The 118,451-nt window shown below is 41.3% G+C and overlaps 1 protein-coding gene, 1 long non-coding RNA gene and 1 pseudogene across 2 annotated transcripts; 2 read left to right on the top strand and 1 right to left on the bottom strand.

Moving 5' to 3' along the window:
- Positions 1-12,321: 12,321 nt before the first annotated feature.
- LOC133011788 (uncharacterized) lies at positions 12,322-15,764 on the bottom strand. Its single transcript, XR_009680768.1, has 2 exons — positions 15,684-15,764; positions 12,322-15,590 (listed from the first exon to the last, which is right to left on the bottom strand). It is a non-coding gene; the product is annotated as an uncharacterized LOC133011788 (long non-coding RNA).
- On the top strand, positions 15,070-77,535 carry LOC133011787 (GDNF family receptor alpha-4-like). The gene is made up of 8 exons (XM_061079686.1): positions 15,070-15,543; positions 52,338-52,634; positions 61,538-61,609; positions 61,772-62,126; positions 62,542-62,651; positions 64,865-64,999; positions 69,757-69,893; positions 76,257-77,535. The coding sequence occupies exons 1-8, from the start codon at positions 15,504-15,506 to the stop codon at positions 76,470-76,472; spliced, it is 1,362 nt and encodes a 453-aa protein (XP_060935669.1). The 5' UTR covers positions 15,070-15,503; the 3' UTR covers positions 76,473-77,535.
- Positions 77,536-100,147: 22,612 nt separating this feature from the next.
- LOC133012203 (uncharacterized) lies at positions 100,148-108,984 on the top strand (annotated as a pseudogene).
- The last annotated feature ends 9,467 nt before the right edge of the window (positions 108,985-118,451 follow it).

Genomic DNA, 118,451 nt, shown 5'->3' with positions numbered 1-118,451 from the left:
ACAACTCTGGCGGTGTCCTGGATTAAAGTCACGGCAGAATACCCTGAGATTGCCACAACAGCACTAACAACTCTGTTGCCATTTCCGACATCATATCTGTAGTGACATCGTTGGAATTATTTTTTATTCACGAATTAATGTTTATTTTAAATAACAAATAACCTCTCCAACGCGCACAGAAGTGCATCGTGTGCGTAATGGAGCTTTGGGATCCGTTCGTCTCCGTCTTGCTGGTAACTAACCACGCAATAATTAATTTGAGGCCACATATTAACAATTCGTTAATTTGGTTAAATACAAAAAAAAATCTACCGATGTCACCAGAGTCCGTACCAGAGGGACTCCGTGGTGAGGCTCCGTAGGCGAACCTTAACGGCCCGTCCGTGAAAATATTGACTGACGTCCAACCTTGTCTTCTTGTCTGCAAGTGTTCATTTTTCACAAAAGAGAGTAACGCGAGTAACAAACTCATTTAAATTTCAGTAATTGTAACTGCGTTACTTGATTTAAAAAAAATACTTCGTTACATGCTCGTTACCGCTAAAAGTAGTGGAACTACAGTAACGCGGTACACTCCCAACACTGGGATTAAGTACATAATTTAAGATGGGGACATTTTTATCATGTGGCGGCAATAAACAGGGAAATGAAACTCCAGGAGAACGGCGGAGAAATCGAAAGTATGGGATGTATATTTAATCATGTATACAATATATCACTTATATCGTTTGAAATATATCAATTTTCAGTGTGTTTTCTGGCCCGATTTGCTCGCAGTGAGCGAAAAAAATAGAACAGACCCCGAAACCATCGCTGCAGATCGCGAGCGGCCGCGGCGCTGCCGGTGCGAACAGCCATATTATCTAACATGGGCGCGGAAAGGAAGCGGACAGCTTTCATGGCGCTTTGCGGCGCTCATGATAAATCAGTCCCTTGTGCCGCCCTCTCGGCATTTTGCGCCCTAGGCAACCGCCTACTTCGCCTATGCCAGGAGCCGCCCCTGAATACAAGGAAGGCTGCGGTATCCCCAATCTATAAAACTTAATCTATAATCATATCACACATCACTATCGACTATTTAACCCAAGGTGATGTCAAGTTGTGTTTCTACTGCGATGGTTTGGTTGTAATACTGGACTCAATGATCCATGATCAGAGAGAATCTATATAAGTTGATGAGTCAGTCATCATCAAGGGACAAGAGATCTCTGTGGTCACTGAACACTTTTTTTCTCCTCTTACTTTTACATGTTTACATCCCCATCAGTGCAGTGCATCCATCATAAAAGCATTACATACACGTAAATGGTCTGTATTTGATCTGAATTTATATAATTTGTATTTCCTCATTTTGCTGACTATTCAACGTGCTTTGCAGTGCAGTTTTTTATTTTGCCATTTACCAAATAACACACACATTCATATAGTGCATCTATAGGCAACAGGTTTTTCAATGAGAACGGCACCAGGCATCATGGGCAATTTTGGGTTCAGTGTCTTGCCCAAGGATACTTCGGCATACAGAATGGGGAAGACTGGGATCTAACCACCAACCTTATGTGTGTGTAAACAAATTTTACACACACACACTCTCAGTGTTAGAATATATTAAAAACTACTAATGGCTATTCACTTTTACAAATTAAGGTTCTTATGGAACAATTATGTTGCACAAACACAAATAACACTGCTGGATACATTTTTATTTCCCTGTATCACTTTCAGGTGCAAGCACACCCCCCAAAAATGTAATTCCTTTCCGAAGCGCTATTCTACTCAATAACAACAATCTTTAACACATTGAGAAGATTGCCTCACCATCACACCATCATCCCCACCACCACTGTGTGGTATCGCCACCACCTCTTTCAGCTTGTTAGTAGAACCAGGTAAATCCCCTAAATTTGTTGGCATGTCTCCAGACTAACTCATCTTTCAGGCCTCCCTCCCAATGTATCTCCAAGCACAACTAAGTAAGATGTACCATGCATGACCTCCACTCATCCCTCACGTCATTCCTTTGTCTTTCATTTACTGTTCCTGTTCGCATCCATCTTGTGCCTCTATATTTGCATCGTGTTGGAGGATACCTGCAAAAGCTGAGATTTTGTTGTGACTTTCTCTCCTCTTAAAATGGCAGTACAATGTACTATTTCCCTTTAATTTTGCTTTTATGTTGGCTTTGGGGAGCCAATACCAACTGACATTCGGTGAGAAGCAGGGTACACACTTGACAGACATAGTCATTTAATTTAGTCCTAATTATTCCTAATAGGTCTAAGTTTCTGAAACATTGCTTATATTTACCAAACTCATGTTGACCCAAGAACTCTAAGAACCAGAGGATGTATTGATGCATTCAAATGTTTGATGGCATGACAGGCTGCTTCTTACAGATTGAACTTACGTAGAGACTCTTAACTATGTGAGAACATATTTGTGATAAAATATTCTTAAATCTACATTTGGTAAGTTCAGCTGACGGATCTCTGTCAAAGTTTTAAATTTTATCAAACTTCACTACTGTTTTCAATGCCACGTCATTAACTCCTTTGTTAGACTAAAACAGACAAAATATCTATAATTTCGGTATGATATAAAGAAAAACAAAACAGTGCATATGATGTTACTAACTTTACTGGGCTGATTCTGCATCAGAAGCACCATGCATTTGATCAATTTCATCAAACAAAAGGTTTGACAAGTTGCAAAAAACAAGAGGCCATGTAGCGATGTCACAGTGGAGGAGTGAGATTCCAATTGGGAATGTACATTTTTTTAGATGTTTTGAGACAGCGGCATGTTTTATAGATGAGCCACATGAAATAACTGAATATTATCACACTAGTTACATAACTTGTCTTTCAGTGTCCTAGCTGATGTTCCTCATAGATATGAGAATGATAATTTTTACTCTGTCAGATTTTCCTAAACAGGTTTATTTTCTCCATCAGCAATCAAGGGATTCACTCACCAAAAGAAGCTGCCATAGAATGCCTCCTACCAAATATATGTTGTGTCTTACAGAATTCAACTGGGGTCCTCTTTATTGTTTATCAGATAAGTCCATATTAATGAAGCTTTATTTTAAATCTACTACTGTGGCAAGACAAGGAAAGGCAGAGACGCAGGTACTGTTTACTGTCGTTTATTCAGTAGTGAGGAAGAACTGGCACATGTTCCCCATACGGGAAGTATATATAGCTACAGGCTTTAACATTACCCATCAACCCACTGGGTGAGAGGACACACCCATGAGTGCACGCCACACAGCCCCCCCCCCCCCCGAACACCCAGAGGGAAAAAAAAAAAAAATGGGACAAAAGTCAGTACCTCTCAGGGGGTTTAACGAGGCGACCATAACGGCTACGCCGATCCCCGTCCTCAAACGCAGGGGTGGAACAAGCAGAAGGGACATCATTTACAACAGGCACAGGATCAGGAGGCACAACTGGAGAAAACAACACAGGGGTCTTAGAAGGGGGGCGACCACGACGGGGAACCCGGGCCGGTAGCACCTCTTCGCCGGCCAACAGATGAGCTGGCTTAAGTCTGTCTAACGAAACACGCTCTCTGCGCCCGCCCATGTCCAGAATGAAACTTTTAGAACCCGCCTCTAACACTCTAAACGGGCCGTCATACGGGGGCTGGAGGGGAAACCGGTGAGCATCGTGACGCACGAAAACAAACCGAGTGGTCGCGAGATCCATTGGCACGAAAGACCGAGGAGAAAAATGATGCACGGGCACCGGTGCACAAGCGGCCTGTGACGCAGGACGTGCAACAGGAACCGGAAAGGTGGCCGAGCTCTGAGGCAGAAACTCCCCTGGGAAGCGGAGCGGCTGACCGAGTACCAACTCTGCAGGCGAGGCATCCAGGTCAGCCTTAGGAGCCGAGCGCAACCCGAGCATCACCCACGGCAACCGATCCAACCAGTTTGCATCTGAGAGCGCAGCCCACAATGACGCCTTAAGCGACCGGTGAAAACGTTCACACAAACCGTTAGCCTGGGGGTGGTAGGCAGTGGTACGGTGAACCTGTGTGCCCAAAGACTTTGCTAGATCCGAAATGAACTGCGGGCCTCTGTCAGAGGTGATATCAGACGGTGCACCAAAACGTGAGACCCAAGCTGAAAGAAAAGCGCTTGCCACGTCCGCAGACGTCGTGGAAGACAGAGGAACCGCCTCTGGCCACCTAGTGGTCCGATCTACCATGGTAAGGAGATGTGTAAAACCCTGGGAAGGGGGAAGAGGCCCCACAAGGTCGATATGCACATGATCAAAACGCCTGGCTGGAATCAAAAATGGCTCGAGGGGCGCCCTAGTGTGCTGGTGAACTTTTGCGCGCTGACACGCCACACATGTGGCCGCCCACTCTTTGACCTCTTTGCGAAGGCCAGGCCACACAAACTTCGAAGACACCAACTTCACCGACGCCCGGACACCCGGATGAGAAAGAGAGTGCACCATATCAAAGACCCGACGGCGCCAAGCAACCGGCACCACCGGGCGGGGGCGGCCCGTGGAGACGTCGCAAAGGAGGGCAGGCCCACCATTTTGCACCACTGCCTCCTCCAGCTCCAGACCGGTACTCGCAGCTCTCAGTGCAACGATACCCGGGTCCCCAGGTTGATCGGCAGCCAGTGCGGAAAAATCAACCCCAAGATGCACAGGGCACACCAGCACTCGCGACAGGCAGTCTGCAACCGGGTTCGCTTTACCCGCCACATGTTGGATGTCCGTTGTGAATTCGGAGATCGCCGCTAGATGGCGCTGCTGGCGAGCAGACCATGGCTCTGTCACCTTCGCCATAGCAAACGTCAATGGTTTGTGGTCAACATAGGCCGTGAAAGGGCGGCCTTCCAGCAGGAAACGGAAATGACGCGTAGCCAGGCTCACTGTCTCGCAAACCGCGGCTAAAAATGCAAGGGGCTGCCACGCACCCGCAACACGCTGTTCAACAACTGCACCAACAGCCACATCCGAAGCATCGGTCGTGAGGGCGATGGGCGCCCGAGACGCGGGGTGCGCCAGAAGCGCCGCGTTAGCCAGGGCAGCCTTAGCCCCCTCAAAAGCCTGGATCCTCACAGGGGTCCAGTCAACCTGGTCCTTGGCTTTCTTAGGCTTCAAAGCACCATACAATGGTTGCAGGAGTTGGGCCGCACTAGGCAAGAAACAATTGTAAAAGTTTACCATGCCCAAAAACTCCTGTAGCGACCTGACCGAGACCGGACGGGGAAAATCCGCAACTGCATGCACCTTCGAGGGCAAAGGAACCGCACCCTGCGACGAAATGCGATGGCCCAAAAAGACTATGACAGACAGCCCAAACTGGCACTTGGCTGTGTTGACAATGAGACCATGCCCATCAAGGCGCTGGAAAACCTGCCTAAGGTGCGACAAATGCTCATCAGCCGACGGGCTGGCCACCAAGATGTCGTCCAAATAGACGGAAACAAACGCGAGGTCACGTAGCACCGAGTCCATCAAGCGCTGAAACGTGTGCGCTGCGCCTTTAAGGCCGAACGGCATTCGCAGGAACTCGAAAAGCCCAAACGGTGTAATGACAGCAGTCTTGGGCACGTCCTCTGCCCGCACAGGCACCTGATGATAACCTCGCACCAAATCGATTTTAGAAAAAATTGTCATGCCCGCCAGACGAATCGAAAAATCCTGAACATGCGGAATGGGGTAACGGTCATGGGCCGTAATGTTATTTAAACGGCGGAAGTCGCCGCACGGCCGCCAAGAACCGTCCGCCTTGGGCACCAAGTGGAGCGGCGAAGCCCACGGGCTGTTGGACCGCCTAACGATCCCCAAACGCTCCATGGTAGCAAACTCCTCCTTCGTGGTGGCTAACTTCACGGTGTCGAGGCGACGCGAACGTGCGAAAACGGGCGTACCCGCAGTGGGAATGAAATGTTCCACGCCGTGTTTAGTAACCGCGGCAGAAAATGCGGCCGTTGTCAGCGAAGGAAATTCCGCCAGTAAGCGCTGGAAGACATCCTTTGACGCCGCAAAATTAGCGTGTGTTAACGGCCCGGGTCCACCTGACTGACACGGAAAAGACGCAAAAGACACAGCATCAATGAGCCTGCGATTAGCTACATCCACTAACAACCCATTAGTGCACAGAAAATCTGCTCCGATAATAGGAACCGTAATGGAGGCTATAACAAAGTCACACAGAAATTTGCGTCCATTGAAACACACAGTCACAGACTTGGTACCAAACGTCTCTATAGCCGAACCGTTAGCCACTGTCAGACGCGGACCACTGCCACGGGCCGAGAGGTCCGTAGCTGCAGGAGGGAGAAGGCTCTTCTGCGAGCCGGAGTCCACCAGGAACTGATTACCTGATATGGAGTCATGAACGAACAACAGCTCCTCTTGATCACCAGCTCCCACGGCTGCTACCGAGCGCCGGCTCTTCTGTTTCCCGGTGCCTCGAACGCGCACGGAGGAACGCAGCGGCGCGCCTTGCTGCCGAAGCGCTGATGGAAGAAACACAGCTGGCCGCGCTGTCTGCGGGTGGAAACAGCAGCCGTCAATGCCGGAACCTCGTTCTCCAACGTCGACTGCGAGGACTCCACGGCCACACTCTGCACGGAGACGTTCCTCAAAGTCAGCAGGATCCGGTCCGCCTGCTCAGCCAATCCACGGAAGTCGCCGGCCGCCAAGCAAGAAGAGTTGGCGAGGGCTGCGCGCACCTGCAGCGGGAGCTGGCGCAGAAAGATGTGCGGGAACAGGAAACCCTCATCCTCGGAGCCCAGCAACGACAGCATCTCGTCCATCAGGTCCACTGCCGAACCATCACCCAAACCGGGAAGCGACAGTAGCTTGTCCGCTCTCTCCGCGGCTGACAAGCTGTAGCGCCGGAGGAGAAGCTGCTTGAGGGCGTGTACTTTCCGCGCAGCGGCGGGGCTCGCAGGAGCTGCATCACGCGCCGGGTGGATTGCTGGTCCAAAGCCGCGACCACCAAAAAATACCTGGAGTCGTCTGCCGTTACTCCTCGCAGATGGAAGAGAGCCTCGACGTGCTGAAACCACGGTGCGGGGTCGTTCTGCCAAAACTCCGGCAGTTTAACATGCTCCGCGGAGCTGGTCGATCGCGGAAGCTGCGGCGCCATGGTCGTTGTGGAGACACGGTCCACGGGCGCCGGGTAAGAAAATACGTCTTCCCCCGATGAGGAAGGGACACTATCCTCCTCTACCTCGAACATGTCCAAAAAACGGGGTCACCAATGTGGCAAGACAAGGAAAGGCAGAGACGCAGCTACTGTTTACTGTCGTTTATTCAGTAGTGAGGAAGAACTGGCACATGTTCCCCATACGGGAAGTATATATAGCTACAGCCTTTAACATTACCCATCAACCCACTGGGTGAGAGGACACACCCATGAGTGCACGCCACACTACTACTGTTAAATATTGCACTTCTGTAAGGCTCTTCAGTATTTTTCAGGAGACTTGGATCAAACCGCCAACCTTGTGGGTAGTAGACGACCCTCCTAAGCCACAGCCACTCACGAATAAAAATCAATGCTGTTGTCCGGCTGACGGTGGCTGGTTAGAGCACTGACGGCATGTGTGTACGGTCACATACGGTTATAACGCCCTGTCATAACGGCGCTAGGGGGCTAGCCACCATGCTAACTGCCTGGTAACAGCGCAAAAACTTTAATTCCAAGGCTATCATGACACTGTTTCTCAAATACCGTCAGGGTAGAGGCAAACACTGGGAAGTAGTTAGTATTGGGACTGTGTGTGGAAGCTGGGGGGGGGGAGCCTGCTGCCTCCGTGTAGCTTCAAGCTGTGGAATTAGCAACGCAGTTCGAAAAAAAGACCGGGGAACCACTGCGCTATGAAACGATTACATCAGCATTTTGACCCGCTGGTTGTCACTTTATTTGATTAAGTTGCGATCGTTCACTGTGTGTGAGGACAGCCGGAAGAAAGTAAATAAACAGCGTGGACTTCTGAGAAACTCATGAGGTAGGCTTCTCTAAGCTAGTCTTCCGTTGCGCCACCTACTGTTCTGGCAGTGAATTGTTTTCAGCACCGGAGATCTATAAATGAAAAAGTGTCCGTGCGATCAGTCCGTCCGTCCATCCATAACGGATTCGGAGTAGCATACTGGAGCCTTTATTCCTGTTGCCTTACCGCAGAGCTGAATTTAGACACAACATGAACAATTTTACGAAGGTTTTTTAAGTTGTGTACTGTTAGCTATTCGGTTGAGTTGAGCATGATACTCGAGCACTGGATATCTTGTCGGTTGCCACCTCTTTAATAAATGGTCTTCCACTGAGACATCGTGAATCCTGCAACTTGGGCAGGATAAGATCCACCTTTTGGAGCCTTTATTTCTTAGGATGGAAGGACACATTTGTTGACTGTATTTGAAGGAGCAGTAGATATGGAACTGTCGTGCCCCACAGCTGTGACCCAGCTGTTATTCCAATGCGGCCAATGAATTTTGACACAACCAAGGGTACTGGCAAAGTAAAACAGGAAATTGCAGAATTGCACTCAGGGACGGGAATCGGCAGGGACCTCCCGATACGATACTATCACGATACTTAGGTGGCGATACGATATGTATTGCGATTTCTGTGGGTATTGCGATTCTGTAAGTATTGCGATTCGATATTAGGATTTCCTGGGATTTCTTTTGGTTATTCTTTTTTTTAAAATACTGGACCATGGAAAAATGTTGAATCATTCCTTCAAATACAACACAGTCAAATTCACTTAGAATTTTACCAGTTTTATTTCAAATATTAACATTAACTTAATGACTGCCAGGCAGCCAATAGAGAAAATAAATAAAAATGTGCCCTATTATTGTATAGCCCCTGTCAACTGCACACAAACTGACAGATTAAGAAATGTATGCCACTTAGGCTACTTTTAAACAATAAATAAAAGGTAAATTAAACAGAATGAATAAAAGTTTACTTAAAATATAAACTTTGAAATAAACAAAAGCTAGGCTATTGTTGTTTGCATGTAGCCGATGCAAAGCTAGTGCTTGGGTATGTTTAGATTATTGTGCAAAAACAAGAGCTGGTCAACATGCTCTGGGGTGATGTTGCTCCCCCAATATATTCCCCCCGGTATAAACCAATAAATATGTTTTTTAAAAAAAAATAATAAAATACAATTTTTTTTTTTTTTTTTTTTAAATCGATTTGGGAGGCAGCATATCGATTTAAAATCGTCATTAACAAGAATCGCAATTTGTAACTGAATCGATTTTTCCCCCCATCCCTAAGTAGGACACATGCTTCCATCAAGGCCCAACAGTCCCTTAAATTTAATCAAGCTGAACCAAATTTTAAACACAATTTTTATAATCAAAATCTATGGATTATTTCCTGTGAATAACAAAAGTAAATACAAAAATCATTAATGCTTCCAACAATTTTTTTTGTTATCTGACGAACAAACATGGACAGGGTGACACAACTTCCTTGGTCATCTGTTCAAAGTCCAAACAACTGACATCAAGTGCATAGCCATTCAACAAATCTTAATGAGTCCTAAACATATCTACCCAAAGAATAAAAAAAGTCCATAAAGTCTGTCAGATGAGCTTCAAAAGTCCTTAACAAGGACAGATCATAATCAGAAAAAGAAATGTGGTCTTTTTCTTTCCACAAATTCTACTTCATTTATTAAATGTATCTATTCAGGTTCAGAAATATTTCACTTTTGTTGGCAAACATAACCTGGAGCCTCTAGCTAGCAACTCCACTCTACCAGATTTTTTTCCTCAAAGGGATCCTTAAAAGAATAAGAGTTAGATAATGGATTGCAAGATGTCTAAAATGCATGCTGCATATATGCAATACAATAAGAATGCTATCTTCCAGTCCCTTTTAAAATGCTTGCACATTGGCAGATTGGTATTATAAAGATGGGTTTTCCATGTGGAATGAGACAACACTTCTCTTGACAGGAAACCGTTTAAATTTTCCCAAAAGGAGATGGCTTGTGCAAACAGAATGTTGAAGTGATAAGCCCTTAGAGGCTGTGGTTTATGTTGATTTTAGAAAAGCTATGGGGGTTAGGGTCATGTGTCTGCCGTGGTGCCATTGGCCATGACCCCAGATGCAGGAGCCGGGTTGGCATTGGCAGGGACCCCCTGATGCAGGAGAAAACTGAGTGTCGGCTGAGCCCTCGGCTTCTGGCTTGGTGTCACTGGAAGTGTTGTGCAGTGGAAATCCAGACGTGCTGTGCAGTGGAGACCCTTGCAGCTTGCAAGCCTGTGACTTTGGCATGTAATGGTCCCTAGAAAACTGAGGTTGAAGCTTGGAATGGTCACCAGGGACATGGGCACCCTCTCCCCTAGGGGCTCCGACCCCATGATATCTGGATTTGGCAGCTAAGTGAGCCCCACGAAAAGGGGACTGATCATCCAAATATGGTCAGTCTTGGTTATATTCAGGCCGAGGGTCTAGCAGCATGCTACCAAGTTGGACGTAAACAGACTGGGTGGCTGTCTGAAGGCTAACATGCTAAAGGCTAGCCGACAGGAAAATGGGACAGAGGCTAGCAGGCTGGAGTCTAACTAACTGGGAGATGGGCCGGAGGCTAGCAGGCCAGAGGGTAGTTGACTGAGAACCTGCCTGGAGGCTGGATATTTAACTGCAACTGTAATGTCCACAAAATTGTTTAGCAATGGTGGCAAAAAACATATTAGCCATAAGGGGCTTTGTGCCTAATTCTGTCTAGCCTAATGGTGCTCCTGGGCGTTGCCTCTCTTCTACTTATCATACAAATAATTATTGTATAAATTATTAATTATTTCAGAAGAAGAAGGGCTAAACCAGAATTTATTTGCTGGATCCATTTTGGCCAGTTTGTCCTGTAACGTCTTGAGACTTGTGAGGACCCATAATACAGATGACACACAAGGGCAAATAAAACCATGTCTTTAAATTGACCCATGGCCATAAAGGTTGGCAGTGAAATCAGGCAGACATATCCAAAATCATCTAGGCCAAATAAGGTCAAAAAACATAACCGTGTTTGTTGAGGAATTAAATTAAATAATGTTGTATGTGTTGAGATATTTAAGGCTGAATATAAGTGGTTGACCAAACAGAACATTGCTGCTTGTAGATAACATGTGTACAGTATACAATATACACATGCTATGTGGCACATAATACAGTACTGATAGAATTTATATGACATGGAGCAGTTAGCTTAAATTTTTATAACATGACATCACCTGATATGTACACTCTCTTAAAATGACCCACACTATAATCACCATGGAGTCCTGTTGGCCAGTGGCTGTATGTAAAGATTTACTTCCAGTTTGGCAGCAGACCTCCATGGTGGAGCCAGATGTGGTCACAAAGTACACCTTGATTATGATGTCACAGAGGTTGTTATTTGTTGTGATGTCACAGTGCTGTGCACCATATGTCATTCCCTGGAGAGTTGAAGCTCTCCACTGATTAGCTGAACAGCTTGTTGCCCAACAGGCCATGACGTTGAATGACCTCTGGGGGTGAACAGAGGGGCATGTAATTTGCTTGATGGGACAAGGTGGTAACACTTTTGTGTGAGCGCGAGTGTGTATCTGTGTGTATGTGCATATCATTATTATAATGAGCCCCCTGACTTTACGTTGAAATTGCATGTTGGCTGGAAAAGCGGTTTATACATTAAGTTACATTATGTATTTCTTTATCTCCATGCCCTCCTTGTTGCTCAGCTGTCTAAGGAGCTGGCCGATCATCTTGTCTCTCATGTTGTTAACATTTTGTAAATGCAAACCCATAACAACTCTGTCACCTCTCAGCTGCTTGCTCCACAAATCACAAGAATTGTATGTGATGAAACTGAAGCACACATGATGGGGGATTGTCTGTGAGCATGTGTAATTGTGTAAGTGTTTTACATGTTAATACTATTTATGGCTGGTCATCTATAAAACTGTCTGCTCCCGCTCCTCTCTCCTCCATTTATACAATTATCCAGTCCAGCAGTGCACCTAACAACCTCACATTATAGCAGCACACAGCGCCACACATGTTCAGCACTAAATCCACACGCCATCTACACTTCCATCACAATGAAAAACCACATGCTGTAAGCAACAAAGTGTGAGCTAAAATGTTCTCACATTCACTCAAACTCAATAACATCACACATAAAATCAGGTCATTTAAAGTCTGTTATGTTTCATTAAATGATTTCTTTTTCTTTTGTGAAAAGGTTCTCAAAGTAAATTAGAATAAGGTTAAATGTGCTTTTGTTACAATATCAGAAACCTTTAAGAAAAAAATTGACTCTACAATGAATTGTATTATACACCTTCATTCAATGTGACACCATTGCAGGCAAACTGCGATTACACCATACATTTACATTTGTACACAAAAAGACAATGAAAGTAGGACATCCCCCTTTAAAGTAATATTTTTCAATATACAACGTGAATAACTGCAAATGATTTATACTTAATGCATGGACCCTATGAGTAGTATCTTGTGCCCACACACACACACACACACCGTCAAACAAGGATCCAATGCATGTGCTAGAACATGTTGGTGCCAGACAGTTCCAGCAACGGTGTCACACTATTCAACAGAGAAACACTGACTGTAAAAATAACTTTTGTCTCTGTTCAAGAAAGCTGCACAGGGAACCTTTAACCATGCACAGCACCAGGCTGTTTCCCTGTGTTAAGGTGGAGATGCAACAACGTTATAGAGCAACGCAACAGTTCCTACAATGAACACACAGCAACAGTGAAAAAATAAAGTCCCTTTTAACATGAAGAAACCTACGACAGAACCAGACCCAGTGGGGGTGGGGTGGCGTGGGCATCTGCCTCAACTGGTTGGGTTGATAGGAATCAGGGGAAAAATAGAAAGAGAGCATAGGAGAAGTGGAGTAAACTTTGTATTTAATCACTGTCAGCCTGGCAATTGAAATGACAAAATAATAGTGATATTTTAAGATGTAATATCAGCACAAATCATTTAATTATAGTAATTATGACAACAGTTCATGCTTAGAGCAGTCCCCTCAGCAGTGGGCTTGAGGTCTGTATAGGCCTCCCATTTCTCTACTCTTACAGGCGCTAAGAACTACAAGTGAGGCTGTATTTAGGGACCAGGTGATCTTCTTCGGGTTAAACCTGGTGGCCAAGGTAATTTCATCAGGTAAGATATTGTTTCTCTAAGGGGAAACATTTAATAGAAATAAAAAAATTAAAAAACTTAACTTGGAAGTAAAAAATATATCACAGGTCATTCAGGCCATTATGTTTTTATGACTTTCCTGAAGTTTGTCCTTCTTATAATTTTAATCTGGTTTCATGGATAAATTCAGATTTGTGTCATCTGCCAAAGGAAGTCTCCGCCCATTTCTTGTCATCTTAATCTATTACAATCTTTATAATATTCTTTAATTGTTTGTGTGTATACAGTATTTCTATGACATTCTTTCACGATTTTTGTTTTGCTGAGAAATGTGTAAATTAATCTGATATATGTGGACGTAAACTAAATCACACCGGGTCAACAATTAACAGATGATTATCATCACAGAGATTATGTGAAAGTTAATATAGTTGTTAAGTGATTTGAGTGTTTTTTATTCAGCCTTTATCCTGAAACAAACTTTAACTAATGGTTGTGTGGCATAATAAAAAAGAAAAGGTATATTATGAGAGGATGACTCATCTCTTAATGCTGCAACTGCCGAAGTTGCACCTCTGGGTACTTCTCAGAATTCAGTCCTCTTTATCCTGTTATTACAGACACATCTGCATCCCCTCAACTCAGCTCTGTGAAGGTGCAGGGCTTGTGGAAAAAACCCTTTGTTATCATGGCATACCGTTGAGAGAGAGACAGCTTAAATTAGTTCTAATGTTTCACCGATTTTAGTGTTCCTTTTATTCCTTGTTTTTATTCAATTCAATTATATTTCTGTAGCGCAACATACAGTATCTCAACATACAAAATGATAGAGAAACCTATCAGTTCCCACAATGAGCAGCACTTTAGTGACTGTGGAGATAAAACAAATCTGTCATTGACTGGAGGAAACCTCTGGCAGAACCAGACTCAATGTGGGCGGCCATCTGCCTCGACCAGCGAGAGAGAGAGAGAGAGAGAGAGAGAGAGAGAGAGAGAGAGAGAGAGAGAGAGAGAGAGAGAGAGAGAGAGAGAGAGACTATGGGGTGGGGGGGGGGAGTTTGTGACATGTACTCAAATAAATGGGGGGAGAAGAGACAAAGAGAGGGAGAGTGAGAAGTGCTCAGTGCATGATGGGAGGTCCCCAAGCGGTCTAGGCCTATAGCGGTATAGGGATTGTCCAGCAAGCTGTAACTATAAGCTTTATAAATAAGTGTTTTAAGTTTAACCTTAAATTTAGAGATGGTTCCACAGGAGGGGAGCATGAAGGCTCTACCTCCTGTTCTATACCCAAACAGATAGGAAACACATATTTTGGGAGAAAAGTGATCTGTTGTGATATGAGCTCTTCAATATCCGAAAAACAATGCTTCTTACCTGTACTTTATGTTTCTTTTATATCTGTAAAGCACATTGAATCTCCTAATGCCCTCTACAAATAAATGCACCTAAAGTTCCACGTCCATGGGTGAATTTGAATTAATGTATAATTACAATGACATGATTTAGATTTTTTTCATACTTACATGCATGGAGAACTGCAGCTATTCTCAACTTGTCCTTTAAAAGACCAACATACTTCCCTGATTCTGTTGCAGTATTGAAAAAAATAAAATGTCTTAACTATTTTTGAGGATCATTTTCGCCGGGGACAAAAGTTTCAGAGTCCACTGGAATATTCTTCACTGTCTTTGCACACGCGACAGTGGGCTAGATTGACAATAAAACTCAAACGAAAGCAATGTAAGCGGTATCATCATGACGGCTCAGTTCTAATGACCTCAATACACGAATTATTTCCATCCCTTGGTTAATGGTCCCCAAGGTGATGATGTGAAGAAGAGGAGGAGGAGGAAGAGGAGGAGGAGGAGGAGGAGGGATACCACCAGTTAATAACCCCTGCCTCCCCTGAGAGCATCATGAGTGCACAATGTGCGGGACTTCTTCACCAGCGGAGCCGCGTCGTGATGACTGTCCGCGGGCAGAGCAGCAGCCCGGTGACGCCTGACGTGTCCTCCATCCAGAAGCGGATTTCTCCCCGCAGCGCGCCGTGAAGCTGGGCTTACAGACACTCACACACTGCCACACACTCGCAGCGCCTGTGTGTGTTGGCTCCGACACATTCCTCCCAGGCGGCTCAGTCCTTCCATCTGGGGATTGAAACTTGAGGGACTTTACCGTGGCAGTCAGAGAACAAAAGGCGCACGGACGGACGGAGGGAGCGCGGTGAATGTAGCGGCCGGCTGGGTGTCTGTCTGCGCGGCGCACAGCGGTGCTGCTGGAAAAAGTCCCGTCCCACGTCCCGTTTTACCCCCGGTGACACACACACGGCAAACATGATTCTCCTCGGGACTGTGCTTCTTCTTTTCTTCTCAGGTACGTCCAGCAGTTTCCTTACCAGTCTGCACACATGCATGATTAATCTGTTATGAGACACGGGAACAAAAGCGCAGTTACACAAGTTATGTTGCAAAGAAATTCATCACATTTAGCCACAAAGAGAATTGCCTCCTCACTTTTATTCTCCACTTCCATCCCTGAGAGGTTCAAGGTGAGGATCCACAGGGACGTGACGCTTTTTCTTTCCTCTCAACTTTTCAGCAGAGTGAGGATTGTATTCTTATAAAACGTCATTTGGCTACGCCCTTCCAGCTCCAAGCTCAGAACTGAAACTTTAAAATGAGCCCAAAACACTCAGGCTGATCGGATGAATCCCAGCAAAAGCCAATATCAACAATTAGGTCAAGTCTTTATAGGGACCAAAAAAATAACAAAAATACCGTGAGTTCGTCTTAAAATATTTTTTTATTTTTGAGTTATGGGTCTTGTTTGATCCCAAATTTTGCACGATTGTACATAAAATAGCCATAAAGCACAGGAATATCAAGAGAATAAAGAGTGACTTTGGTGAATTATGAAATCAGCAAATATAATTTGATGGATGTCTTGAACCCTAAAATCTCCTTAAACGTGTGATTTAGAATGAATTCACTTGGGAGAAAAAGGCTTATACAGTACTAGAAAATATGATATATATAGAGAGAATATGATTGTACATAGAACAAAGCCTTGAATATGTCCTCAGTCTACTCTCATGTCGAAGGATTAACGCAGCTCTTCCTGCAAACAAAAGCAAAAGAATCAGGCATAAAATGAATTGATTTGGGCACCTGTATTTAGGAATTTATACATAAAATAAACTATTCTTTTTGATAATCTTTTTTCCAGTTGCTTACATTTATTCACTATTATAGATTTTTAAACTGTGTCCAAGAGGCAGGTTTTGGTTATGGTGAATACATGAATCATAGAAAAGGTTTCAATATTTTTACCTTCGTCCTTTTACTGTGAATGTCCCTATAACTTATTTGTGGTCTATAGTTGACCTTTAGTATTTGACTTGAGTTTTTCCCGTTTATTGTTTTTTAATGATGCAGGTTTGACTGTTTTAAATTGTTGTTTGGATACTCATGAACATTGGAACCTATTAATTCCATAAATATAATGAATTCTGAGAAATACCCGGCAAAACTTGAAATCTCAAATGATTAAAGTAATATTCTTTTTGAGTATTTGTAGGACTGAGGATACGTGCTTTTACTCTCAACAAGTCAGCTTTTTGATCATGACTTAGTAAATGATGAACTTATTGTTGCTTTCGGTGTGATATTGTCCTGAGGATGAGCTAGTCCTTTTCCTCTTTGTGTGATATGTATAGAGGTGATGTGTTCCGTAGTCAGAGCAATAAAATAATGACAAAGCATAAAAAAGGATTGTTAACAGCACAATAAACATGGTCAAGACCTTCTCTAAAAGGATGTTTACAGAAGCCTAAAACAGTGTGTTGTGCTGAGGCCTGTAACAACCATTTTGTGGTATTTCATTGCACACATCAGGCAGGGCATTGTCACCAAAAGAGCAAAAGGGAGTTTGCGCATCAAAGACAAGAAGACTCAAGTCAATATTTGAGGGTCTGTGATTCTTCATTACAGATGTAATAACATACATTCATAATAGTATATGTCAGTGTTAAGAAGCTACTTTACCAAACCCAGACAAAGAAACAAAGAAGGATTTTTGGTCTCCAATGTTGGGAGTGATCATGACTGAACAGACTCCTGAAATACATGTTACCATAGTCATAGGAATCAATAAACGTCTGAAAAACATTTCTGGTCGTCCGCAATAAAGAGAGTTGTGTGTAGCCTTCCTAGGACTGAAGATTAGATAACAGAAGTATAGATAAGACAACAGACTTTACACTCTGTGGGTAAATGGGGAGATTTGTCTGTGACAAAATATGAGAGTTACAATTTAGTACACAGGGAGAGAACCAAATTTCTCTAAGTTTTACCTATCTCCTTTCTGTTTTTTGTTAGATCCTTAGAACTTTAAAATGTGAGAAGGCCTTTGATAACAATTTCCTCAGAAAATGGCCATGTGTGGCTCTTACACTCAGATGCGTTTCACAGTTAAAGTCTGATGTTATGGTGAAAACATGACAAGAGCACATGGAGAAGTCGCCTGACAAATCTTATAACATGGAATCTCACAGAATGACAAATCAGTTTCAGTTCTGCAAACCAAACCTGTCGTTCCTTGATGTGAACTTTAATTAAACTGAAATAAATTAAATGTTCTGAATGTGTATAAATGATGAAACACGTAAGAGACAAACACCCACAGCTCTGTAAAATAGGCTAATTGGATGGGTTGGCTCTGTGGACTTATGTGACCGTATTAGAATACAATGGTTATGGTTCACGTTTGCCTGTATTTGGTTCCACGCAACATACAGCAATCCTGGATTTGTTGATATTTAGGTCTATTTATTGTAAATGTTTTGTCTGCATTTGAATTTTTGTCATTGTATTGAAACAGGGCTGTAGGGGCGGGTGGTGAAGCTGACAGAGGTTGTTGGAATCACATCCTAAATGCTAAAGGTCATCATATATTTGTGTTTTTTCCAATGAACACACATATATGGATATGTATTCTCAGATCATCATTTCCACTACATTTTTCTAATAACCTGAGCCACAGCCCTCGCAGGTGCCCCCCCCCCCCCCCCCCCCCCCGGTAGCTGCAGAAGGACCTCTGTGCACAAAGACGACTTGGGAATTAGATCATGTCAGTGCGGTGGAAGGACTAATGACATTCCCCTACAGTGGGTTTCCGTGAGCATGGTCTGTGCTGCAGAATGGCCCCACTGTGTTCATTAGCCATGTTAATGATTGTCCAGCTTGTAGTGACAGTGTAATGTTGAGTGACAGGCTCATATATCTCCTTGTCTCTCTGCGTCAGTTTCACCCAGCCTCCCCCTGCTCGCGCTCTCCCCCAAGGCTTTCAGGTAGTGTCTGATTTTTTCTTTTTTCAGTCTCAATCTAAATTCCCCCTCGGATTCAGTGGCGCGTCAGAATAAATTGTTCAAGTCGTTCAATGAGGAAGTGCAGTCAACCAACGCCGGTGTGCAAACACATTTGGAGCAGTGGTGGTTGACGTCTTATCGGTGCACAGGCAGGTGTTTGTGTGTATTTTTAGGGGTTGGAGGGTGTGTGACAGGGCTCATTTTATGTAGACGGCCCTAGTGGGTTTTTGAAGACCTATACTGATACCAATATTTTGGGAGAGAAGCTGCCCACAGGGAATATTTACCTTGTCTTTTGGATCTTAATAGTATATATGCTTATGGTTCCCCTCAAAGAAAAAACTGTTATCTCAATCATAAGCATGGAGCCAAAACAAACACATCTTTTTCTGTTAAAGTTAGACTGGGTCTGCTTATTAACCAGGCCATATGTTTGTCTGAAAACATAAAGGACAGCTTTCTTCTCCTTGGTTCAAAGTGTGTGGAGCTCTGTAATGTCACATATCCCCATGCACCAATTAGAGGTTCGCAAAATTTGAATGAATTGTCAATCAAATATGATCAAACTAGATCAATTTAGTTAGTTGATCAAAACAAACAAAAAACACTTCACTTTAAATTAATTAACTATTTATACATTTATATTTAATAACATGCAGGTACATTTTCTGGGTGTTTGTGGTGCTTTATTATAATATATCCAAAGCCAAGAGTTTTTGTGGCTGCACCATTCCATCAAAGGCAGTAATCTACATGTATTGTGAATGGCTTGTAAACATTTCCCCTCAAATTCACCCTGACAGATTTGGAATCTTTGGAAACTTTGAATGTGAGTTTAGCTGATTTCCTGTCAAAACATAAAAGATGAAAAAGTGATAGTGGCGATTAGTCTCAGCAGCTCTCCAAACTTCCCGTGCTTCCTATGTTAAGTTGTTACCTCTAGCAGTATGTTGAAAAATAACTACTTAACTTACTTGAACATTTTAACATAAGTATCTTTGCTGCATTTCATTAGTGCTGCAAGTCATATGCTGAAGTTATGATGAACCATTTGAGCCTAATCAGCAGCTACAGCAGCGAAAAAGCTGCTGCCTTAATGCACCACCTGTCACTCGTAAAGTCTCCCGAATAAACGTCATAAAATAGATATAATGTCATGTTGCGTCATCAATAGGTGTTTGCTGGGTTGGGCTAAAGGTCTTTACAATATTAAATGATTGAATTTTTAGTTCTGACTTCAACCTTTCTGCTGTGTTTGATGATTAGCAGGTTAAGCCACCTTGCAGCTGCTGAAATGCTGCATGCTAACAAGGTGTAACATTTGTTCTTGTCTTGTCAAATTTGGATCACCCTTTTTAATAAAATGAGAATCTATGCAAACTTATATATTGCTGCATAACTAACTGCAAATTTAAGATATTCTATCATCCAAACACACAACCTCCACTTATGGCACAGAAACACACACACACACACAAAACCATGCCAGGTGTTTCAAACTGTAGGCTATCTTACCATGGTAACACACCTATTACTGATGATTCCACAGCACTGCAGGGGTGTGTGCTGTGAACAACTGGAGTCCTTCCAGTGGGCAGAGAGAGGAAAGAGAGAGACAGAGAGAGAAATAGAGAAAGAGTGAGAGAGAGAGAGAGAGATAATGTGTTATCTGTATCGACCTCCAGTGACAGACAATGATTTGTATGAAGAGAAATGAGTCCAAAGAATTGAGCATCATATGCCTGATTTGAAGATAAATGTAAAAAATGCGAATAGAAGAGGTGATCGTCCCAGGTCAAAGGGAGATAAACAGAGAGAGAGAGAGAGAGACAGAGAGAGAGAGAGATGAAGAGAATTGAAGTGTATGAGGCGAATAGACTTGGTGAAAGAAGTGAAGAAATCCATCTTCCTTCTCCTGTCACATCCAGTGAAAAATGAGCAACTTATGTGGCCTCCATCCAACTGGTTCCATCTGATGTGGGTGCAGAGGTGTGTGTGTGTGTGTGTATGTGATAGAGTTCTTCGCAAAGGGAATGGTTTATCCAAGAGGAAGTTTGGAGGTCTTCTGCGTGTTTTGTTGATAACCAGGATTTGGAACTCAAACACAGGGGCAGCAGATGGTGTGTTGGCTTCTGCTTCCTTGGCGGTTTGTGTGTGTGTGTGTGTGTGTTTGTATTTGTGTGTATCTCTGAGTGTGTGTGTGTGTGTGTGTGTGTCAAATAAGTGAATGAGAATTAGATTGAGTGCTGTGTGTGTAGGAGTATTGGTGTATCCTTACCCAAACTCAGTGTCAGGCATGCCTCAGTGGTCCCTGAAGATACCACTGCTCACTGTGGTCAGAGCCTGGACTGATCCCAGGTCAGCCATGGCCTGACCTCAGGTCCATCTGCTATCATGATGACAGCTGTGTCAGAGACTGGCTTCAGATCTGTGGCTGGACCCACAATCCCTAGTTAGACTTTCTGACAGACCTCACTCCTTGTTGGAAGGAGGACCTCTGCCAGAAATTTTGTTCAGTAATTTGAATCTAAAATATGTGTGTACACAGGACAAATTGTGTTTTGATCTTGGCTTCTTCTTGCCTCATTGTAGAAGTAAGCAGTATTATTTCATCCAAGTTTATTTCTAAATGTCTCTAGCATAGCAAAGCCATCCTACAAGTTTTCACAAATAAATTGTTTTTTACAAATTAAAGAAGGTAGAAAAGTAAAAGGCAGAAGGATCAATAGCTCCTAAACGTGAAATAGGAGAAATCTGACAATGGGTTGTGAGTTTAACAACAAATAAAAACAACCCAGTGGCCTGGGGTTATAGTATGTTAAAGACCACCATATGTTTGAAAATAATTATTTGATAGGATTTATTATCATAAACCATATAGAATGGCAGAAGAGTTTGTAGCTGCTGCAGACGAGTTTATTTCTGTTCATGGGTGAAAAGCCTTCTGTCATAGCCACCTTTTGGCTATATCACACTGTCCCCAAGCCTATTGACAAAAAGGGATAAGAGTGCTTTCTAACTAACTCTAATCAATTGCTAGGTGTTGTACTGTTCACTCTTCGAAAGAAAAATAACATATTTTCACATCTTTGCACACCTGGCTAACTGTAGCACAGAGTGAGTGATTGGGGAATCATCTCCACATAGTTACAAAAACAGCTGGATGCAGCCCCTTCACATACTGCGGTTGCAGACATATTTGACTTCTTTTGGATGCAATGGATAGTCTTATCTGAATGGTGTTAGTTATGTTGAAGACTTTGACGCATATCATTCACCATCTGTCCTTCATTTTTTCAGCTCTCTAAAGTCACTTATAAAAGCAAAAATGGAAATAAATACGACACGAAAACAGCATCAGAAAAAACACTGTTACAGTTTTAAAAAATGATTGTTATCGCAGAGCCCACAAAGCTTAATTGAATGTCAGTTAAATGGGAATGATAAATAAAATTGAAAAACTAAATGTGGAAAATTGAGAATATTTTAGGACCATTAGCATTTGAAACTGGCAATCTGGTGAGTGGGTGTACAGGTACCTTTAGTTCCGTAGTAATACTTGGTCATTTGTGGTCTGATGCATGTTCAGGATCCTGACGACCCCACTAGCTTAAAGCCTGGGCGTGTTTGCTGCTGAAAGGAAGCAATCTCTGGGTTACATCCATTTTGTATCTATGCTAGAAGAATAATTATCACAATCATCTTACCTGGGGCTTCTAGAATTGACATACTTTCTTTACCACAGCAGGGTCAGTGCAGAGCTAAAACCTGCTAGGGTTAATTTTGGCAAGCATAGCTTTCTAAACCTCAGGGTTTCCCCCAGTGCTGTATAGGCCTGGCGGGCCGCCAGGCTTTTCTCCCCCCCCCCCCCGCCAGGCTAAGTGTCGCTTGTTTTTTTTATTTAAAAAAAAAAAAAATTCCATCACTCGCGCACATCAACAACACTTCACTTCCTCATTGAGCCCCGATCCCCAAGCAACCCCATCCTATTGGTCCAAACAGTCACATGTCCCACCCTGACCCATTCACTGACCCTCAGACATCAGAACGCTCCTTCAACACAGTGTTTTACTGAACATACGTCCCCTTCACTGACCCTCAGACATCAGAACGCTCCTTCAACACAGTGTTTTACTGAACATAAGTCAAAACCAAACATAAACATAAACCTAGTCAGTTACACTATTAGGCTGCAGCTATTTGGTTTTATTTATTTAAAAATAGGGTACTTCTTATTTCATACATTTTCCACAAATATGGGGAGGACTCAAATAGCCCTACAAAGTTCTGTGTTTAATTTATTTCAAAGTAGGCCGACACTTGCCTGTGTATTTTGTTTGTTTGTTATTTTGTTGTATTTTGTTTGCTTGTCTGTTTGAGTAGCTAGCTGAAAACAAAGAAGTAGTAGGCTTACCTTTTATTGGTAACCAAACTGTTACGGTTCATTGTTTATGAAATAAGAGGCCTGACTGCTATGTTCACAGCAAACTTGAATTTTTTTTAATATTAAGTACGGCTGCCACTAACGACTATTTTTCTATCGATTAATCTGACGACTATTTTATCGATTAGTTGATTAATCTAAACGATTAATTTTCCTCCAAAAAAATCAAATTGACCATTTCAATTCAGTTAATTTTATTTTGCTAACAACAAACTGTATGTCATCGTATAATGCTGCACCAGACAAAATGTAAACAAAGGCTCAAATATTAAAGTGCAAAACTGTAGGTTTAAACTAGCAACTCCAACGTGATAAAAATAAATAAAAAAGGCTTATAGGGCTTATAAGTTAAGACAGCAGTGCAACTCAAAAAGATATCAAAGTTTCTATTTAACCCCTTATCAAAATAAAAAAGTTAGGTCTGCATATTAAACAAAGTGCAACATGTTTAATATTCCCCCCGCTTCTCTAGCAGCCCTACCACCAGGCTTAGCAAGTTTTCTGGGGGAAACCCTGAAACCTTGAAGGGATAGTTCATCCATAAATGAAAATGTACCCGTTATTTACTCACCACTATGCCAATGGAGGGACGGTGAAGTGTTTAAGTCCTAAAAACAGAGTTTGGAGTCTCAGGGGGTAAAATTTGTTAGAGCAGAATCCAATACAGTTGACGTCAATGGTGAGTCCTTCTTCAGATGTAATAAAACAACAGAAAAAAACTAACAGGCCTCCATACTTTTCCTGTGGTATCATCCAAGTGTCTGCAAGCCCCAAAATTATTCAACTCGAAACGACTTCAATTACACCGTTAAGCATAAAAGTCCACCAGAAGTGGCTAAGCTAGCGGACGTTAGCATTTCCCCTGATTGCACCTCATCGGAAGATATCAGGGACATTTAGGCTAGAAACATGGTGTAAATCAGTGGTCCCCAACCCCCGGGCGGGGGGTCATTTGGTACCGGTGTTTTATTTTGAAAAATGACCGGATCCTCTCCGTAATGACTCATGCTTTACGCATGTCAAGAAGCTTGTCTCGGTCAAGTGACTTTTTTCGCTGAACACAAACCCACACGTTATTTGTCGGACTCATTTGTCAACAAACCAGGTGAATCCAGCATGTCTGTGCAAGAAGAAGATCAACTGCTGGAGATCGCAAATGACGGCGGCCTTAAAAGTATGTTCGAGAAAACAACTCTGCCGGTGTCTTGGATTAAAGTCACGGCAGAATACCCTGAGATCGCCACAACAGCACTAAAAACACTGTTGCCATTTCCGACATCATATCTGTAGTGACATCGGTGGAATTGTTTTTAATTAACGAATACATTTTTTATTTTAAATAACAAAACAACCTCTGCAAAGCGCACAGAAGCGCAGCGTGTGCGTAATGGAGCTTTGGTATCCGTCCGTCTCCGTCCTGCTGGTAACTTACTAGCAATAATTAATTTGAGGCCGCATATTAACTATTCGTTAATTTCTTTTTTTTTTTTATAATTTATTTTTAAAGAGACAAAGATACAATGAACATACATACATAAAACGAAACGAAACAAAAAGAAAGAAAAAACACTTTTTGGTCACCTATACATTTTTACAGATGGTACACTGATGATGATAAATTCAGTCAATTCATATAGTAACAGGTCAGTGATGATCCTGTGAGGTTAAAAAAACACAATCCATTTTCCCCAATACTGCAGATATTTGTCAAATCGTAGATTCAGCGAAAAAAATATTCTCTCCATATTTTGAATATCAGTTACAGTATCTATCCAGTCAGTCTCTGTTGGGGGTTCAGCCTGTAGCCATTTTCGTGTTACAGCTTTCTTGCTGGCTGCTAATAGTATCTTTAACAAATATTTGTCTTGCACCGGGTGAGCTGCGATATTGCCCAAATAAACTGTAGAAAAGGAACAGTCCGTATTACTTGTGTTACCGCCTGCCAGTATGGCTGAATGGCTGGGCAGCTCCAAAATATATGGAAATTATCTACCAGCTGTTCTCCACATTTCCTCCAACATAGACCCGTTCCTGCCTCACCTGTTTGTACACATTTTAATTTGGGAGTTATGAAATATCTCATCAGATTCCGCCAACAGAAATCCCTCCAAAGACCCGAGCTGGTGGAAGTGGACTGCACAGAGCACATATTTGACCAGTCCTCCTCTGAAATGACAAGTCCAGATTCTTTCTCCCATTTTAATCTAACCTTTTCTGTTGAGTGTTTTCTACTGGATTGAATACTTGAGTATAATTTTGAAACAAGTTTCCTGTTGTCCATATTTTTATACATGTCAATGAATATGTCAATTAAATTAGCATCACATTTCTCCTTGTATTTAATCACATTATTGAAGTAGGTCCTGGTTTGTAAATACCTAAAAAAATCCAGTTTTTCCAAACCATACATCTCTGAAATTTTCTGAAAACTATCCAGTTCTCCCTTTGATGAGATTGAACAGTAAGAAGTGATGCCAATTCTATGCCAATACCTAAACCTCCCATCAATCCCTGCCGGCTTAAAGTCCGGGTCAAAAGCGACCCATCTCAACAGTCTAGACCGTCTTTCAAATAGTGGTGATCTACATTCTTTAAACCAGATTCTAAGAGGGACTTTAGTCCATTGATTTAAACTTTTAACATGCTGCTTGTACAAGATTTTGCTACCTAATATGGATTGTAATGGTATATCCAGCTGTGAGGTTTCCAAATCCTTCCATTTTGCTATATACATTGGGTTACAGCAACATGCTAGTGGTCTTAATTGCGCCGCCTTGTAATAATCTGTTAAACATGGTAAAGATCTACCCCCTTTTTCTTTAGAAAGTTGCAGTGTCTTGAACTGAATTCTTGGTCTTCTACCCCCCCATATGAATCTCGATATCCACCTATCCCATTCATTAAATTGTTGCAGTGGTACTTCAGCTGGCAAGGATTGAAAGAGATACAAGAGTCGGGGGAGTACATTCATTTTTATCGTTTCTATTTTATTATGCATATCTAAGGGAAGTTGGGACCACCTGTCGATATCTGCCCTGATGTTTTTACTTATGGGGCCATAATTGCTATCATATATTTTTGAAATGTCCTTAGGTATTTGACTTCCCAGATACTTTATGTCTGATGAGGTCCATTTGAAGCCAAATCTATTTAGCATGTCTTTCTGAGGGGTGTAGTTATAACTTAGAGTTTGCGTTTTTTGCACGTTTAATTTATATCCTGAGTAAGCTCCAAAATCTTTAAGCGAAGACATCAGTCTGGGAATGCTGACCTCTGGTGTCGTAATAAAAAGTAAAACATCATCTGCAGATAGACAAATCTTCTGCTCTGTACCTCTAATCATGACCCCTTTTATCACTTCATCATCCCTGATTGACTATAACAGGGGCTCTATAAATAAAGCAAAGAGGGCGGGGTTGAGGGCTCAGCCTTGGCGGCAGCCTCTCTCCAAGTTGACAACCTGTGAGAGGTGTCCATTAATCTTTATTCTGGCGTTTGGTGAGGAGTAAAGAGTTCTGATACAGTTAATAAAATCATCCTTAAAGCCAAATCTTCTCAACACCAAGAACAGATATTTCCAGCGAACCGAGTCGAACGCCTTTTCCGCATCTAAGCTAATCACTGTGGCTCCAATATTCCCCTTATTCACATGATCGATAACGTGTAGCACCCGTCTAATATTATCTTGTGTCTGCCTTTCACGCACAAAACCAGTTTGGTCTGGATCCACTAGTTCTACTATTATATGCTCTAACCTTTTTACTAATATTGACGCATACAACTTGTAGTCTATATTGAGTACAGAGATTGGTCTATATGAGCTGCATTCTTTTCTGTCCTTCCCCTCCTTAGGAATAACCGAAATGATTGCCTCCCTCCATGTACCTGGTGGTTCATCTTTTTTAAGTGTATAATTAAAGCAGTCAGAAAGCATAGGTGCTATTTGATCCTTAAAGGCCTTGTACCACTCGGCTGGGAAGCCGTCCGTACCCGGCGCTTTGTTTTCTTTTAACCTAGAGATTGCTTTCCCTATTTCCTCCATTGTAATCTCTGCCATCAGGGCTTTATTCTGTTCTTCACCTATTGAGGGTAGATCCATTGACTCCAGAAATTAGTTTATTTCCTGAGGGCTAGTTGTATTTGGTTCCTTATATAAGTCTCTATAGTAATTTTCAAAAACATGTTCAATATCCTCTAACTTATGGCATAATTTTTTAGTTCCAGGGTCCCTAATTTCATATATGGAGCTGTCTGCTTGTTGTTTCCTTAACCTCCATCCCAGAAGCTTCAGGGCCCTTGGTCCATTCTCATAGTATCTCTGATTTGCAAATTTGGCTTTTTTCTCTAATTCTTCCTCACATAGTTTGTTTATTTCTTTTCTGACAATTCTTATTTGATCTAGAATATAAGCTTCCTTACTTTCAATGTGTTCACTTTCTAAAACTTTAAGATTCTCTTCTAAATCAGACAGTTTTTTATATCTTTCCTTTTTTCTGTGTGAGGTCAGTGCTATAAGCTTTCCTCTGATCACTGCTTTTGCAGCATCCCACAAAACACTTGGCAATACTTCTCCATTATTGTTATTGTCCATATAATCTTTAAGTTCCTTCTGCACATATTCTTTGCATGTCCTGTCATTCAAGATGCTTGTATTAAGTCGCCAGAGGGTGTTTTTCTTTTTATTATCCAGATGCACAGTTAAATAAACAGCTGAGTGGTCAGATATGTCTCTGACCCCTATTCTACAGTCTTTAAGTCTGTGTCTGTCTGAGTTGTAAGTAAAAAAATAGTCAATTCTTGAGTATACCCTTTACTTGATGAATAGAATGTAAATTGTTTTTCTTCTGGGTGGAAGTCCCTCCATACATCGATCAGTCCCAGCTCCATCAGCATTTTTTTTGTTATCCTGGCGTTAGGAGTTAACCTCTTAAGTTTATTAGAAGAGTCAAGATTAGGGTTGGGTACCGAGAACCGGTTCCAATATGGAACCGGTTCCAATACAACCGGTACCTACCCGGACCGAAATGCAACGGAGATTTCGGTGCCTCATTTCGGTGCCTGAGCCAATTGAAGACTGAGGTCTCCGCTCGTCCCGCCTCCTCACACTTCCGCTCCTTCCTTCACGGAAGCGCCCCCCCGGGCCCCCGCATGTCGGCCGCGGCTGCCGGTGGACAGACTCTTGTCCCCGCGCTGCCCGCGCTCGCGTGCGTCAGGGCTCCCGTGCAGGTGGTGGTAGTGGGGGGGGGGATCTCCTCGTGAGACCTCTCCCCGGCGCTGGCTGCCCCCCCCCCTGCCGGGCGAATCTCCTCCGTGGCGGTGCGCCCCGAACGGCTCCGGGTCGGCTTGGAAAGGCTCGGGGCGGGAGGAGCGAAGACCACGCCGAGACAGGTTTCATAAAAAAGACCGCATTTTAGGGGGACAAAGGCGGGGGGGACGAAGCCTGCCTGCGACAGCCCCAGCCGCGGAGACACGGGGGTCTCCGAGTGATGGAAAAGCGACCCTCAGTCTTCATTTGGCTCAGGCACCGAAGTCAGAGTCACGAGTCAGAGTGTGTGTTTTGTATTTATTTTTATTTATTTAAGTATAGTGTAAACTTTTGTTAACAGTTCGTATGTTATTCGTAGTTCTAAGTTAAAAAGGGTTTTGTATTTATTTATATTTATAATCTGCTTTAAACAGCTAATATATTTGGCAATAAAAAAAGCCTTTCTTAGTCAAGCATCGTTTTGTGCACTTTTTTGAAAAAAGTATCGGTTCAGGCACCGTTTAGGCACCGGTATCGTTTTAAAAGTATCGGTTAGGAACCGGTATCGGAAAAAAACCAAACGATACCCATCCCTAGTCAAGATTAGGTTGTAACTGAATGTTCCAATCTCCTCCACATATCAAAACACCCGAGGCCTCAGAAGCTATCAAATCAAAAATTTCCCTAATACAAGAATTGTCCTGCCCTGGTGGAATATACATATTGACTAATGTAACTTCTTTCTGGTCAAGGTATCCTTTAACAAAGACATATCGACCCTCACTGTCACAGAATTTAGAGACCAGTTGGAAATTCACTCTGTTAGAGATCAGTATTGCTACTCCTCTCCTTTTCCCGTTCTTATAAGAGGAATGGAAAGTATTTTTAAACCCTAGTTTTTTTAACTTTTCATGTTCCATGTAGTTAAGATGGGTCTCCTGCCAAAACATTACATGCAGCTTTTCCTTTTTCATCTTTGCAATTACCTTACCCCTCTTAATTGGATTGTGTAAACCATTGACATTTAGGGTAATTACCCTATATTCCTGACATTGCATTTAAACCCACAGTTAACAAAAGAATTATGTACAATTAGTGACCAAACTTGAGATGTTCTTGAAACATAAAATGAACTCAACAAATGAAAACAAAATAAAACAAACAAACATATAACAAAACTCAGGTAGACCTCCATTTTGAAGTAGAAAACTACTTCTTTTTGTGGGGGGAGTAGTCTAGTAGTCAACCACAGAGCCCCCCTTCAGTGCAGCTCATAATACACCTCCTTAATGAGTGTATTTTGTGCACTTTGTGTGTGACCAGATCCCTCATCCATATTCGGTCACCTATATTCACTCTATAAGCTAAGGGCGAGCCAATTTCAGAGAAGAAAAAAAATAAAGTTATCTCATATTCAGTGTAGGAAAAATAAATAAATTCCTCCTAGTGGGGAGGAGGAGGTTGAAAGGGAAGCAACAGACAGCCTTCGCGCAAACACTTCAGGGGCATACAGTTTCATCCCTTAAAACAAAACACATTAATTAATGTCCTTAACTGGGCAGTAATCTTGCTTACCCGATTCTTTGCAGTTTATTATGTATAAACGCGTGTGAGTTCGTTACCTCCCGATCTCCCTGTCTCTATTTTGGCCGGTGAAAACCTTGCAGCTTCTCCTGGATCTGCTCTTGGCGGCTCTGTCGGGTGGATGTAGCACCTGCTCGCTGCCAGGTCCCCTTCATCCTCCCCGGGGTCCCAGGCACATCGGCCGGCTTCTCCAGCTCGACGGAGATTCCTCTGGTCTTTAGGTCCCGCGCCGCATCTGCCGCGCTCCCGTAGGTTATCGGCCCGCTGTCGAAGAAGACTCTTAGTTTGGCTGGTGGTGGTGTTTGGAATCGACAGAAGTAAATCCTCCTGTCGCTGTAGTAGATCTCCTTCTTCTTCCATGCAGAGTGTAGCACCAGTTCTTTAGTTTTAAACTCCTGGAAGTATGCAATCACTGACCTGGGCTGCGCATCATTGGGTGGCCTGGGGCCGAGCGCTCTGTGGCACCGCTGTAAACCAAGTTCAGCTTCGGCGAGGGGCTCCAACTCTTTTTTAATGAAATTGTCAATAAACTCCTGAATGTTGTTTCCCTCGGTCCCCTCTGGGATGCCATAGATGCGCAGATTGTTACGCCTCGAGCGTGCTTCCAGGTCCGTGATCTTCATCTTTAAGTGTTCCTGAGTTTGCATTGACCTGTTCAGCACCTCCTGGAAGTCAGCGTTACACTCCTCCAGGTCGGCTACGCGAGTCTCTGCTTCGCCCACTCTGTCAGTTGTAGCTCTGAGGTCGGCTACCACTGCGCCCAGCTTCTGTTGAATTTCCTCTCGTAAGTCAGTTAGCTCCTTTTTCAGGTCTTCTCTGATTCCGGTTCGGAAGTTCCCCAGTTCAGACTTCATCTCCGTGACCATATTTCTTATATCTTCCCGTGTGGCGGCGATGTTACCTTCCATATCCTCTGCAGCTAGTGTTACCTCGGTGTTTTGGCTGCGTCCACCATGACACTCTTGCCGTTCGTCCATGCTGGCCCCTTCAATCCCTGTTTTACCAGTTTTATCCACTTTTCCGTATAGCTTTCCCTTGCTCTTCTTGTGTTTTTCCCCTTCCATCATTATTGAGAACAAAGTTTAAGAGTCATTTGTATTTAAATTGGGGGATAAACTCCGACCGACCGGGAGGTGTTTGTTTAAGCAGCCACGCGCTCCAGTGTCACCGCCGGAAGTCCCTCGGCTTCAACTATTCGTTAATTTCGTTAAATAAAAAAAAAATCAACCGATGTCACCAGAGGCTGTACCAGAGGGACTCCGTAGTGAGGCTCCTTAGCCACACCTTAATGGCCGGTAAATGAAAATATTGTCTGACATCCAATCCGTAGCGCAAAAAAGGTTAGGGACCACTGGTGTAAATGACGTTGTTTAGTGTCGAATATGAATGTTGGGGCTTGTGGATACTTGTATGACACCACAGGATCAGTATGGAGGCATGTTATGTTTTTTCTGTTGTTTTATTATGTCTGAAGATAGGTCACTAATCAGCTTACGCTATTTACACCTGAATCTCCAAAAGTGTTTTGTGGACTCAAACACCTATCCCACCCACTATCGGCAAAGGGGTGAGTAGATAATGAGTGAATTTTCATTTTTGGGTGAAGTATCCCTTTAAAGTAGTGAAAGTTTGCTACCCAAAATTTGGTCAAGAAACATGAGTTATAGGTTTTTCTACTACTCTAACAGGACTGAGAAAGCTATTAAAGCTATCTCCCACATGTTTTGCCAACGTTTGGTCTTCCAAGTTCACCCTATGGCCAGTATACAGGCGTCAGCAGTTAACTAAACTTAACACACATTTAATAAAAAATGTGGCAAATATTATCATTCTCCCTTGCATTTGAGTGCTGAATGAGTTCTGTGCTTTTCTCAGCTTTTCTCAGTTCATGCCAGCGATTTGCAGTTTGAAAAATACTGGTTAAAATGGGATGTGACAGTTATATAGATATTTTCATGCAATTGTTAATGCAAATGCAATTCAGTTCACACTTAGTGATATTATTGATCATAATATAAATTTAAAAAAAAGTTAGCATAGTAGCAATAGTAAATGGTGACCACAGATGCTGAGGCACTGCATCACTGGATATGTTGTGTCCCAGATTACCCACTCACCCACTATTCTCTACTTCACGATATAGTAGGGTTTTCAAAAGAAATTGGTAATCAGCTACTAATCGATACAAAATATGTGTATCGGATTAGATTTAAGCTGAGAAGAGTCGACCAGCAACTATACATAAACAGTGATGTTGATGTTATTGTATGTTTTGATCTTTTTTTTTTTTTTTTAAATGTATGCTTCTTAATTTTTGGTAATCTTTCACCTGTGGTATCGAAGAAATGCTAACGAGTGTTTTCCTGGGTATCGGTAATGATTTTTAAATTCTAGTATTGTGACAACCATGTTTATTGTGACTTCTTTATAGAGAACTATATCGTGAGCTCATCAGGAAAAGAAGAAAATAAACTTTTGGACACTACTCTGTGCCTTCGCTCATCTCGTCTCTCCACCACGAGTGGTATATGTCAGTCGGTTGTGCACTGATTTTCATGATGCATTTTGGGAAATAATAAGTACACTATTTATGGTATAAAATTTGTCAATAAATCTTCAAACACCCCTACAAAAGGGCAAACTCACTATATAGTGTGCTATATAGTGATGAGTGAGTGGTTTCAGACAGAGTCAAGTTGTGATCTATTTAACATTTTGGGATTGATAATTGACAAAAGAAGAAAAATCCTCAATAATACTTTCAGGAACTGACTCTCTGTAGTTCTGTAATGTAAAAAAAAATTGTTTTTTGATGTGTAGGTGTTTAAAGGAGGTAAAAATGACATGGATCATTACTTGGCAGAAAACACAGACTATTCAAACATGAATTCAGGTTGCCGAATTCTATAAACTATGTCCTAATGAGGACTCTTATTTGGATACCATCTATGTCTGTACCATGGTGGCCCTCTTACTGCAGGTCTTAGCTGATGCCTTTTTTGTAAAAGAGAAAAAGCAGGAGTTAGAAAATTGAGAGACATTCATCACAGTCTGAGACCTTTGCAACTATTCAGACATGATCCATTATTTTGCTCTTTGATCATAATTACAGCAATAAACAAGGAAGTGAGGGAAATGAGAATGTCGAGGCGTGCTGATTCAGAGCCTCATTGTTGGACTTAGCAGGTGACTCACTGACTACACATTTTTAGAGATATTAGCGGACTTACACTGGTGTAGCATAGCTAATTTTACCAATGTGATGACGTTATAAGTCCATTGAAAGGTCATCAGCCATCAGCCATTATTGGACCCTTGTTCGGAATTCAATGAAAGCTGCATGGCTTTAGTGTGGAATTAAGACGATGAGATTTTGGAAAAAATGTTCCATAGTTGAAACTTGTATTACAAGATTGTTATATGGTTTTCTGACCCAAAATCATCATTGGCTGTGATTCTTACTTAAAAATTGACCATTTTGGGTGTTTCACATGTTTCATATTATGAAGGATCCTCATGTTTGCTGTTTTCAGTAATGACAAAAAAAAAACCTAGATAAATACAGGCCAACCCTAGCCTGGTTGCCAGACGAACTTAGCCCCGCCCACAACATTTGAGGTCGGGGAGTTCGGTCTGGAGTCGCTCCGTTGGGGAGAAACTATGCCCGAACAGAAGCTGTTCGGACCAATGAAATTGTCAGGGCGGGCTTTATACGATGATGGACAGATGATCAACAGTAACGTAATCAATCACGTCACCAAAGAGCGCTTGGGTTGAATTCGTTTTCAACAAACATGCCTTCCGCTGGAGAGCTGAGATGTGTAGATGCTGCAATTGAGTCTGTTTTAGCAGACATCGACAGAGCATTCATTTTGAAAGAGGAACAGAGAAACGCGATCAAGGCATTTGTAGATCGAAAAGATATTTTTGCCGTCCTTCCTACGGGATTCTGAAAAAGTTTAATTTATCAGCTGGCCCCGATGGTCGATTATTAAGCGACCATCGGGGAGTTTTAATTTTACCAATTTTACCAATCCATTATTAAATGTCCCCCTCTGACCATCCACTGCAGCCACACAAGCAGTCATATAGATAAAAAGAGAGAGAAGGATGAAAGTATACACAAATGCATAGTTTATCGATAGGGCAGCTTGGTTTGGAATAAACCATGACAGTGCTGAAGAAGACACCATTGTGTTCATAATGTGGAATTAGAGGGTGAATGTCCCTTTTCTCAAAAAAATTCCATCCATTTGTTGGACGCTGCACTTTACCATTGCTGTAGTAAGTCAAAAGCTCCTGAATTTTCTGTATGAAGAAGCTTTCCATAAATAAGGCAAAGTGTATTGTATTCATCACATCTACTGTTACTTTATGCAAGCCCTACTTCAGCTTTACAGTGCAGTGAAGTGCATGAATAATGAAGAAGCTTCCTGGTCGTTTACTGATGATCTCAATCTCCATGTAATTATGACTGTTTTGGCTCTTGCTAAGCACTGGTTGTGCTTTGTGTGGTTTTTGCTTTCTGTACAGTTATATTTTCCAGCACACACTGCTCCCCACAGATAATTTATTCTGTGGTGTTCATTTTAAGTTTTTTTTTTTATAGATGTTTGTCTTCTTTTTGACTGTTTGTTCAGTTCTTGTTGCCATCACTTCTCAATCTGACCAGCCAGTTATTCCTCTCTTTGTCCCAAACAAAACCAGAATGTGAAACACATCACTTTCACTTCTCATCACAATGGTGGAATTCTATTCCCACCCAGAGTAACACACACCCTTTTTATTCACCACAGCCAGCTCAGAGGTATTTTCTTTACATCAGGGAGGTATTGGAACAGATAGAAGGATACGTATAAAGCATATTATGCAGGTAAGTCAGTGAGATAAGTAGTAACAATATTATAAATGGAATCACATGTGGATTACTTGCAGATGTCCTTTTTGCTGTAAACTAATCCAGCAGCTTTCATATTAAATCCAACCCTGTGGCACATGATATAAACTGTAGTGTTAGCCAGCAGTATCTGCTGCTGTATTTTAAATAATGATATCAGAATTAGTGTGGTAACGATTTATTGATGTTGGAGTGCATTATTATTACAAGATGAACTGTTTGAACTGTATCCTCAGGTGATGGTGAAGTATATTGACCTCTTTGTCACACTTCATTGCTGTTGGGCAGCTTGTGATTGATTTATGTTTATCAGTTTTGTCTGTTCCTCTGTCCTTCACACACAATATATCAAGAGTGGTGAGAAAATCATTATAACAATGCCATTCAATTTTGTGTTATCAAAATTAAACAATCCCTTGATGGGGGTGAATGGTCTGTATTAATATAACACTTTCCTAGTCTTGATAACCATTCAAAACAAACCCTTATTGACGACCACAGGCATGATTAGATAATCTACAATTGCTGGAAAATGGGGTTGAAATTACTGACCTCCGTTGACTTCATACTTTCATCAGACTGACACTTGGCACCATCTTCGGCAGTACATGGCCTTCAATGCAACTTGCCTTGCGTTAAAATGAAGGTACATCTCTTTTTAATGGCATCTATGAACTAAGTGACACCTTGCCCTCCAGGGAAGGTGTAAAACTAATGTTGGCTTCTACTTTCTTCCAAAAGCAGCTTCTTATTTTGCTTAAGTGCTATGTTACAATTACTGAACCTTCCACATTCATCATTGCCTGATTGCTTTTAATGGGGTTTTGATTGCATGTTTTGATTTAAAATTTAACCGAATTTTACTTGAACCAGATTGAACCTGAAATGGCACCGAGGGTCGACCAATCACATAGATTGAAAAAAAGTAAATCAATACCAATTCGTTGTGAATAAAAGTGGGAGTGTCTGGAGTGCAGAGAGCAGCATCCTGTTGAAAATCTTCTTTAACCAATTTAAAAGCGGCCTCAGGCCGGTGGTTGCCGATAGTTTAAGGAATTGCATTGTAGGGTGCTTGCCAAATAAGGGTGACTACACCCTACACCAGGAAGTATTTCAGGTATTTAGAAAAATATCAAATGTATTTTGAAAACAATTTTTATTGAATTCTCACAGGCACTGACGGTCTACCAGGTACTTTGTCCGAGTAAACTATTATTATCTAATTAAATAGTTTAACTCAGGATGTGGGAGGGGGGCGGTGCCTAGTGGCCCATATTAACAAGCCACCACTGGTCAAAACACATATGTATTACTAAATGGTAATTTAATAAAATATTAAATGGACTATATCATAGTGACTAATAGGGCTGGGTGATATGACTTCAAATCAATATCACGGTTATTTCAAACTTTCAACCTGAATACAACCAGAGGTGTAAAGTAACTATTACATTTACTCACGTTACTGTAATTGAGTAGTTTTTTCGTGTACTTTGTAATTTTTTTAGTAGTTTTTGAAATGGGTAATTTTACTTTTACTTAAGTAGATTTTAACCGAAGTATTGTACTTTGCTACATTGAAAATTACATCCGTTACTGAGTAAAAAAAAAAAACAGTTCAGGGCGCAAGGCTATTCTCACTGCAGTGGTAGATGCTGCATAGAGTGGATGACGTTCCCTTACGTGCACGTTCAACATATGAAAACTGATCGTAAAGTTCACTGTTCGCGAAAAATATGCGCGACATGCACAACACTGCACAGGGATCCACTGCAGAGGTGCTGCAGAGACGCGGGTTTGCTGACCTGCGGCTACGGCGAAAGAGCGTGTTCACCGTTCAAATTCATTATTTGTCATTAAGTTGCATTCAGTTCAACGTTCTCATAAAAATAAACGTGTTCAATGAACGTGTTCTTTTGAACTCGTTCATGCACAACACTGCCTGAAACTCAATAGCCTACTGGCCAACCTGCCTCGGCCGCCTGCGGGTGACTCTTCAGCTGTGCTGGATTGCTGTTCACTGCAAAGTGAACCCGGATGAGCTCTACTCACCTTGAAAATCAGCTCCTTCTCAAACTCAACAAGCAGTTTGTAGACTAGTGCTGGAAAGGTGGACCAAAGTTTAACCAAAAGTTTAAATATACAGTGGGACAGCGGCATTTTAACTTTTTATTTTTAGCTGTCATGTGTTTCATGTCTTGACATGTCCTCCCAAAAGTTCTTAAATGTTGTGTTGACTCGTTAAAGGTTTAATGTTTGACATGTTTAATGTCATTGCACTTAAATTTGTAAAGATCTCCTTTAATTTGAAATAACTGTTTTTGGATTGGATTTATGACCCCTTGTCTTTTTTTGCACTGTATAGGAGCGGCCCCCATCAAGTTGTTGGAAGTAACTAAGTAACTTTTACTTAAAGTACATTTTAAATGAACTACTTTTTACTTTTACTTGAGATTATTGATGGGTACTTTTACTTGTACTTAAGTAACATTTCATCAAAGTAAAGGTACTTTTACTTGAGTACAATATTTCAGTACTTTTTACACCTCTGATTACAACTAATGCACGTGATCGTGACTTGAATTCCCCATCCACCTGAGGCGCATCACACAGTGCCAGTCAATAAGTGATTCTGCTCCTCTACTCTAATCTAATCACTGAGACGTACAACTGATCCCTATGAAAAACCTGATGAATTCATATTTATGTTGATGGTTAAATGGGGCGTTGCTTCTTCTGCAACAATAAGTTAATCATTGATTATCATAATCTGCAGGAGAAAACTTTCTCCTGTCTGTAACACTGCTTGGATGCGTGTGTGTGCTTGTCTCTGTTGCTCTTCACACTATCTGACGATCACATTTATTTAGTTATTAATTGATGATGCTTGATCATGAATCTAGATCATTCTGGATATAAAGTGAGTGAGTGGAATGAAACCTGAAAGTTCTGGTTTCAGTTTGTGCCTCTTTCTGCCTCCACTTTCCCATGTCTGCATCTTCACCTTAAAGAGCCTAGCAAGCAACACTTATAGTTGTGTGTGAGTGTGTGTGTGTGTGTGTGTGTGTGTGTGTGTGTGTGTGTGTGTGTGTGTGTGTGTGTGTGTGTGTTTGTGTGTGTGTTTGTTTTTTTTGCTGCAACTCATCCTCTGACTAATCTCAAAACTCACCATGCTGTTACTTTCCTCCAATGTCTTAAGTGGAGTTATAAACTTCTGGCATAAGTTCTACTCTTTTGCTCAGCCTGAAACATTTTCACTTCAGACACAGAAAGCTGTTTAAAACATTTGCATCCTTCAGTGTATTGTGTATGTTGTGATCCATTTATTAAAATCATTTTCAAGTAAAAAACATGAATTTTGACTTATCAGCAACATAATACAACAGAATTTGTTGTTGTATGTGAGTATATGAATTATATGTATTTCTTGGCTCGTAGTTCTGACTTTCTGGTGTCACAGTGAAGCCATACACTGAGAAGAGAGGCCCCAAATGCAGACACAAAAGACAAGCTGAAGTGGTGAAGATGCTTTCATTTGAATAAGGCCGGCTGACAAGCAGATGAGATGACAATGCAGGCAGGAAGAAAAAAAGGCTGGAATATAAGGGGAACCAAAGCAAGTAGCAGGAATTTATGCAGGGAAACCACATTGGAACTCATATTAATTAACTTTCAACGAGTGTGGGGCACTTATAGAGACTAAATATTTAAAGAAGACAGGGATTATTGGGAACTAGTATGAGTGTTGGCAAACAAGAGTAATTTTACATTTCTATATTGATACCATTTACTTAAATCCAGGGTCTAAATACTTCAAAATTCATATCCTTCTATTCAGCTGAATTGCATTAGCTTTATTACAAATATATGCCTCATTTAAGTCATCATACTGTACCGCTGCTGGCTTTTCATCCTTCTCTTTTCTTTCACACCTGAATCTTTGGACCTTTGTATTGTATAATAAGTGGAGCTATAATTGATCTAGGGATCCTGCTTGGTGAAACATTGGTGGAGAGACTTTACTCAGGACCGAGCAAGTCTCAAGGTCTGGCTTGGGGTCCCGCTAAGGGGGATAGTGGTTTGGAGGCTTTATGGAGCTCCCAAGCTGATGCTGTGGAGCTACCTTGTTGAATCTCTGTGGAGTTGGACAGCTTTGATATGCTTTGATATGAAAAATGCAGGCATACAAGCAGACAGTGCTGGCAGAGTAAACTGGACCAGGTAAACACACTGGACAGCAGGCAGCAGGAACGCAGGGAAAACACAGGGGGAACTGAAACAGACAAACTGACAATGAGTGAGAGGGAACACAGAGACTAAATACACCAGGTTGAGAAGAGTAATTGGGAACAGGGGAAAAGTAATGTGGGTGGTGTAGGCAATCACAAAGGTGTGAAACACTCAAGGGAAGAGTACAGAGCACAGGGCACCAACAGACACACAAGGTAGTCAGTTTTAAAATGTAGGCAGCACAGAGAAATTAAACAAGAAACATAGAATGTTTTAGAAATCTCGGTTTAATTCTACAACTTAATAGAAGCTCACATTTTGAATCTACACGCAGCTGCGTCTTCTAATGCACATGTAAGTCATGAGGTGTTTCCACGATTAAAATGTACATAATTCAGTGATTTCTCATCCGATCTTCAAGCTGTTTGCTTTGTTACAAATGACAGATGTGTATATATGTTACAGAATGCTTGGTTACATTCAAAATCAAGTCTTGTATACAAACATATGTGATCTTTTGTAGATGATAGTTATATTTCTATAATATTTAAGATTTACTTACCCCAAACAATAAGGTTCTAACGGCATTATTTTTTTTTTACTTCATATGAAATGTCTGTCATGGTTTTTGCCATGCATTTTCTGTATTCTTTTGAAAATCGTATTTCATTGAAAAAACACTAAATCAAACTGTTATATATTTTCAGTTTCTAGAAGGCTTCATAATGTTGTGGACTTTTACACAGTGACAGCAAACAACTAGAGATTGGTTTCTTCAGGATAACAAAATCTAATAAGGCGTATTATTTGTTTATTATTAATTTATGATTAATGGGTGTTGCTTCTCTACTACTAGTGTAATGAATTGCTGCTGTAAATAGCCTGTAAAGAAAAGTCAAGTCAAGTTTATTTTAAAGCACATTTCATACAACAAGTGTAAACTCAATTAACAAAACAACAAGTAAGTAAAAGGATCCCAGTGATATCAAATGTAAGTCTATATAAGAAAGAAATTAAGTGCTTATGGAAATGATTAAAAAATGTGTCATCAGGCAAAGGTAACTCAGAGAGAGGAGCTAGGCAGAGACAGGTAGGGACAGTCACACAGAGGCATAGACATAGTTAACTCTGTCTCCAAGTTATGATGTATACCACTATCGTATTTAGACTTGTAAAAAGTAAAATCATTAGTCTTGTCGTGTTGAACTCTGTAGTTATGAGCATGGAAAAACCCTTCTCTTCTAGGAGACAGACTGTTCGGGGTCATTGACAGTGGTTGAAGGGTCAGATCCAGGGAGAGAACCAAGTGACAGGGGCCCAGCACATCATCTTTATTCTTACTGTTGGGGGGTACAGTAACAGATACATTTCTCAAGAGCAATTCCTGGAAGGGACAACAAAGGCGACCACAGAATGTACTGTATATATATGCTGCTAAAACTGCCCAGCATCAGCCAGCGAATCATCAGCTCCCAGCTTTTAACAGAAGACCATGTTGAGTGAATGTATAAAAATACTGTTATTATGCTGTAAAGGGATTTCAGACACTGTTATTCATTCACTGTTTGGTATGTGTGACATCGAATGTGTGCGAGTTTTGTGTGAGAGCATTATTATGACCCAGTTTGATCTGTGTGTTATATACAGTGCGTTCTGTGGTCCCCTTTGTTGTCCCTTCCAGGAATTGGTCTTGAGAAATTTCTCTGTTTATCCCCCCCAACAGTAAGATTAAAGAACCCCCCCATGTGTGACATAACACCAGGAACCTTAAAACCGGGTATCCAGCAAAGAACCGTCTTGCACAAACCTACCCTAATATTATGTGATATTTGTTGTAAAATTAAGGACTTGCTCAAAGCAAGTGGTTTTTGTTAATTTAAGTGCAGTCCTTTCAATGACCCTGAATTAAGTCAATGTCAGTCAGGCCTGCACGGAGGTTGGAAGAGCTTGGGTAGGGGTAATGTCTCCCTGGCCGGGCAAGCAGGAGAGGTACGCCTCTCCTCCAGGAGAAGTGATAAGAAGATTGTAGGAGAAGTGATAAGAAAAAGAGAGAGCAGAGGAGGACCTGGGGTTTTATTGGCCTGGTGACCTCACGGATCCTCAGGCATACACTGAGTGGGAAGGTATCTAGATGAGAAAAAAAAGGACCCTGGGAGACTGAGTTCTGGAAGCTCTCCTTTATCTTGAGGACAAAAGGAGACATTAGGTCTGGATTTGGCTACACATGTTGTCCAGACTATTGTTCACAAATAGTAGGTCCCAACATTAGATTTACATTGTAATCTAAACATTTGATTTAGATTACATTTTTTTTACTTTTCTACTTTAGTCTCCTTCGCCAACTTAAGCCAAGTTCATGCAATATGACTTTCAAAGTTGTCTGAATACTGAGCAGTTAACACTACAGACATTGCTTTGTTGTGATTGGCAGAGTTCATACGTGACTGACTGGCGACAGCAGGTCACTCACAACAGAATCTTTCACCTAAACAAACCCACAACCAGTAGGCTATGAAAACACATGCAAGAAGTGACACGGTGAGTCACAATGAGTAGTCAGTATCAATAGGAGTTGGTAATCCAACATATATTTCTCTTGGGTGTGAGTGAAAACAATTAAAGCTTCAAGTTCCCTTCAAAAGCTTGAATGTTTGATGACCATGGTTGCTGAATTGAACTGTGAATATTTAACAAACATGCTCAGTATGAATGGTCTTCCTTAGAAGACTCTTCTGTGATGTCCCACATTGCTGATGTGCCATCTACTCATGACAAACAGCTTTTGAAAATGCGAACAAAACTGAGACATGTTCATTTATTTGATAAATATATAAGTAAAGTGTAAACGTTCTCCATCAGATTATTTTGAAATCTGGGAGGGAAAAATCAACTAGGGCCTATGATAACAAGGCAAAAAAAATTGATCTACCTTATTCATCTCGATGGATCATACTAACTGTAATTTATCCTAAATGTGTACTCCAACCAAAAAGGTAAAATTTTACAGAAAGATAATACACTCATATTTATTAATGTTATTTCATTGGTAGTAGGGCTGGGCAATTGGGCAAAAATGTATAGAATCCAACATTTAGAGCATGTAACTGACCTCATCCTGTTCATGTCGGTTAATTGAGTTAATACTTTCCCCAATGCGCATTCACAAACTGTCAGTGTTATTAGGACATGTACAGTCCTTGAAGTAAACGTTGTGTTTGTTTGGTTCACTCTTGAGTTTATAAGGTACATATTTAAAGACATTGAAAAAAACACTTTGCACTCACTCAGTTCAACTGCTTCCTACAAGACAATACATAATACATAATGTGACGTGCACAGGACATCAGGGTTAAATTGTCCAGAACGATCTGGATTCCTGATCTGACATGAGATGAGCACACACACACACACACACACACACACACACACACACACACACACACACACACACACACACACACACACACACACACACACACACACACACACACATCTATCTAAGTGACGACACTCATCGGCATAATGCATTCCCTAGCCCTTTACCCTATCCTTAACCAACAAAACGAAAAAATGGTCCTCACAAATATATCTCTAGGAGTACAAACCCACACACACACACACACAAACACACACACACACACACACACACACAAACATAAGCACTTCTTCAGATCATGACACAAAGCAATGTTTCAATCTTTATTGTTATTGTAGAATAAGAGACGCCCTGTTCATCCATGAACATAAAAATGAATGAAAAAAGAGCAGAGGTGCAGAGTCTCTTGTTGACCAGTGCTGAGTAATGTGCCTCAAGCGGGGCGGGGAGCATAGTATAATCATTAATTAATTGGAGTTTAGGTAAAAGTATGTTATACTCATGATATTGATTTGAAGTCATATTGCCAATCCCTGATTGTCCTGTTTTTGTTACTTTAGAATGAGTCTTTTATTTAAGTCTTCTTCCTCATAGTCCACCATGTTGCACTACCATGTTTCTACAGTAGCCCTTGGTCCCCGTCGGTTTTACTACATACTTGGAGGTGGATGGTAGGGCGAGGGCTTATGTTTATCACAATCAAGCTGAATTAGATGTGTTGTCATATTTCAGCTGGATAAGAAACTAGTAATTAATTTAAGCAAAAATACAAATGCGGCAATGGCTTTGATAAGGTTGACAGTTTACCACATTATGTATTCCCTTTGCTCATAATGAGCAGTATTGCATTTCCTGTACGATACACAAAAATTATGTATGGGTCAGATGTGTGATCCACCTAATGGATATTTCTCTTGATTTGGGAAACATCCTCCATGGTAAACAGTCACTGCTTAGGTTTTACTCAGAGAATGTGCTGTGAATTGTGTTCTCTTAAACCTCTTGTACCTTCTTGTGTGTATTCCTACAGAAAGCTTAGCAAAGGCCAGCAGACAGCAGTGTTTTTGATGTGGTATTAGGCTGTCAACAGCTTTGACACAGAGCCAAATTGGCCTGCTTTTGCTGGATTCACTCGTCTGTGTAGCTTTGAATAAAGCTGTTTTGATTAGTGTCTCAATAGAGATAAATAAATATCAAAGTATTACATAATCATTGTTGAAAAAATAATGATGGTGGTTTTGCTTTATCCATTTTGCTCCAAGTGAAAATGCTCTGCAGCCCAGTAAATCATTTTAACATCTCAATGCTTGCATTTATTTATTGGCTTTATTTTTGCAAGAGTTTTACCGGTTAAAAAAACAGATATAACATGTTAATTAGTCAGCTTTTGAGGTGCTGGTCAGATTACCTGTCTCCTTGTTTCCTTTATGTGTGCTGTGCAATAGTTTATTAGATTTCTTTGAGGGATAGTTCACCCCAAAAATGATATTCACTGATTATCTGCTCTCCACTATGCCGATGGAGGGATCGGTGAATTGTTTTAGTCTAAAACACTTTTGGAGCTTCGGGGTAAACAGTGTTGCTTTTAAACAGCGGGTGAGAGAGAGAGAGAGAGAGAGAGAGAGAGAGAGAGAGATTGATGGTCTGTGACCAATAAACCAATAAATATATTATACAACACCTCACAGCTGCATGCTGCGAAATTGCTCAAAATATTCTTGTCCACCATCAACGACTGCAGTCGAATATGAAAACATGATGCTAAATTCAGTGTAATTCACGGTTTTACTCATTCCTGATACCTTCTAATGGAAAGGACTCTAATTTTGCAGTACTCTGCTTGCCTATGTCACCAAATGCCAGCGCAATATACATTTGAGAATGACCGATTCAATTGCTGTTGCTGCCAAATTCCAGCGGCAAGGGAAATAACAGAGTTCAAACTGACTGAGATATTTATAATTGGTCCTCGGACTTTTACCCTGAAATAAAAAAATCTTTTGCTGCTTTGCTCAGTCCTTTAGTGTGGAAAAATAACTGAACTAAAGTCTTGGTTGGCAGTCCATACTTGGTTGTGTGTTAGTGTGTGTGTTGAAATGCTACTGTCAGACATTATTATTGTAACCTGAGCTTTACATGAACCCACATACAGCTCTGAACATCAGAGGACACTGGGTTTAAATCTGGAAATGGAGTGGCCTGTGAGATGAAATTGAATTTGTTTGTAGAAGTTTGACGATGGAATGACGGGACAGGTTCTGGTCAAAGCGGTGGTCAGGATCAAGCCAGTGGGGCTGATGTGTGGACACAGTGAGTGTTGGGATGTGGTGCTCCACAAAGGCTGTTTGTTCACCCAACAATGTTTTATGTATGTGGTTAGTCTTTCATCAGCACACTCAGTATTCAATTTACATACTGTGTACTGATCCGGCACTGAATGTTAAGCTGTTTATGCTATCTCAGCCACTTTATTCTGACACTGAGATGTGTGTGTGGAAGTCTGTATGTGTGCTCTAGACAGATTGCTTTGCCCCCTCCGCCCCCTCTCCTGTGGTTGTGCAGTATTGTGTTCTGGTAATAATGATGGGTTCCGTGCCTCCCAGTCTCTCTCCCAGCAGGACACACACATAAAAGGGTCCTTCTCAGGGTTCTTCTGTGTGTGTCTATGTGTTGCTTTTGCAATTGTGTATGTGTGTGTTTGTGCACAATTTTGTGTGATTCTAAGAACATCATTTTCGGAGGTGCATGCTGATTGTGCCCCACACTGTGCGCGTGTCCAACCCATCAAGGTTCACATTGGTACGCTCGCTCTTTGTCTATGCCTCTATCTCTCTCGCTCGCTCTCTCTCCCTCACTCCCACCTCACCCTTTTTCCACATATCTTTACGTTCCCTTATTTTTCCTCCACGTTTGATTTCTGCTGTCCTCAAACAACATCTCTGCTCTTCCCCTGTGCAAATGAATGATTGGATTTTATCAGGGTACCCTCTCCTTTTTGCTCAGATGTGTGGCAGAAATTGAAGCAAAGGTGCAAGAAAACAATAGTTCCTCCTGGAAAAACTTTGAGTTCCTATGACCCCCTATTCCAAACGCTTTCTGTTATAAATAAACTTAAAATTAACTTCATCCATGCCAGCCAACTGTGACTGTCTTGGCTGAAGACACTGTATTCTGCTACAAAAGAGGAGGACAGTAGGACACGGAGGGAGAAAAAAGGATGAATCTCACTGAGTTAGCTGAGATGTTCTTTTGTCTGAAGCACACCATGGTGTGAAAGCACCCTGCAGGTCAGCAAACACTGTGGACAAGACCTTGATCTTCACCTTTATGTATGTGGTCAAACAAACTGGTGCTGTTTGTTTTCCTGTTTGTTTGATTTCATTGAGGCATATGTGAAAGCTTTACATTGAACTCTCATGTTGTTTGATTCATGTGTGTAATGAAAGCAAAACAGACAAACAGGATTTTTTCATGATTGATTTAATTTATTTGTAACATGATTAAAAAGGCCAAACCCTTGTTAAATGATTCTATTTAACCATGGGAACTCTCCGGAGAGTTTTTCAATCGCTTCAGCAAACTATGTCAGAACATTTATATTATGGTAAGGTGCATATTTTCCATCCTCCTCATGGCAAACAGAATGCAGTCCACTCAACTTATGAAGCTCATAATCAACTATTTTTAATTCTCCTTACTTCAGAGAAGATAAGGTGCAAACTGTTTACTCGTTGTAGGTGCTGTTGGGTTTCTATATAATATTGTGTCAAGTGCCTTGAGATAATGTATATTGGAATTTGGCGCTATACGATTTAACTTTCATTTACTTTACATTAAGAGATGTTTTATGTCACATAACCGGCGACATTTTTTCCTGATAGTAAAAGTTAGATCAAGGATTTATTTTTATTTGGCAAATACAAACATGATACATCCATATCATTTTCAAGCCCAGAGCAAATATGCTAAACAGCCAAAATACTTCAAAACTTGCATCACTTACAGTCTCATCAATATAGGGAATATTGAAAACAAAATAAATGCTGTCCCTCACATCTGCACAAGGACTGTTAGCAGAGGAGCTCATTTTGAGCACAGTCAGGAGAGAAAGTGAAAGTCCTCTCACTGAATCATCTGCACTTTTTGTGTTGACATCAGTCTGATATTTGCAAGCTGCTGTTACCAGCAGGGACAGCTGAGTCTACGGCCCCACATCTCATAGCAGAGATAATAACTGTTCAACAAACACAAACTGAGCTACGATCAGTCTTTGTCAGTCTCAAAATTCTGTTCAACTCACAGTTCATGGGACTGTCATGACTCAAGGTGGCTCATACTTTCCGTTACATTATAAGTTAAAATCATAATCACAATTTATTGATTAAAACTCCCAGCTGCAGCAATCACTGCAGACACAGAGCTTTTAGCACAGACGCACATTTGTACTGAGAAAACATAAAAAAAAATATATATATGTTGGAAAAATTTGAATCTAAATAGGATCTAAAATCTATTCATGGATAGCAATTTTCAGTGACCAGTTTCAGTCCAGGAACCCTTTTCTGTGTCCATGCTGCAGGTGTGCAAGTGTCATCTTTTACTTTATGAAATCTTCTCCCTGAAAAGAAACTTACTGGACAGTCTTTTAAATCATCATTGACAAATATCAGTGACATAAAGACCCCCATCCCTGACCAATCCCAAACTAAATATCCATCTGATATAAGTACAGTATCCTATTGTGTTGCCCTCTCTGCATTTTGCGCCCTATGTACCGCCTAGGACGCCTATGCCAGGAGCCGCCCCTGCACTATGATGATTCTTCAGGAAGTTTGCAAACAATGCTCGAGTTTTAATATGATTTGTTAGATGGCAAATTAAGACCTTAGTTCCCATTTAACAATTAATTCTAAAACCTGAGCATTGTTTGAAAACATCCTTCCCTACCTCTAAAGAAATCATGCCCTGCAATTTGATTGTTGCTGGAACAAAAAGCACACTGTTTAAATGTTTTATTTTTGCTGTTGCTGTTGATATATAGTTTTTAAAGTCTATTTAACAACATCAGAGAGAGTTTCATGAATACACAAAATTCCGGAGGAAGGCTGCCGGCCTATCTCTTCTCCTGCATCGCCGAGGGGGAAGCCTGGCATCTTCTCTTCCCACCCAACGAGAGGAGGTCAGAGATGCAGCTTCCAACTCATCTCTTCAAGGAAACCTCCACGCAACTCAAGCTCTACAAACTCCCAGTAGCGTCTCGATGTCCTGCAGGACAAATTGAACCGGCAACTGAGCCCCACAGCTCAACAGAACCGCAGAAACCCTACGACCAGCCCGGAGACTTCACAGAATTGCGAACGGAACAGCAACCTCTTTTCCCTTTCCAAGGAAGGGTAACAAAAAAACCTGGGCTTAATAATGATACGAGGCTAAGCAAGACTGTTTATTTGATTCTGTGTGACGTTTATAAGTTTGATATGTGTTGAGATTGTGCTTACAAGTTATTTGAAAGTTAATGTTAGTTACGCTCTTCACAGGATCTCTCTGACCCTTTCATTCTCTGACTTAACATTTACACAGACACAACCATATCTCTACACCTAGTTTTATCCTCCCCCACTTCAGAAGAAAAGGCATGGGGGGGCTGCTATCTGTAGGGGGTCAGCGACCATCTTAGGAGCCCACAGGAAGGTGTTACTCTTTTGGTCAGCCACCATTTTGAGAGCACCCTGATTTACATAGGCACACACACACACTCACATACACATCTTTGTTTAGTTAGTACGTTTGTTAGTAATTTGTGTTTTTATACTTTATTATATTCATAATAAATGTTTTTCTTTCACAAATGTTCTTTTCATTAATGTTTATTAGTAAGAAAAACTAAATCTGACTAAACAGGTGTTTTTCTCAACCCAAAAAAACATAAAAAATCATGCAAGGTTCCCAGTCGCAATCTCACATAATAGTGAAAACACATTAGAACTACACAAGATAGGAACAAGACACACATACGTACAGGAACCCTGTTCAATTTGTAGTTCTTTGTATCGTTCTTCCGGGTTGAGATTAGGGTTGTGAAAATTGGGTTTAGAAAACATATTAGCGGTTTGTTTTTTAACCATGAATGAAAATATTGAAACTGAAACACACATATCTCGCCATAAATATCATCGAAACGAATTTTTATTAAGAAACATTGCTAAAATATAACGTTTTCCACCCAGATTACAGCAATCTCCGCCATCTTGCTTGATCAGAGTGCTGCAGAGGTCTACGCAGGCGCACTTGTCGTTTGTAGCGCTGTGCATTTTGTAGGATTCTTGACGAAAGTTTGTACATAACGCGTTTGTAGCGCTGTGCATTACGTAGGATTCTCTACGAAAATTTGTACACGACCTTTCGTAATATATCTTCGGACCGTATCATGAGACCACGTTGAGAAGGGCAGTCCCAGTTGAGTGTCCTGCCTTGAAACCAGACCGGTGAGGGTCAAGAAGGTTGTTCTGGGGAAGATAGGAGAGTTGATTAAAGATAGTACGCTCAAGTGCTTTGGAAAGGGGAAAGAAAGGGAAGAAAAGAGACAGGTCTGTAGTTGTTTACATCAAACACGTTGAGGGTGGGTATTCTTGAGAAAAGGGTTCACTCTTTCCTCTTTTAGAGAGTTAGGGAAACAGCCAGTTGACAAGGAAGTGTTAAAAAGATGGGTGAGAAAAGTAAGATGGTCATTGGTTCTAGGATTGGGAGACAGAAGGGTGAAAGAGTAAAGAGAAGGGGATGAAGATGAAGTTGATGGAAAGATACTTTCAGAAGGTGGGTTGGAGAATGAGGAGCGTATGTCATCTATTATTATTATGAGCTCTTTGACAAATGAAGGGGCTTGATTATTAAGGACTTTGTCTGTAAGGAGCACGTTTTGCTTAACCTTTTTAGTGAAGTTGCACAGACATTGAAACCCATTGGTTTTGTGGCCTATCTTATAAAATATGTCATGTATCAAAAAAGTATGGATATTGGACTTATGCAATAACATCCAAATATTTCCACAAACAAATGCAAATGTTATTGAATAGAATCCCCCAGCTACACTGAAGTAAGATTTGGTTCACAGTGACTGTTAATTAATGTTTCATTGTTGAACTTTTTAAAGCATACTTTTTCAGAGGGTCTCTGTATTTGCAAACTGTTGAGATTCTTATGTAGTCAGTCATTCAAAGTGAATTTGCATTCAGTCGCTTAGTGCTCATCACGGGACAGTAGAGATTTAATTATGATGAAACATGTCAGTTAAATTCATAAATTCCCAAGCAAGTATATAAACCATTCTGTTATATCTCAAGTCTAATATGTTCTGCAGCATTTTGGGTACGCCACCAGCTGTGTCTCAAACTATTTGAAATCCTACTGCAATAATTTTGACAACACTTACTGTTCTTAAAGAAGTGTTCATTTCTTAGGTGTTAACATTTGTAAGAAATTAACACAGCCTTACTAAGTTAAGAGGACTTCAGGCTTTTGGGGCTAAAGCCTTACTTGGATTAAATACGTTAATTTTTTTATAATATTGTTAAGGTGTGTTTAGACAGAACACAAAGCAGATGAGTGCAGAAATATTTGCATGAATTTAACTGCTGGATTGTTTGTTCACTCTAAACTGAAAACTGTACAGGCGTTAAGCTAGTTACCTGACTCTGTCTCACTCTCTCTCTCTCTTTGTGTGTGTGTGTGCGTGTCTGTGTCTCTGCTTCTTATTTCCCACCAGTTCCTCTCCTTAGTCATTTTATCTGTTTTTGTTTATGAAGTAGATTCATAAAGCCTCAGGACAGTTTCAGTGCACATTTATCCCACATTTTGCATGTGCACAGGTACGTCTTCACTTCGTTAGTTCACAATCCAGCCGACCAAACCTATTATCCTACCCATTCATACAATCTCTTTCTGATAAAAAGGTCCAACGAAAACATGTTGAGGCAAATACAAAGGAATTGCCACAGTTAATGGCTTCACATGCAGGTGTTTAGTATGTGTATACTGCTGAGAAACATCAGTAAGAGTCCAAAACAAAGGTTCCTAGGAGATACCTTATTAGCTCTGTCCGACATCTTTATGCAACCTCCGCAAACCTGTAAAGCTCGATACCAGAACCAACCTGTTGATCACAAATATCTCTCTGACCTGACCTGTTAATGTGTGATCTGCTACCCGAACCCATTTTAAAAAGCATAAGCCAACAAGTCAACCACTTTAACTAGTTCTAATTTTGCTTGCACATGAGGTCACCAGGTTAACCAGGTTAGATTAAATAAATGTCTAGTCACATTGCTTCAACTAAAAACAATATGGACTTCTCTCTGTCGCTCATGATTGGGTATAATAAAACATTTCAGGATGTGGACCTATATGGCCACAATAAGATTACACAAAATACCAATAAATAATGGGATAACTGAATAAAGCTGTGTGGGGCAGCTTTAATCAAATGTAGAAACATGAATTAAATTGTAATTACTTCATTAAGTATTTCAATGGTTCTCTAGATTACAAAAAAAAACATTGACCACTGTTCCTGGTTTAAGCTAAGTTCTCCACTCTGGAGTCACACATCCCGCCAAGTAAAGTCTATTTTGCTGGCTGTGCTTGATGCCAGGATGGCAAGCACATTCTGCACAAACAGTGCCAGGTTACAAAACATTCTTTCCATCAGAACAAAACCTCAGAGTCGTTGAGGCTGCCACCTCACCCTGTGGCTGTATATTTCGGTCACTGAAGTTCTCCACATCAGAGAAGTATTCTCCTGTGGGACATGGAAAGGGTCTGATTTCTGGTGGTGGGCTGAGGGTGACGAGCAAGTGGCTTCCATGCTTCTCTTTAAGCACCTGACTCACATGAAGCACTGAAATATAAAATAGAAGGCTGCAGTTGGACAGAGGTTCTCCAACCACACAACAGTCCAGTGAATGGTTGGATTTTTGGATGTCTTTGGCAGAGTGTGAAATTATTAGTCCACACCATCGTCATGTTAAGTTAAGAGTCACTTATATTTTGATCTTGTGAAAGGATTTTCACAAATAATTTCACACCAAAATGTGGTGTATACACATTTATCTTTTATATATATTTTTTTATTTAAATAAAAATCTTTTTTTTATAATTGTAAGGCTAGATGCATCAAGTTGCTACATGCATCACCTTGCTCCATTCTCTAAGTCTCTCTATGTGTATAGAGTATATATAATAGGAGATGCGGTCACAGCCTGACACACTTTAATGCCAGATATGAATAGACAAAAATCGAGAGTACTTGATATCGGATTTCTCAGGACAGATTTTGCTGTCAGGCCTGAACGGATGTATCTGAATGTGTGAATTTGTAAAGGAAACGTTTTGGATAATGTATGACAAAAATATTATTTGCACGAGTTAAAACGTTTTTGTAGAATTACCTTGTGTATGTGTTATTAAAATTTGTGCTGTAAAACAGACACAGACATTAAACATCTGTCCACATCATACTGAAGTTATAGGCTATGAATTACAAGCAAAACTTACAGCTTTTCTGCAAATTGTCCTCTGACGAGCCATTATGACAAAGTCAAACTGTCCAACTGGGCCAAAAAAGACGCGCCCCTCCTTCTGATAGGATAACACCTTCAGGACATCTGCTAACATTAGTGTTGCTATAATGTTAACAGGTGCCATGAACCTGACAGGGCCAGGAGGAGAGCCCCCGTAGCCCTGGCAGCTCATGATGTATGTAAATTCAATTACGAGGCGCATCACATTGTTGAAAGTGTAATTGGTCTTGCGGTCAAAGGTTCCTCTCCCATTCACTCAAAGCTGTGGTTGTCTAAACATGTTGTCTAGGCAATCCTTATAGCATAACTTTTACAAGTTTGGAACCACTTTTTACTACAATCAAGGTGCTAAGAGTTAATTTCTCAAGATTAGAATTAGGTTTTTGACATTTACTTTTTCCGTGATTTCTTCTCAATGTATGTCTTTCTCCATCTTTTTTTCCTCTCTTAGATGCCTTGTCATCCTCATCACCAATTTTCTCCTACCCCTCCACCCACACTAACTGTGTTGAAGCTCATCGGGTGTGCTCTGCTGATCTGCGGTGTGAGGCATTGTACAGGGGCTTGGAGCTGTGTGCGGCTGACGCAGCAATTTCCCCACTAGGGGAGCAGGCCGCAGCTGAGTGCCTGGAGAGACGGGATGTTCTGCTGGCCAATCACCCCGCTCTGTTGGCCTGCAAGTGCCACCGTGGTTTTCGCAAAGAGGAGCAGTGTCTGCGCATATACTGGAGGGTTCGTCTGCTGCCAGGTCAGTCCGGGTGGTGTTGGGGTGGGAACAGGTACTCATAACAATCTGTATGTGGACATAGAGGGTAAAAAATATATGTCACATATACTCACAAATGTGGCATATGTAAGCTGGGTTCCCATCCAGTATTTAGACAATGTATTTGAAAATCCTTCATCTCAATCAGTTGAAGATTGCTGTACAAAATATTTAATTTGCAGAATGTAATTTAGGTGAAATTGATTATCAATCAATCAATCAATCAAATGTTATTTGTATAGCTCATGTCACAAGGTGTGACATCCTCTGCCCTTAACCCTCAACAAGAGTAAAGGCTGAAATATGCTACTTCGACTACCCCGCGCGCGAGGGGAGACGCACGGATCCCACAGAGTGTTTTTAATTTATGCTTCTCCGAAGGCTGTGGGTGCTGAAAACAGTTCAACACCAGAACAGTAGGTGGTGCAACGGAAGACTCACTTAGAAAAGCCTACCTCATGACATCATTATTTGTAGAAGAAGTCCACGTCTGTTTATTTACATCCTCCCGGCTTTCCTCACACACAGTGAACGATAGCAACCAACTCTCCATGAGTTTGCGGTCATCTGTGCGTCTTTGTACGCACTCGTAGACGAGTTGTATAGGTGCTCGGACCTCCGGACCTCTTCCACTAGGTGCTCTCCAATGTTGTTGTCCATATTAGAAACGTAGTTGTGTTTGGGTTTTAAAGTGGCGGTATTCTGATATACGGAATGAAACAGGAAGATTGAGGTCCGGAAATGTGAGATTCCGTAAATGACGTCGTGCGGAAATGATGTCGTTAGCGGACCAATCACAGCCAAGGGCTATCCCTAGGGTCTCCGAAATGCCCACGGATAGTTCGAAAAATCAGAGGTTCCCGATGAGCTCTCCGAGGTGCTCGGAGAGGGCGTTCCTCTGTCCCTGTCAGTCAGTGTCAGTCAAAACGGAGTAGCATATATTGGCCTTTAGGAAGAACTACAAAAAACGACAAAAACATTTTAGCAGGGTAAAAAGAACGTACAAACCTCAGAGAGCGTCACATGTGAGGGATCCCTCTCCAGGATGGACAGAAGTGCAATAGATGCTACATCCACCCCGCGTATAATATTGTTGTTGCTTCCCATCACTGGAGGCAGCTCTTGGCAAGTAAAGGAAACCAGATTCATTCTGAACTTGCAATGTATGCAGCAAAACTTACAAAAAGCACTTTCGAGACACACTTACTTTCACTGCCATTTGTGTTAAGCAGCTGTTTAGCAGAAGTTAAAGAGTTACTCTTCTCATAGATGTACATCTTTTTATATTTTCATCTCCAACCTTGAACACTCAGCACTTACTCCTTCCTTTTTAAGGCTTAACCTCCTAAAATACAGAGAAACTGTTAACCTGACTTTCACTGTACTTTTCAAAACTGCTTTTAAAAATGAAAAGTTCCCCTCAGCACATTTGTGCAGGAATCTGAGTGGAAATCTGAAAAAAACAACATCAGCAATTAAGATGACAGGTCCATGACTTTTTCCTCATTTAATTGTAATGGGATCTTTTGATAGTGTACTAAAGTTTGACTATAAAACATTTGTAATATCTTTCTTTCAGTAACTGAACAATGCCCCAAACTCAGAATATAATATTTGTCTTGGGCTGCTGTAGCTCAGGAGGTAGAGTGGGTTCCCCACTAATCATAGGGTTGACAGTTTGATTCCCATTTCCCCCATTTCTCCCATTCTGTGTGCGGGAATTGTCAATGGGCAAAATACTGCATCACAAATTGCCCCTGACGGCTTGCCAGTAGTGAGTGATGTGTGATTGAGAAAGTGCTTCACAGAGATGAACTGTATGAGTGTGTGTGTGGATAGAGTGGCGTAACTGTACTATAAAGTGCTTTGACTGGTCATCAAGTCTAGAAAAGCACTATATAAACACAGACCATTTACCATTTATTTTAAATAAGCTTTGTACTTTTCACAATGTGATCTGGGTCCAAAGCAAGCACCCATCACTCACCAGATTCAAATACACATTGGCAAATAATATTAATCAGCTCTTAATGCAGGATACAAAAGAACAGTAGTTGACAATGCATAAGATATTTAGAGTCTTTGATCCTCTAAATTGAACTTGATTGTTTCGCTCTTAAATGAAATGGTCTCCTACAGATGTTGTGAATTGTGGGTAATACGCATTCCCATTGTAGTGTAGGGTAGTTACAGTCAAACAAAATAAAATGTGCAAGTACTCTCAGAAATTGCACTGATATGCTGATTTGCCCTCTAGAGGTTAACATACATGGTACAATAATGAAATGATTGTGTTAACAGTGCAACTAGTTGTTTACACAAATATGTTGTTAAAAAGCAAATATAGCTTACAGTCTGACCAAGGTTGAGGCTGTAGGAAGTGCGGTTTGACCAACTCTTTGTCTTTTTTCAAACTCACCTCACAGCCGGTCTATTAAATAAATGTATATAACATACATACTGGGGATCACAGAGTAGTGAGGTATTTCCTGTTACAAATAAGCTAAGAACTATTAATAGCATCTTATGTATTGTTGCATACCTCAAGCCGTAGTTGTCACACAGTTTCTGACTGTCCTTCAAGCAACATTAACGTTAGTAAAGTATTGTTACAATCTGTGGGTAAAAAATAGACTGGCCACAATCTGAAAATTATATGCAACATTGCAAAACGTACAGACTAATGAAGTTGGTCAGTTTATGGGTACACAGTAGCGTTGACTGCCCTTACACAACAACTCCAAGTGTTTTACAACAAAAGTCTCATTCACCCATTAACAAACACAATCACACACTGATGACACGGCAGTAAGAGGTTCAGAATCTTGCTCAAGGACACTTCAACACACAACACAGAGGAGGAGGAGCTAGACACCTGCTCTAGCTCCTGAGCCCAGCATCCCTGCCTGTCACTTGTTCAGAAAGCAGTCAGAAGTGCAGTGATGTGCACAAACATACAACATGTTTGCAGTCTTGGGGATATTGCCATTGAAATAAACCTAAGCCACTGGGTCTTCACTTCCACAGTTGACGGGAGGACAAAAAGGCTGTTGTGTTGGTCCTTGCATCCAACAAGAAAGCATTTTACATGCTCTTGTTTTTCTCTCTTGATGTCAAGAGGGGAGCAAAATCTGACTGGCATGTTTGCAAACAGTTTTACTGAATGATGGATCAAGAGAAGAGACGGTCTGTACACACACAAGAGACACACAAATGTTGAATAAGTGCATTTTGCATTATATCATCCCTTTAAAGGGTAAGGCAGGTATTATTCTTTCTTCTTGTTGTCAACTGATCTAATGTAAATGCCAAAGCCAGCATACAAGTCTGTTGCAATACTTCCTAACTCCCACTGGTTTTTCTTGAAGATAAAAATCTTTGGAAAAAAACTAAAACCAGCAACTGCTGTTAACTTTCGACAAATTTCACTCAAACTAGAGGGACTAGTGCATTTGTAGGGCACTATTTTCAGCGACAGGCAGATGGCTATTTGAGAACTGCAGTGCACCTTCTGTATATGATCATGTTGTAGCTTATTTCAAGAGGTTATGAAAATGTCGCTAAGCTAACCTCTATTCTCAGCAGGCATTGTAATGCAGCACCAGCCCGTCAAGTTTAACGTTTTGTTCTGTTTCTTTGTAAATTCATTAAAAAGACTGTCAGAAGAGTAAATGATAAATTAAATGAATGGCTGTGTGCAGAAGGTAGAGCATCTCATCCTCAAACTAGAAGGTCGTCGGTTTCAATCTCGGTGTACCCCATTCTGCATGCTGAAGTGTCCTTGGGCAAGACACCAAACTCCAAATTGCCCTTGACAGCTGTGCCGGCAGTGTATGAATGATGTGTGAATGGCTACTGTAACGTAAGGATTTTTTCTTTTTTTTGAGTGTCACTCAGTTCATGAGTTGACCTTATGAATCTATACGTTTAAGTCAAATATTAATTTGATAACCCTGACCATTCCATTTGATTTGCTTGACAAACTCTGATATGGATGATGCTTCAAAATATATATATGAATTCCTGCAGCATCATTCAAGTGAGCTCAGACAGCACCATACCAATACAATATATGCATCCTCATTTGCTAGTCAAACATTACTTAGACAATTATAACCAAACAAAAATGTGCCTTAAGGGGCTTTATAATCTTTGCAGCACAACTTGACACCCTCAACTTAACATAAAACTAAATGTGAGAAATGTTTATAGTGGTTCTTCTTCAGAAACCTCCTAAGTATAACCTCCAACCCCCAAAAAGTGGGGAACAATTAAAAAAACCTCAGAATGAGCAGTAGATGAGGTATACATGCAATATATGTTGTGTACATAGAAAATGCACAGTATGAACAATTAGGAAATAATTCTATATTAAAAACATATCGGAATACCTAAAACGAGGATATCCCTTACAACCACATGAAGCAAGCCACAGTAAGCACACAGAAAACAAAATACATAGAAGGGGGAAAAAACAAGGAAGAGGCTGGGACTCATGGAGGACAAAGCTTCAAAACAAGGACAGTCAGGGGAGCGAGACAGGTCCCAGGATGGCAGATGGTCCAGCACAGAGAGCCTGACTGATAAGACAGGACAGGGAGAAGAAAGCAGGCTGAGAGAGAAGAGCTCACAGTCTGGATGCTCATGTGTTTGAGGGAAAAAAACAAACACAGGGCCAGACAGATTCAGGTGTTATCAGAAAATGTACATAAGCCTTGCCAAAAGGACCCCATGGACTGTGCTTTATGTTTGTGGCTTGACAGATTTATTGTGATTACAACTGACCCAGTACATGTATTCAAAGTATTTAAAGCATAACTGTTATTGTATGAAGATTTAACGTTTGAACATGCAGTCAGACAGACACATATCAGCAGTAAGCTTGGTCCAGGAGAAGGGGGCATGATAGGAAAGAGGTCAGACCCTTTAGGATTTTGTAGAAACAAGTCTGAGCCGACATAGAGACAATGAAATGAGTCTATAATGTGTTCAATTGTTCTGGATTCAGCTGAAGTTCTACCTGTAGAGTTCAAAATCATCTGATGACTATAGCACCAGCATGTGGTCGGACTGAAAACATAATGGCAAGTCTGGATGACACAGAGGAATGAGTTAGGGTACTTTCATCTATGCTACCGTTGATTGATCAAACCAGTTTCAGGGTTGGCCAATGACCAGCATCTAGGTTTGAACTTACTTCAGGAATCCAATATGAGCAGCTCTTTCACCACTTTTCTAAGTGCACTTAGTGGAATGACACTCTGAAAGCAGACTGAAAAGGCGCATATAGATTCATATTAGACACTGCATTCCTGAATGCGTGTTTTTTTAGTAAAGATTTTAGAGGTTTGGAAGTTGTAAGTGATACACTGAGTCCCTTAACTGGCCTGAAATCTTTGAACAGTGTAGGGGACCTGGAGGGAGTTGGAAGGTTTTTACGCCAACGCCAACCTAGACAATCATTTGAGTCTTAACGTTCAAATAGAGACTATCTTGGATTCACTTTAATCCTCAGCTGGTTCTGTAGAGGAAGCTGGAGATGGAAACTAATTTTGTTACAACTAATACACAGCAGCTTTTGGGTACGCTTGGTTACAGTGTGTGGGGTGATGATAAGGAGGGGATATGTCATCACTTGCAACAGTGTGTACAGTGTTTTTTGGACAACAATGGAGCTCAATGGCAAATATCAGGCTACACACAGTACTGGTCTTATTTGTCTCATTGCAAATACATCTTACCCTAACATGTGAGGACATTTCAACTTTGTCGTGCAATGTTTACTATGCATCATTCAACACACTATGCACAGAAGTTAGGTTAGATATGGCAGTCTTTTGCTTTGCCTGTACAATTTGTATCTGTAGGATTATTCATAGCTATCACTTAAGTAGAGTAAGTGTTCTTACTCTGAAACTTAGTGAAGTGAAGTGTAAAGTTTAGCACTACAAGTACATCAACATCACTACTTACAGTACTAATATGCAGAGTATATACCTACAACTCTCCATGGCTGGTGACTTATACAAAAACAACAGGAGCAGGTGTTTTAACATACACCAAATACTGTTGGTGCATGTTCATCTGTTTTTCTTAAATTTATTCAGCTACATCTACACTCCAAATAATCCAAAATACAGATAAATATAAACAATAAATATATTAACTCCCTAAATCGGTAATTGCCCCATTTTCTATTAATAACTTTAATAACCATAAATATGTCATCTTGCCAAAGAAGACTCATAAGGTAGACTTCCACATACACACACACACACACACACACACACACACACACACACACACACACACACAAACACACAATAATCCAAGCCTATCTGGAGAGCTGGTATGATGTGTGCATTAGTAAGTGAGCTAACACTAGCAAGCAGACTCCTTCTCCCCTGTGGCCTATTAGTCAGCGGAGCATTAGTGTAATTACACACTCTTCAGTTCCTAACGCTGCTAGGCTGCTCTAGCGTGTCATTACCATAAATATATATCGCCTGGAATAGGATTTACATACATAAACACTTTACATGCCATTACATTCTTGATTGAGTTTGTACTTTGGAATGTGTTTAAATAATTGGCACGAAAAACGGCTCGTCCACTGGTCAATCAAGGCTCAGCTAATGGTTTTCACAATTGGACAAAAGCCGGCCTCAACATGAGCTTATTACTAATTTTATCCCTCATATTTTGATATAAGCAGCAATAATATTTTGCAGTGATATTGGAAGAAATATTTATGAATAAAAGATTTATTTGCTTAAATAACATACCTGAGCAACTAAAATGTTTTTGAGTGGTGTCATATCATAGATGCTGACAGATATAGGTAGAATGATATAAGAGAAACATATGGTCTTTCTTCACCCACCTTAGTAACACTGTGCTTCTACTTCTGGACTGATAGTAAAGTCCACCCAACCAGGAAAGGTTGAACCGGGCACAACTAGGCTGTTTTTAGAACGAGCACTGCATCCTACTTCTTAGAATTGTTTGTATCCTGTAACTTTGAATTTAAAGAGCTTTTGCACCAGTTGGTTTGTACCATGTACCAAGTTTGTATCTTCACAACTGTGCTCTCTTTACACTGTTACAATAAACACCAACACATATCTGAGGATATTTTAATATATTTTCCTTTTAATTCAAATGTCAGACTGAATATTCTTAAAAATTAGGTTCATTGCCCTTTAACAGGTTGTACTTTTAGGATTATGCTATTACCTTATCAGTATATCAGTGGTATAAAATTGTTTGTAAGTGATAACAATATTATCATTATATAACAATATTTTCTAGGAGAATATACAGTATCTACCAACAAAATATGTTGTCATGAAAAGCCTGCCTTAATATTTTCAATTATGCACCAAGTTTGAGGTTTCCTTTCACAGTTACGCATATCCAAGTAATTATGGTATTGTACAATTAAATAATCCCTAACTAAATCAATAATCCAATCGAGACCTTGTGGATCAGAAACAAACCGATTTGGGAAATCAGTGCTTCACTCAGCCCAAGTTAGTGACATGAAGCTAACTGACTGTTGGCAAATTTAGCTTAGATCAGTTGCTAGTATGCTTCAATTATTGTTAGTATAACAAGTATATGTTACATAGATATTTCAACAAAGAGGTCCAAAGACTCAAATGAAGTGAATAAGAAAAAACAATAGGTACTGGATCACTTATGTCACATTGCAGTAATAAAGATAATGCTCTTGTAGCTGCAAATAAAGCAAAATACAGCCTGATCATCCACAGTACATGTTGCTGTGTTGCCATTTAAAGGGATTGTCTGACTGAATAAATGCAATAATGCAGAGTGGATTTATATGTATCTATATAGAGGATGTCCAGGACTGCTGCTTACTCTTTGCTTCTAATAGAAAATGGAAGACATGTGCATGTATGCAAAGATATTTAAATTTCTAAATGTGCAGAGACAGCATTTACTTCAGGGACCCTCTGCACTGCAGGGGATGCAGGGGGAGGTCTTTGTTCTCCTAATTAGCGTTTGGGAAGTCAACAGTTCCAGAAGATACACTGCACTACTGAATTTAAAGATGGAATCAAATATAACAGCATAGTGTACTTTACACTACATACAGCAACATGGTGGTGGAGTCCAGTTTTGATGTTGTGTCAATTATTTATTATTTAGGTGATTAGAACATAGTGAACAAACGACTCATGTTAACAAACATTTTCTTTATGGTCTTCTACCACCATCATATTGTATATTTACTGTATCACTATTACTTTACTCGGCTTTGCTTCATTATTCCTGATAAATGTTATCTTGACTCATTGTGTGATGACACTGAAAGGGAAATGACAGTAATCTACTACTCTAAGAGACTAATCTTCAAACCTTTATTTTTAACTGTTGAATGATCTTAAGCTACTGTATAAACCATTCAGCCTTTTACCCCTTTTTATTTGGCTGACACCTGTTTTCTTTCCATCTTTTACTCTCATCTGTATTTGCAGAGCTGGTTTGTCCTTGGTTATCAAATCTTTGAGGAACTGGACACATTTTCATGAGTGATCCACTGTCTCAAATATCCCATCCTTATGGGTCATGGCACCGTCCCTGCTTTAATATGCATGATCGCATAACAGCATGTCATTCCTTTTAAAATGTGTCAATGCTTTGGTTTTATTCATGATTTCTAATCTATTGGTCTCACTCCAAATTACACTGATGACCTCCGTACAGTGCTTTGCATGGAGGTCATGAGGAGCTTTGTTGATGTTTCTTTTATTTCCCTTTGCTGTCTTTACCTCTGTGTTTGTCATAGATTTGTTCCTCTCATGCAACTGTGGTTCACATTGTAATTGTTAACTGTGTAATGTGTTCCTTTTCTCCAGGGGAGGATGAGCTGGAACTATCTCCCTACGATGACACACTAAAGGACACTCGCATGGCCTCCTTAGTGGCAGGTAAAAAACACTCTGGGATATTTGCACACACATACAAACAGTCATTCATGTGATCTGCATTATGATTACATGATTTGATTATTTTTTACTTATGCAGGAACAGTTATTGTGGGTTTTGTAATATTTTTGTTTTTGCTATTTTAACTTTTCCTCATCGCTCAGCCTCATCTTTCATGCAACTGGATGGTGAGAACCAGTGCCTGAAGGCGGCACAGGACTGTGGTTTGTACGAGAAATGTGGCTCCCTGCGATCAGAGTATGTCCTGGCCTGCACCAAGCGAGTACCTGGGTCCAACCGGTGCAACCAGCACAAGTGCCACCGGGCCCTCCGGCGCTTCCTGGAGAGGGTGCCTGAGGAGTACAGCCTGGGTGTCCTTTTCTGCCCCTGCACTAACACCCTGTGTGGGGAGAGGAGAAGGAAAACCATTGTACCCTCCTGCTCCTACCAGGAGATGGAGGGACTGCAACTTAACTGCCTCCATCAGCAGAGTTTCTGTCGCCGGGATGACCTCTGCAGGTGAGACGTTAAACTTGGGGCTTATATTATCGGTAACTTGTAATATTTGAAAGGTCTTAATGACAACTCAAATGTACTGCAGAACTGATCACATATATATACTGTATATACTGTATATAAAAAGCACATAAAACATAGCAACTTATTATCCTGAAATGTGCACTACAGTCCTATAAAGGAAAAAGGCCATGGGAACAGTGGGGCCAAAGCAAAAATATAAAGTGAAAAAAGTGATATTGACACAGAGAAAACAACATACATTAAAATGTGCTATTGCTTCCACTGTACCTAAAAGCATGGGACTGAAAACCACTGTACCTAAATTTACATGAACGCAAACACACCCAAACATACACTCAAATGTCCTGCCCATTTCTTGTGTTTGATGTTGAGTTGCTGTTTGTGTTGTCGCCAGGTCCAGACTGGCTGATTTCCTTAATAACTGCCAGCCATCTCCTCTGACAGCCAGCGGCTGTCTAAAAGACTCAGCAGGCCTCTGCCTCCGAGCATATGCTGGACTCATCGGTACGCAATGCAGGGGGGGTGGGGGCGGATTCGTAGTTGAACTACATAAAGTAGAGGGCTGCATTTTACCTATAGAATAATCATTTCCAAAAGATAATGTTTTGGCATGCTGCTGAGTGCAGTGATATCCCAGAAACTGCTTTGGGAAGTTGAACAATGGATTATATAGAAAAAAACTGAAAAACATACCATATCCAAAGTTTATGTATGGATTTTTTTCACGTAAGAAAAGTTTAAAAATCCTGTAAGAAAAAATAGTTCAAGTTAAGTTAAGCAAGATCCAAAGTTAAGGGTACTCCCAGTGTGAGCCATTTGTGATTTGAGTGTAACAAAAGAAATTAATATCTTCACTATATAGAACCTGTTGAAATAATGACCACCAAGGTTTCCCTCTCTTCATACTCATCATTTAATTATCAAACTACCAAACATCAATATTAATTCCATCTCTGATAGTAGCTACTGCACTACGTAGCTAAATAATTAACTTCTTGGTTGTATAATTGATGCATCTACAACAGCTACTGTCGTGTTAGCAAACAAGCAATTTTAAAAGTTTGATTATATAACAGATAAGCTTTTAAGTGACTTATAAAGACCATTTTAAGTTTTCACAAATATAGATTTTTGATTAATGATTGAAGCAAATTATTTAAATGTCCATTGAACTGTGGCCCAGAATAACTGAACCAAATGCTGCATGGAAGACTGGTTTCAGTTTGCCTATGATATATGTTTTTAAGACACACTGGCAAGCCTGAAGGGAGTGACTGCAATGAAGAGAGATGACAAGACATAGACTCTTTAACTTAAAAAAGATTTGATAATATGCAATCTCAACATAAAAGTGGCTGCACAGAATGCAGTGAGTGGATAGGAGGAAAGATAGAACAGAATGGGAGAGTAATGGTTTGCAAGTCTGCGAAAGGGCTGATCAGACAGAGCAGAAGTGGAGGAGAAGCAGCAAGATAGAAAATGAAGACCCATGACAGCTGACAAGATTTGTGGATACTGACAATGATGGATGACTTTTCCATTAGACTCACAGCTTTTTAAAGGTACAACCTGCACAATCCACACATTTACACCAGGGTATCCTGCGAGAGATAAACAAACAATGGGTAAGCAGTGCACTGAAAAAATACACATCGGGAGCAGTTTTCTATTTTCCACTACAGAATTCAACTCTACTGGTTGTATACCATTGTAATATGAATTGAAACAGTTCAACCATTTCTTCTACAAATTCTTTATTCTACCGATTTACATTTGCAAAAAAAATGTTGGATGAAACATAATGCTGACTGGCTAACATCTTTGATAAATTCAACAGAATTGTTTAGTAATGTGAATTGATAATAGATTTAGTACAATATGCACTTGTAGCAGCCAAAGCATTATTAAACCTTAGAAATGTTTTTTACTAAGGTACTCAAAATTGGGCTTGTGATTAGGGAAAGTGCCTGTACTAGACAGCATCTGAAGGGAAATGATCAGGACACAAAACTTGTTAATTAATATTTATTGAAAACCATAATTTGTTGATTTATGAATACATGTGTATTCCTGGAGACAGGTTTGGCCTTTACAGTAGAAAAATCCAGTCTTGTGTCTAAAAAACATTTAACTTTCATGATATTATTGTTCTGCATGTTTATAAATTATGTAAAAAACAGTGTAGTTCCAATCTTAAAGTTTCTTAAATTCAGGGACTACAGTTACTAAATCTGGCAGATTTAAAGTATTGCTTAAATCTAGGAAATAAGCCTTTCCATTTCGTATTTGACCTTTGAAACCAAGCACAAAATGTATTTCTCAAAATGTTTGAATTATTTTAAGTTAAAGTGGTAAAAGCTAATTTTCAAAATATGAGCTGTATGATTCTATAATTGCATCAAGAATGCATCAGCAGAAAACTCCATGTTTAAGTTTAAAAATGTTGTTTCAGCACCTTCAGTGAAGTCAAAATCATGTTTTTTCTGCAGATAAGCTTTGCTGGAGGTAAAACCAAAATTACAGAAACCTTTTCTGATTTGTGCCCAAATTGCTCAAAGTTAAAAGCAGTGGAGAAGCCGTTCAAGGCTGGTAGCCTATTCGACCATGGCATCATTTGTCTCCAGCTGCTTTATTTATATTATGGATTTACTATGATAAAGAATTGTTGAAATGAAAAGGTAGGTCCTTTGACAAATTTTGCCCCTTATCACTTACAGGTACCATCATGACACCCAACTACATCAGTAACAGCTCTGCTGACGTGTCACTGTGGTGCAACTGTGAAGGCAGTGGTAACCAGTGGCAGGACTGTCTGAGACTGCAGCATATGTTCACCCAAAACACCTGCCTACGTGAGTCTGTCTAAAGTCTATACACATGTTTCATATACTGTTTCAAATTCTGTCTCAGCAGAGTATCTTATGACATGATTTGATCAAATTTCAGACAGTTAATAATATTTTTTGTTTAACCAACTGAAAAAATCTGTCAACTGCCTCAGTACACTATATCTAGATTTTCCGTATCACCTGAAAAGGACACAAGGCAAATCTTGCCATTTCTCAGGCTTCTTAATAATTAGCAAAAAATATGACTCCTAAAGATTGAGCAAATAACATTGCCATTTTATGGTCTGGTAAATACTAAACATTAAGTGAATGGTTGGTTCTTGAGGTCAATGGGTTGACTGGGAGAAATGGACAGGTGTTATGATCCAAGTCACTTTGACAAAGGGCCATTCATTATGGCCAGATGGCCAGGTCTCCACAAGACAGACTATCCCATATGGTCCAAATTGTAAGGAGGTTTGCTGTGATTCAAGTTGCAGAAAATTCAAATGATGGTTAGTGCATCACAGCCAACTTTGTGTGTGGCTGAGTGGCTGCAGAACTGTTAGGAGTGCCTCGCCAAGCAAGTATTTCACTTTGGTACTTGATGATTACAAGTTCACTTTAATCTAAAATGGTTAGTAGGTTGATTGATTCAAAGACATATCCTACAGTGCATTGAGACAAATCTTCATTGGTGAGGTTATTGGATGTTTGAGGTCTTTCAACATCATACACTCACCCAGCTAGGGTTGATCAGATCCTGGCTTGTAGCCAAGTAACTTGGACCCACAAATCACCACTGACACAAAGCCATCTGAAGACTAATTTATCTGCTTCCGTGTTGATCTTGATGGCTTTCTGCTTTTGCAGTCCCAGTGATATCAGTTAAACTCTGCCCGGCCGTTTTTTTTTCACATTTAAACAGCGCGGCTGGAGATTCTCTGCTCGGACACATTCACAACAACAACAACAGAGCTGCGACTGAGCTATGCTGCTCGCACAGACAGTGTGGACATTCTAATCTGATAACACGGAATCTAAAATTAGAGGCAAAATTTTCCACGTCCCACATGTGCATTCACCACTGGTTCATGTTCAGTAGCAAAGTGATGTACCAGTGAAAGTGGCGACTGAAAATTATTTAGGGCTGAAGCCCTGAATTGCCCAAGCAAGGCGACGCCCATGGTCTCAGGAACATTGGTCCTTGGTTCACTGCAGCTAATACAAAGACATCTGGAGCCTCGTCCACAGTTGGACTTGATGACTTTCTTCTTTGCAGTACCAGTAAGTTTAGAACTTGCATAGTTGGCAGTTCTGCACCTTCCATCCTTTTGGTACAGTCCTCCCAAGAAACTACAAGATCCAAAAGAGGAGCCTGTTGTAAAAAGTTTTTCTTGCCGGTTTGCACCATAATGCCTGTTCTCACCAAAATGTGAAAGTTCTGGTCCCTGGAGTCCCAGTGTGTGAGAAACTCAGAACCCTTCATAGAGAGTGTTGAGTGGGAGATGGAGATGAAGATTGTTTCTCCCAAAGAGTTCTGCACGGCAGATCCAACCATTTGCTGAGGTATCTTCTGCTATTCCTCTGCAGTGTCTCCACTGTCAACACGATTACCTCATACACCAGCAGAAGCTAGATAGGTAAATCCAAGGCTTAAAATTACCTGGTAAGCCAGTCCATTGTGGTGAGGCCAATCTCAAGCTCTATGGTGGTTGCCTGGATTGCTGCTGCACCCCTCAGGCTACAATCAAACATCTTGCAGAGACTCTGAACTGGTTTCACAGTGATGGATTTGATTGTGATGCCATCTTGAATTAACCGAAACTGCTTTCTGTCTCTTCAATACCATGGCCCTGGAGTTATCAGGCTTGACCGATCCGTTTCCACGAATGAGCTAAGAGGCTTATTTTCTTGTATATAAAATTACATTTGAGTATGAAAGTGCATTAATATTACCTTGAATAAAGAGACTTAAATGTGATTGTTGAAAATCTTTTAAAAAGATAAGAAAAAAGCAAGGTTTTCGACAAATCACTATTACAGACTTTTACTGTGGGGTAGTTTGCCTGCCCATAAATCAGTAAAATGTGCCGTTGCTCTCAGTGATCTGAAACTGTGAATTTTAATATGATAGTTGTGAAGGAGCCCACAACAATCAATTAGATAATAATTACACTGAATATAACTCATATGTTTATAATAAGTTTGACTTAATTTGTTGCTCTGTATATGGCCTCCAGCTGCTAGCAAACGTACGTGTGGAGCAATGACAGATGAACAAAATGAAGCTGGGCATTTTATAACTGTCTCTGAATGTGATGGACTAGATGCTGCTCTTGTTTCTGTTCTTGCATGCAAAAGTTGTACTCCAATTGAGGCAATGAACATTGTCAGCAACATCTTTAATAAAGTGTTATTATAATAAAGAGTTCACCTCTGCCATTCTCACTTAGTGCAACATCTGTGTGCTGTATAGTGAGAGAGAGATGTCACTGCCCCTTGCACCAAGTTGAAGAGATGTAAATGTAGAAATAATAAGCCCCCCTGGTAGAGCTGCTGCCCCCATGAGGTTCGTTTCCAGCCTGCGGCCCTTTGCTGCATGTCGTCCCCCATTCCCTCTGCCCGCCTTTCACCACTAAACTCTCTCTCCTTCCTATCAAATAAATGCCATAAAAGCTCATAAAAACACTTTGAAAAAAAGAAGTCTATTTTCCTAATTTTTCCAGAGAAGAAAGATAACCAGAGATGATTGATGCACATTTTAATTGAGCCCCAGGGACCGTTTTATACTGAAAAGCATATTTCCCTCTTTGCTAAGAAGTGAGATGGATCTGAACTGCTCTAGTATAGTCAAGTTCTCCCTGGGTATCCATACACCTTCCAGTTGACATGGTTCTTTGGCTTCTGACGTTTTTCCTTTCAGCTCGTCAACAATGTTCATGTCTGCTACTGTTGAAGGGGTGGCTCACATGTGACTTGTATTTGCGACATTGATAAAAATCAGAATCACACCTCCCGTTGGTAGGGGGACCCTTAAAACTCTTCTAACATTGCATTTCAATGGGGGATCCTGTGGCTGAACTGGGAGGTCAAACCCCAAACATGCTGTTGTGAGGCAACAGTGCTATTTAATTTATTTACATTATATTTAGTATAGTGGTTTATATATATCTTACCATACATTACCTCAAGGCACTTTAGATAGTAAGGTAAGAGACAACAGAATATTATAACCACAATACAATCTGCTAAACACTGCTAACCACTGTGCTACAATGCTCCACCAAGCCTCTAAATTTAAATATTAATACGTTGTAATTGATTTAATCGGACTGCTTCTTAGAGTAAAGTGAATGTGCATCCTCCCTGCAGTGTTTTCATCATAGTATTGTTCTTGGATTCTGTGTCATTACACCTGTACAGACACTTGAACCAAAACCTGCACTAAGAGGCTGACCATGTCCTGCTTACCACACCCTCACTCCAGCCCTGTACACCAGATGTACGATATAATTTTAAGCTCTTGGTACGATACTTTAACATTTCCCATTCTTTCTAAAACCCCTCATTTTATTTTGTGCTTCAAATTTGTATATGAAAAATATTCTAATAGTGAGGAACTTTCTTGCTTACTGCACCTCTCGATGTGCGATAATTCACATCACTTTCACCGGCTACAGAGAACTACCTGATCTAATCAAAACATCTGCTTTTAACCCCTCCCACTGCCGTTGTTGCCAAACCTCAGTGTACAGTAAACCATATTAAACAGTCTTTGGGGAATTCTGTCGATCAGATATCCACAACAATATATTGTTCTTGTTTTTTAATGATGGAATGCATTACTGTCTCATGATCCTCCACATGCCATTTATCTCTTAAATCTTAAAAAGCAATTTAGATTAAGAATTAGGGGGATTGTTGAATCCATTGACAGTCCCATTTGAAGTCAAGTAAACTATTTTTTTCGAAGTTATTGTTCTTATGAATACTGTAGAATTATGAAATCAGAATGAATGCGTCACCGTTAATGATACTTTGAAGAACAGCTCAAAGGGAATAATTGAGAAAAAAAAGACTTTACCGTGTCTGGAGCACATTGAAAGACCACCTACTCAACCGATGAATTTACTCATTTGCATTCTCAAATTTAAAAAAGGCTTGCTTTGCCTAAACAACATTTAAAATTTGGTGAAAGCCCAAAGAGTTCCAGTACAAGGGTGCTAAACATTTTGGGTATATTTGCCTGGAAAAGTTAAGAAGAAGTCAGTTTTTTCCATTTCTTCTACTTCCTTGTGATTAAAAAAATAAATTCCATTTGGTCTTTGCAATCTAAAATGATGTACGTCTTTAGAGCCAGTCAGATCAAAAGTAATCACTCAAGACACATTTGGAGATGTATTCTAATGCCAGGTGGCGTATTAAAACTACCAGGTATGAACAGGGCCTTACAGTCTGTCTGTAGCAGGAGGCTTCTACAGGGCTCAAGAGGTGTGACGTGAAACGCTAGAGGCTAAAGACCTCTGGCTGCCACTCAGTCACAGCATCTGTCAATCAAGCTGTCAATAAACACTGAGCCTGCTATGTCCAAACACTAAAGTCTTGATCGATGCATCAATGCACTTCCCATAAAGCTCTGTGATTCATCAAACTGCAGACAGCTCGAACAATAAAGCTGCCAAATAGATATGAAGGTTCACGCCCACCCAGCTTCACAGCAGTCCAGCTGAACACACACACACACACACATTGGCAGTGACGATGCTGTGTCTCTGCAGGTAATTCTATCAGTTGGATGGGGAGCCCTGGCTCCATGCCGGCAGACATCACCCCCCCTCCTCCTCCCAGGCCCTCCCCATTTGATCAGGAGGACGAGCTGCTGAGCAACAACCACCTGCCTGAACACAACAACGTCGTGAGTACACTTCAATCACAAACATCACCACTATATCTTGGTGAAAGTTGCAAAGGTTCTGCAAGTACATCAGTGACCGCACCACCATCGGACCCTTTGCAATAAGAAAAGGGTTGCAATTGCTAATTATTTTTCAGATAAATCGTTTTACCATTTAAAAATATCTGGGGATCATGAATGTCTCTATCTGACATCTATCCAATAGATGTTGGAATAGTTCAGTCTGGATCCCAGCGGTTGACCTACAGACAGTCCAACATTGCAGTCTCTAAAGCCAAGTTGCGATTGTAGCTAAAAGATGCCAATTAGACCGTACAATATTAAGATACACAGAATAAGTCTCAAAGAAGGAATTCAGCAACACAGAATCAATGCAGATGTGGTTTGTAAAGTTCAGATTCTATTGGTATCAAATATAAAAATAAAATGTACTCTATTCAATGCTTTAAGGAGCAATTTTATTTATTATTTATTACATTCATTAATTAACATACTGAAACACAATATTAAGATTAGTTTACTTTCCAGGATTTATTAAAGGCCTTAGATATATTGCTATAAAATAACTGACTTGAAGATTTTAGTATATCAATATTAATAGGGAATGAGTGTGTAATATCAATTCACTGTTTCAAGGAAACTGGAGGGCTTTTACTGTGAAGAAATTACAGGAAGCCCTCTATATATTGTTTATAGTAATAGCAGATGGATATGGAGCTGTTGTAACCACTGCTGTATAATTCAAGAGATAATGCACCAATGCATGCATTTTACACAACACTCATCATTATTATGTATGCAAACTGGAATATGGAGAATGCTCTAAGGGAAGCTGTGAGTGTACTTAAATAGATGTATTTATTTTCAGTTATGCATTCAGTTATACTTTTTATTGGTCACATAGGCTATCACTGACAGTTGCCATGCCGAGGAGGTCAAACCTCTCAACACTTGAACAAAATGGTGTGTTTTTAAGATCAGAAGAGCAGCTGCGTGGCTGTTATCAAAGCACTTTGGCAAACCTTCAAAAGACTCTACGCAGAGTGTGTGATCCAACAGGATCAATGCTTAACACAGATGTCCAATGTAATGGGTGTAAAATATAATACCACTAAACATAATTTTGGATCATAAACCAAAGTATTGGATAAATTACATTTCATGGTTGATGGACGCATAACATTGGAATTATCCAAATGATCCACAGCAATGATCAATTCATCCACAAATATCTGTGTTCTTCTTTTCTTTTGCTTTTTATTGGCAGTTGGCAAACCGCTTTTTATTTACATTACCATCACCTTATAGAGGGAGTAATATATTACTTATTAACTGGCACTATTAATAGAAAAATAATTACTATTTGTTTTTTATTATTCAAAGACTATTCAAGAATTTGAAAATCATGATCCATCCTTACAAGGAGCGCATTGCACTTTAAATTCCTCAACTCCAATGTTATTGGACAAGAACAATATTTTATCGTGTAAGTTTTGGGAATTGTTTGTCTGTCCTACTTTGGTAGTTATATGGTTGTTTTGAGTTTTTGCTCAGATTGATCTATTTGTGTGTGTCTGTTTCAGTATCATTCATATGGGGATTAGGGTCAGAACCAAACAGTGATCAAATAAATGTTCAAACTGTCCAGACTGCGTCTTTAATTCCGTCTCTCCCGACCAATCAGGCTTCACACGTCCGTAGCACACAAACACGTCTTGGCCCTGAAGAGTTTTGAATTCTGTCCTGTTAGATCATGTGAGTCTTCCAACTCAGTAACGTACAGACACTGACAGACACACAGAGATGCAGAAAAGTGCGGTCAACATATGCTAGCTGTATAAGCTGCCCTTGTCCAACACTGACAATTAAATAGTGCCCAATCCAATTGTGGACCTGCTGGCTACTGTAACCTTGGCCACACTGGTATGGCTGTGGCTCCTTGGCTCCGAGCATGCCTCAGTGCCCGAGATAATCTTGGCCTCCAGACAAGAGGGGATTCCAACTCTCTCCTCCTCAGTTGCCCTCCTCCTCATCTCTCTATCTCTCTATCACGCTCTGTGTCCGTCTGTGTCTCTCTCCCACTGAATGGATTAGATGAGGTGCTGGTTGGAAGCAGTACATCAGTCAAGCTTCATTAGTATGAATTTATTCATGCCCATATGTCTCCCACCTCTTTCTCTTCCACCCAAAACCCCCCTCTACTCTCCTTACTTTGTTCCTCTTATCCTTTCCTCAATCCCTCCATCCCACATTTTCTTCTTTTACTCACCTGCTCGACATCTACTGATCTGTCTGTCACTCAGCTGCTTGTTTCTTCCGAGGAGCTTTTGCTTGTTTCTCTAAAGTGATTTTTCCAGAATTTGAAAGGTTTCACTTCAAAAATCTAAGCATCCTCTCCAGCAGTGGAACAAAAAAACGTCACATTCAGAGGCAGAGATGAGTGCTATTTGTTTTAAACGTTACATTTCTGCAGAGAATGTGTAGCAAGGTGGGCTGTCATGTTGCGTTCCTTTATTTTACTATTTGCAGAGATACTCAAACAATTTCATGTATGCATCAAATCAATGAATCAATCAATCAGCCCATATTCACAATTTATTTTATTTTTATTTTATTTTATTTTATGGCTTAACAAGGTGCGCCATCCTCTGTCCTTAACCCTAAACAAGAGTACAGAAAAAACTACCAAAAAAATATTTTAACAGGGTAAAAACATAGAAACCTCAGAGAGAGCCACATGAGAGGGATCCCTCTCCCAGGATGGACACAAGTGCAGTAAAGATTGCAAGGAGCTGAACACATCAACAAAAAAATAAAAAATAAATTATTTTGCGTATTAAAATAACAAAGGCCTCTTGTTACACAAGCATCACACCTCCAACAAATTTCCATCAGGCGGCGGGGTCGAAAAGTGAAAGGAAAATAAACGTAGCAACTAAAATCATGAAAAAATTATCCTGTGAACATATTTGACTATGTGCATTCACCAAGATTCAGTCTAGAGAAGCATAATTCTACCAAAAACAAGTTATCCATCATATAACAGTGCACACTCATGACCCATGTCACGACAAACTGATGTGACTGCATCCAACAATTTTCGTAGTTTTCCAAAACCAGTGTTCTGGCAATCTAACCCACTTCAGGTGGTAAATGGCCCAGGTGGTATATAAAAGTGGCTTTATTTTTTCTTCACAGGACTTTTTCTTTTTCTTTTCATGTTCATTTTTCTGCGTTAGAAATAATACAAGTTTTCAGAAAAGATTCATCATACACTTTTCATCAGTACAACAGCAGGTGTTTCATCCTGCCTTTGTGAACTTTCTACACACTGGTATTTAGATGTGGTCAAATCATATATGTCAAAAACAGATTTGTTTTTCAAGTCAAGGCACAAGTAGACATTTCCTTTAGGTGTCGAAATTTAATTACACTGTTTGGAGCTAAATTCATGCAAAATCTTGAATAAAAACATCCAAATTCCGTACCATTCACTTGCAAAAATCAGTGTGGTTTGCAAATACAAAACACCATTAACAAACTACAAATACACTACATATTTCTAATAAATTATGCTTCAGAAACAAATTGCCTCCCCCATGTATAAACAAATAAATCCCAGTAAAAAAAATTGTCCTACGTATATAAATAAATGTATTCACTCCAAATGAAAAAAGATATATTTTACAAGTATGACACAACCTGCTGTTGTTGCCTGTAAGTTGAATTACTCAGTACATCTGTGAGAAAATCCTCATCATGACACAGTGGAAAAATCATGACAAAAGTCACTTCATATATTTTGTGTCATACTTGTCGAATATCTGTTTTTGTCTTAATGGGATATATATTTTGTACTTGTATGAAATGCGGAAGGCTATTTGTTTCATTTATTAGAAATATGTAGTATATTTGTTTGACAGGTGCATTTTGTGTTTGCTAAATAAAATGCATAAGTGAATGGTAGGAAATTAGTAAATACATGTTTTGTTTGTTTGTCAGGTTTTGGCATGTTTGTAGCTCCATACTATTGCCTCTGTTACAGCTAATAATATGCATAAGAGCCCTTATTTGATCAACTTGGTCTCCACAGCTTTTTTTGACTGCTCTCTTTTCTGGTGTCACAAGCTATGAACTGAGCTTGTTTTTGGTTCTCTCTCTCTGTTATCAGAATTTGAATAATTACATATAATATGATCTGTCGCAAAATAATTTGTAAGAAGTTAGCATGAAGGTGGAGTGAAGGACTTTTCATTCCTGTAACCAAATTATAAATGTTCTGTATACTCTTTAGCCCAGTTATCTTTAACAATAATTAAAGATGTCTCTGCGGTTTTGAAGTCCTCCACCAATAAGTTATAATAGTAGTAGATCAAAGAAAAAGTTACAAGACTGTTAATAAAAGATAGTGACTAAGACTAGCTGTGCAAACTGAATGAAAGTTGAAGCTAATCAGAGGAGGCTCACTCTGTTGGTCAGGCTGAATATTTTTTACATTCTATCTTAAATTATTGTCAAAGACTGTATATAATACTGACTGGAATTCTTTCACAACTAATTAACTAAATAATTTTCAAATCAGCACAAAGGGGATACTAACATAACTATAATTAATTTCTGCACCCTGAAGGAAAACTGGATAACTGCCTTGTTTACGGCTTCTGCAGCTGTCTCACTAGATGATGATAAGTTAAAACCAGTCAAAAAATATAAACTGCATAAAGCAAGCAGGCATCAGAGGCAGTATTTCAATGGAATGATAGAACAGAATATTATTATCAGTAAAATAACTATTTGCACACAAGATCCTAGCATGGGCCTTGGGCTCCTCCAGATGCTGCTGCCTAAATTGAGCAGCTGGGTGTAACTTAGCAGTCTATCATATTCATCAATAGCTATAAAAGTTTTAAACAAAGACTTCTGTTGATCAAAGTGTTTAAAAATGAACACACAACACATTTAAAGGTATGTTTTATTTGAAGTTTTGATATAGATAAGAAGATTTATTTCCACCAAAAACCAGCTCAAAATCGTATTACATCTCTTACTTGCTTCTCTCTGGAGCTCTAGAGAGAGGTTAATTAGCCGGTCAGAGCTACTTTCTGAGTTACGTACATGCAGCCAACCACAGCTTGCTACTGTAGCCTCATGAAACTTATCGGATCAACTCATCAAATGCAAATGGAGTTGGTCAGTGCTGAAATTAGACGGACAGTCATATTCAGACGAAGATTAAATGGCTAGTTTGGTGTGGAACTATACACCACGCCTGGTTCCACTCCAAATGCCTGGATTATCAGTTGCCATCTGGATGCCCACCCATGGTGTTGCAGTATCCAGGTCCAGCACAGGAGTGCCGGAGCCTGCTGTCCTCTCCTTCAGCTCACTCTCCTCAGCTGCTAGATCCTACAGGAAGACTATTTACGTACCGGAGTGCATTAAGGCAAGTCAGGGCAGCATGCAAGTCCACAGAAATGTTATCCATCAGGGAGGTGAGTGGCTGGGAAGCTGGGAAGGCTTGGATTGTTTGGGACTGCAGATCAGAGACCAGCAGCAGCGTTAAGGCAGGTGCAACAAAACAATGTATAATATTGGTGGCGTAATGGCAGAATACTGTGCATGGGTATATTATGGCAGAAGTTTGCTTTACCAGGGTAAAGCCATCAGGCAGGGTATTCATTGTTCTGAGCTCTAACACAAGGTGGGGGAAAGGTTGCAGTCCACATGGACATTCATAATAATACTCGGTCTTCACTTCAATTATCACTGGAAAACCACAGGACAAAAGTGTTCCCTTCTATCAGCAGGATAGAAGGGGACACCAGTCCTACAATCATATTGGTAGATTGCAAGAACTTGATATATATCATGCATGAAAGCTGGACATGCCTCATACCATACCTCAAAAAGCCCTGCAAGCCCATGTAAAGGCCATGGCTGCAGCCATACAACAACATTTTTATTCAAAAATGCATCATTTTTGCCCTTCTGACAGTTAGTAGAAGGACAGGAAGCAAGATCAATAATAAGAGGGATATAATATGCAACAAGAATGCAATAATAAAGGATGAACTGGTTTATGCTGGGCTTGTTTCTTCTTTTTAAATCCTCTGGTTTGATCCCTGCCTGGGGATCAGTTATTGAGTGTGTGTGACAGAGAAGCGCACATACATGCAGTGAATACAATACAGAAATAAGACAATATTCCTTGATAGAACTAATCAAATTTCATGTCAAATTGAATATATAGAGAACACATTCTTTCTAATCATTTTAAGTTTTGTATAAACTTTTGTAAGCACTGTAAAATGTGAAAATGCTGACATCCCCACGAGCTTTGACTTACAGTCTCCTCCTTGCCAGGTGGTGGAGAGCGAGGAAGAAGAGGATCTGACACAGATAGAGGAGGAAGGTGATGAAGGCGACCAGTTCGACATCATCCCGCTGTACTCAGAAAGGGCCACTGTCTCAAACCTGGGCTCCTCTGGGACTGGGGTGGCTGCATCACTCAACACCGGCCCTGCTAAACCCATACTACTGCTCCTTCTGCTCCTTTCTGCCTCGTTCAGCTGGGGGTAAAGTGAGGGATAGCGCGAATACACACACACACACACACACACACACACACACACACACACACACACACACGCTCACATGTAACGGACCCTCTAACAGTCCTGGACTAATTGCTGTAAAATTATAAGAAACAGTGAAGAAATGGACTTCACCTTTTGTCAGTAGCATCCCCTCACTTCTTCACTCCTGCCCTCGTTCTGTCCTTCCCTCCTTTGACAATAGCACTTTGGTTGACATGGTCTGACTGCAGCTGCTGTGGTGTATTCATGTCCTGAGAGCAAAGTAGACCTTGCCCTGGCAGGGCCTTCACAAGCTGCCATCAACCGATGATCATCATGCTGCTGTTCCACACGTAGGTCCAGAAATACTGATTCAACTCAAAAGGCTTGCTTAGTTATTGGCAAGTTAACACTGGCAATGTTAGCTAAGGTGTGTCAGTGTGATGATTCCTGATGCAGGCTACATTCTTGCTATAACAAATCCAAACAGATGTCCCAAAAGCTGATGATTTGAATGTCCTGTAATTTATAGATGTGATTTGCCAAAATGTTTGGGGAAAGTGGAAGTTAGGTAAATATATGTCACATCAAACTATACAGTTTCTAGACATTACAATAGAGTAGCAGTAGCCTAAAGTGTGATTATTACTCCTTTCTCATAATATATTATCCATGATGCAGATTCAATCGGAATAACTGAATACCCAGAAAAAAAAGAAACAATAGATCCAGTATGTTTGTTTTAATAGGGAATCTACAAAAGGGAACATCTTAAACTTAAATTTATTGAATCTATCATTTGCCTGTTCACTACTACACACTACTATGATGCTGCAGACTTTTATTGAAAAATCAGTTTTTATCTATTAAATTGCTACTTTTTATGTTACAGGTGTTTTGTACATTTTTTTGACTTGAGATGCAGCTGTCATTATCTATTGAATGTTAACAATGTTATTACAAGGCATTTCACACACTCATAATTGTTGCCGGAAAAAAATGCCTGATTTTTTTCTGTCATTAAAATCCCTGGGCAACTGGTCCAAAAATGACAACAATTCCTTAAATGCTTGTTAGCCTCTCTCCCCACATTGCTTTGAAATCTGTTCAGTCGTTTTTTGTGTAATTTACAGATGTAATAATTTCACATCCCCAAACTCTTCCAACTTTGCTATCTAACCTTTTCAGTCAGTCAGCTACACCCATATCCATTCTTTATAGTCCAGCAGAGTGTGGTGCATAATGAGTGAAGAGTCGCTAAAGAAATTATGTGACTGGTGCAGACTAGGTGTTTTTGTGCATGGATGTGAATCTATCACTAATGTAGAAATGCCCAAAAGCTGCAGTCAGACCTTGTTTTTTCCTTCTTTTTTTTGAGAAATTGATTTATATATTTATTTATTTTGACCTATTGATGGATAATGATTTGTACCCCTGGGTTTGACTTACCTGTATATGGGTCATCGTAACAACAATAGAACAGGGAACGGAGGCTGATTTACGATGCATCAGTCAAACTTTATCATGGTGATGAATGGAGTGATATTCTCTCCCTGCCGCTGTCCCTACTCTACAGCCATGGTGACTGACAAATTACACACTTGTCTCTTATTGTTTAATGAACATCAAGTGCCAAGTGTGTGATGTGTGTTTATGCACACTGGTACTGGGATCAGCCAGAGAGATTGCAAAGAAAATTGGTTAAAGCTTTTTGTTCTAATTTAAGTCTTGCATGTCATCATTCTCACACACTTCCACACAGCCACACATGACATATAGATGGCCACACACACACACACACGCACATTTGCAAACATACTGCCTGCCATATATTCAGCCGAGGCAGCTCTTTCTTGCTTCATTGCTCTGTCCCTGTCCTACTCTACCTCCCTGGTGACTCAGGACCAGGGCCCAAGCTGCCACAGGCACCAATATGAATAAAGCCTTCATAATAAAAACAACACACTAGAAACCATATGAGCTCTAAAATGGAAGAACAAATCAAATAGCTCCCCAGCAGGCAAAAGACACACGCTACTTCTGACGCCAACAAAGAGACAAAATGAAGCGAGTTAGAGAGAACGAGTGGGAGAGAGATGTATTGAGGAGAAATTAGGGGGAAAAAACAAGGCCAAGTCCCTGTGTGGTCTTTGTGTGTTTGATGTTTTACTTGTTTATAGTTGGGGGCTCATAATCAGTCCCTGACAACATCTCTTTATCATCTGACAGACTCCTTGGGGGGAGGGGTGTGTGTGTTGGGGGGTGGCGGGTTGGTAGAAGTGGGTAGGTTGGGGGGTATCAGGCAATGATAGAAATAGTGCAGTATAAAGAGAACAGAAGGGACCCCAGAGCAAAAACACCAGCAGAAGGAATCGCCAGCTCTTGGTTTTCTGTGTCTTATAAATCTTTTGCTGACACTAATTTTTGCCTCATTCCTTCCCATTTCTGGGGAACGTGTACAATTAACTTCCATCTGCAGGGGAGCCAATGATGGTGGAGGGCAAGGAGACAGAGGGAAGGAGAGGAGAGAGGGAAGAGAAAACAGGAGACGGAGGGAACTGAAAGCTAAAGTGAAGAAATTGTGATGTGAGGAGACAATAGAGAAAACGGAAAGGAGGAATTGAAGAAAAGGGAATGGGGTGAAAGGAGAGAAGAATAAGCAGTAAGCAGACAATAATTCAGACAAGAGACAGAGAAAAATGTAGATGAGGTAGAAGGAAAAGGGAAAAGAGAAAGAAAACAGAAGATGAGATAAGAAAAAGGACTTTGGAAGCAGTGGTGAGTTGGAAGAGTGGGAAGAGAATGTAGGAAAGGTAGAAATGTAAAAGAAAAGGACAGAAGAAATAAAAGAAGTAGTGGGAACAAAGAGGTGAGAAACCATAGGAAATTGAAGGAGGAGAGATGTGGAGAAAGACAAAAAGTACACTGTCAGGAGAAGGAACAGTGAAGAGGAAAAAGAGGTCTGCTTTGGGAGGCCACTGAGGAAAAACACTACAAAAGAAATGAAAGGATGAGGACAGAGAAAGAGAGAGAGGTGACAGGATTCCCGTATACCTTAACCTCTGTTTCTCTTAGAATGAGAAACACACACATCTCAAAGGTCTTCCTTCCTTAACACACTCCTCAGACAAAACCTGTGTCGATCAGAGAGCCAGTGATAAGAGACACAGTGAAGCTCTGTGGGCTCTCTCTAACTCTGCAGTAATACTGATGTTCTGTGAGCAGCAGTTTGCTTCAGTGTTAAGTGTCATAAACAGCAATCAGGCAATGTGATCTGATAGAGGATCCTGATTAGAATGAAACATTCATTCATTGTAATGACTCTGACACATCAAGTGTTTGTATTCAGCGACACAGGTATTCATCAGGCAGACACAGGTCATGACAGTTTTACAAAGGTTAAAGAATAACCACCATCAGATCATCAGACTTAAATCATTCGTTGTCAAATCCGCCTCTAAGAAATGTTTGAAAGACAAATTCTATATTCACCTTAATGTCAATAAAGCCCATGAAAAGACTCAAACTATCTTGTTAACACGTATTTTGTATGTATCCAAAGCCACAAACCTTCAGTGTTGTTCAAGAAACACAAAGGTAACTGGACCACAAGTCCTTTTATTTTCATTAACAAACATGCTGTCGTATATTATATTACTCAGTGCCCCCACCCCCCAGTTTCCACAAATACTAGAGCATCAAATGTGTATCAGTTGCCATCTCCAACAACTGCACTGTTTCTTTCTATTGGTTTGTTTGGTAAAAACTACAGTGTGCAAAATTACAGAATCTTTAAATGAAATTATATATTATAACTTATATATTTATGAAGTGTTCTTTCAAAATGAGAACTAGTGGGCAGAGAGAGAAGTCTATGATGGGTTGTGTCGAATAGAAGAAGACGAGTAATGGAACATCGCCCGGGGCCCTTAAGTAGAAAGAAAGGATTCTACCAGTTCTGTGACATATTTCAACTTTACACTTGATTTACTTATAATCAAAAGGCAATGTCTTTGGAGATATACTACCACCTACATTTTTCCAGTTTTGTTTAAATTACAGTTTGATATCACTTTGCTTTTCAGCATCATAGCATAGAATAAACAGTTGGAGATAAAACACGTTTTTTATCATGAAATCTTTTTATTGAACTAAATTTATTAGGAGTTTTTGACCGACCCGGCAGCTGAACACATCTGTGATGTTCTCCCTCCAATAGAGATAAATATTGTTCAAAAAGTGTTCCCATCACTGTTGCTGACACATGTACGCTTCTGTCTCTCTGTCCGTCTGTCTGTTCACACTGTCTTTGTTCATACAGATGAACAAACAATTCCTGCAGGTCTCCCAACTGACTGAACAGGTGTGTCAGTCAGTTGGGACACCTGCAGGAATTTTTTGAATTACCTTTCAAAGCTTCATTTAAAATTGAACCAGTCGTGTAACGAACCACTTTACTGAATGTACAGCTGTACCTCCCAGACTGTCACTCCCAACAACCTCAATTGAACACATTGATTTGAGATAACTGGTTCGAGATGCTCATGAGGACTGTTGCGGATATTGTAAAACAGTGACAGGAGACTTATGGTGTAACATTACTTTACCATAAAAGTGGCAGTTTAGAAATAGCTGTGGGCCGATGAAAAAACATTTAGAAAAGCTGTTATAAGTGACTATTGCTATAGTGTGATATTGATTCACATATTGATATACAGTATAAAGATAAGACATTTGGAATGTGCAGAGCTAGAAGACATTGGGGTTATTTTCCCACACTTTACATGGTTGAGGCAGGGTGAGGTTTATTCCATTAACATGTTCTTCAGAGGGGTCATGCTTGGACCCATGGATGTACAGGTTTGGATGGGGCGCAGCCACCTTTCAGACGTGCCATTGTTGTGATCGATGATGTCACTTTACACTGAAGAGTCTCAACCCCCATTGCTACAGAGCACTGTTTGCTTGTTTATTTAAAAATGGATTCACACTGATGAATACATTCTATTACACTTCCTACTGGTGGCAAGTTCAAGTCAATTCAATTATATTCTATTTCAACAGCACCAAATCTCAACATACATTACCTCAGTGTTAAAGAGAGAAACTCAACAGTTTCCACAAAAAGCACTCACTTGAAATGGGGGATTAGGCAGAAAGGGGGGTGAAAGTTATATTAGTTGGTATGTTATGTTCACGCTCGACTCCCTGCTCTGCTAAGCTTCATGTTTCCTTGTGGGGAGTGGCTGGGTGAGTGACCTACGTATGAAGTGGACAGTGCCCTGCTCACAGTCGGAATCTGTGATTATACCATTTGCTGTGCCCTGTGTGTTACAAGGAAATAATCATCTTAATATGACAAAAGCGTCCATATCATGTATGGTAAATTACTTCAAAAGGCAATGAGCAGTTCTCTCAGACTCAACCACCACCCAATAGTTGGGGTTAATTGAGATCAGCAGGGGAGGGCAGGCGATGGCCCTTTACCGGGCACCATTGTTCATCTTAATTGTTGTCTCAGCTGTTTGTTGTCGGGCCGGCACATACTGGCAGGGCGACAAGAAGGATGGACAAAGGCACAAAGGGAGACAGTGGAGCAGGAGAGAAAGGAGGGAGTGGACAGTAGTGATTTACATTAATATGTACGGAAATAAACAAGCGGAGAAGCCATGCGTTAAATCAACTCAGAGAGAGAGAGAGAGAGAGAGAGAGAGAGAGAGAGAGAGAGCCTTCAGGGTGAGAGAGGAATAGAAAATGTTTGTGTATGTGTGCTTTGAAAGAAATATTTTTTTATTGTTCTATTACGATGCAGTAGATTTACATGCACGGAAGGTCATCCATGCACACACTCACACACTCCATATTAGATTTAAGCATCTAAGTGTGTCTGCTTTCTCTCTCTCCGGTATTTTAGTATTCTAATCCATCATTGGCCTGACATGGGGATGCTGTCTCTCTCTTTTCTCTCTACTTCTATGTCTCTCTCTCTATGATTCTGCACATACACGGCATCCAGACGTAAGATAAAGAGCGAGCAGGGGGAAAAACAAACTCCACAGCAGGGAGAGCTTTATCCTGAGAGATAAAGCGGCAGAATAAAGCAGCGACAAAGAGATATTGAGGAAGTGGAAAAGATGAAAAGTGAGTCAAAGAAGGGGAGCAAGGAGCAAAAGCGCCAGAAGAGAAAGAAGGGATTGGAAATTGAAATGGTAAAAGCAGGGTAGGACAGAAAAATGAAGGCAGAGGGAAGAGGGGGTAGAGAGTGGTGGGATGGGTGAGAGAGCAAAAGATAGAGACGGAGAGATGTGTTGCAGTGTGTCGCGGCTGAAGTCCTCCCTGCTCCATTTCACACTCTGTAGGTCCTGACGCATTGGCGCTGAAAGACACACACACACTCACGCACACACGATGGCTCTGTCCCTCATTTTCAATTTCTAATTCACACGCACACACTTGTTCCATTTCTCAGTCATCCACAGAGATAAACAAAGATGCACAAGCAAAAAGTCACAGTCACCAAACTGAAATTCCTGCAGCTTTTGCCCTTGACTTCTCTGAGCTTCTCGGATCCCTGCTGAATCTATTCAATGGTATAAAGAAATATTAAAGACTCAATGTGTATTACATAATCTACATATCCAAGAAATAAATACATTTTAATACCATTCACAAATATATGCAATTTAACTCCACACAAATGCCCCCCAAAATGTAACATATTTAGAACTATTGTACAAATTGACACTTCACAAACTGAATAAGTTTCATAATAGGATCGGATATTTTTTTATTTTAAAAATCTCCAATTGTAAATTAATTCATTTTTCATAATTATTCACAGATGATTAAAGTTAAACATGTGCACCAATCCAAATCAAGAATCACAAATCAGTAACATTTTCGTGTGGAGCTGTGAGATTGACTCCAGATGCTGGAAAACTGGGACATATCTTACAGTACAAATCGTTTCTTTAATTATATTTCTACAGACATTTTCAATCAGTATAAATAGTAAATTAACATTGTTTTTCTGTAGAAAAACAGACAAACAAGCAAACAAAAAAGTCTAGCAATAACCCTCACCAGACCAAACTCTACAGCATCAATCATGTGTGTGACCTTATCAAACCCAAATTCATGACTAATACAAATGCCTCCAGATTAATAATTTAGTTAATTCCAATATTGAATTCAAATACGTGTGGTCGAGATGTTTAGTCCATCAGTCAGCTCCAAAAAACTGCAGTTACCATGGCAAGGTCATGTACAGATCAAGCATATCTTATCAATGTCTCTAAGACACATCTGTGAGTAGCAAATATTGTACACAAATGCTTTTTACACATTATAGATCCAGATTTTCATTCATTTATCAGGTTGACATCTAACAATGGAGGGGAGAGTGAAGGGGAACCTGCAAACACACACATGCCCAGAGGTGATGCAAAGGTTATCAGCAAATAGTTGTCTCCATCTCAATATAATAGAGGAGAATACGATTCTCATTGTGGATGTGAAAACTGACATTTGAATAACCAACAGCAATGTGTATATGAAACACATTGCTGTTGTGATTATTCTTGGTATTCTACAATACGATACACACCAAAGAATCAGTCCCTGAATGATAAACTGATAGAGAACAGATTGGGATTTACTATATTAATGAATAAATAGTTTAGAAATATCTCTGAAATAAAGTAAAGACAAAAAATATTTATATTTTATTTTCTTAACACTGGTCCTAATACTTTATCGCACAGCAGAGGCAAGCATTTCATTTATTAGTTGTTTATTTTTGGAACTAGGGTAAACGAACCCCTTAAACAATCAATATCGTTGTTTCAAATCAGACATTGTTATAAGGTCAATCGCAAACATTAGTTTAACTATCATGATTCCATTGACGATTGATGAACCTCTACATGATCTATCACTTCATCCATCAATGGTCAGAAACCCCTCAACAAGCACAAAACCCCTAGTTCTCTTCAAACTCCAGGGATCTGTTTGAAGCAGCAGTCTGTCGACCCCCATTGCACTTTGTTATATCTTAAGCTGTTAAAATGTGTGTAACAGGGGACTCGTGGGGGACTCGTTTCTAATCTGAGTTTATTAGCATTGATTTGTTTAATTTAGCTTAATTCCCAGACCAATATGATAAAATTAATTATTTTGGTTTTTTATTCAGTTGTAAAACTGTCTCATTATTGCACACTGACTGAGATTGTTGTTGTACAATTACTTATGCAGTGAATTCACTTTTTGGGATTTCCTGGAATTTCCTCAATGACCCCTACGTATCTTTTAATGGACTCCTGGAATTTCCATGAGTCTTTGAAAACGTAGTTCCCTCATTTGGTCTGAATGGATGTTTCAGAAGTGTTTCTTCAGAGGGTTTTTGTCTTTGAATGTTTGTTTCCAGCAGACACAGATGCACAAGCGCATCACCGTTGGCATGCATTGCCATGGTAACCCCGGTCTCACCTAGGCAGCTGCACCTGGTGTGAGCTCCAAAGGTAAATGGAGCTGAATGATCGTTGGAAGTCTAATTCTTTTCAATACATCCTTGAGGATGTGGAAGCCATTTTGATACCCACCCCCCACCCCCACACTTGACTGACTAACTGACTGAGCCCCTTCCTCTCTCCTCCTCCACCTCTTATCCTGGCAGGTGCCTGGCTGACTGGGAGATCATCGTCATGGAGATTGAGATGATTAAACATTCTCATAGACACACACACACACACACACACACGGTCACACACACATACGCACACAGACGCTCACAGACTCAGAAATGAGACTGGCTTTTGTGATCAGCACAGTCTGATGAAAAGTTGTCTCTCCAAAGGAAGACAGCCGCACGGATTGAGTTGTCACTTGAAGGGAACTCTGCTCTACTCTGTCATCCCTCTGTGTGAAAAATATATGGGTGTCTCTGTCTCTTTCGTTCTGTCAAATGTAAACCTTTCCTTTTGGTAATTCCAACTAAACCTTCAACCTAGGGGACAAGCAGGTGGAGATAAATGTACTCCATTTAAAGAACATTGACTATTGCTGAAATACTCCTGTCACTCCCCAGTTTCCTCTCCCTGCTTCCTGTCTAAAGCATGTCAGTGTACAGTACGAGTGAGGGAGGCACATACAGAAAACGCAGGGCTATTATGTGATCCATCCAATGCTCCTTCGGTGCCGTGCACTCTGCCTGTTGGACTGAAGGTAATATTTGAAGGCATATGAACTCCAACCCAATCTCTCCTGCACATGAATAAAAAAACGGATAGAAGCAAAATAACCCCAGCCAATACAGATTGGAGGTAGATTGGTTTTAAACTGTGGTGGTGAAAAACTATGTATCTCTAAGGGGTAATATGTCGCCCTGCACTAAGTATCTCTATTTATGTTCATTTGTTGACATTTTGTCCGGCTGAATGTGCCCTTGGAGGGGACATGAAACTCTTCATGCCTCCGATGTGTTGTGAAGAATAAAATACATGTAAAGCCGACATTTCCTTACCTTGACTGTTCCTCTCTGATTATTCCTTAAAGAATTCTATAGATTTGCATATTGTTTTATGGTGGTGTTGTGTCTGTAATCCAGCACAACACACACCGACACACACACAAACACACAAACACACACACACACACACACACACTGAATAAATTAATTGAAGTCTTGTATTAGTGAGGATCATAATTGTAAGGTAACATGTAGCTGTCCCTAACCCTCATGTGATGTTTCCTTATCTTTTAGTCCTTGTCAGGACTGCTGGTCAGATGCACCGCTGCAATAGTTGCATTCTATGAGTTTCTATTGAGGATTCCCAAAAAGTCAGTATGTTTATAATATGGGCTACAATTTAAAACTTGTCTGTTAATCTCATTAAAATGTAAACAAAATAATAAAGCAACACATTTGCACTCAACAATTAGCAATTCAGAGCTAACAGACGTCTGTTATTTTAAATTAACAAAATCCTATCTGGTTTGATTTCTATTTCTTTTTTCCATGCTTTACTGTTGTTGTCCCCTCTCATCAGTGTTGATTTGAATGAAAGCTCTGATAAAGCCGCTGTCCATGACCTGCTCAGGAGTAAGGAGCAGACAAACAGAGCAGCTGGTCAACACAGTGGAGCCTTTACAATAAATGCTGATATTGTTGTGTCTACTACATATGTAAAGTGAAAGTTTTGCCAAGAGGTTCACTGAATCAAACTGAATGTAATAATCAGTCTGTTTTGTATCTGTTGCTTATTTTGCTGCCAAGATAAGTAAAAAAGGATAGTTTTTTATGAAGATTTTAATGCAACTTTGGCTTTTTATGATAGATGATATTGGCAAGAAACATCAATTAAAAAGGTTACAAAAGGTTACGAAAAGTAAACCTTTCTATGCATCTGCAGAAGTCTGCGTGGATCAAATCTCCAAGTGGCAGAGTGATATTCACACTCGGGAGGGAGGGTGTTTGCTCGAACATATGGCCACGGTAATAAGCATGCACATACATAATGATGCACACGTACTATATACAGGGATCGCTGTAATTTGAATTGACTTTACAGACAGATTGATTTTCCTTCAGGCAGTAGTTTTAAGTACAGGACAGATTGCAGCCCACACAAATGCCCTGATGCAGCAAGATCTAAGCCTCAATACTTTCATTACCGAAACTAAGGAAACACAACTGAGCTGTTTTTGCAGGTTTAGTCTAACGGTGCAAATTATTTGTCCTGTAGCTTCTACCTGCATGTTCATATTGGCCTGATGCTGTAAATAAATTAAAATACAATAAAAAAATAAAAACATTCAAACTGGATATGTGTTAACTCCTGTCTGCTTGTCATCCTGCCTGCCATGAGAATTACTCCTGTCAAACTGCGATGAGAATGAGTCCAAGGGTGTTTTAATGGAGCCTGTCAGTGTGAGACTGATGAAAACACACTGATATCCAAAAAGTCATTTGATGTTGGCACGAAAGAAAACAACCACACACACGCTCAAACACTTGGAAATATGTGGAAATAGTGCTATACTTGCAAGGGCCGTCCAATAATCACATTCACTACCCTATCCCTATTACACTCATAAACGTATCAGCACTTCCTTTTAATGTGTTTTATGTGGTCTGTTTTTTAATGTGTGGCTGTGGGTATTTCACTTCATGTATGAAGTGAAATACCCAATGCTCCTTTGCTGTCCAGCAAAGGAGCTGGACAGGGCTCTTTTTAGGTGGAGGTCTTTCCTTCAATCCCCTGAATCGGACATTGGTGTTATGGAGGACGATTGTGGTTCCTGAGCATTTACAATTCAAGTCACTAGCTCTACCTCTAGTAATGGCTTAAGCTGGAACTCTAAGAGAGAAACCCCCCACACTGAGCAATCACAGCTCTACAAACCCTCCAAGTCATGTGTCTGTGGTGTGAATTGTGTTCATCTACTGAACTCTGTCATTATGTTCCGCAATACATGGAGTCCAGAGACAGTGACCTCATCCTCTATTAATTCCCATCTGCTACATTTAGACGTGGTTCTCTAACGTCTACAGCAACACAGTAACTAAATGGTCTGTCTCGTGAAAAAATAATTCAATTAAAATGGCATCTCTGCACATCCTTCAGCACAAAGACATTGGTTTCCAGCTCCATCAGTTGACTCCACTCTCCTCTGATAATGTTCAGCCTTGACTGGAAGGAAAAGGGGTTGATTGGTCATACCAGCTGTTAATATATTCTGATAAATCTTGCATGCTGTTTGCCACTCTGCTGCAGTTACACTGTGCACCTCAGGCCACAGAAATTAACATGTATCACTTGACACACCCTGTGCTCTCGTGCTGTGCACCATTGATTCTCAAAAATAGAGCCCCAGGTGTTTGGAAGAGCAAATACAAACCTTTCATAAAGAGAGTTTTGGTTCAATCCCTTCTGTGTTGCAGTAATGTGTGATTAAAAGTAAAAAGTGAGCATATATGTCATAGATTAAGTCCAAACAAGCATTTGAATATCAGGCTAATCATTTTTCATTGTAAAACATGGAAAGTCCTCATAAAGAGAGGAATACCTGAGAGAAAATAGAGAGTCACACACAGACAGTGTGTAATAATCAGACGAGTTTCTTCCCCACTGGCAAAAAGAATGACCAATTGGGTGCTCCTCAACAAACTGTTGCTTGTTTGTGATGTGTGTGTGTGTGTGTCATAGAAAGAGAGGGCACCCGCACATGAACACAAGCAAAATACATGTCAGTGTGTTGTTAGTGTGTGTGTGTGTGTGTGTGTGTATGCGTGTGTTCTGCATCTCCTCCTGCACTGCCATTGAGCCGCCGAGGAGTATTTTCAGCTTCTGCAGCTCATCTCTTACCAGTAATGCTGATTGTATTCAGGCCTCAGATTCTATTTCTCTCAAATCCACCTCTATTCTTTTGATTTGATTACATCCGCCATTCACCATCCAAAGAATGCAGGGTGGTGGTTTTGGCAACTTACAGTCCAACTTGCCACATATCATCTTTTGGCTGACAGTTAAGCAGGTGTGATAAAGGTGACAACTCAAATTCTATTGTCACTGTATTGTACCCAAGGAGTTATTAAGTTCGCAGAGAAGCCACTATATTTTTTTGCTATATATATCTTGCAAACTAACAGTCTGTCTGTTGGTTAGCAAGATGACATCAAAACTACTGATCAGGTTATCACCAAACTTGGTGGAAGTATGTGGTATGAGTCTGCAAAGAACCCAATAAACTTTGGTCCGGATCCAGATCAATTGTCGGATCCAGGAATTTTATTTCACTGTCATTAACCTTGCCAGATAGGGAATTTTTCCAAATTCCCATTCATTTCTCAGAGAATAATTCATGGATCTTGGTTAAAACTATCAATCAAGTTCAGGGGATTGATATTTATGAGTACGTACAAAAATCCAGTTGCAATGAAATAAAATTTGGTTTCTTAAGGGGACTGTGCTGAGCTATGCCTCTGTGAGTGGCCTTGTTGGCCGAATTCTACATGTAACAGAAAAACTACAGAAAAAGTGTGAGTGTCATTGCGGCTAGGAAGCTGGTGTGTATGTCGTCGCTTTGCAGTCCACAGCTTATTCATGTTTTTTGTGCAAACTGTCCTTCTCATTGCTACTAGATCCACTGCTAATTGACTACTTAGAGATTTGCTCCATATCTGCTCCTGGCTTAACTTTTAGTAACTCTGTGCTGCTTGTGTAGTCAGCGTACTCACCATCTCTGAAGATCAGCTGTTGGCTGTTAGCTGCCGATCAGATAGCCTCCCCTCATCGCTGGTGTACACACCAACCTGAGGATTTTTCCACTCAGATCCTATCCCGACTGGACCCTCATCTGCCTTAATCTCAGGACTGTCCCTTCTCTTTCTGGCCCGGTCTGTTCCCGACCTTGCACGGTCCCGTCGCCATGGCACCTTGTGGCTGGCGCTTGCAGCTGCTTCTCTTGCTCAGGCTCAGCTGCTGGTGGCCTGGCGACCTGATGGCTGGTTGCTGCTTCCTGTTCCGGCTGTGCCTCGACTGGACCCGTGGCCCTCAGAACATCAGAGTTTTCCCGACCTATTTGGACTTATTTTCCTGCCGCAGCCCACTCAATGGCGCTGCTGAGATGTCGTCTGCCACTTCAATCCAGACTGCATTGCGATCCTGCACCGTCCTCGGTATAACATTTCATTTAGCTGACGCTTTTATCCAAAGCGACTTACAATAAGTGCATTCAACCCAGAGGGTACAAACCCAGAACAACAAGAATCAAGAAAGTAAATGCCATTTAAGTGCTACTAAATTGTTAGTTTCAAAATTTTATTCAAGGTGTAGTCGAAGAAGTATGTTTTTAGTTTGCGGCGGAAGATATTGGCTATGTGCACAGGGCAGCCCAATACCTACCTGTTTAGAATGGGCACTTCACTAGCAGAACAAAACCCAACAGCTTCATCAATGCCAAGCACTTATAATATATTTATCCTAACATGTACTATGTTCAAGTCATTTTAAACTCTGCTTACACCTTTCAAATCTTTCAGCCATACTGCATCATACCCATTGTATAAATCATGACTTTCAGTAAGATGATTTAATTACACTTGTTACCTAGACCAGTTTTAGTGTTTTTCCTCCACTCCCTTACACCCTTTTGTCCCTCCTCTTCTACTCCTCTCCTGTCTTATCTTTTCTTCACTGCCATCATCTACCTAAACAAAAGTGATTCGCCAGAGCCCCGAAGGGCAAATGCAGAGGGAGCGGCAGTGGTGAGCAGGGGAAGGATGAGTAGTAGGCAGAGGAAACAAAGTAAAGCTTTTAATCTGTAAATGGAGAAGGGTAATGGTCATTTAAGCATTAAGATATCCCCTCTGTCCGTCTGCTCTGTTTGCGTCTCCTTAATGCTCTTTAAACATTTATGAAGGCTGATAACAAAGAAAGACCGTAGCTACACACAGTAATCAAATCACTGTTGGTTATAGGGCCCTACTCGGAAGAGGGAGGTGGGGGTGGAAGGAGTGAGAGAGTGGGGGAGAAGCTCGCAATTAAAGGGAGAAAATAGAGTGACAGTAATAGAAATAGAGAAAGAAAGGGAAGAAGACAAAGAAAAAATATTGTAACGGACTGGGGTTATTGTTCAAGTAATTTGTTGTGTTTAAAGAGTGTTCTGATGTCCTGGGCGACAGTGAAGGGGTCGGGGGCGGGACATGTGATGGTTTTGACTAATAGGATGGGTTCTATGGTAAAGAGGCTCTCTCATTGGCTGGTTTTACGGGGGATTGGGCGGCAATGAGGAAGTGGTTTTGTTGTTGCTGTGCGCGAGAGTCGGAATGAATGAAAAGACACATGTTCACATGAAAAAGTCAATAAAGTTACCAGACGACGAAGAAGCCTCCTGTCCTCATTACGGGAGGACGTTACATTGGTGTCAGAAGTAAAAAGAGTCGCCTCCGGATTCCGCTACGAGCTCAGAGCGACCTACAATGAGTTTAAAGAAGATCAAAAAGGAAGCCGACCGTGCGGATTATACCAGCGCGGACGAGGGACAGAGTGCCGCCGAACTCAGAGAGCGGGTGAGAGAAATGACCCGGAGGATGGAGTTCAAGAAAGAAGCCGACCGTCCGGATGAGAGCAGCGCTGACGAGGGACGGGGTGCAGCCGCGCACATGGAGGGGGTGAGAGACATGGCCCGGAGAATGGCCGGAGGGGCCGGCTTCAGTCGGGAGCGGCGCGACGGGGAAACGGCAGGCCGCAGTTCGCGGGTGGAGCCACACAGAGAGGCCCTCCCACCGTCAATGAAAACCCCCAGATACGACGGGAAAGCTAACTGGGAAGTATTTCATGCACAATTTGAACTGTTAGCCCAGGCTGGAAGATGGTGTGTGGAAGAGAAAGCCCTTCAGCTTGCTATGTGCCTTACTGGAGATGCTCTGACAAGCCTGTTGCTGTTAAGCCCCGCTGAGAGGAGTGACTATGATGCATTAGTGGGGGCGCTAAAGAGACGGTTCGGATTGTGTTCAACAGCCAGCCTGCTTCGCTCTGAACTGTGCAGTAGACAGCGTCGGCCTGGGGAGCTGCTGAGGGACCTCGCCAACGACATTGAGGGGCTGGTCCACCGCACCTATACTCACATGCCTCCGGTCATCCAGAGTGAGTTAGCCCGCGACCATTTCCTGCAGGCCTTATTACCAGCTGACCTGCGTATCCAGACATTGCTAGCCCACCCCGGATCCCTCCAGGCGGCTTTGGAATTAGCTACAGAAAGAGAGATGCTGTGTGCGGGGACATGGAAAACTGCGGTGGATATTACTGCACAAGTGAGAGCTGCACGTGGAGCCGAGCTAACTACAGCAGAACCTGCCTGGGTGGAAAAGCTAACGCAGCTTGTGCGTGCCACCACACTGCGAGAGGAGCGGCCCCCAAGACCTCATGCAAGGGTCTGCTGGGGATATGGACAGCCTGGCCACCTGGTTCGACAATGCCCTCGCAACCCAGCTAACCAGGGAAACGAGCCAGGGACCGCATAATCGGGACGATGCGGACCCCTACTGCTGTTTCCCGGCTCCCTACAAATAAAGAGACATTAAGCTGCACTGATGATGTGGGAGTGCTTCCAGCAGCAGTTGAGGTTGACAACCAGCTGGAACGGCTCATCATGCTAGGCCAAAGGTGGATCGGAGACTGCTGGTTTGCACCATTGACTATTGGGGGGACAGAGTGTTTTGCACTGGTGGACACAGGCTCTTCAGCGACGCTGGTGAAACCAGAGATGGTGAAGAAGAAAACAGATATTTTCCCCACCATAGTGAAACTGCAGACAGTCACCGTGGAGCGAACACCTATGGTGGGGGAAACATTAGTGACTCTGGGGTTGGGGAGGAGATCTGCTCGCTGTCCAGTGTGGGTGGCGAACCTCGAAGATTGTATACTGGGGCTGGATGTTCTTGGGGCATTGGACTGTGTCATTAGTACAAGGAGGGGGACCCTCACTTTTCCAGATGGACACACTATCCAGATGCATCGACGACCGCCCCAGCCAGGCTGCCTTGTGGCTCACAACATTACAACAGAGACGCTACCTGCACCATCTCCCACCCCAACAACCACTGGCGTCCATCCACGACCAGCCCCCGCCACACAGCCGGAGGGAGAAGAGAGAACACTGGCGGTGAAGGGGGTCTGGCAGAACAACCGTGAAGGACTGACCCACAACCAACAGACTTGACTACTACAGCTTCTGCTGGAGTTCAAGGACTGTTTTTCTTTGTCAGAGAACGATGTTGGTCGGACTGATCTCATCGAACACGACATCGACATAGGAGAGGCACAGCCCATCAGGATGAGACCACGACGCCTTCCCCTGGCCAGACAAGTAGCCGCCGACAAAACGCTGCGGGTGTTACAACAGGCTGGACTCATTGAGCCCTCCTCCAGCTCATGGGCCTCCCCAGTAGTTATGGTCCCCAAAAAGCAGAAGGACGACTTTCGATTCTGTGTGGACTTCAGGCCCCTCAACAAAGTGACCAAAAAGGATTCCTATCCCCTTCCGCGCATTGATGAGGCCCTTGATGCAGTGGCAGGGTCGTCCTGGTTCTCCTCGCTGGATCTGTGCAGCGGATATTGGCAGGTCCCCCTCGCCCCTGATGCCAGACCCAAAGCTGCCTTCATCACTAGCGGAGGTTTGTGGCAGTTTAAGGTTCTCCCATTTGGCCTCTGCAATGCCCCCGCCACGTTCGAGAGGCTGATGGACAAGGTGCTGGCTGATATTCCCCGCCGAGAGTGTGTCGTATATCTGGACGATATCCTGGTACATGGGGAATCCTTTGAGTCTTCCCTCAGGTCCCTCAAACGTGTGTTAGAGAGGGTGGCAGCAGCAGGACCAAAACTGCATCCCCAGAAGTGCTGCTTCATGAGACGGGAAGTGACTTTCCTTGGTCACACGGTTGGTGAGGGGGGTGTTGGCACCATGGAAGCAAAAGTGCAAGCAGTGAAGGACTGGCCCACCCCCGGCTCTGTCCAAGACTTAAAGAGTTTCCTCGGACTGTCCTCCTATTACAGAAGGTTCGTGAAGGGTTTTCCTGAATAGCTGCGCCCTTGTTCTGCCTGCTGAAGAAAGGAGAGGAGTTCTTATGGACAGAAAAGTGTCAGACAGCGTTTACTTCGCTGCAGGAAGCACTGCTGGAGGCACCGATCCTCTCCCCACCTGACCTCACGCTCCCTTTCGTTCTGGACACGGATGCCAGCAACGTTGGCTCAGGTGCGGTATTGACCCAGTTGACACCTGGGGGAGAAAGAGTGGTGGCGTACTACAGCAGGACATTCAACAAAGCTGAACGTCGCTACTGTGTCACCAGGCGGGAACTACTCGCTGTGGTCAGCGCCATCCGCCACTTCAAGTATTATCTTGGGGGCCTCCACTTCACTGTCCGGACGGATCACTCCGCTTTACAGTGGTTAATGTCTTTCAAGGAGCCGGAAGGCCAGCTGGCACGCTGGATCGAGGAACTGCAGGCTTATGACTTCACAGTGGTACACAGACCAGGTCAACAACATGGTAACGCAGATGCACTCTCCCGGCGGCCCTGCCACAGCGACGGCTGCCGCTACTGTGACAAAAGGGAGGCACAGGAGTGCGAATGCGTAAGGACTGCGGTGAAATGTGCAGCTGTGGGACCTGGGGGTCCGTCTGCCGATCAACCACTGGTGGCTGTGGATACAGGGGAGTGGAAGAAGAACCAAGAGATGGATGGCGACATCAAGCCAGTATGCATGTGGGTGGCAGCACGACACAAACCGCTGTGGGAGGAAATATCGGTGTTTTCTCGGGCCACAAAAGGACTATGGTCAATGTTTGAGACCCTGCGCCTGTGTAATGGTATGCTGCAAAGGGGGTGGAAGGAACCAGCTACGGGAGAAACACGGTGGCAGGTCGTGGTTCCACGGGCCCTGAAGCAGACTGTGCTCCGTGCGGTACACGGAGCTCCTGGATCTGGTCACTTTGGGATCTCTAAGACTCTTCGCCGGCTCCGACAGGGATTCTACTGGGGCCAACACAGGCGAGATGTGGAAGACTATTGTCATCGCTGCGACAGCTGCACCACACGCAAAGGCCCCACAGACAGATCCCATGCCGAACTCCAACAGTTTCCGACAGGGGGTCCTATGGAGAGAATCGGGGTCGATGTGCTGGGCCCATTTCCCCGCTCAGAAAGGGGTAACCGCTATGTCCTCACTGTCATGGACTACTTCACTAAGTGGCCAGAAGCATACAGCCTGCCTGACCAGGAAGCGGAGACTATCGTAGACGCTTTGGTGGAGGGAATGTTCAGCAAGTTCGGGGCACCTGAGGTCATCCACACCGACCAGGGCAGGAACTTTGAGTCCCGTGTCTTTGCAACCATGTGCGAAAAGCTGGGCTCCCATAAGACACGCACCACACCCCTCCACCCACAGAGCGACGGCCTGGTCGAGCGGTTCAACCGCACACTGTCACAACAACTGGCCATAGTGACGGCTAAGCACCAAAAGGACTGGGACACCCATGTCCCCCTCGTGCTGATGGCATACAGGTCTGCTGCCCAAGACTCCACATCCTGCTCCCCCGCCCTACTCATGCTAGGCAGAGAAATCCGAACTCCGGGCGAGATGATGATGGGCAGGCCTCCAGACACCCCGCTGGATCCTCCGGGGCCTGAATATGCCAGGAAGTTACAGGATCGACTGGAGTCCGCTCACAAGTTTGCCAGGGGACAGCTGCAGAGTGCAGGGGCGAGGCAGAAGAGGAACTACGACGTACACACCAGAGGACGACATTTCGAAGCCGGCGAGTTGGTCTGGGTGTTCAACCCACAGAGGAAGAAAGGCAGGTGCCCAAAGCTGGACAGCAAATGGATGGGGCCCTGCACGGTCCTGGAGAGGGTGAGTGAAGTCGTGTACAGGGTCCAACTGCCGCTGAGAGATAGGAAAGTTGCCCTCCACAGAGACAGGCTGGCTCCCTATCAAGGCACGGCGACCCCACTGCGAGGAGAGACTAGAACGCGAGGTGTCGGGGACACTGTTCGAGCTCCTCCACAAGATCTCTCTGAGGTTTCGGTCCATGCCCCAGATGCCACGTTGGCAGGACCCCCCTCTGCTGCACGGCCGCAGAGGGAACGGAGGCCCCCTGACCGCCTGGGAGTCTTTGTTGTTCCCTCGGGGACGAGGGACTTTGATGGGGGGAGGTAGTGTAACGGACTGGGGTTATTGTTCAAGTAATTTGTTGTGTTTAAAGAGTGTTCTGATGTCCTGGGCGACAGTGAAGGGGTCGGGGGCGGGACATGTGATGGTTTTGACTAATAGGATGGGTTCTATGGTAAAGAGGCTCTCTCATTGGCTGGTTTTACGGGGGATTGGGCGGCAATGAGGAAGTGGTTTTGTTGTTGCTGTGCGCGAGAGTCGGAATGAATGAAAAGACACATGTTCACATGAAAAAGTCAATAAAGTTACCAGACGACGAAGAAGCCTCCTGTCCTCATTACGGGAGGACGTTACAATATATTAGCTCTTAAAATCTGGCAATGTGCAAATAAACCGCAGCATGTTGCTGTCAGGGAGAATATACAATAATGTATATTACACATTGTCTAAACACATCTGTCTGTCATCTGTTTCTGAATGGTCCCCTCCAAAACATCATATATTCATTTTACAGTTTGTCTTCTGAAATTCATGTCTCATTACCTTCCCTACTGAAAATGGTGGGATCATAAAAGCTAAGATTTTAAGATACCAATTAAGTTAGACTTCCCCTTGGTAAATCTTCATACTTATTTATATGTAATGACCCACCATTGTTAATATTGAAAGATATTGACTCAAAGAACATGAGTAGTTTTGGTAGGTTGTTTTACAACCCATTTACACCATGCATTCACGAGTATTTATTGATTGATCCAATCAGGATAAGAACAAAAACAAGGTATAAATGCACACAAAGGTACTGAGACTGAAATGCAATCGGATCTGCCAAACCACTTTTGGAGAATAGATCTCTTCTGCATGTCAGTGCATTTCATTCAGCGTGACCATATTTATAGGATGAACATCCACCTCGAGAGGGCGTTCACTCCAAATGCAACAATTTTTTTTGCGTCTGATGAGATAACATATGATGTGATGTTCCCAAAGCCAATCAGCACTGAGAATGAAATTCACCAGTCTCAGGCCCTGGCACCGACCTGAGCTAGGGGATTATCAAACTGATCACTGGTAGCACTAAAAACAGCAGTCACCCAGATGCAACTTCTGGAAATAATGTAAAATTTCCCACGCTCTGTGCACCTCTGAATGGTCTTGTTGACCCACACACAACAAGGCTGGCTTCTCTGGCGTTTCCACAACAGGTTCAACACAGGTCTTGTAGTCACTGCAGCCAGTAGTCCTCCACTTTACCAGAGGAGAGCAGGGAAAGGATCATGGTCTTTATTTGCATCATCCTTTTCATGTCCCAATAGTCATCGATAAATAAAGCTGTCTGAATAAATAGGAAAACAGACAGTATCTGTAGCCCTCAATGGACTGGAACTACTTTCAATCATTTCATCAGAACTGAACGAAATGATGGCCAGAAGATAGTGATCAAGTCCTGAAAAGTAAGCTCTTAGCTGTTGTCAGGCGATCTGGTTAGCTTTTCCAGGATTACCAACCCTAGCTTTAAGCAAATGTGTAAGCAAGTTAGCATTCTGCAAAGTGGTTTAGAATTGAATGACACTCATCTGTTGACCTCTGTTGAATTAAATATTAATCCTAATCAGTAAATGGATGAACTTCATTTAAAGGCCCAATATTTGACACCATTCTGGTGGTTAATTTACCCCGGGTACCCCTGAACTGATATATCAGGGATTTGAGGTCGAAAAAACTGCTGCAATATGTATTTCCATGTCCTTTCTTCTGCCTCTCTCTGGAGCTGCAGGCAGAACAGGCTGTTCGCCTGCTTCTTTAGCCCCTCCTCTGATTGTCTGACTGCACTTTCAGTGACACGCGACCAAGCCTATCACCGGTCTCATTCTGGCACTTTGACGATCTCTGGCTGTAACACAGCTGAAAGTCACACTATGTTTGGATTCATCTGTAGAAGACCTACCATAATAGGAGTAACGTAGACTTTACTCTTCAGAAGAAATAAAGTGTAACGGCTGGTCTCAAACGGTCTTAGGAGGAATGTGCATTGATACATTCTCTTCCTTGCATCCATCCACACTGCAGTGTTTCTTCTGTGTTGTCTTTTGTGGTTAGCCTGTGGTAGCTAACATGCTGCTAGCTCAGCAACATGTCATGGATGCTGGACTGGTACCGGCTGGATGGGGCTGATAGACAAGTGCGATTCCATTTGACATCGTACAGGGGAGGAAGTATGAAACAAGACATTTCGATGAAATTTTTCTTAGAATGGACTGAGCGAAAAAGTCTGCGGAGTGACTGTTTTCATACTTTGAGGGTCCCTACTGGTCCCCTTCAAGTCATTACGTATAATAAAAGCCCAGAATATGTATTTTACACACTATGGGTCCTTTAAAGCAATTTTGTAGTCTTAACCATGTAAAGTCTAGCCTGGGTGCCAGACGAACTTAGCCCCGCCCACAACATTTGTTGTTCGGGAAGTTCGGTCTGGAGTCGCTCCGTTGGGGAGAAACTATGCTCGTACAGAAGCTGGTCAATCCAATCAAATCGTCAGGGCGGGCTTTATACGATGATTGACAGATGATCTACAGTGACGTAATCAACCACGTCACCAGAGAGCGCTGCCTGCAGAGCTGAGATGTGTCAATGCTGCCATCGAGTCTGCTTCAGAGACATCGACAGCGCATTCATTTTGAAAGAGGAACAGAGGAACGCGATCAAGGCATTTGTAGATCAAACAGATGTTTTTGCCGTCCTCCTACGGGATTCATAAAAAGTTTAATTTATCAGCTGGCCCCTATTCTGCAGCCACACAAGCAGTTATATAAATAAAAAGAGAGTGGGGGGGGGGGCGCTACGCTCCTCAGCACATATGAGACAAAAAGACACATAGGTTGGGACGCTGTTAATGTTGGAGCCTCGGGACTGGCGGGTCGCGGTCCCGGGCCGGTAGCGAGGCTCTGAGAGAGATCCGTAGCGGGCTTCTTAACGCCGCCGGCGGCCGGGTCTCTCACGAGCAGCCCTGCTTCCTGGGGGCTTTGGGTCGCTTGACATACGTCACATATTACGTTGCTCTGATTGGTTGTAGGTCTATCCAATTGAGCGAAGAGGCATCTGGTTTCCTGGTTCAGTTGAAACACGCCCCATAATCACAGCCCAATGGAGCGGTCTCAGACTCATATTCTGACTAGAATAATGAGTCTGACAACGTCAGGCTATGTAAAGTCCTCTACACTCATACAATTTACCTGTTCACACATACGGGGATTCTATAGTCAGCATTTCTATTTCTATCACAGATCAAAGTCATCAGGCAATGGAGGATCTAACCACCATTCAGTCAGTGGACCACCCAGTTTTATCTCCTGAGCCACCACGAGAGCTGAATCGAGTCCATCATAGCACCCTCTAGTCGTTGATTTTGTGTGTCATAAAACTCTAGAAAGTTATGTATTCCCCGACACAAAACTACTTCTATTTTTATTATTTATCTATATTGTATTTTTTAAATGCTATCAAGACATGGTATTAGGTTTCCTGCACTTTAGATGCAAGCCAATCCTCAACGTTTAATAAAATCCCTTTTTTTCTCAACAATTTTGTAAAGACTGATTAATTTAGCATGACTAATGTTTAATCACCAACATTCCCAGGGATATTAATCCTTTGCGAATGTGATAGCTGACAGTGTCAGCCTCACTCCCTGTGGGAGCGAGAAATCTACCTTATCACAGTATTTATTTGTGCTCATGGTGCAAAACAGCAATATCTCTCCAGTGTCTACATTTTTGATGGTCGTGATGGTTACATGTTAATTATGTCAGATGTGGATGCTGGAAGATATGGTATATCAAAATATGTGTCAGTTTCCCAACATTATTGGTCTGTGTGATGATATGGTTTTCTTCCAATTTCTAAAAGTTATTCATATTTCTCCCTCTCCAACCTTCACCATTTATATTATCCAAATCTCCCTCTGTGTGACCAGTGATGGGGTCTGGTTTCTGCTGATTCATAGTCGATGGGGCTGAGACAGCAAGGCCAGGTAAGAGCGACTGTCAGAGGAGATAAAGATTAATTTACTTCCAAAAGCAGGTAGAGATAAAAGCAGAAGTACATATACAATCTGTGCTTCCTATAGTTTGACAGCAGCTCAGTCAGTCATCCAGCTGGCTGGCGAAGAGGTGGAGTGAGAGTGGAGGGGGGTTACTCAGGGTTAAATGGAGCCAATCACAGACAGAAAAACAGCATTACACACCACATTAGGCATCATCTCACCACTCTCTCTCCCCCTTTCTCCCTTTCTCTCTCTCCCTCTCTCTAACTCTCTCCCCAGGTGTGCATCTTGCTGATAGTGTCGGCTGTATTTGCACATTCACTTGAAATTCTCCAGAACTAATAGATTCTACCAGATTCAACTAACTCAATACTGCTGATCTGCAGCTTATTACAGGCAAACAGCCAAGTAGCCAATCATTCAACCAACCAGTCAACCAAGGGACTGAACTGCAAACATAATATGGATATGAGGTCTGCATCTGGACTAGAATCAATAAAGTCAATCCTTTATTATTGTTTTACGATAACTGAGGCAATGCAGAAAGCTTAATAACATCTCCTGGATGACTGACTGCTGCATGGCAAATATACTCAACATTAACACAATGTATTAATATTGTATACTGTTGTTGTCTGATAAAGATACGACTCACTTGCACTATGTAGAAGGACAAAAATATTGTGAAGATCAGCATGCAATCCATTTACTTTGTTATAAAATTAAAAAAATTAATTTATTAATTAAATTCAAGTATTAACGACTCAGCACAATGTACTGGTGAAGAAAGGCAAGTTTATTTGTATAGTGCATTTAAACTACAAGGCTATTTGAAGTGCTTTGCATTGGATATATAAAGGTAATGTGACAAATAAAAGCAACATAAAAGAGTAAAAAAATAAACATGAAAGACATTTAAAAAATCTGATGGAAAATTAGAAAAGGAAATAAAGAAATTATATAATAAGAAATAAAAGAGTAAAATTAAAAGTGCAGTACAATAAATTAGTCATTGCTTGATTATGTCAAATGCTGTCACCGACAGCAGTTTTCAGCATCAATTTAGAGTTAAGAGTTTATAATTGCAGAAGACCTGCAGTTCTGTGGGAGTTTGTTTCACATATGTGGTGCGTAAAAACTGAATACTGACTCTGGGGACGGATAAGAGACCTGTGGGGCCTGGGTGATTTATATAGTAGCAGCAGATGAGAAATGTATTATGGTCCTCAAAATGTTCAGTGCTTTATAAAGGAATCTCAGTATTTTGATGTCAATTATTTGACAGACATGCAGCTTTGGAACTGTAGGGATACAATCCACGGTCTTAGTGTGAGTAAGGAATTGGGCAGCAGCATTTTGGATGACATACAGCCGTCTGATTGATTTTCAGAGAACTGTAAACACAGCATTACAGTAGTCAAGTCAATTGAAAATGAGTTATGACTACATCAAAGTTCCTGGCTTGGGTTCCTGGCTTTTTTACATTTCTGAGTGCTAACTCTTACGCTTGTGTCATACTGGTGTGTTGGTCACGGAACGCCTGGCTTTTCATTTCTGCGTCCATGTTATCAGATCAGAGCTTCCACACTGCCTGTGTGAGCAACATGGTTCAGGCGCGATTCAGCAGCGTGAGCGGTGCTGCTCTTCTCGAGATTTGAGGTATTGCCTGTTTTCTCTGTGTACTGCACACATTTCACAGCAGAATGGGCAGTACAATTATATTATATATCAGCATAGTTTCAATGTTGATCTGTTCACTGCAGCAACAGGGCCTATTGAAAAAGGTACTACTCACGTATATGCCCCTCTGTCTGGTCTCCTGAATTCAATTGCATTACGAAAAGAGTCTGAAGTTGAAATGTGGTGGAAATTTAAAGTGGAGGTCTTTTCCTTCAATGGCGCAAGCATGGACTTCAAACATCCGTGTTTGAAGTCTAGCTGCAGGAGAGAGGTGTGGAGGTGGCCCAGGAGATCAGCACCATTTGAGTTGATCAGTACAGCTCTTTTTAATGCAGAAGTGTGCTTGACGAAAGCCAGGGGGATAGACAGTGCAAGTCATTATTGAATTATTTTATACTCATAATAAGGTGTGCTGAGTAATATAGTGGCAACAAGAACTGTCACAGTTTCCTGAATAAAATCATAACATATATTGCCAGTATGTTTGATCATGGACCAGCATCTCAAAACTTTAAGTGTTTTTCTTTCAATCTTCACTACTCTATTTATTTGTATTCATACTTAATATCACTTTTCAAATGTTTTTTTACCATGTCAAATGATGAGCCTGACCGTAAGTACCACTGTGTGCACAGTTTTATTTATTTTGATCTTTTGAATACTTTATCCAACTTCATCAAATGATTTGACCGTATCCAACTCTAGAAAGGCTTTTTTAGAATTTTAGCAACAACATTTTGATGTCAGTCCATTCGTAATCTATATAGTTTATGCTTTTCGGGTCACGGCAGGGCTGCAGCCAGTCACTTAACCACTCCCCACCTGTTGTAAGCATTTTAAGTGTAAATAGAAACAAATACACCTTTATAGGTGGCTGAAAAAGCATGTCTCCCCTCTGGTTCAGTCAGTTAGTGGCCTTCTCAGGGTACAAAGGTCCTGGGTTTAAATCCTTGAGGTGTCCAAGTCTTGCTTGCCAACATGCCAGTATGTAATATCCAAATTATCGTATTCAGCTTGCAGCCATACTTTACATTTCGATATTGAGCCTTTTATCTGAACGAGAACATCAATGTATTCAACACATAAATGGTGGGGTGTCACACAAACACTAAAGGAGTTTTGTCTAGATTCCAGGTTCAAAACCATAAGTGAGCAGCATATTGGCATTTACTTTGGGTAAAACCTGTATGAATCTATGCTAGAGGGCCAAATGGCATTGGCCTTGTGATGAATAAGCCTTAAAACATTCCAGCTCCTCACACTCAGTCAGTAATTGCAGAACATTTAAGCTATGACAAAGCTGACAGGAAGACACAAACAGGGGGCTATATCTCAAAATTGCTCACTGGGTCCTAATTGTACCTGTGTTTACTTGACTTGGCATCTGGCTCCTATATTTGTCAGGGAAAGATGGCCAAATGCAGGTGCAGTGCATTGGTAACCATTGCGACCACTTAACCTTCCTTTTTTATAAAGCTTATAGTTAGAGCTAATTTGTGCGATGTTCCAAATTTGATTAAATGGCAAAAACCCCTGATGATGCTAAGACGCACAGGGAATTTATGACACAAGACACACGGAGCTTCTCTTTCCTGCTTCTCCTTCCTTTTCTCCATATTTATCACATCAAGATAATTCTTATCTCATCAGTACATGTTACTAACTTGACCCCTTTTCCCGGAGTTTCTGTGCCTTAGCGCCCGCGGATGCAGGGCCACAGCTGTGGCCGCACCATGGATTATGATTGTGGATCGCGTGTCGGAGGTCGCAATGGTGGATCCAGTTCGGTGGATTCTGTATCGTGCCAGCTGATCGTCGTTGTAATGGAGGATCCTTTGTCGCGTAGGCATCGGATGATGAGGGACCACGACCGAGGCGGCAGCTGATAATGGATTCTAACTGGCGGCGGTGGACAATGACTGTGGATTATAGTGGATCCCATCCTGATGCTGGATCGTGGTCTTGCTGCTGGCCAGAGACTGTGATTGCAGCGGGACTGCCTGACACATAGTATTGAAAAATGTTTAGCCTAATGGATGCTGCTAAAAATCCTGATGTTTTCTTACACCTGACATCTATTGCACTTCTGTCCGTCCTGAGAGAGGGATCCCTCACATGTGGCTCTCTCTGAGGTTTCTACATATTTTTACCTGTGAAAAGGGTTTTTAGTAGTTTTTCCTTACTCTTGTTGAGGGTTAAGGACAGAGGATGTCACACAATGTTAAAGCCCCATGAGACGAATTGTTATTTGTGAATGGGGGCTATACAAATAAAACTTGATTGATTGATTGATTGATTAACATTACATAAACATTCTAAATGCAATGGTACTTCTTTTCTCACATGTAGCCGTTATTTTATTATAATTATTTGTATTGTTATTATTATTAGCTGTATTTAACGAGATTACAAATCCCTTATACAAGGGAGACCTGGCCAAGAATAGCGGAAACACAGTTTCAACAGCAAAAACTAACATGAGTGTAACTAGATCCATTCAATTAGCCTTTTCTGTTACTCTCACGTCCGACATGATCTCCACATAGTGGTTTCTTTAGCTTCAATCTTTTTTCAGTCTCACAATTAGCTTCTATAAATCCTCAATAGTACCTACCGTTCATAGTTCACTGTTAGCATTTTTGATAATTTTTAGTGTCTGTAAATAGCGTGGTTAACACGGGCAAGGCCCGTTTTTTAAGACAATGAAGTCCATTCAGAGTTTTAATCGCATCTCTGGTAGAAAATGCCTGCCACACACCAACCAGTCAATCGCGTATATCTCGACAGTCTTCACTGTAAATCCCCGTAACTCTCTGGACACACAGGCTGCGCCGCAGATCAGCTCTGTGTCCGTTGTTCACACTGACAGTATGTCCGCTACTGGCGGCAGAACAGCTGGTTTATATACTGCATTTCCTTGAATACAAGTTGGATACCCAGTTAGATCAAATTAATGGTTTCAGAAAGTGTAACGCTGAATGCTTTTACTTTGAAACAGGTTCGGTAAGTGCCATTCCATCTATATATTTAAACTTGTACATTGAGCCTTTAACAGAAATTGCATAAATAATGAATATGACCCCCCAAAGTGTTTCTTTTGGAAGATAGGTCTACTCAGCTCACGAATAAAAACTGATCTTGGGCTTGAAAGGGTTGGCGATCACTGCTCTAGACCGATGGTGACAGTGAACCCTCACCTTGCAAATGAAAAGCAAAAGGGACTGAGAAAATCTCTGCAGAGCTGCCCTCTCTCCATAAACAGCATTTTGACTTCTGGAGTATCATACTTATGGACTTCTTGGATTCAGGCAAAGTATATTCTTTATTAAGCTTCTCTGCTAGATTACTATTGTATCTGCTGTTTTAGGTTAACTAGATTGATAGTTTGAACTGTTTGACCTTACCTTGAATTGTATGAGATAGGAGCCTGTTTGTTTATTGCTTTTGTTTACTGTTTATAGTTTCACTCAAGTGATTGAGAGTTAAAAAGGAACCAGCTAAAGTTAAAATGCTTGATTTGTTATTCCAATTCTGTTAAAGACTAAGTTCTATTTTACTTTCTAACTTTTGAGGTTAATAAACTTGGTCCAGAAACAGTCTGTGGCAAATAAGGAGTTTTGGGAAACTCACTGAATAAAGTGACAAGTTCCTCTTGTTGTTGAATTGGCCCATTACTGGCCCATTAGACCAGGTGCCTGATTGCCTCCTGAGCAGGGGGAGTGGTCAGCCCAGCTGTAGCCAACTATCGTCAACTCTGGTTTAAAACCAGGAAGTGTTTGGAGCGTCAGCTTCAGCGTCTGTGAAATCAATCAAGTTTTATTTGTATAGCCCACATTCACAAATAACAATTCGTCTCATAGGGCTTTAACATTGTGTGACATCCTCTGTCCTTAACCCTCAACAAGAGTAAGGAAAAACTATTAAAAACCCTTTTCACAGGTAAAAATATGTAGAAACCTCAGAGAGAGCCACATGTGAGGGATCCCTCTCTCAGGACGGACAGAAGTGCAATAGATGTCAGGTGTAAGAAAACATCATCAGGATTTTTAGCAGCATCGATAGGGGTAAACATTTTTCAATACTATGTGTCAGGCAGTCCCGCTGCAATCACAGTCTCTGGCCAGCAGCCAGCAAGACCACGATCCAGCATCAAGATCATGAAAGAGTCATCGTAGTCTTCGGGGGAGGCTGAGTACTGTTTCCTTTTTATTTTTGAATGTGTAGACTTTCCGTGCGCATTACTACTCGTAGATACTATAGTCCTTGCACTTGTTCACACCAACACTGTAACCTTTCCTCTCTTATCTATCCCACCCGTTCCACACATACTCAACACCTTGTCACAGGGGGCCTCTGGAACTGCCAGTCAGCTACCCGCAAGACAGACTTCGTCTCTGGCTTTGCTACACAGCAATCGCTGGACTTCCTTGCTCTCACTGAGACCTGGATCACACCGGACAACACATCCACCCCAGCTGCTCACTCCTCTGCCTTCTCTTTCACCCACACGCCCAGACCCAATGGTAGGGGAGGGGGTACAGGTTTACTCATCTCCCGCAAATGGAGTTTCTCTCTCTACTCGCTTCCGCTTTTTACCCCAACGTCTTTTGAATTTCATGCTGTGACAGTTACTCATCCGGTACAATTAACTATCATTGTTCTCTACCATCCACCAGGTTCTCTAGGAGATTTTCTGGAGGAATTAGACGTCCTCCTGTCAAACCTCCCAGAAAATGGCCCTGCACTTATCCTCCTGGGTGACTTTAACATCCACACAGAGAATTCCTCTGACCTATTACTTTTACAGTCTTCTTTTGCTCTCTCACTCAGTCCTTCCCCTCCTACTCACAAAGCCGGTAACCACCTTGACTTTATTTTCACCAGAAACTGTTCAACATCTAACCTCACTGTAACCCCACTTCATGTCTCCGACCACTATCTCTTACACTCTCCCACTATCTCAAACTGACAACCCTACCACATCAACAGAGTCTGTACCTGTCCGTCGCAACATTCGTTCCCTCTCTCCTGCCTTGCTAGCCTCCTCTGTTTTATCAGCCCTCCCTTCCACTGACTCCTTCTCACTCATGCATCCTAACTCTGCCACAGACATTCTCCTTTTTACTCTGTCCTCCTCTCTTGACTCTCTCTGTCCTCTCACGTCACGACAGGTCCGCAAGTCCTCCCCAGCTCCGTGGCTGTCTGACTCGATGCGTGCCGACAGTGCCACTATGCAAGCATCAGAAAGGAAATGGCGGAAATCGAAATACCCGGAGGATCTGCTCGCTTACCAGTCTCTTCTCTCCTCTTTTTCTGCCTCTATTTCTGCAGCCAAAATCACTTTTTACCAAACTGCAATTCAATCCTCATTTTCTAACCCCAAAAAACTCTTCTCCATCTTTTCCAACCTCCTTGACCCCCCGAGTCCCCCTCCTCCTTCCTCCCTTCTACCATGCCACTTTGTCAACTACTTTACACAAAAGATAGATGACATACGCTCTTCATTTTCTGATCCTCCTTCTATAACTTCATTTCCAACATCTTCATCTTTGTCCCGTTCGCTTTCCTCTTTCCCCCCTCTGTCTCCCAATGAAGTTCTTACCTTGGTAACCTCTGCCCGCCCGACCACCTTGACCCCATCCCCTCTCACATTCTCCAGTCTATCGCTCCTGACCTTCTTCCTTTTCTCACCCATCTTATCAACACTTCCCTATCTACTGGCTGTTTCCCAAATTCTCTGAAGGAGGCAAGAGTAAATCCTCTCCTGAAGAAACCCACCCTTTACCCGTCTGCAGTAAATAACTACAGACCTGTCTTTTCTTCCCTTTGTTTCCAAAACTCTCGAGCGTGCTATCTTTAATCAACTCTCCTCCCATCTTAACCACAATAACCTTCTTGACCCTCACCAGTCTGGTTTCAAGGCAGGTCACTCAACTGAGACTGCCCTCCTTGCTGTCTCTGAGCAACTTCACACTGCTAGAGAAGGCTCTCTCTCCTCTGTCCTTATCCTTCTAGACCTCTCTGCTGCATTTGACACAGTGAACCACCAGATCCTTATTTCCTGCCTACAGGACCTGGGTGTCTCATGCTCTGCTCTCTCCCTGCTCTCATCCTACCTCAACGACCGCACTTATCGGGTTACTTGGAGAGGATCTGTGTCTGAACCTTGTCCTCTCACTACTGGGGTCCCTCAAGGTTCTGTCCTGGGTCCTCTCCTCTTCTCTCTGTACACCAACTCTCTCGGCTCTGTCATTCACTCTCATGGCTTTTCCCACCATAGCTATGCTGATGACACCCAAGTAATCCTCTCTTTTCCCCGATCTGAAACACAGGAAGCAGCACGAATCTCTGCCTGACTGACATCTCTCAGTGGATGACCGCACACCACCTGAAAATTAACCTTGACAAGACTGAACTACTCTTCCTTCCAGGGAAAGACTCTCCCACCTACGACCTGACTATTAACTTTGACAACTCAGTGTTAACCCCCACTCAGACCGCTAGGAACCTGGGTGTGACACTCGACAGCCAACTCTCCCTGACTGACAACATTACTGCAACAACACGTTCCTGTAGATTCATGCTGTACAACATCCGGAGAATACGTCCCCTTCTCACTCAGAAGGCAGTGCGGGTCTGGTCCAGACTCTGGTCATCTCACGCCTAGACTACTGTAACTCCCTCCTGGCAGGTCTACCTGCTAGTGCCATCCGACCTTTGCAGCTCATCCAAAATGCAGCAGCTCGACTGGTTTTTAACCAACCCAAATTCTCTCACACTACTCCGCTCCTCCGCTCCCTTCACTGGTTACCAGTGGCTGCCCGCATCCGCCTCAAAACAAAACATTGGTACTTGCGTACCGTGCTGTGAAAGGATCCGGTCCAGTCTACATCCAGGACATGGTCAAACTTTACACCCCAGCCCGTTTACTCCGCTCTGCTTCGGCCAATCGGCTCGTTGCTCCTTCACTGCGAGCTAAACACTCATCAAAATCATGACTGTTTCCTGTTCTGGCTCCTAAATGGTGGAATGAGCTCCCCATCGACATCCGGACATCAGAAAGTTTACACATCTTCCGCCGCAAACTAAAAACATACCTCTTCAGACTATACCTTGAATAAAAAAGAAAGAAAAAAAAAAAAAGAACAATTTTTGAAACTAACAATTTAGTAGCATTTAAATGGCACTTACTTATAGCATTTTGTAGTTTTGCTTTATTTTTGAAGAACTTGTACTTTCTTGATTCTTGTTGTTCTTGGTTTGTACCCTCTGGGTTGAATGCACTTATTGTAAGTCGCTTTGGATAAAAGCGTCAGCTAAATGAACTGTAATGTAATGTAACTGTAATGTAAACATGATTGTGGTTTTTTCATACCTAGGCTAACTGTCAGACTCTAAAAACAAGCAAAAAAAATATAAATGAACTCATATGCAAAATATGAATGGTAGATACTATTTAGGATATATACCAAGCTAACTGTGAGAGTGAAAAAATTATTTAAGCACCACAAAAACACAAGTTGGACGTGAGAGTAACAGTCGGGTTGACAGGAAGTTAACCGACTGGCAGTGCAGAAAGTGGAGGTACATCACTACATTGTGCAGGTAGTGAATAGCAGCCGAAACAAGATATTTTGTCACTCACCTCTCGGTACCTCAGCTGTTCGTCTAAATTGCTGATACTCCAAGTTTCATCTGGGCATTTCTTATTTAAATGAATCACAGATCTGGCAATGAATAGATTATGTCGCTCTTGAAAATCAATTGTTAAATAAACAGATTGCACATTCTTGATATCATAATATCAAAGAATGATGAACACAACTAAACTGATAGTGTTAAAAATATTAACACTTTAAAAAATATATTTTTACGTTAAGTAACCTTAAGACACACAGGTTGGAGTGTAAAAATACAATACATAAATATTTGGGGTTTCTGGGTTTCTATGCAACCAGCATCACTCTAGGGAAGGAAATGTTGGTCGGTTGCTCCAACTCTGATCAAGAATAAAACTGACACATTGATAGAAGTGTTGATTAATATTAGTTGTCCTTATAAATAAATGAAATGGACATCTTGAACATGAAAAATGTTTGCTCTCACTTTTGTGAGTAGGCTACTCAACTCACAGAGATGAGATCATATACTCACAGAGCTGCCGATATGGCTGTAGAATTTCGCGGAAATATAGCAAAAGAATAGAAGGTTGCAAACAAACTTCCAGGTTGCAGGTTTTTTTTTTACAAGAAAATAAAGCATTAAGTAGTTATCGAAACTATGTAAGCAGTTGTTCTAGTTTTGCTGTTAAGCAAGCCTTTCTGTGTGTGTTGCTTCTGATTTTGTTATAGTGATGCAATATGTGATACAATGTTGGACTGATATCCTTTAATATATTGTTAGTCGTGCAAAGCAATAATTGAATCTTACCACTATGACATCACCAACCTGTTTCTGTATCTATATTCTAATCAAACCTTAATCCCATTGCCAGTGGAACCAATGACAGATAATGTAGCAGTTGTAATGAAACTTGTGTTGTTATAAATACTTTAATCAGTGTGCTCCAGTCAATGAGTCCTTTCAAAGAAATGTAAAGACTGAACTATTAACTACTACTTTAATACGCATTTATGTATTTTGAGAGAAAATTATAATAAGAGCATAAGCATAATAATTGAATATTAACTGGAATATTGGGCTCATTGGGCTAACTTGCATGTTTTATTTAAGTAAAATCGGAAAGAATGTGATGTAATGTAGAAAAATATATACTTTCCTGTTCTAAAATACATAGAACTTTTGGAATATAAATCATAAATGAAAAACAAAAGCCTAAACAAAATATTAACAATTGCGCATGTATCAACAAATCAAGGGAATGACACGTATTATTGCTACATGCATGTCCCTATGACAAACGTTATAAATGAGTCAATTTTAAAAACAACCCTGCACGAACACACTGGTAATGGTAGTTAATGTCAAACATAACATATTAAATGCCTTGAAGTACAAGTAGCTTATTAACTACAGCCACTGATTGAACTGGGTAACCTCAAAGTCAGGCTGGGGCAGCTGACCTTTTAAGAAAAGCAGTATTGAGTCAGTCTGGCAAGATTAATCTAAAAGAGAAGCTGGCAACTACTAGGAGAAGAACTGTCCTTGTATTTCTATGGAACAAGACATAACTGTTAAAATAAATTAACATGCAGGATGACAGTGCGTAACTCAGGACTTTGATCCAAACCTGTCCCACTTAAATTACAAATGCCTGAGAGGAGCACTGGTCATCTTAGTGTCAGGATGTGGGGTTATCTAGTTTAGCCCACCATAAAGGAAGAAAGCAAGAGAGAAAGATCATAGCCTATTTAAAAGTAGAGGGATAATAGATTGATGTGTGACAACGTTGAATACTGAATAAAAAAGCTACTAAAAGTGCAAAAAAAAGCACAAAATCACATGAAGCCCGAATAAGCCTAAAATTCATATTATTTATCTGTAACCATCTAAGTTTATACAGGCAAACAATATTTCTAAAAGGGTTGACAAAAAAAGGTGTATCTGTTTGTCCCACAGATTTCAGTCCAATCAGTAGAGTCTCTTTTGTTTCGCCCTTAACCCCCAAAATCTGCTCAGTCCAGTCCATTTTCACCAAAAGTAAAGGAAAGTGAACTCAAAGGTCTCTTCCCAAATTTAACTTTGATCCCTATAAAAGTAAATCTGTAAGGTTTTGTGGCGATACAGGAGATGATTGACCGGGAGACATGTTATCTGTGAAAAGCATGAATAGTTGCTACAATCTTGTTTTCATGGAGGTTAAGTCCTTCATGACGTATGGTGGTGTCACTAATTGTCTCTTATGATTGTTGTTTTTGTCCTTATCGCTTCCTCTTCTGATTCTTTTCCCTGCATCATCATTTACCTCTTCCCTCGAATCATCATTGCTAGCAAAGCCCCTGCATCATTAATGGCTATTTTCCCTGCATCATCATTTCTCCTGCATTATTGGCCAACTATCCCCTACATTGTAACGACCTTTTACCCCGCATCATTTTTCTCTATATCCATAACATACGTCCTCCTCTTCATCACTGGCCTTTTTTTCCTAATAGTTGGACTTCTAAATTCTTCGTGAATGTTGACTTCTTTTCCCCTGCTGTCTCTCTCCCTCTGCGGTTTTAAGAAGTTTTAGAAGAAAAGAGAAGGAAGGAAAACAGGGATGAATGAAAGAATCAGGAAAAAGGGTAAGCAGGAGAGAAAAAATAATGCAAGAGTAGATTACATTAATAGATGAACATGATTACATGAAATAGAGACATGAATGAATAAAAGAATAAAGCAGGTGTAGGTTGAAAAGAACAGAGAAATAGAAAGAAGAAGAGGGGAAGGTAGAGATGTAATGATGGGGACAGCAGGGAGAAGAACGACTACAACGCTCATTAAAGAAGAGTAGAGCTCCATTAACCAGCAAACCGTCCGTTTGGGCGTGAGCGAGTGCTTGCATGCATATGTGCATCTGATGTGTGTGTTTACGCACTCCAGTGGCTGCAGGGCTGTTGTCTGTACCTCATAAGTATAATGATGGCACATAAAGGAACTTCATGGCATTTCACACATGCACGCATACACGCACACACACACACACAACCAGTCTAGACTGCAGTGGCTCCTAGCTTCTAATTACATAGTGATATAGCAAACAACACAAAGCTACTCTGTGCAAGCTGATCACAACTGAAGCTGTATACTGAAAGAAAACGTCAGTCTGACACACACACACACACACACAATTATATTCACTCAAACACACACTATCAGTAACTATTATAATGCCCCAAAATTAATGAGCTGAATTAGAACTGTAATATAGATATGGCTTTGCATCCTGACGAGAATCCATAAAGCAGATCCTTTATTATGGTTGTATGAAGAACTGAACCACGGCAGAAAACTTAATAACACTGTTTGGCTGACTGACTGGCTACGTGCCTGACATCCTAGCTGCATGCAAAGAAAATTCTCATTGAACTACTTGTATTCAATCTCAAAAATCTTTTCTCATTCTTCCGTGAAACAAGTGAAGAATTCAGAGTGAAAATGCAGCTGTGGCACAACTTTAATTTCTATGAAGCAAATGGATGAAGACTTAAAACAGCCAAAGCCTTTTCATCTTTTTCTGGGAATTATTAATGTGATTGCTCATCCTGGATCTAATGTTGGTGGATAGACTTCACCATGCACAGTTAGAAGGCAGTCAGTTGTTATTGGCTGATGTCACACCAGGATTTGTTTCACATTATATTCCCTCAACAATATTTTGAGGCAAGAATTTCCATTCAATCAGGTGCTGAGATTTTGAAATACTTCCCTTTTCTGCTTTGTCTCAGAATCCAGGATTACTGGTGAATTTATAGGAGCGTATAATGCACAGTGTTAAAACAACAGTGAAGAATCTACAGACAGGTTGGCAGCTCTGTGAGGCACTGTGGCTCTTGAACCTACAAGCATCCATCATCATTCTAAAATGGTTACAATTACAAGATTAACATGCTGATGCTCAGCAATTAAACTCTGCTTTGGGCCCCATTTTACTTTAGGGCTGAAGAGATCTTCTTTCGGAGAGTAGGACAGGTAGTGTCCTGGTAGTTTGCGGGGAAAGCAGAGTGACCAAGAGTGACTGGAGCAGGAAGAGGTATCACATAGTCCAGATCTGTGAAGAGGAAAATGGGGATTGGCCTTCATATATATATATATATATATATATATATATATATATATATATATATATATATATGTTTCAGATTGAAGTACATAATTAAAGATGGGGAAATTTCATCATGTGGGGGCAGAAGTCAGGGAAATTGAAACTCCAGAACAACAGCTGGGAAATCGAAGTTATGGGATGTTTAGTTGATCATTTAAATAATATATAATATATCACTTATATAATTTAAAATTGTTTTACAGTGTGCTTTTGGCCCAATTCGCTGGCGGTGAGCGCAACAATTAGAACAGACCCTAAAAACATCACTGTAGAACGCTAGCCGGCCACGGAGCTTCCCGGCGCTTCTCGGTGCTTCCCGGCTCTTCTGCCAGTGCGAACAGCATGTCATGATAAATCAGCCTCTTGTGGCGCCCTCTCTGCATTTTGCGCCCTAGGCAACCACCTATGTCGCCTATTCCGAAGCCGCCCCTGGATCCACACATTCACTTGTTGGGAAATTCACTTGTTACAGCAGCAGGCAGGTCAGAATAAGGTAGACAAGAAAATGAATAAATATAAGAAGGACAACAGAATAAAAAATAAAGTTGATATGTTGAGCCCCCTTCTAAAACATGGTAAATTACATTTTGTGGGACATATTGGTTAGTCTAGTGAAATGGTATTGGTTTGGTTTTGCTCATGTACTTATTTTACGCTTGAGAGACTGTCAAAGGTTTAAAATATGAACTGTCAAAATATAGGGTTTATCGGATCCTGGACTTGAGACGAGGGTACGAATGAGGGAATCACAGCAAAGAAAAAGAAATATGAAAAACATATGAGAACTGGATCGGGAAAATGGGAATACAGAGCAGCACAGGCAGTCTCTCACTTTGTCTGTCTTTCTCTCTACCCAGCTGTCATCAAGCCATCACTATATCATCAAACAGTCACTGTCAGATCAATGTGCAATCCACATTTTGTTATGAACCACGTGTCAAGCTCTAGCACAAAAGAATCAACCTTCCTTGCCTGTTTGTTTGCCTGTATGCCACTCTTATCTTTCACCTGTACTCCCTCTGTACGACCACTCTGCCTCACCAGTCTACCACGCCCTGTCAGCCGGCTCTCTGCTTTGAGATCCCCTCTGCCAAGCCTCCGCCCAGATTACACCCCATCATCAAATCCCTACCTGCCACCTTTTGTTTTGAAATAAAATACTTTTTCCACTGTGTCTTGACTCTCGTTTGACTTAATCTGTGACATAAATGATGCTGATCCCACTACAAAGTTAGTGAAAACAGCAAAAATGGGCAATATAACTGTGATGTAGTAAGTCAAGTTTCATGTCATAGGCTTTTTATTTTAAATCATTGCAAGTAACTATTAACTAAAGCTTTCTGATATATGAAGTGGGAAAAGAATAATACTATTCGCCTTTAAATTGTGCTGGAGCATAAATATAAAGTAGCAGAAGATATAAATACACAGAGTTAAGTACCCTACTCAAATAGATACCTTAGTACATGCACTTAGTCACTCTCTATCATTGCTGACTGGCAAATGCATTGTGTTGCCAAATGGTGATCTTTGAATGTGCCTTAGGGATGTCCCTTTTTATTCCAAAGTCAACTTGTCCTTCAAATGGAGAAAATATAACATATTTAATGACCTGATAGAATTCAGAGTCCATTATTACAATATAGTGTTTGCATTGGTTTCCCTCAGTTTCGGTAAATTGAAAAGCAATACAGCATATGGAAGTATTTTTGGCTCGACACTTAAAGTGGCAAATTTACCAGCAGCCGTTTGGCTGTTTGGCCATTAGTTTGACACAAAAGTGGCAGTCTGACTGACTACTTTTCACCATAGTCCTCCAGATACCCCACCAACCTCACAACCCATGAAATTATGAGATTTACTGTAGTCATGGATAAGTGTCCCATTGGCATTGTTTCAGGACAATGAGAGAACAGAGTCAGGGAATAAACTTGACACAATCTCAAGAAACAGGATGCAGATATGCCACCACATGTGAAATGGTAACCAGGGTACAGAAGTGAAACACACCGTCTCTGACACCATAAGACTATCATAAGACTATAAGACTATAATCTAAACCCTCACCATCACTGGCCTCTGGTAAATCTGAATGATCAACAGTTTGATTATGGTGACTTGCCTTCACTTCTTGCTTAAAATCACTCAAAGAATAGGATTTGTGTCTTCTGCTTTTGTGTTTCAGAAATGTATTGTATATATTTGTCCTAAAGTTACATCCTTCAAATACACAAAAGACAGTTTTGTGGCTCTTTAGATGATTTCCAATATGCTGAAAGTAGTCCTTCTCTGTATAACAACAAGCATCGCAATCTAAACACTTAAAAGCAGAGCAGATTCCTGGCTCTAGACTTTCAGCTGTATGGTATCTGGACAAATGGGTGTGAAGGGCACTCCGTGTTTTAAATGTGCAAGGGCAGCTTACATGTAGACACGGCCGGGATTGCCCACGACCAAATGTTGCGTGTTGCAGTCTGTAGTGCTTAAGTAGATTTCCCTTTGTGGCAGACAAAGCCTTGCAGATCTTACACTGCCATCCCATAGGTGAAAACCTAAAGACATAAGAAAAACAAGTAGCCTTTATCACTAATAGTACGCATACTTAAATAGAACAATGTAATGTTAGAGATTTGGCATTTTCTTTAGTTTTTTTATGTTGTACAAATTAAGTTTAAATTTTATTTATAGACATTTGACTTCAAAATAATTTTCAAACTAAACCTTTTTTCACTGTTACAATATTACAAGAAGAAAGTTTGATTGATAACTGTCAACGCAATCAAATTCACATAAATGGTAAGAATGGTGTGTAAAAGTATGCGCAAACAATGTGTCATCTTAGCTTAATTAAACATCAAGTGATCAGTATATCAATATATTTCTGGGTGATTTAATTTCAAATTCAGGTTGGAGCTACAGGTTTGGATCATCACTGACAATCAAAACTGCAGCAAATCTGCTTTTTAACCAGCAAAAATTTAAGCAAATAGTAGTAATAATAAAATGTTGTATTGCAAAACAAACGGTGTACAATCCTTTACACATGTATGTGAAATGTTATATCCAAGCATATTGTATTATGCATACAAGTCTGATACATACCTCTTGATAAGTTGAAGTTGAAATTGATTCATGCACCTGGGAAAAAAAAAAATATTACCTGTAATTCAATTAATTATCCAAAGAGGATACAAATCTATTACAGATTGTGGTCACTAATTCAACAGTTTTGGAAAGTTTATTAAGCACATTTCAGTTGGGAAAGTACTGAATACACAAGCAGCAGAGGGAAAAAAATATAATTTACCTATTACCTATTTATAGGCTATATTAAAATGCAGTGAAAATAGAAAAAACACAGCGTGTTTCCTCATTGAGATCTAAACTAAGCTTTAAGGCGAGTGAAGGATTTTTTTAGTCCACATTTTACACAGACAGAAATCCAACCAGCTGAGACTTCATGGCTCGCTTGCTTGCCTCAGCACAGCGCTGAATATCGGCGTGCATCTGGGGAAGTAGCTTGTTTTCGACGGGACAGGCTCCCTCTCTCTCGCACGCCCACACACAGCAGCAACCTCCGGTCAAGGGAGCTACGTGGCTAATGCTAACGTGCGTTAGCTTAGCTTCCCTGCCAACTATTTATGAAACTCCGCAGAAACTAAATAAAACTCACCAAGCCCGCCCGCACTGTTTCATAACCGCTCACACTGATGTCAGGTCGAGTTAAACCCTTAGTTCACCGACTGAGATGTGAAAATAGTCCGTGGCTAAAGGCGTTTTTCCCACACTGGCCTGCCCGAGGCAAGCTAACGCTACTTAGCATCACGCTAACGGCTCACTCATTCATTTAAATGCCAATATATAATGACAAGAATAACTCCGGGATCAAATATAACTAGCAGAAAACACAAGGCAAGCCATCAACAGTATTTAAACATGTAGCAGCAGCAGCAGGTAACAGCAACTAATATAGACTGATCCATCACTTACCTGATGCAGATGAAAGAGGCTGAGCTGAGTGGAAGCCGAGTACTTCATGCGCAGTCAAAATGCCAGCAGCCAATCAGAGTGAGTTCTCTTGTCGAAGGTGTCCAATCAAATCCATCAGAGCAGGTGCTGCAACACACTGACGGCATGCTCACCTCTCTCTCTCTCTCTCTCTCTCTCTCTCTCTCTCTCTCTCTCTCTCTCTCATGCTCCTCTGATGTTTTCTAATCACTCACACCTAGAACTGATCTCAAACAAACACAAAGTAAACGTCAGTCCTGTTCTTGTCCTAATAAATTGTGATAGTGTTGACAATACACCACTGTTCACACACATACACACACTTTAACGTGTAGTCAGATACACATAGCGTAAACACACAAGCATAACACATAGTTCTTCTCCTGCTTCTCAACCTCAGAATGTTTCATACTCCTTAAAAAGGGAGTCTGGCATAGCGGACAGATTACAGGTTTTCAAACCTCTGGCTTCATGAATCACTTCATTATATTAGTTCTGAGACTCCCTCACACACACACAGCGGACAGATTAGACTAGAGGTTTTCATGCCTTTCTCACAGTTTTCTATGACCTCACTTCACTTCACACACACATAAAATAAGCGCACACGCGAGGCAATATGCTCATGAACTTTAGTAACCGCGACATGGCTTGCACGTCATCCCGCAACGCCAGGAAGGAGGACCAAACGACGCCAGGAGGACGACCCGACGAGATCCGACCAATCCCAATCCAAGAAGAACCTCTGTCAAGCCCAGTATCGTTATATAAGCTTTGTACGCACTCTGACTAAACGCCATTTTTCCTGTACAG

This window comes from Limanda limanda, chromosome 10 (assembly GCF_963576545.1).
Source record: "Limanda limanda chromosome 10, fLimLim1.1, whole genome shotgun sequence".
NCBI classification, from domain to species: Eukaryota; Metazoa; Chordata; class Actinopteri; order Pleuronectiformes; family Pleuronectidae; genus Limanda; species Limanda limanda.
Note: the sequence above shows the minus strand (reverse complement) of the source record. Positions and strands in the feature narration are given on the sequence as shown.

Coding starts and splice junctions, on each gene's coding strand:
- LOC133011787 (XM_061079686.1), top strand. CDS start 15,504: ATGATTCTCCTCGGGACTGTGCTTCTTCTTTTCTTCTCAG. Junction 52,635..61,537: donor GAGGGTTCGTCTGCTGCCAG/GTCAGTCCGGGT, acceptor CCTTTTCTCCAG/GGGAGGATGAGCTGGAACTA. Junction 65,000..69,756: donor CACCCAAAACACCTGCCTAC/GTGAGTCTGTCT, acceptor GTGTCTCTGCAG/GTAATTCTATCAGTTGGATG.